Source organism: Canis lupus, chromosome 32 (assembly GCF_003254725.2).
Source record: "Canis lupus dingo isolate Sandy chromosome 32, ASM325472v2, whole genome shotgun sequence".
In the NCBI taxonomy this organism is placed as follows: Eukaryota; Metazoa; Chordata; class Mammalia; order Carnivora; family Canidae; genus Canis; species Canis lupus.
Genome location: NC_064274.1, coordinates 24,821,501 through 24,965,679, shown reverse-complemented (window position 1 = coordinate 24,965,679; position 144,179 = coordinate 24,821,501). Strand labels below are relative to the sequence as shown.

The window sequence follows — 144,179 nt, the reverse complement described above, 5'->3', positions numbered from 1 at the left end:
TGTGAATTATTTAGCAGTCTTTTATTAATTTTTAAGTATTTTAGGATTTTCCACATATTGATTTCTATCTTTACTCCATCTTGATCAGAGAATGACTCTAGGTGACTTGGATCTTTCAAGTTTACTTAAACTTGTTTTATGACTTCAAATATAGTTTATCTTTAAAAGATTTTATATATACTTGAGAAGAATGTGTATTCTGCTGTTATTGGTGGAATGTTCTATAGATGACAATTAGGTTAATCTGATTGATACTGTTTAAGTCTTCTATATCCTTACTGACATTTTGTCTACTTGATCTATCGATTATTGAAAGAAAGATGTTGAAATCTTTAACTATAATTATGTATTAATCCGTATCTCCTTGCAGTTCTATCAGTTCCTGCCTCATGTATTTGCAAGCTCTATTATTATGTCCATACAGGTTTAGGATTATTATCTCCTCACTACTATTTTCAAAACACCCAGTGTTATCCCTGATCATATTCTTTATTCTAAAATCTATTTTGTCTGATATTAATATAGCTATGCCAGCTTTCTTTGGATTATTTTGGTATAATGTAACTTTATTCCATCATTTTACTTTTAACTAGCATTTTTTATTTAAAATAAGATTAGTAAGTAGCATATAGTCAGGTCTTGATGTTTCGTCCTCTCTGACAGTTCATACTTTTGAATTGTGATGTTTATATTTAGCATAATTATTGATATTGTTGGGTTTAAATTTGCCATATTGCTATTTGTTTTATTTTTAATCCGATGTTTACTTTATCCATCTTACCCTTTATTCTTTCCTACTTTTGAAATCAAGTATTTCTTGTTCATTTTTATCTCTTTTGTTAACATATTATAGTTCTCATGTTGTTATTTAGTTGGTTGATATAGGGAAGATGGCGTATATCTTTAATTTATAATACATATCAGGGTGCCTGGGTGGCTCAGCTGGTTAAGTATCAAACTCTTGGTTTCAGCTCAGGTCATGATCTTGGGGTCCTGGGATGGAGCCTCTGGCATAGGCTCCTTGCTCAGTGGGGAGTCTGCTTGGGATTATTTCTCCCTCTCCTTTTGCCCCTGCCTCTCACTTTCTCTATCTTAAATAAATCTTTAAAAAAATATCATACATATCACTTCATAAGGGAAGATTTAAGGACCTTAAAAGAGTGTATTTCTATTTCTCTCTCCCAGTCTTTATGCTATTGCGAACATTCATTTTGCTTCTTTATATATATCTTTGTGGAGAACAGGTGTAGACAATTGTGAAAATTATTTTCCAGCAAAATGCTGGAAAAAGAGAACTACTATCCCTAACACAATTACATTTATCTTTAACAGAATTGCACAATTGCATGATTTTGGTTTGGTTTTAGCCAATGTTTAATATCCTTTTGTTAGTATTTTTTCATGGTTTCTAACTAAGGATATTTTTTTAATTGGAGTTCAATTTGTCAACAGATAGCATATAACCCAGTGCTCATTCCATCAAGTGCCCCCCTTTGTGATGGAAAGATAGTATATATGTTTCTTATAATACTAAGAAGTGCTTACTGGACCTATGCTGGCACTTTTCCCACCATGAGAGTTTTGTCCTCTGCTGAAGCCTCTCAGTTAAACGTCAGTCTCTACAGAATCTCCTTTTCCTTGGACCTATAATTGGAAGTTCTTGAATCCTATATCATTTATTGTTTTTTTCATTTTTCTGATAGTCTTCCTTCCACAACTGGAGAAATATCACCCCTGAATTGCAGAAAGAATAGTCCATATTAACATAAAAATATATTTTGATTCAGTCAGTTCAAATTCCCATTTCAAGGGAGAACAATAAGGCTAAGTGGTATCCATTAGAAATGTGTTTCATGTTTCAAAAAAATGTTATTGACTGCATAGAAAGATTCACAAAAGCAAAAATTCCACCTTCTTGAGGCAAAGTTTTGATTACCATTTTGACATAGTTCCTTTCCTTAAATTCTCTCACTTAATATTTATTATCTATTACAAGCTTGAAATGCAGATATCAAGATAAAGTATAATTTCCTGTGAAATCAGAAATTCATTTGACAGAAACTCTAAAGTCTGATTGAAACATATTAAAGTAAACTCAGCCCATGATGAAAGATATCGTGTCCTCCCTCCAAGTTTTATTATGTTAATATATACTTAATCCACTTGGTAATACATTTTCATAAATTCTCTATTTTAAATAGGAAAATAAAATGTGTATTGATTTTATCATAGATACTAGACCAAAGATGATCTCATTTATTTAGGGCTACTTTTCCTTAAAAGTTATGTTTTCATTCCTAAGATTTAGAAGCATATCTACATTTCCCAAAGTTGCAAATCCAAATGGCATAATTTAAATTCAAATAAAGATGCGTTCAAATCCAAAGCCTCTTGCATTTCTATTAGCATATGATTCTATATTTCATAGAATTTTATATATAAAACATTGTATTTTTATTATTAAAAATAATAAAACAACATGTTTCTATCAAAAAGTATGCTGCCTCATTTAAATTCACCTATATCCCATAATTGTAATCATTATTCTTTTCCTACAAATCTATTTGGTAGATCTCAGGCCTCTCATATGCCTATCTTTGAGTGATAGAACACAACTAGAGGGCTACACAATTTTGCTGACTATTCTCAGTTGCAATTCATGAACTTGAATCTCAAGAAAGCTTTTAATGTTCCCTAATAATGATAATATATTTCTCAAGTCTACTAACTCTACCATTCTTCTGAAATGATGTTTTTTTTTCTCTCCTCATAACTAAAATACCTATGCCAGTATTCTCTCTTATCCAGCAATTGACTTGTAACTTTAGTAAGAAAATTGAGATGATCAGAGGAGAATTTCCACCAGCTCCCCAGCTACATATATCTTCTGCCAGTATTTGTACTTTGGTACTTTGGCTTCTCTTCTGTCTTAGATCCATCAAAGTCAACCTCTCTCTTATGAGTTAGATCTTATCCCCATTTCCCAATTCAAAGGCATTTTGCCAGAAACTTTACCCTCTCCCTTTTGTGTGTCTAAAATTTTCTTCTTTATTGTTTCACATGCATTAATATACAATTACACTCCTATTTCATTCATAGTTTAAAAAAAAAATCTTTATTGCCCCACTTCCCCTTCCACCATTACTCCATTTCCTTGTTCTCCTTAGTAGAGCAACATTCTTTGAAAGAATTTCCTATATTCCATCACCAATTCCACTTTCCCATATAAATGTAAAATTAATTCTGTTTTGTTCACACAGTCACACTGAAACTCTTATCAAATTAGTTAAGCTGAGGGCAGCCCCAGTGGCGCTGCGGTTTAGCGCCGCCTGCAGCCCAGGGTGTGATCCTGGAGACTCAGGATCGAGTCCCACATCGGGCTCCTGGTGCATGGAGCCTGCTTCTCCCTCTGTCTGTGTCTCTGCCTCTGTGTGTGTGTGTGTCTCTCATGAATAAATAAATAAAATCTTTAAAAAAAATTAGTTAAGCTGAGAATATCTGCATGGTTCTGAGTTATACTTTACAGTAAACATTTATGTAAAACTTGAAAACTAAAAATAAAATAAAATAGCAGTCATATTTGTTTTATACAGTGGGAAGGTTAGAGAATGCAATAAGCACTTTGTCATTTGCCCATGTTGTTGATTACTTATTGGTTCACTTTGTGAGCTTTGTTCTTGCAGCTCCAGTTCCCTCTGAATCCTCCTTCCATTTCTCTGATTCCTTGGCCAGGGGCTTGCTTAGCTCTAAGAGCTCCAGCTTCTTTTATAATACACCTATAGCATTGAATTGGAGGCTAGAAGCATGAGAAGCACTGAAGAAATTTAGTTGATCCTACTGAGTCCCTTGTATCTTTGCAGGTTCCAACTTGAACTTCCTTCCACAACCTCACATTCATTTTCTCCCAGCTCCCTGCCCCATACACTTAACTACCACAACTGCATAAAGATAAATTCTTATTTTAAAAAGCTATTTACACATATCCTATAGATCTACTTATATTCATATATGATCTATTTATACATCTAACTATCTATCTGTCTATCACCAATTACACATTAAGATCACCTTACTTCATATTACTAAATCTAATGATCAAAAGTCTTTTATGTTGTTGTTTCTGGTTTTTTTTGTGTGTACTTTTATTTTTTTATGGTACATGATCAGCAGCATATGATTTTTTTTTTTTTATTGGTGTTCAATTTACTAACATACAGAATAACACCCAGTGCCCGTCACCCATTCACTCCCACCCCCCGCCCTCCTCCCCTTCTACCACCCCTAGTTCGTTTCCCAGAGTTAGCAGTCTTTACGTTCTGTCTCCCTTTCTGATATTTCCCACACATTTCTTCTCCCTTCCCTTATTTTCCCTTTCACTATTATTTATATTCCCCAAATGAATGAGAACGTATAATGTTTGTCCTTCTCCGACTGACTTACTTCACTCAGCATAATACCCTCCAGTTCCATCCACGTTGAAGCAAATGGTGGGTATTTGTCATTTCTAATAGAGCAGCATATGATTTGGTTTTGATTATTTTTTCTTCCTTTATACACATCACATGGCTTCTAGAAAACTGCAATTTCTATGCCTTTTTATTATTTCCCCTCAACTCATTTGATAATTTCCCTTTCTCCTTGACCTCTTGATGTTTGAGTGCCTCAGAGTACAATTCTTGGATAGTGTCTCTAACCAAAGTTACTCCCTTGGTCAGATTCAGTTCCAAGATCTTAAACACGATTTGCTGAAACTCCTTAAACTTATAGCTATAGCCTTATTGTCTCTCCTTTACCACAGACTCCCATACTCAAAAGCTAATTTATGAGCTGATCTTAGGTCTGTGAAATCATTTCAAAAGCAATTATCGTAAAATTTAACTAGTGATTTAACTTCTTTATTTTTTTATATATTTTTTTATTCATGAGAGAGAGAGAGAGAGAGAAAGAGAGAAAGGCAGAGATACAGGCAGAGGGAGAAACAGGCTCCCTGCAAGGAGCCCGATGTGGGACTCCATCCCAGACAACAGGATCACACCCTGGGCCGAAGGCAGACGCTCAACTGCGGAGCGACCCAGGCATACCGTAGGCTTCTTTAAACCCATTCTCTTTAGTGGCCCCCATCACTTGATGTTGATTTTATAACTGATTGCTCTGATCCAAAAATTAAGGTCACCCTTTACTCCTATCACATTCCACATATATTCAGATAGGAAATCCTGTTGTTCTACCTATTATGTCCAGAATTTGACCACTTCTTACAACTTCCTCTACTCCGATTCTGGTTGAAACAACTATGATATTTCACCTGGATTGCTGCAAAAGCTATCTAATCACTCATTTTGACTTCATTCTTGCCACCCTTTAGTTCATTAATAAATAGCCACTGGAGTAGTTGAGAAATACAGCAGATTGTGTAAGTCCCCTACAATCCCTTATCCAGCAAAATTCCAAGAAATGAACAGTGAGTTAAATTTTGTCTCCAGTAGTCTTCATAAGAGAAAAACAAACCATGGTTATGGAAATCTCAAATTCTGGTTAATTCTATACAGAATAAAATGTTAAGATTTTGTAAAATAAATAAAATATTAATCAGATATAAAGGAGTAAGAGAAACAATTTAACATTTTACATACTGATATACTTCTTAGTTCATTTTTTAGACCTGTACCTTTTTCCAGAAATGTTTATGATTTTAAAGATGTAGTACTCCAAGACAGCATGTATTCAAATATGAATGATAGGAAAACAAGCAAGGGTAGAAATGTAAGTATCTCCTAAATGACTTAATAAAACTATATAACATACAAATGACCTTAGTGTCTCCTAAATGAGATACAAAACTATGTAACACAAAGCTAAAGTTCACAGGTACAAGTAAGGAACAGAAGACACAGATAAAATTCTAGCAATCTGCAGAGTGTCACTCTGAAGTATTCAGGTGAGAACTGATTGGCACATGCATGTAAGGAAACAACCCAGAGCTAGGAAGCAGTGGTAGGCAGTGGTGGTGGGGGCAGAATATTAGAAAGTATTAGAAGGAACAGAACTTGAAGATCATATAGGACCTGGAACAGACCAGTCCTCATTCAAATAGCCAGAGTGGAAAATAATTCATAATTTCTGAAAAAAGGCTTAGAGTACTAAAAAGATCTTCCTTAAGAAGTGGAAAATAAATTACCCCTAGGATAAATATACCATTAGTCCTGCCCAAAAAACTTAAAAGAAAGACTCAAAATATCAAACTGTTTCCAGGTAACAGGCTGTATCCCAGAACAATGATCAACACATTTACAGAAATCAAAAATACCCAGTACCCAACAGAGTAAAGTTTAGAATATGTAGCATCTAATAAGAAATTACCAGGCATGCAGGGATGCTGGAATGGCCCAGCGGTTAGGCGTCTGCCTTTGGCCCAGGGCATGATCCTGGAGTCCCAGGATCGAGTCCCACATCAGGCTCCCTGAAAGGAGCCTGCTTCTCTCTCCACCTATGTCTCTGCCCCTCTCTGTGTGTTTCTCATTAATTAATTAATTAATTAATTAATTAATTTAAAAAAGAAAGAAATTACCAAACATGCAAAGAAGGAAAACACAACCCACAATGAGGAAATCTGACCTAGAGATTACTCAGGTAATAGAATTAGCATGTAAGGGCAATAAAACAATTGTGAATGGACTGTTCCATATATTCAGAACCTAGAGCAAAATTTTAATATATTAAGTAGAGATGTAAAATAAATAAGAGAAGACATGAATCAAACTTCTAGAGGTGAAAATTACAGTCTTAGATAAAAGGTATAGTGGATAAGGAGATATCCACATCAGCTATAAAGAAGTATGGGGCTGGTTGTAGATTCCCATTTAAAACAAACAAACAAACAAAAAAATAGGTGAAACAATGGTTTTCAAGACACTGGGCATCAGGGGGAAAAATCCCAGAAATATAAGAAATAAACAAAGTGAGCCCTACCATTGTCTCAGGTTCCCGCCTTGGAAGAGTTTGCTGGCAGAACTGAGAGAAGAGGTAGAGGCAAGAGGTGTCCCTGACTAGAGGAGATAGAGCAGAGGGTCTGGGAAGATCAAGGAAAGGGATTTTCACTGCGAGGAAACTACCAATATGCACAGTATCTTCAGGAAGTATTCAGCAGAATTCTGATCAGAATATGCATATAAGAGACTCAGGACCAAGGGAGAAACACCCAAAATCATGAGAGGAGTGCTCCCAGCATTAATAAAGAGTTAGGAATAGTGTCTCCTCCTACAAACCATACTTGGCATTGGACAGAATACTTAGAGGAAGTGTTTTGTCTCAGTAGTAGGAAATCATTCATCCCAGATTAACAATAGCTTTGGTCCACCATACCAAGTAATTAAATCATTACTAAAAAACAAAACAAAAACAAAAACAAAACAAAAAACTATATCCAGTTTCTATCCAAAGTTCAAAAACTGTAGGAATGCAAAATTATCCACCACTCAAAAAGTAAAAAATTATCAGACATTTAAAATCGCAAGAAAATATGACCCAAAATGAAGAAAAAAGAATCAATCCATATATTCAGTGATTTTAGAATTAGCAAACAAGAGCATTCAAACAGTTATTATAACTGTATTTTATATATTTAAAAGGCCAAAGGAAAGATGGAACATTTTAAGTAGATGCTTGGAAAATATTTTTTTAAGTCCCAATTCAAATTAGTGGAGGTGAAAACTATAATGTCTGAGATGAAAAATATACTGGATAAGATTAATGACAGAATTTATATTGCAAAAAAAATAATGAACTCGAAGACAGAGCAATAAAAAAAAAATTCCAACATGACACAGAGAAACAAAACTCCTAAAAAAATGAACAACTTTAAGGCCTAACATATATGTATTTGCAATCCTGGAAGGGAGAGGAGAAATGAGGACACAGGAAAAATATTTGAGGAAATGATGAAATTACCAAATTTAATTAAACTATAATCCTATAGATCCAAGAAGTTTAATGAACTTGAATTACAAGGAATGTGATGGAAACTCCAAGGTTTCTATCAGAGATTAAAAAAACTATTTAAAACAGCCTGGAAAAAAAACAAACATTTTGTAAGGAGGAACAAAGATAAGGTTAAATTCTCATAAAATATGAGTTAAGCAAGAATATTATGGCAACACATTTAAAGCACTGGAAAGAAATCGGTCAAAAAAATCTGAAGCACATATCCAGCAAAAATATATTTCCAAATGAAAGACAAAATAAAGACACTTTCAAATATGCAAAGGCTTGAAGAATTCATCACCAGGAGACTCAATCTGCCAGAAATAATGAAGAGAGTCCTACAGGCAGAAATAATATGATACTATGTGGAAATCTGGATCTACATAATGGAATAAATAGTAAGGGAATAGCCACAGAGTAAATACACATAAAAACATTGACTGATTAAACCAAAACAAAGCAGAGGGTTGTTTCTACTCTATATTTAAATAAAGTGTATGACAACCTCAGCACAAAAGTCTGAAGTAGAGAAATAAAAATAAAATGCTTTAAAGTTCTAATAATAAATATGAAGTGGTATATCACTTGATGATTAATAATAAATTAAAATGTGTGATACAAACTCTAAACTATAGAGATGCCTGGGTGGCTCAGTGGTTGAGAGTCTGCCTTCAGCTCAGGTTGTGATCCCAGAGTCCCAGGATCGAGTCCTGCATCAGACTCCCTGCAGGAAGCCTACTTCTCTCTCTGCCTATGTCTCTGCCTCTCTCTGTGTGTCTCTCATGAATAAAGAAATAAAATATTTTATAAATAAATAAATAAATAAATAAACAAACTCTAACCTATAAAAATGCACACTGAACTCTACAGCAAAAAAGTAACAAAAAATGTATAGGTTAATAGTCCAAAAATATATGGGAAAAGTAGGAAACAAACAGCAAGATGATAGATTTATAGCTATATCAACAGCCACTTCAAAAAATAATTAAACACTGTGATTGAAAATCAGAGATTGTCAGAATGCATTAAAAAGCATAATCCAATAAATTAAGAAGCATAATCCAGTCCGGAAGAAATCCACCTAAATATAATACTACAGATAAAAGAAGAAATTAATGAAAGAGGCAATAATATAAAAACAAAGAAAAATCAATGAACCCAAAAGTTAGTTATTTGAAAAGAGCAACAAAATTTACAGTCCTTTACTAGACTGACAGAGAAGAGAGAAGACTCAAAAACAATAAAAAATAAAAGAAGGGTCAGCACTACCACCTTACAAAAATAGAAAAGATTATAAGGGAAGATGGAAAAACTGTATACCAATTGAATTAGATAAGGTAGATGAAATCAGCAACTTCCCAAAGAGAAATGAATTACTAACACTGACTCAAAAAGAACTAAAAGATTTGAATAGAACCTTTGATAGATTGAATTACTAATTTAAAACCATCTCATAAAATTGAGTCCAAATCTAAATGACTTCACTGTTAAATCTTACCCACTATTTAATTAAGAATTAATATCAACTATTGACAAATATTTTCAGAAAATATGGGAACAGGGTACATTACTAACTTATTCTAAGATGCTAATATTACCCTGAAGTCAAATTAGACAAAAAATATGTTAGAAAACTAAAGAACAACATCCCTATGAATATGGACACAAAAAATTCTCAACAAAATACCAGCAAACCAAATCTAGCAACATATAAAAGAGATTATAAACTATTACTTTTGAGATTTTTCCCAGAAATGCAAGGTTGGTTCTATAACATGATTAAAATTACAGTGCTTCAGGGTGCCTGGGTGGCTCAGGTGGTTAAATATCTGACTCTTGATTGTTAAGACAATTTCTTTTAATGGCTGCATAGTAGTATTTTGTATGGTTGAATCATAAGCTATTTAATAGTCTGGTTCAAAATATTATTATTATAAATACTATTATAGTAAACATTCTCATGTTAATTATTTTATGTAATTTCTGATAATCCCTTCGGGATAAACTCCTAAAACTGTGTTGTTGGATTAAAAAAAAAAAGCGTACCTTTTAAGACTTTCTATATGATGCTCACAATCAGAATGAAAGTGCCAACTTTCATGTATTGTTTGTGACAATAGTTTTTTTTTTCCTTTCCCTTCTAAATATGTGAGTAGTAAATAATTGGTCACCACTGTTTTAATCTATAGTTACTGGATTACTAGTGAAAGAATCTCGTATAGAAAGAAAATTATATAAAAAAAGAAAGAAAGAAAGAAAATTATAATTTGTTTAAGTTCATTAAAACATTTGTTTACTCTTTCTAAATACTAAATGGCCAATCCCATATATTTGTAGAGTCCTTACCACATGCACGATTAGATCTGTGTTCATGTTGAAAAGAACTAATGACAAGTCCTTAACTTCATTAGGGTTTACAATCTCACTGTTAATCACAAACTAGCTATCACTTAATGAACTACTTCTAGGTACTATAATGAAGTCTTTTATATGTATTTTCTCATTAAAATCTCATGGCAATTTTATAAGAAATCATATTATCTGCTTTATAAATGACAAAATCAAGGTCTAGAGAATTTAAGAGATAAGACTTAGATGATTCAGCTGAAACGTGCTTCACTTCGATAGAGACTGAAACACTTTAATGGGTAGAATATAAATAATTAAACTTCCGTGTAATATAAACTTAGCACTGGATAGTGGTGTAGGGGAATGTAGGAGATTTGTGATCAGGCTTATTTGACTAATAGTGAATCTTTTCTGAATTCCAAGTCATTGTCTGAGTCACTTTTTCTCCTAAGCCGCATTTTTTTCCTTTAAAAAAAGGTGAGGATCAATAATGTCTACGTTACATTTTGGCCTTATTATATATTATGCACATAAATTTCTAAAACAGAGCTACCCCTCTATTTGTTCTACTGAACAATACACTATGGGAGAGCAGAGACTGTATCTCTACTGCTGAAGATTTTATCTGCTGTGCCTAAGTTACTGCCCGTCCAATACTAGACCCTGAATATTTGTTCCAGTTTCCCTTACTTTGGTTATTACTCAGTATTAGAATAGTCTCATAACTATCCATTAAAATCTATTTATGTATGTGCTTTTTATTTCATCTTCCATATAACTCAGTTTACTCTTAATAGACAGAAATATTTCCCAGCTTCAGTGATGAATCAGACCCAACAGAAGAACAAATTGTGGAAATTGTGTACTAATATGTGATTCATGATGGCCCATGTTGCTGCTACATTTAAAAAAGTTTTTATTTATCTGTAATTCTTTGAAAAATGTCATAAAGCTCTCTGTGTATAGTCATTTGACCTACTAAGAATACAGGTACATTTAAAATAATGAAAATAAATGTCATTCATGATAATAAATCATGTCAATGGACATCTTATTTTTTTCACTCATTTCCTCTCAAATTTATTAGGCTGGAAATGTAGAGCGGTTGATCCAAAACATATTTTAAACCCTTCAAACCTCCGTATCCTTAGCTGCCTCTACAAAAGGCTAGCAAAGGTAAAACCCATTTCTTGGTCTTCTTTCAAATCTAGGGTTGTTTATATGTGACATTGCTTTGCACAGGAAGGATTCCAGAGGAAAGTTATTATTTTCCCAATATATTTTATTGACAAATATTTTCAGAAAATATTTGCTAGAAGAGTCCTTCATTTGGGGTTGATGTGTCACTATTTTGCTTTGAATGAGAGCAAGAAGGCTATAACTGTAGCAGTCACCTTGACACTGAATAGATCACACAATAATAGCAGAACACAAAGATAGAGCTTATCTAGGTCTTTTTATGGAATTATGGTGCAGAGAGATCAACATTGATTTCTAAATTTCTTTCATGTGAGAAAATACAATAGGAATTATTAGCTGGAGCTTTATGTTAGTTGAAGTCATATTCCTAACCTGATAAAGTTGACTTTCCTGACAAGCAAATAGTTTAAGTTAATACTTAGCTGTTTATTTTCAGGGTTAACATAATATTTACAATGTTTAGAGTCCCAGGGCATTATTACTCAGGTGTTATTCATCTGGGAAATGTAGAGCAAAATAGTTAATTGTCAAATAGATTCTGTCCAAATGCAGAGAACTTGAACAATCAAAATTAAAGTTTTGTATATTTATACTATATTTATATATAAAATATATATTTATATATAGTATATATTAATATATATACTATTAAGTACAAAGCATTTCAAATAAGCCTAGTCCTTATCTTTCAAAATATCATAGTAACATCATCTTATATTAATCTAATTCTTCATATAGGTAAAGTTATTTTCATATATCATCTCAATCATTTAAACAATCATGTGAAGGTGAATATATTTATTCCATTTTTTTAACAAATGAAAAATTTAATAGGTTTTCTAATTCAAGCAAGACAACTAAAAAAGAAAGCTTTCTTTTTGTCTTTCTGAATCTACAAAAATAAAATTATAGAAATGCAAGAACTGATAAGATCAGATAACCTCCTCTCAAAACAAAACTATGAAGTTTCATTTAAAGATGTCAAAAAAAACCCATGAATAAATGTAGAGACTTCTCATGTTTCCCTATGTGCAAATTTGACATGAAATAGTATTTCCTCCAAGAACAGTCTAAGAATTCAAAGTAACTCCAAAGGAAACCTTAAAATTCTCAAGGAACTTGAAAATTAATTATAAAGTCACTTTAGAAAAAAATTCAAAGATAGCCAATTTAGAAAAATTAAAAGTTATAGGGCAGTGAAAGAGCTCTTAGGTTAATACAAACATATCTCTGTAGTTTTATAAAAAGGAAAACAAGATCAATGAATCAGAATGTGAGCACATATGCTGATTTCTGTTAATGTGAGAATTTAATACAAGTTAAATGGGGCATTTGTTTTTATGTGGGTGAAAATTGAAACTGTTTCACAAATGGCTGTGGAACAAATGGCTGTCCACTTGGGAAAACAATATTAGATGCCTATCTCAAAGCATTTATCACATTCTAGATAAACTACAAATGCACATTAAACATACACAAACACACACACACACACACACACACACACACACGGCTACAAAAGCATTCAAGGAAAATACCTTAAGGCAGAAAATTTCTTCCTAGAGCAAAGGAGAGATTGTAAAACTTGACTACCAAGTATTAACCTTTCTTTATGACGAAGACAACACAAAGTTAACAGACAAAAGAGCACTGGGGGAAATAATTGTAACATAAATTAATATTTCCCATCTATGAAAAGCTCCTATAAATTTAAATCAAAAGACAAATATCTAAATAGGCAAATGCATAAAGGTTATGAGCCAGGTAATTAATAGTAGAATAAATATAAACAGCCAATAAAAAATAAGAAGTTCAACTTTACTATTACTATTTGTATTCAAAATACAAATTAAAAGCAACAATAATATTGGTCACCCAGTAAAAATTCAATCATATCCAAAGTTTGATAGGAACAATAGGTATTCCAATGTAATATTGTTGGGAGTATAAGAAAGTAGCATTTCTAGACAGAAAATCGATTTTATATATTCCTAAAAATCATGTATTCAGTTTGACCCAGTAAATCCATGTCATCTATATCTTCCAAAGAAAACATGATTTTATTTTACTTATTTTAATTTAGTATTTTAATTTAGTTATTTTAAATTTATTTATTTTAAAGAGAGGGGACCGAGTGGAGGGGCAGAAGGTGAGAGAGTCTCAAGCAGACTCTGTGCTTAGTGTGGAGCCTGACATGAGGCTCAATCTCATGACACCAAGATCATGACCTGAGCAAAAACTAAAAGTCAAATGCTTAGTTTTAAACACCCAAGGGTGCTTATTTTAGTTTTATTTGTAATTGTGAGGAAGTGAAAACAATTTAACTATCTAGCAAAAAAAGTGGTGAGAATACCTCCACATTTTTGATGGAGTCTGACTATACAAGTTATTTTTATCTGTAAGAATTGTGTGATCACAATATTTTAAGCTGACATAAATCCAGAAATCTTCCAAGAAAGGGAGATTGAGACCTTAGGAGACTTTTTTTCTTGAAAATCTCAGAATAAACTGTGCCTAAGTTGAGCTGAGAACTGGTAATTCGGTTCAATCAGTTATTTTATTTTCTATCACAAAACCACAGAGACATTTAAATAAAGCTACATTAAGTGCTTATTGTTAACTGTTAACTGTCATAACACTCTATTTATTGATATGTTAATTTATCATAAAAAATTTCCATATTCTACTTATTTTTCAGCTGCTTTATTACTAATTATTGTCAAGAATTTTTGTTGGTAGTAGCAATAGAAATAATAGACAGTTCTATTTCACAACTATTGATGCTTAAATGATTCATTTTAAACACCAAACATCAGTTTAATTCATATAAGTTAGAAGAATTATACATTTTTAAATTTTTATTTATTTTATTTTAGAGAGCAAGAGCAAGTCAGTCAGTGGTGGAGTGCAGAGGGCGAAGAAGAGAGAGACTCCTCAAGCAGACTCCTACTGAATATGGAGTCCACTGTGGGGCCCCATCTGACCTTGAGATCATGACCTGAGTCAAAGCCAAGAGATGGATACTTAACCAACTGAATCATACAGACACCCCAGAGGCATTATAAATTTGATTTACCCAATCACATTAACACTGACTCCAAATTTATTAGTTTGTTAATTAATTTATTTTTTTAAAGATTTATTTATTTATGATAGACATAGAGAGAGAGAGAGGCAGAGACACAGGCAGAGGGAGAAGCAGGCTCCATGCACCGGGAGCCCGACGTGGGACTCGATCCCTGGTCTCCAGGATCCTGCCCTGGGCCAAAGGCAGGCGCCAAACCGCTACGCCACCCAAGGATCCCCTATTAGTTTGTTAATTTATTAAGGGAACAGTGGGAGTGTGTATATGCAATTTATATGAATTTCTACTGCTTTTCACCATGTCCCTGATATATTTGCATAGAGCTGATAAAAATATGTTATACTTTATGTAACCTGCTAACAGTCTCATGCGTCTTAGAATCTTAATTTATATTTAATGAGTTCTACAGTTGAAAATAAAGTGAAGCAGGCATTTTCAGACATGGCTGAGAGATACATAAATTCATTGAAGTTCTTTGGAAAGCAATTTAAAAACATATCAAGATCCACAAAAGTGTTTAGAACTTTGACTCAGAATTCTGTGAAAAATCATTTAAACTAAGGTGAAAATAGAGAAAAAGATTAAGATTTATGCACAAATATGGTAACCTTCATATGATCAGTAATAGCTGAAAATAAGTATGAAATAGCTTCAAAACAAGTATTCAATTTAGCAAAATAAATAATGAGGAGAATACAACAAAATAAGGGGATGAAACTCCATAGGGACACACAAAATATGTGTATACCTATAGAGGATGTGTAAAAAAGAATTGCAATTTGCTATGTTAACAAATTCATGAAATAGAACAAAGTAAATATGCACAGGAAAATTTGAGAACAAAGACTCCAGGAACTTTCTAACAAAACTTGACATTATAGCACATTATAAAATATAATAGCTACATGTTTATAATGTATTAGAATTTGTTTTGCTTCCAGTAAAACTATTGACATTGGTTTTGCTTCCTATTGCCTATGGTAGAGGCAGTAGGCTAAAAATTCTCCCCATGTGTCAACTACTTGGCAGGAATGGTAATTTCATTATAATGGACAAAGAAGACAAGAGACTATAACTACTGTTTTCATGATCTACTGCACCAAGTTGTTTAATGTATATTTATTGCTAAGTATATTGCTGTTTCTATTGAAATGATTAATGTTCTGTAATTTATTTATTTATTTATTTATTTATTTTTAAAGATTTTGTTTATTTATTTATTCATAAACAACAAAGAAAGAGAGAAAGGCAGAGACACAGGCAGAGGGAGAAGCAGGCTCTATGCAGGGAGCCCGACGTGGGACTCGATCCTGAGTCTCCAGGATTAGGCCCTGGGCTGAAGGCGCTAAACCGCGGAGCCACCCAGGCTGCCCCAATGTTCTGTATTTTAAAATGTTTTATCAAAGCTCTGTTTTAACTTGAAATTTGAAAAGTTTATTAAATACTGAACACAATTTTCAATTCCTTAAGCTGTTTGAGGGTAGGATTAGTGTGGGAGGTCTCAAGATTGTTTTTCAGAAGTATAGGAATGTTAAAATATAAAAGAAAGGAAATGCAAAAAGGAAACTGGGTCAGAAATAGCATAATGAGCTTTCACATCTATTTTGTCTTGCTGACACTATTTTTTAAAATATTTCTGAAATCTAATGACTTTTCAGCATCTCTACCTTCACTACTTAAAGTTCAAACCACCAATAATTATTGCTTAGACTATGGTCATAGTTATAGGCTCGCTCTTTCACTGTAACTCCTATAATCCTGATAAAATGCAAGTCACATAAAGTTCAGCTCAATCAGTTACCTGCTGGAAACCACCAATAACTTGAAATTGCCTAGAATAAAATAATAGACCACAGAGCCTTTGTTATCTGGCATCTGACTATAGCTCCAACATCAATTGCCACTCTTATATACATCACTCCACTTCAGCCAGTCTGGACAACTTGAGATGCAGTAGAAACTCTCACAAATGGCCCTAACTCAGGGGTCCTTGTCAGTTCCTTCACAACCTAGAATGATCTTCCCCCACATATTTCCATGATTCATTGACTTGCTTTCTTTGATTTTCGCCAAACATCATCTTCTCAGAAAGAAAAACTTCTATCACTTTACCCTATATTCTTTTTCTTTACTATTACTAGACTATTATTGTTTGATTACATTTTTTTTCTTCTCCTACTGAGGCAAAGACTTTCTTTTAAACCACTGTATTCAAGGTTTCTAGATAGCACCTTCCATATAATAAAAATTGTGTTAGTTAAATCAAAAAGTGAATTTTATCCTTACTAAAGTATGATTCTACAGGTATCATACAGACTATATAGTGAAGGGCAGGGCCCAGAGAAGCTTTTACTTGGTAAAGTGGAGAAGCCCTGTCTCAGAATCCACAGTTTTGTCATTCCAAAAAGTATGCTTTTTGGCACCACATTGGATGAATTCATTCTTCTAGACCTGAATTATCTGGGAGTCTTCATAAAATATACATATCAGAGCTTCATCCAAGAAATGTTGATTTAGTGGATCTGGATTGTGGCTCCACAGATGTATCTGGTATGCAGCCAAGGTTGTATTTTTATTAAAATAATACAAATATGGTAGAGACAGTTCATATTCAGTAAGTTATTCTTCCAAAATAATTTTACTATTACACTAATGTATCTAATTTGTTGAAATAATTAGTGTGCATATCAAAGCCACAGGCTTTCAGGGAGAAAATGGTTGTATATATATTTATATATAATAGGAATATGATACTATATTGATATATATGTGATAATTTTTACTTCATGTATACATATATGTAATGGTGTTACATATTGTAGCATTACACATTACCTGTATAATAGTTTGTATACAATATCATGTCATATTAAGTTATAGATATGATATTATGTATGTTAACTCATTTAATATTCACAATCTTGATTATATACCTGTTGAATTTCTATTTAAAAACGTGTTTTCACTGGGAAAGAAAATAGAACACTTAGGAACTTAACCAAAGAGGAAAGCGTTTTTTCCAATTTAGAAGAGAAATTGGACAGGATTAGCTCATCTTGAAAGTGTTTTTAAAAGACAGCAGCTAGAGATAAGCACAAAATGAACATATAGTTCAAAAGGGAGTTCCAGAAAAAGTTGTATCCACTGGAGAGAAAAGTTAAGAGGATGAGTATCTTAATTTTAAGATCAAGTGACTGACTAATCTTGCCAGAAGGAAAAATAAATCTATTACTATACCTAGATGTTCAGTGGTGGAGACCATGCTGAATCCTGCTTCTGCAACATGTTACTTATGTGACCTTGGTCAAATTAATCCACTCCTCTATATCTGAGTTTTGTCAAGATCATTGTGAACATTAAATGACAGTACACGGAAAGTGTTTGAAGAAATGCTTAACACATAGTATGCAGTATGTGAAAACTTGCCCTTTTAATTTTTACAAGCTGTGTTGCTGGGGAAGTTATATCCCCAGAATAAATAAAATGACTGACTGACTAGAAATAAACAAATAAATAAATATACATCATTCCTCAGAGAATAATAATTCCTGTCTAACTGATTTTCTTTATGTATCAACAGTGTGAAAAGCTGTTTAAAAGATTAGAAATGTTGGAAACTAAAATGATTGTTAAAATCCAGAAAAATAAAATAAATAGTGCAATCACAAACAACTTTGTTTTTTCTGACTTTGATATGACCTATATTTTTCACATTTAAGCATAAGGTTGGCCTTTAGGATGAGATATGTACATACAGTTCATATATTAAAAGAAATATTTTACTAAAAAATTATAAAAAATCATTGTTCAATCAAATGTCCCTTTGGTATATTTAGACATGATTGTATGAGATTATATGATATTTCTCTTTAGGTATATTTATATTATGAATTACAGAACTGCTTTTCCATTTCTAGAATAAATATTACTTATCCAAGTTATATTACACTGGATTATGTTGCCAAGATATATTTCTAGAATTTTTGTATCAATATTCATATTGAGACTGATCTAAAATTTTCTTCTTTGAACTATATTTGTCAGTCTTTTTATAAATATAATGCTTCCTTATGAAAAAAATGTGGAAGCTTTTCTTTTTCAATACTCTATTTCATTCACATTATAGTTAGCAATCTGTAACAGTTTCATAGAATTTCCCTGTGAAGATTTCTGGGCATGTTTATTTTTTGGTGGTGGGGGGAAGAATGGATATTTATTTAACAATTTTCTTTTTTTTATATATTTTTATTTATTTCACTTATTTGAGAAAGAGCATGCCAGCTGCACACACACACTAGTGGATGCAAGGGTAGGAAGGCCAGCGAGCAGGAGCAAGGGGAAGGGCAGAGGGGGATGAGCCCACCATGTGGTTCATCTGATGACCCTGAGATCTGGGCCAAAACTGAGACTCCCACACTTAACCAACTGAGCCACTGAGGTGCACCTACAATTTTCTATACATTTAAAATGTTCTAAAATCGTTGAAAATCGATCTATTTATTTTGTTTTCTGGGATGAGATTCGGCAATTTAAAATCCTCTGGTATTTCCTCTATTGAATTCAGTTCTTTTTTTTTTAAATTTATTTTTTATTGGTGTTCAATTTACTAACATACAGAATAACCCCCAGTGCCCGACACCCATTCACTCCCACCCCCCGCCCTTCTCCCCTTCTACCACCCCTAGTTCGTTTCCCAGAGTTAGCAGTCTTTAAGTTCTGTCTCCCTTTCTGGTATTTCCCACACATTTCTTCTCCCTTCCCTTATATTCCCTTTCACTATTATTTATATTCCCCAAATGAATGAGAACATATAATGTTTGTCCTTCTCCGACTGACTTACTTCACTCAGCATAATACCCTCCAGTTCCATCCACGTTGAAGCAAATGGTGGGTATTTGTCTTAAATTTATTTTGAGAGAAGTAATTCCAGTCCAGGGCAGCCTGGGTGGCTTAGTGGTTTAGTGCCATCTTTGGCCCAGGGGGTGATCCTGGAGACCCGGGATCGAGTCCCACATCAGGCTTCCTGCATGGGGCCTGCTTCTCCCTCTGCCTGTGTCTCTGCCTCTCTCTGTGTGTCTCTCATGAATAAATCAATAAAATCTTAAAAAAAAAAAAAAAAGCAATTCCAGTCTAAACATAGTCCCTTTTTGCCATGTCTTTTTGCCATCCTCATGCTACTTGGTACCCACACACTTCCTACATTGCATTATACACAGAACTCGGAAGCCTGAAATCTCTAGAGAAGTGCAGTGTGGCCTCATTCCTGACTTTTTTTTTTCTCATAAGAGCAAGCTCTACAATCTGTGGAATGGAGTTTTCTATCTTATCACAAATAAATGTGAGTATGCAATGCCAGAGTTCACAGCATTCATCAGACTCTTTAAAGAGCTCATGACCCAAGGAAATTAAAAGCTAAGGGCTTTAATACAATTCTTTAAGGCTTTCCATGTAAGTCATTGCACAAATGTGTTAAGCAGGGCCCTTTCTTTCAGGTTTAATCTTCCCAGCTATTCTTCCCTCAGCCACTGGGGCTCTATCCTTAACACTATTTCTTAAAAGCCTTCAATGATGCTCTATTGCTCTGAACTCCTTAGTTTAGCACACAGGACATATGGTGAGCTGATTCATTCCTACCTTTTACTAGCTGCAACCCTTAACTTGCAGTCTTCTCTCGAAGAGAAACCAACCATGTGTCTGTGACTTCGTAGATGGTATTTTCTCTCTCTGCATGCCTTCACCACTAACTCATCTCCAGGGTAGCACAATTCATCAAATTCTTTAGGAAGGATTTCCTCTTCCAAGTCTGCATAAAAGTCCCTTTTTTAAATGTTTCCCGACAATCTTCTGTATATCCCAAACATTGCGCCTCTAACACAGAAAACCTAATGGCGATTTGCTATTTTTTCTGTCCATTATACTCTGAGCTTCTTGAGGAATTAGACCATGTAATATATCACAATTTCTTTCAGGTACATAAACTGACTTTCATAACTTTCATTAAATAAATGAGTAAACTTATTATGAACGATATATTCCATAAGAATTCTGAAGAAGAGGGCTCTGTTTACCAAGGCGATCTCTGACAATTTTGAGAGGCTAGAAAACACATTGCAGGAATTTTTCAATTGTATCTAGTGGCCTTGCCTACTATGAATATGTTCCCAGTCAGAAGCAATCTGGAACAATGGTTTAAACAATGATAATACTGCTATCTGGTAGCTAGCACTTGGCTATATTGCAATAAATATATTTCAGAAGCCAGAAAAACTGAGAATATGTCCTTAATTCTTTATTTTGACAACACTACTTGATTCTTATCTTTCAAGTAGTTTATTCCAAAAGCACCTATACCTGGTAACATTATATTCATCAAAATAAATGTCACTTCCCTATTGCAGGAAGCATTGGCACAATTCTATATAATTCAGGTTGAGTATTCTGTATAATTATTTTCTCCACTATATTCCATTTAACTTCATCAATATTATACTAGGTCTCTGAATTGATAATCTCATCATAGAAAAATAGCATTATTATCTTATATAGAGAACATAGTTCTATTATTTAATGTTTGATGTAAACTGATGCAGCTTGCCTTTCTTAGTTTTTAACTAATATCTGCTCATGTAAATAAGTCCCTGAGAACAAGAATGAATGATGTCCCATTGGTCACTTGATAACTGCTCAGATAAAGAAAAATATTGAAATAATGGCACAGAATTAGTCATATTAACCAGTGGAAACCCTTTACAACTTTGAGGGGAAAAGCAAGCGAATAATCATAATTCTGCTTCAAAGGTATCAAAGAAAGGTTTCAAAGACAGCAAATCAAGTCATGGATATAGAGGCATACATACAATATTTTAACACCCCCTCTTCATCACAAGGATACTTGTGGAAGGTATCTTGAGGAAGAGAAACACAAAATCTTTAGTTGATGAAACCACAGATTCAGATCACAGCCCATATTACTTTACCAATTTTAAAGAATTCAAGAGTTTCTATTTAAGTATTCTATAACATTTCATATGGACTATAAAAATATTTTTTCCTATATTTTTCTCTCTGTGGTATCACTGTTCAGTAGGGTTTGTAGAATTTAAATAAACTGATAAATTTATTTGTGCATGTTAACTAAGTGATTTAAAGGAAATATTCTAACTAATCTTTCTCCTTCTAATTTCCTTCTACCTCTCCTTACCATCTAGCTTACCTCTACTATAAATGTTAGCTTCCCCCAAATTATTAAAAACATGTATCTAGCAGTATCACTCCACCTCTAAAGCTCCTCCCAATGGTTCCTCAACACTTTTAGGATAAAGGTCTAAATTCCTAGCATAAGATAAAAGTGCTTCATGAATCTGACCCTAGTCTACATAATCATCTCACAGCAAACAACTTTCCAATGCACATTCAATCTATTCTCACCAACACTCTCATATCTCTGTGCCTTTGCACTCATCATGCTCATTCTGCTTGGAATAACTTTTCCTCATTCCCTCTGCAGGTAAATTCAAGTTATTTTCAAACCTCATCTCTAGTTTTATCTTTCCAAAGGGAACCTCACCAAGAGTTAGTAGTAATCTCATTCTTCCTTGAGATTAAGCAGTAGTTTTGGAGTGCCTGGGTGTCTCAACATGTTAAGCATCTGACTCTTACCTTCAGCTCAGGTCATGATCTCAGGGTCCTGGGATCGAGCCCCGTGTCAGGTTCCACATTCAGTGCAGAGTCTGCTTGGGAATCTTTCTCTCTCCTCTCTCTGCCCCTCCCCCTGTTCTCTGTGTCATAAGAAATAAATAAATAAATAAATAAATAAATAAATAAATAAATAAACATAAAATCTTTAATGAAAATTGCAGTGAAGTTTTTTCTTGAGAACTATACTAAAACTGCATGGTCTTAGTAGCTAATTTTTTAAACCCATCCTACTTGAAGTTATATTTTTCATTTAGTTAATGTTTAGCATGTTTTAAGCACACAAAGTACAACAGTAATAAAAGTTCTGTGTGTTATTATATGATTTTTTTCTGGAAACATATAGTACGGTAGGATGAACATGGGAATTCAAACAAAATCATAACTATGTCATGATTTTTCAAGCAGGTTTCACTATCATTTACTGATGTATTAATAAGTATTCCATGAATAAAAGGGTTCTTCTTTGGCCACAAACCTTTTTGAGAACTACTAGAACTTAACATACAGATTTTGTAGTAACAAGACTCTTTGCTTATTTGGTCATTGCATGAGTTCAGCTTCGTTTAAAAGAGACTCAGCTAGAGTGGTTTTAACCAATATGTTTTGTAAACATGGAGTCCCATATATAGTGTCTTCAATAGGTCCATAAATCATCAGTGTCTTAAATTTGTTCTAACTTCTTCTCTACTGCTCTCATAATCATCTCCTACTACCAAGATGGCCAGTCAGCCCTCAGCCTCTCATCTGAATGCCAGGCAGGAAAAGGAAATGCCAAAACTTTTTCAGAAACACCAAAAGATTCCCACTGAAGTTTCATTGGCCAGAAGTGACAAGTTATCCTTGCTTAAGGGAGGCTGAAGTAATGACTTTTGGTTGAATCATATTTTTGCAGCTTCTCTTAGAAAAGAATGTAGACATTAGATAAGCAGCTATCAGTGATTTCCATTATCATAAGAGCATTTTTATCCACAAATGTCAAGGAACATGAATATATCATGAAGCAATTTTTAGAACAATGGTAGCATTAAAAACAAACTAGTAACTAAATCTAGGTACCCGTATTCTTCCACACTACCCTCTCTTTTGAACTACCAAATGTAAAATATTATGAAGTAGGATTTATGAATTTCATCATATTTAATCAAAGTAAAATTATTGGAATGAAATATAAATTAAAAGTTTCCTTGTAGGAAAAAGTCTTTATAATAGGAAAAAATGATTATGAATGCAGTTGAAAATGGTTTATGAATCTCATGAAGTACTTTTTAGAAATAATTTCAGCCTTTATGCATAATGCTATAATAAATATACATGATAATGTCACCTCACATTTTATGTATATTTATGACACTGTGTTGTATTTAAATAACCTAAAGTTTAAAATATCTTGTTTGGTTTTTATTTAAAAATTTTAGAAAAAGGGATGCCTGAGCGGCTCAGTAGTTGAGCATCTGCCTTCGGCTCAGGGCGTGGTCCTGGTCCATGGATCAAGTCCTACATCCAGCTCTGCAAGGAGCCTGCTTCTCCTTCTGCCTGTGTCTTTGTCTCTCTCTGTGTTTTCTCATGAATTTAAAAAAAAAAATTAGAAAAAAATTAGCCTAGAATCCTTGCCAAGAGTTGTAATATCATGAGATTTGTTTTACTTGCTCTGTGGAAGTCATAGACTATTCCCCCACTCAACCTTACACACTGGGATCATCCTCCCCCAATTGTGACTACCTACCAATTGTCTTCCTTGTTTCAAAATAGTAGACACTGGTATGCTTTGTTTACCACTGTACCTCCACCACACCACACAGGAGACATTTAATGAATACCAGCTGAATGAACACAATGCTTTTGAATGAATGCATTGTGAGGCTCACACTGGCTTGATACAATTGAACACAACTGATTTCTTCATCATTACCTTTTGATAATGTTGACTCTACTGGGAAAACTAAAAACTTTTGTTTGTTTCAACAAACAAAAAATTCTGATTTAGAGAACTGCCACTGTCAGAACATGGTAGTTATTTAAATTGTATTCGAAAATAAATAAATAAATAAATAAATAAATAAATAAATAAATAGTATTTGATGTTATAAAAAGAAAGCTATTATGTCAATAACTTCATATTAACTGGAAGTAATGATAAAGTTCATAATTTAGCATTACCTAATAAAGCACTAACTAGAGCTTCATTAAATTTTAAGTTTTTTAAACTGTGATTTATTATAATTATTACACTAAATTATTATTTTGCTTATTCACTATTATCAACAGACCAATATTGTGTTACACCAGAAAGCCAGACACATTACCTAATTTACAATTCAGAATCTTTTCATTGCCTTATCTCTTTGCTTTCATCAGCTATCTCTAATGAGCAATCGTAGTCCTTTGTGTTATGCTATTTGTCCATATTCAATGCTAAAGAATAATTATTTTCCCCCTTTTATAGAAGTGTATATATGATAGTACTTTATTTTATTATGATGAATTATTTTAAAAGGTAAATAAAGGTATTCATGATGAGTACAAGCAGGGTGAGCAAACAGAGAACAATGCAAGTGGAAAGAAAATGCTAATTTAGAGAATATTGAGGGCATAAAATAAAGTTGCATTGGATTGGAAAGAGCCTGGGGAAAACTGTTGGGAATGAGTTGCCTCTTTTAATTTTCCAAACAGGGATGGAGTAAAAGTAAGACAATATTCACATGCATACCAAGGAGTGCGATCATTTCTATATCATCCCTTACCTTAAATTGAAAGTCCAAATAGTAACCCTATGATCAGTTCTAGAGAAAACAAGAACAGAGAAGCCAATTTAAAATTGGTCATTTAGGCAAATGTTTTTTCTTAAAACTTTGCAACTACTGATAACTCATATCTTCATTTATTGCATCTCTGTTGAGTATTTAATAACATCTTAATTAATGGATTTTTAAAAGTCTTACATCTAGAGCCATTAAAGTGAAGTTAATGCAAAGCAATGTATCACTGTTTTAAAAATATGTAATTGCGCACTTGAGTTTTATTATGAAATTGTATATCAGCATTATTTTGCCTTTAAGTGTTTTCATTTGTAATTTCAAATCTTTTGTCTCTTTAGGTATATCTTCAGTCCTTATTTACAACCAAAGCATTTTATTAATAATAGTTCTTTTTTTAATTGAGCATGCAATAATCATTTCTCAAATTTTCCTAGAAAACATATTATGCATTAATGCATAAGTCTATTAGGAATACAAATAGTCAAAAAATAGAAAACTTGTAAGTATTTCCATGTAGTAGAAAAAAATGATAAAGTCTCTCAAAGTCCCTGACACATTACTTAATGCTCAGTGACAATTTTAAATTTCAAATTAGTTTGTTGGGCAAATAAATTAACTACATGACATAAAGCAGCCTCTATAATCAGTAGTCAATATATTGTGGCATGTAGCTATATTTATAATTGAAAAAAGAATCAGATATCTTTTTGGAGGCATCTCAGCTTAATCTATCAGATATTTTCTCAGAGCTAACTGCAGTATTGCGGTGGATGGCTATGTATTTGATATAGCTATCTTCTTGCCTCCAAGTAATTCACTTCAGTCTATATTTTGTGTCTAAATTCCCTCAATTCTGTGATTGGAATATATAAGTAATTTTTTAAAGATTTTATTTATTTATTCATGAGAGAGAGACAGAGACACAGGCAGAGGGAGAAGCAGGCTCCATGCAGACAGCCTGATGCGGGACTTGATCCCAAGACTCCAGGATCACACCCTGGGCCGAAGGCAGGCACTAAACCGCTGAGCCACCCAGGGATCCCCTATAAGTAAATACTGATGTTAGATTGACATCAAATCATTCCCTAGGTCAATCAAAGGTACTAACATCTGTGAAGTGATATAGCAGCTCCCCCACTGCAAGATGTAATCAATTAAAAGATCAAAGAATTGAACTTACAGTAAGCAAATTGGTTTCCAGTTTAGTCAAGTCTAGGTAAACTCCTTTATGCAGTAAAACTTCACATACGCTTTGTATTGAAAATTTTAAATGTGAGCTTTCAATAACGAAAGTATTTCATAAATAAAAATATTTTCATACTCTCAGGCTTTGTCTTCCAATAGAATAGGACTCTAGTCACCATGAATGTGCTTGAAGATATAAATAATCTTTGAAAACAACAACAAAAAAGCAAATTTCCCAAGCAATCTACTTCCAGTTTCAAAAAAATGTAGGTTGAAGAATTAACTCCTAGTCAGATAGCTTGGGTTTATTCTGGTGCTACTGTTCACTAGCTGTGTGATGTAGGAAAAACTAATTATTCCTTAGTTTCTTCATATCCAAAAATAAAAATATGCCATCTAAAGTATTATCTAATATTTGGGATGCTTGAGTGGCTCAGTGGTTGAGCATCTGCCTTTGACTCAGGTCATGATCCCAGAGTCCTGGGATCAAGTCCCACATTAGGCTTCCCACAGGCAGCCTGATTCTCCTTCAGCCTATGTCTCTGCATTTCTCTCTCTCTGTCTCTCAGGAATAAATAAATAAAATATTTAAAAAAATAAAATATTATCTAATATTTACCCTACAAACCTAATAGAGCTACTAAAAGACAAAATACATGAAAAGAGTTTAGAAAGAAGTCGGCACAAAGAATGTTGTCATAAATTCTAGATGCTTTTGTTTTTGTTGTTATTATTATTAGCTATAATTTTCAAGTAATAGACTTCAGTTGTTGATGATCAACCAATTAAGCAGTATTTTAGGAGTTCTCCAATTAGAAGTTAATGGATCATCTCTATACTCTTGAAAATTAAATTAGTAAGTAGTTTTTGACTAATGGACTAATGAAGTCCAGTTAGACTCTGGAACTCATACTTCTGTCAAGAGAGAGACCTCAGGAGAGTTGAAAGCACAGGATAATAAGTAGCAAAATGAAATAAAATCTAGTATAGCTGGATTTGAGCATCAAATCTTAATCTTAGGAATAACGTAGAGATGGTTGAGAGTACTGGCTTAAGTAGAGAGTTTGAGGAACTTCTCTCCTTTCTAGGACTTGATATAAATCTTTGAAATTTACCAGAATCCAGTTAGCAACTTTGAAGAAGAGAGTACAAGATAAGTAAGAAAGTTAGAGTTTTCCTATGTGGGAGCAGTACAGGCTGTTCACCACAAAATGGAGAAAGACGACTCCATACCTTAGTGCATGACCTCCTAATCTGGCAGCTCTGCCAACTCACAATCATGGTCCAATTAGAGCCTTAAAAACTGGACAATCTATAACAATTCCTCTTTGGTGAAAGAAGGGCTTATGACATAAATGAAGCAAATTTCCTCCCTTACTCATTCCAGAGAACTACATAGGAACAAATGAATTGCAATACATAATTACTTCCCTCCAAAGCTTGTCATATAATGTAAGGTAATTCAAATTACTACTTCTACATAACAAAATACCTCAAGATTTAGTTGCTTAAAATAATTATTTTTTTTTCATGGATTCTGTGGATGGTGACTGTGGATAGGGTACATTAAATATAGTTTGTTTTTGCTGAAAAGACTAGATGAATGACATTGATCATTGTTCCACAGCCTAGGACTGGCATCAACAATAATATGGTTTATTTACACATATGTATAATAATTCATAATGGCTATTTGCTGGGTCCTCAGCTGAGACTTCCACAGAACCTCTTCATGACGTCTGCACTTCCTCACAATATGACTGCATTAAAGTAATCAAACTTCTTAAATAGCATTTCAGAGCTCCAAAAGCAAATATCATGGTGACCATTTCATCATCTTTTCTAACATAGCCTTTGTAGTCATGATGCAATTGACTCATAAGCCTACCCAGAATTCAAGGGAAGGGGACAAGTGTCAAGGTCACATTGTCAAAGAACATAAAGGATGGGAAATATTAGTGTAGCCATCTTTGTAAAATATAATCTGCCACAAAGACATAACATTACAATGAAAGATTAATAAAAATCATGTTAAAAGCAAACAAATTAATTGTCAAATTTTGGAAATTATACTATGAGCATGAATGAAATTCAGGAATTGCAGATATCAGTGAAAGCAACTCTAGCAACAAATAACCTAATGGAAGGGACTTGCCCTGAATTGGGCTTTGAAAGATATGTAATATATTTTAACAATCCCTCTATACTTCAGGAAAAAAAATATTGATGCCCAGCTGTTCTCCATTTTCCATTTAAAACCAATTATGGTTTGCCAATTTCCTGTTAGAGTTAGTGTTTAAAAGAAGAAAGAAACTTTTATATCATTGGCAATGATAAATGTAAGAGTAAGATCTTCTAAAATAGGCTGAAAATATTAAAACAACTTTTTCTAATAAAGCTAGCACAAAATTTTGCTTAACATACAAAAAGGAACAAAATTTTAAGGAGTCACAAAGTTTCAGGTTAAAGAATGTTGGAAACTATAGATTACCCATTGAAAGAAGATTGAGAAATGAGTTTTGGCATTTTCATGATAAGTATCTTTTGAACAACATTTTTTGATGATCTTTTAAGTAACTTAGAACCTGAGAAATAAAAAATCTTTCTGGCCTACCTCATTCAAAACAAATGGCTCACTTCGTAAAAAATATTTTCTGGATACCAGTTTCTAGATATAGCATTCTTTCTCTGAAAAACTAGAAAAGATTAATTTAGTTTATAATAAAGAAAACTGAAAAAAAAAAGAAAAGAAAACTGTTATCTGAATAGCAATTTTAAATATACTGTGAGGGGGATCCATGGGTGGCTCAGCGGTTTAGTGCCTGCCTTTGGCCCAGGGGCGATCCTGGAGTCCAGGGATTGAGTCCCACATCGGGGTCCCAGCATGGAGCCTGCTTCTCCCTCCTCCTGTGTCTCTGCCTCTCTCTCTCTCTTTCTCTCTCTGTCTATCATAAATAAATAAATAAATCTTTAAAATAAATAAATAAATAAATATACTGTGTGGTGTCCAAGCATATTATGAATTAGTAGTGAGTAGATTAAGTACATTAGTACTAATAAGTTTCAAATATAAAAATAAAACAACTGAAATCATTTCAGATCTTAAGAATGCTTTGCATCATAAATTATTATTTCTTATATTGAATGGTTATGTCTGTTTGCTGAAAACATCCAACAACGTTGAAGCACACTGAACCACAGATAAGATAGCTTAGCCAATAGGCCATTTTTTAAATACTGGTTCTTTAGCTGCTGGGTTTCATCCACCAATATTTGATGCAATTTTTTCTTGACCATTATAATCTTTGTTTATATAGTCAGTCTTGCTTTGCTTTTAACCCTCTTGCTTTTTGTGCAATTTCATTTTGTGCTCTTCCACCAGGCACAGTCCTGTCATAACTTATTCAAATAATAGAACTCCATTTGCTCCCTCTGGACTACCTACATCTGCAAACTATATTTCTCACTAAGCAACCATGTCTTAGTCTCTTCTTTGACTAGCAAATACAACAAAATGTTAAAACACACTGTGACTTTTCTGTTTGTGTTTCAACACTCTGGAAGATCTGTCTTGATTTTTAATGATCCTTATGAAATGTAGTCTATGCTAATTTCACTTAATCATTTTAACACACAATTTTTAATTGAATAGACAGTGAAACACACACACATATATTTATAAAACAATACATAGCAAGAATCATTACTTTGATGGCACATAAAAGCATAGCAGAAATATATGAAATATGTGTTCTAAAACTTCATTAAAAGACTTGTAGTTTCAGCCCTAACATGTAAAGATCTTATACATTTTCCTCTCATCCTGCTAATGAAAACAAGTTGGACAAACTGAAAATTGGTGCCTTCATTTGGATCCATCATAGAATTGAAGTCATAGGGCAAATAGTCACTCCAAAATCTGGAAAAAGAGGTATGTCCAGAAAGTATGACAACCAAGATTTGCTTACCTGGAGCAGAAGCCTATAGAGCCATTAAGTTGAAGAAATGTGTTAATTTTGAGACTGAGAATAGGGCTGTAGTCTTAGAGGAACTCATCCTTTCATAGGCTTCCCCTCCAAGAATCCTACCAGGTGCTCACTGTAATGATCCAAGAAAGTTCCCCTTGTGGCTCTGACAGGGTGAGGAGAACAGTAGCCAATGTGAGACACTCCCAAAGCCTACTTTTCAGGGGAAAAACTTTGTGGGAGCAAAATTTTGAAACCCTATCTAGCTGAGTGAAAGGAATTCCTATCCACAGCAGTCTCTCTGCAGTAGAAGAAAAATTAGTTTCTTGCCTCACTATGGGGAAGAAACTAAATCAACAGGAGACAGAGCTAGAAGGCTATAAATTAGGAATGCTTCAGACAGGCAAGGGAAACATCAAAAAAAAAAAAAAGAAAGAAAGAAAGAAAGCTATAAAATGGAAGAAGGTCAGGAATATTTGTGAAGGACACAGTCCAAGTCAAAGTCCCACTAAAAGACTAAGGCTTAACCAAAATACAATAGAAAAATTTCCCCTCCCCCACACCTTACTACCACAGAAAAAGGGCTCTCATTTATTTATTTATTTTTAAAGATTTTATTTATTTATTCTTGAAAGACACACACACACACACACACACACACACACAGATAGGCAGAGGGAGAAGCAGGCTCCCTATAGGAGCCTGATGTGGGACTCGATTCCGGAATCCTGGGATCACACCCGGAGCCATAGGCAGATGCTCAACCACTGAGCCACCCAGACATCCCAAGGGCTCTCATTTAATAATAATGATTACAACTGAAAAAACTCAGACTCTGAGGGACAATAATGGGGAAGCCTCTAGGACAGGAGAGAAGACAAAAACAAAGTCATTAGAAGAATTTAAAGCCTTTGCACCTATAGCTACAACAAATATTAAACACAGTCCAACTCCAAGATGATGAATAAAAATCCTTGCACTCAAGGCTGATTTCCTTTATTTACTATTACCCAACACAACGTGTATGGCTTGCAACAAAATATTATAAGGTATGCAAAGAGGCAAGAACACCCAGTGGGAAAGGATAACACAATTATCTGAACTAGGCTCACATATGACACACATGTTGGAGGTATCAGAAAAGAAATACAAAATAATTATGATTAATATGTTAAGAGCATGTAATAGAGTTCCCATGATAACCCTCAGGCTCACTGATTTACTAGAAAGACTGCCCAGAAAATGGGAAAGCTATTATATTCACGACTAAGGCTTTTTACAATGAAAGGAGACAGATTAAAATCAGCAACTGAAATGATACATGGGGCAAAATCCAGGAGAAAACAGACATATGTTTCCTGGTATCCTTACCCAGGGAATCACACCGGAATGCACTTAATTTTCCCAGAAATGATGTGTGAGAACACATGATAAATGTTGTCCACCAGGGAATCTTATGTGAGCTTTGATGTCTTGGTTTTTATTGTAGATCAGTCACACAAGCATGCAGCATCTACATGACTCATCTCAGCCACTCAAAATCCCCTCCTCCCAAAATAAACTAATATATATATATGTGTATATATATGTTATATATATACACATATATATGCTAATATAATATAAACTAATATATATCTATATCTATATATAGATATAGATATATATTAGAATAGCTACATTACATAAAGCTAACAATACAAATTGCTGGCAGGAATGCAGAACATCAAAAACTTTCATTCATTGCTGGTGGGAATATAAATGGCACAGCCATTTTGAGAGACAGTTTGGTGATTCCTTCCAAAGCTAAACATTGCCTTACCATGATCCAACAATGGCACTCCTAGGTACCTGCACAACTGAATTGAAAACACATGCCAACATAAAAACCAGCATATAAATGTCTATAGCAGCTTTATTCATTTTCTCCATATACTGGAAGCAACCAATGTCCTTCCATAGGAAAATGAATAAACAAACTATGAGACATTCACACAATGGAATAATACTCAGTGACAAAAAGGAATAAGCTATCCAGCCCCATAAAAAATATAGATGAATTTAAATACATATTTCTAATTGAAAGAAGTCAGTCTGAAAGTGCCATATAGTTCCATCTTTATGACATTCTAAGAAAGATAAACCACGAAGTTGGTAAACAGATCAGTAGTTGCCAGGGTTTTGTGAAAAGAGATATTTTTAGGGTGGTTAAGCTATAATATGATACTGTAATATTGGATACATGACATTCTGCACATGTCCAAACCCATGGTAATTTACACCCATAGAGTGAATCTTAATGAATGCACATTTAAATTTAAAAATCACTTAGGGGTGCCTGGACGGCTCAATAGGTTAATTGTCTGACTTTTGATCTCAGCTCTGGTCTTGATAGCAGGGCTGTGAGTTCAGTGTAAAGCCTACTTAAAAAAATCATTTACAAGGTTGAAAGGATTGTAGAGTGGAATTCAGACTGTGACAAAGGAATTGAACCATATTAAAAATACATTAAATAACCTCATTTGTGTGAGTAAGGAAGAAAGCTTAGCTTCTGAGCTAAGCTACTTTGAAAATGGCTGAGTTTGTATGTTTAAAGCCAAAAGAAACTGAACACAAGCAAGGTACTCTAACTGGCAAAGTCGTTTTCTCTTGGAGGTACAAGTTAACAATTCTGAAATCATTATACAGGTATAATGGAATTGACAAATAAATAAATTGATGGGTGATGGTGAGATCCAGGTTCATCACATATGGAATGGAATATTATGGTCAAGCCAAAAGAAGGGTAGAAAGATCCATGTAGTACTAGATTACAGTTAGACACATCAATACTAGTACATGTTTAGCCTAACAGAGAAAAAGATGAATACATTTAGAAATATTTGTAGATATGAGTCTATACACAGGCTACTATATGCACATACACATCTTTGTTCTGTCCTCTGAGAGGGCCTAGAATCAAGGACAGCCCAGTAGAAATGAACACACTCAGAGCCCAGATCTAGATTCCTTTTTTTCCTCAGGATTTTATTTATTCATTCATGAAAGACACACAGAGAGAGGCAGGCATAGGCAGAAGGAGAAGCAGGCTCCCTGCGAGAAGCCCAATATGGGACTCAATCCAAGGACCCCGGGATCATGCCCTGAGCCGAAGGCAGACGCTCAACCACTAAGCAACCCAGGCGTCCCGATTTTGATTTCTAATACCATTCACCAATCAAACGAAATAGGGCTTCTTAGATAAATGTCTTATTCTTAAGCTGGGACAGGAAATATACCAGATAAGGCTAAAGCATCTTACAGCGCCAGAAAGTAAGGAAATGCTAAAATAATAATAATAATAATGATAATTATTATTATTCCAACAATGGAATTTGTTGAATTATGAATAATTATGAATTATGAATAATAATAATAATGATAATTATTATTATTCCAACAATGGAATTTGTCAAAGAGACATGGAAGACAACCAAAAGAGCTCCCAAAGGCCAAAGCTTAAATAATTTGAGCAAGAAAATAAAAATACAGTAGTATTAAATTATAATCCAAAATATAGAATAAATATCCATGAGTCTGTACTGATATAGATAGGTAGATAGATAGATGGATAGATAGATATGTACATAAATGGGTAAGAGAGAAATTTCCCATTCAGAAGATACCCAATACATAAATTATTTATGTAGCTACTCTGCCCTGAAGGAGGTAAGCACAATTCCACACTTCTTAAGCATGGGCTACACATGGTGGCTTACTTACAAAGAATAGTATAGAAAGAGAAAGAAAAGTGAGTAACTTTAAAATGGCTAACCATGACAAACACTACCTCAGTCAAGTGATCAAGGCCAATATCAACAGAGATAAGTCTTATTGATATAATGAACCTTTGATGCCATATGATGAGAATAACTTCATCTCTGTGGTCTTCCTCCCCACACCATGTTACTTCGGTCTAATCATGAGATAAGACTTCAATAAACCCACACTGAAGGGCATTTTTTAAAAGACTGATTTATTCATGAAAGACAGAGAGAGAGAGACAGAGAGACAGAGAGAGAGGCAAAGACACAGGCAGAAGGGGAGGCAGGCTCCTCACAGGGAGCCTGATACAGGACTTGATCCCAGATCCCAGGATCATGCCCTGAACCTAAGGCAGATGCTCAACTGCTGAGCCACCTAGGCGTCCCTGAAGGACATTTTATAAAATGGCTCACCAGAAGTTTTCAAAAATGCTTCAGATCATCAAAAACACAGGAAGTCTGAGAAACTGTCACAGCCTAGAGGATCTAAAAGTATAAGATGACTAAGTGTATTATGATAGCCTGAATGACATTCTGGAACAGCAAAACAGCATTATGGAAACACTAAGAAAATCTGATTTAAAAATGTACTTTAAAGTAACACATTTATTAGTTTTAAGAAATGTATCAGAATCCAGATGGGGCACCTGGGTGGCTCAGTGGTTGCCCATCTGCCTTTGGCTCAGGTTATGATCCCAGGGTCCTGGGATTGAGTCCTGCATTGGGCTTCCAGCATGGAGCCTGCTTCTTCCTCTGCTTATGTCTCTGTCTCCCTCTGTTTGTTTCTATGAATAAATAAATAAAATCTGTAAAAATAAAATAAAAAATAAAATTATCCAGAAAAAAGTTATTTTTAAAAACCATTACAATCATAAATTGATTATACTCTCTAGGGGGAAAAGATAGATAAATAAATAAATAAATAAATAAATAAATAAGTTTTAAAGATTTTTCTTTTTAGCTAAAGAGGTTCCTAAGTATAATCAGTGTTTACATTTCATCAATAGTCAAAGACCTATGACATGAGTTAAATTACTGAAGAAAATATGGAGTTTTACTACTTAATATTATCTATATACAAGCACAGGAAAATATAAAAATATACATTTTGGCAGTAAATGTATTTGGTCTCTGACCTATTGATGAAATGTACACCCTGTGTATTTTACACTCTGTATGATGATTTGACATTAAAAAAAACATATTAGCCTCTTCCAATTACTTCCCAATTAAAATGAGGCCAAATTTAAAATGGTTATAATTTAAAGTTGTTAAGTGGGTGGTATTTGCTGTTGAAACCTCTGGATTTGAATGCTGGCCCCGTTAGTTAAATTTCAAATTACTTTTCTGTTAGTTTCCTCACTCATACAATAGAGATGTTAACAATTATGGTAGTATACTTCTATATATATATAATTTTTTGGACTATATACATGTCTATAGTTGACTCAGGGGCACTGATTCCCTGCACAATCAAAAATCCAAACTTTAACTCCCCAAAAACTTCAATATTAATGTCCTATTGTCTCCCAGAAGCCCTACCAATAACAAAAACAGTCAATTAACACATATTTTATATGTTACATACATTATATACTGGATTTCTACAATAAAGTAAGAAAGAGAAAAGAAAATGTTAAGAAAATAATAAGAGGAAATACACTTACAATACTATATTTATCAAAAAAAATCTGCATATAAGTAGATCCACGCAGTTCAAACCCTTGTTGAAGGGTCAACTGTACTATAATACCTTGTGTATGTACTTGAAAGACTTCTGTTCAGGAAAAATAAGGAGTTACATTCAAAAATTTAAAAAACAGGGTATATGGGGAAAAAAAGTTTAGGGACCCTTCTCAAAATATATACAATTTAGTTACAAGAGCACTATCAACACTTCAAATCAGCATTGGAGGGATACTTTGGACGAGTGAAGTAAGAGGTCAACACACCTGGAGGTAGCCTCAACTGATACTAAAAATGTACCCACAAGGGACACCTGGGTGGCCAGTCGACTAAGTGTCTGACTCTTCATTTCACTCAAGTCATGCTCCCGGTTGTGAGAGTGAGCCCCCAAAATAGAAACAAGATACTATGCATCAACTTCCCAGTACTAGAGTTATCATTCCCTCAATTGCCAATCTCATGAAAACTAACACCTACAGGTACTTCAGTATGGAGTGTTTTATCTTTAGTTTTGGGGATACTGAGGAATTCCAAATGTTCCCAGGGAAGAGAATAAAACTTCCTAAAAAGAAAAAAGGAAAATATCTATGTTTCAATCAATTAGGAGGTATATCAATACTATAAAAATTAGGACAACCATTTCTGCACACACCTGCTGACTCCCAGCTGCGTAGACAGCCACGCAAGTTGCAGGGCTGCAAATAACTTGTTTGTACAGGTTGTGTGAGGAAAGAAACTATGAAACATTATTTTTTTTACTATGAAACATTATTAATATTTCAAATTAATTACAGAAGGGGAATTTTCATATCTATGACCAGATCTATGTGGATGGAGATTACATATTGGGATCCTAACTGTATTTTTAAAAACTATTGTTGGGCAGCCCGGGTGGCTCAGCGGTTTAGCACCTGCCTTCATCCCAGGGCGTGATCCTGGAGACCCGGGATCGAGTTCCACGTCAGGCTCCCTGCATGGAGCCTGCTTCTCCCTCTGCCTGTGTCTCTGCCTCTCTCTCTTCTCTGTGTGTCTCTCATGAATAAATAAATAAAATCTTAAAAAAATAAAAACTTGTCAGTGGTTTCATCTTTCAATTTCATTATATCTTAAATGTACATAATATGTTAGTGCAATAATGCAATTTATATATTATTTGTGCATAAATATATAATGATGCTTTCTTTTCAGCTCTTGATCAACAGCTAAATACTAAACTAGTCAGTTTATAATAGTACAAAGATTAGAAGGTAATTTGTGCCTCAGAGTATTAGCTATATTTGGTTTTTTAATCTAAACCAGATTTAGATTAAACTATATAAAATGCTGATTTGATTATAGATTATGTTCTTAGAAATCTTCTTAGACCACTAAGGACATTTTGGAATAAATATGTATCCAGAAAATTTTGTGCACTATTATGAGCAAAGTTTACCTATTTTCTCTTTAATATCTTTCCATTCTTGTGGAGTTTATGCAGTGATCATATTTGAAATGAAAAATTATGCCAAGCAAAACTAAGCTACTTAAATAAAGATATCAACCTCTCCTCTACACACTAATTTCTGATTCCTCCTTTAAATGATAGTAAATGAATGTGTAGTACAGAAATTATATACCAATCATGGAATCCTATAATTGTACTGATTACCTTTGATTTAATTAACAGATAGGAGTTCTCCAAGGAGCTCTTATTTTGAGAGCTAAAAAAAGCTGAATTGTCCCCCCTACCTACTCACACACATTTTTAGCAGTTTTTAATTTAGAGTAATAGATACTTTAATGAGTTTTGAAAGATTAATTCTTCCCTTAATTATGTCACCTGTATATTTTGAATCAACATGGGAAATGCCAGTGTTCGTAGATAACCAACAGATGTCTCACCTACCACTCCATACTTATTTGAGTAGAACCCTTTCTTCTCTTAGACAAAAAAAAATTAACACATCTTAATGTTATTAAAATTCTGTTGATGAATTTATACAAATATGCTTTTCTTTGGAAATTGTCTCCAAATTACTCAAGGGTATAAATGCAGGTAGCAAAATTACCATCCCTCTATAACTCTATAAATTATATGTGCATTTCATTTTCTAAAATTCCAATAAACATACTTGGAAAATAAAGGAGGAAATAAATTTCTGTTGTTTTAGGCCACTCAGTTTCTGGTAATTTATTATGACAACCCTAGAAAACTGATATAAATGTCAAATACTAATGCTACAGAAAGGTCAAGGAAGTTAAGGACAGAAAGTGACAGTTTGATTTAACATGCAGATAATTGATAGGACTGTGCACTAAGAGAAAAGTATTAAATATTTGATACTTAAGAATATTATTGTGAGTGAGGAAGTGAAAATATTGAGTTTAGATATTTTGCTAAAGAAGCTCATATGGGAATAGAAAAGAAAGAAAAGTGGTGACCAAAAGGAATGTGGTCAGAAAAGAGCTATTTTAATGTAGAATCTTAGATATGTTTCAATTCTAAAGAAAAAAAAAAAGATGCTAAAAGAGAGACAAAAGAGAGGATTTGTTGAAAGAACAGGTAGCACAGATAAAAGAATTGGTTTTAGTAGAAGATAAAGCACTTTCACCAAGATGATAACAAATGATGAAAAGATGGATGAAATGTACAGAAATGTGAAATTCATGGCTGATGTTCTTTTTTTAAGATTTTTTTAAATCTATTTATGTATTTATGTATGTATGTATGTATTTAGAAAGCAGGGGTAGGGGCCGAAGGCAAAGGAGAGAGAGCATCTCAAGCAAACTCCGTGCTTAGATCCCAATGCAGGGCTTGATTTCACAACCCTGAGATCATGACCTGAGTCAAAATCAAGAGTCAGTCACTTAGCTACCACCTAGGAGCTCCAACTTGGCTGATGTTTTTTGGTTTTTGGTTTTTAGGGTTTTTGTTTGTTTGTTTGTTTGTTTGTTTGTTTTCAGATAAATTGGAGATAACTTGCTGAGCAGGAGAAGGATGATGAAGAAAGAAGAAAATTGAAGGAAAGTTTGGATTTGGGAAATAGGAATCACAATACCCCTTTTCTGTGGGATATCTGGCAGACAACAAGCATTTTCAAGGAACACCTGTCTACACAATTGAGTGCAGTTGTATCGATTGTTGATTAGTGATTGATTGCCAGCAGTACTCAGTAGCCTGACTGTAGGAGTCCAAAACTCAGAGAGTGGAAATGACCCGAGGTAATTGCAAAGGAGTATGATGAAATAACAAAGGAAAAAAGTGCAAAGCAAGAGTAGAAGTGTGGACTATCAGACCTGAAATTCATAGGAAAGAAAAATAAATCTCAAAAAGTGGTAACAGTGAACATACTGAAACCAAACTGTCAAAGAGAAGTTGGTTGTCAGAGAAATCTGGAACTTTGACAAGTTTTTTCTAAAAATAACTTCTTCACTAGCCAGCACCAATACCTGAAATTCTACCTTATTATTTTTAAGAGGACTGTTAAAATAAAAATGTAAGTGTGAAATATGCCATATGGTTTCCTTGAGTTGTAAGAGAGAGAATAAAAGGAGAAAGGAGGCAGGGAAAGCATGTCATCAGTATCCATTTTATTATTATAAGTTGTTAGCAAATTACTGGGGCACATTACCAATATGTATTCTAAGTGAAAATATGGAGAACAAATGAAACGAAGGAAATGTAATCTATTACACATCATAAAATAGGAAAACCTTTCTTGGTCATTAGGAATAAATAACAAACATTCACATAAAAGATCATAATTTGTATTAACATTTATGCAGTCAAACCAAAATTTAATCACTATTATATAAAACCTATTAACATCTCCTATGATACTATGCTTGGCTTATTTCCTAGCAGCCTCATGTATTTACATACGGTTTAAATATGCTCAAACACACTCCTAAGCTTCTTTTCCCCCTTACTATACACGTCTCTTTTTATTCTTTTGGTAATCTCTTCCAAAGTTAACCACTAATTCCATTGGTACATGATGAAACATGTTAGGAATCGACTTCAAACATTGGCACAGCTCTGAGCATGGCCTTTCCCTTTACTTGAACTCAGAATTAATACTTTCAGTTCTTATTTTCTTTTATTCCGGTCCCAGAAGTAGTTTTCACTGTAGAAGTCATTTGCAGTCAGTCTTCTGCTTTCTAGTAGTAGTCTACAACCAGGCTCTAGTTTCTCCAGGACGCAACACAGGATGGGTGTAACTATTAAACTAAGAGGCATTCTCTCAAAGAGTTTAAATGCAACTTATCTTTACACAACCTACATGATACGTAATATATATGTATATATATAATAAGATATATATGTGTGTGTATATATATATATATATATATATATATATATATATATCTAAAACAATGCCTCTGCTCCAAATAAATCAGAGTCAAAAGAAATGATGAGCTCAAGATGACATCAGGCCCATTTGTCTAAGTCCTAGTATTGTGTGAGTGAAGAGCAACAGCCAGTTATGACAACAGGTGATATCCAGCTATTATCCAAAATAATAGCTAAATTCAGTAACATTTTTCCATTTCTAATCTATTCTTAAAGAAAATCATAGATGGGATCACTCCATTCTCCAGTAGCCCAGCAGAGCAACCATGCCATCTGTATTCATGTTTTCTCCAATAAAGAACTGGTAAGTTTTGAAATTAGCTAGTATGTGCCTGATTTGTTCCGCAGCTCCTGTCACAAAAATTTTTACTCTTTCTGGCCTCTGTTCTTCAAGTTTGCCTTTGATTGATTTCACATAATCTCAGGTATACTTCCTGTAGGTTTCTTTTGTGAAGCTAGTTTCCTGCAAGTGATGGTTCATGACACTATCAACATCATTGATTACTGTGCTTCCAGTATGTTTGCCTTCATCCCTGTGTGACTTACTTGTTACATAACTGGAAACTTGTGTCTCCCAATCCCCTTCACCCATTTTGCCCACCCTCTCCTTTCCCCACTGGCAACCATCAGCATATTCCTTATAATTATGGGACTGTTTCTGCTTTTTTGTTGGTTTGTTTTGTTTTTTGGATTCACATATAAGCAAAATCATATGGCGTTTGTCTTTTTTGACTCATTTCACTTATGATACATTCTAGGTCCATCCATGTTGTCAAAAATGGCAAGATCTCATTGTTTATGGCTGAATAATATTCCATTGTGTATATATACCACAACTACTTTATCCATTCTTCTATCAATGGTCTCTTAGGTTGCTTCCATATCTTGGCTATGGTAAATAAAGCTGCAATAAACAGAGAGGTGCATATCTTTTAATTACAAAGAAATTCTTTAAGAGAAGTTGAAAGAATCCAGAATCCAGTGAACACAACATCCTCCTATTCAGTTGCACACTTCCATTTTCCTCTGTACCTTCCTATTCTACTATTCATAATACTCTAATGTAATACTTGCTCTAATGTCAAAAATGCTGCCAGACTGCAGGTTCAGTGAGGGCAGGGTTCATATCTGGCTTCTCCCTGTAGTTTCATTCCTCCATCCTTAGTACTTGGCCCAGCTCCTGTAAGGAAGTATACCCAGTACTGATGGGAAGAATCACTGAAGCAATGAATAAACAATAAATCCTCTACTTGGGTACAGAGAGATTCGCTCTGTAGAAGGCAGATCTAAAAGGAAAGCCATGACCTGGATCTTTCTCTTCCTCTGAAAGGAAAGAACTCACTGATTAAACCCCTGGCATTGTAAGTACTTCTAATCCTGTCATTATCACTTTTTTTTTCATATCATTTCCAATCAGGGAAAAGTTCAATGAAGGCAGAATCACAGACATGATACTCTGTACAGACAAGTAAAGCAACAGAGTAAACTGAATGGATTTCTACACAAGTAGGATAATTCTACGTTAAATATTTTATCAAAATATCCATGATTACCAAGCCACCACATGACTTATTTGATGAATGGTGCATGTCACACAAAACGTTTTTAATTCTTCCTTGATTTCATTAGAGAAGAAAGAGGTTTTCATTTGTAACTCAAGTAATTTCTAAGTGGTGAATTGGCAGAAAGAAATAATCTGCCATTCAAAAGAAAATAGTTACACTTAGAATTAGTAAGCAGGACATGTGGCATCTCTATTAAATTCTCTTATAATTTATCACATATTGTCACAGGACTTTCTGAGAAGAAATAGTAAATAATAACTTTTGAAAATCATCATTTTCAGCATGCATTTATTTTGAAGCAGGTTTGTATCAAAATACTTATCAGGTTGCCTCAAACATTTCTATACACTACCTTGTTTGTCATAAAGACTACAAGAAAGAAAACATTATTCATTACCAGACATCCTAAGTTCATTTGTACAATACTCACTGCAGAGTTTTGGAAAAATACATCCTTCACCAGGAAACTAAGGAATACAAAATGTTCACAAATCACATGCTATCTTTTCTTGAAGCAAATAAAACTTGCTGTGCCAGCCTATTTACCTGAAAATGTCTAGATGAAACAGACAATGATAACAAGAGGAAAGGGTGCTAACACATATGGAGGTCTCCCTCTTCTCTCCTGTTGCTGAAAGTCTGTTGAAACTACTCATCCCATAATTATTCTGTAAATAAGATTTTCTTAATATTCACTTTCAAATGAGGAAACTCAAGTTCAAAGAGTTCAATGTTTGGGGGAGGCTGCTAAAACATGCTTAACCCTAAATCTCTCTATCCCTGCCCCCCTCAAGAAACTAGAGCTTCTACTCTGGAACATATTGATAAATCATCCATCTAAGCACAGACTACATCTTCCAGCTTGCACTCCACGGAACACTGCTGCTCACCTGCTCCAGGCCAACGCTCAGAAGTCAAGGCCCCTGGGTCTGCACAGGAAACAGGTTACTGTCACTCATCCTTCTCAGTGTGTCCTCTTGGTCAGAGCCAAAAACTAAGGTACCGAATATCCAAAGCCATATAACCAAATGAATGTGTTCAGATCACTTACAAGATACGTTCACACCAGAGAAAAGAAGTGATTCAATTCTCATCATTGTATTGAAAAAAAAAATATCTACACCGGGGGCTTTCTGATTTACCCTCAGCGTGTTATGGCATTCCAGCATGAGCAGAATCCTCCAGGAGAAACCATAGTTTCTGCCTGGGAGGAAGTCAGAGAAAACTGATTTCTAAGTGAGGGAGCTTAGAAGAGGACGAATGGCTAGACCTCAGAAGTGGGAGCGAGAGGGAGAAGGATGTGAGAAGTGAGAACATAAACACACAAGCAGAAAGTGGAGCGAAATTCCAAAAGCCAGGGAACCCCCAACAAAGTGCGCGTCCCAGCCGTGCCCACAGCCTGCAGCCCGTGACACCCACACGCGCCCTTGTGGGCAGATCTCCGGGGATCTTGCCTCCGCTTTGGGGGTGAATGCTTTGATTGGTTTAGAAAAGAACAAACAGCCCGTAATAAAGGTCTGAGAGCATGGACCTTAGCAAAAGAGCTTGAAACTAAAAGAGGGGGAAAAAAATCTTTTTTTTAATTTATTTTTTATTGGTGTTCAATTTACTAACATACAGAATAACCCCCAGTGCCCGTCACCCATTCACCCCCACCCCCCGCCCTCCTCCCCTTCTACCACCCCTAGTTCGTTTCCCAGAGTTAGCAGTCTTTACGTTCTGTCTCCCTTTCTGATATTTCCCACACATTTCTTCCCCCTTCCCTTATATTCCCTTTCACTATTATTTATATTCCCCAAATGAATGAGAACATATAATGTTTGTCTTGTACAGGTTTCAATTACAAGTGAAGAAGCGCAGCCCTTCCCGAGCGCCTCAACCCCCTAAGGTCCCGGTGCGCGGCTTCCAGGAGCGAATGAACGAGATGCGTGCCAAGGGCGCGCTGGGGAGAGGAGCTCAATCGTAGCCCACGAAGGGGTTCGTCAGCTCCCGGCCCCCACAACGTCACCGAAGCAGGGGACTGCAAGAGACTATAAAGACCCTCTGCAGCGCCCGGGGCCCCCGGAGTGCCCCGCTGGTGACAGCTCCTAACATCTCCCTTCCCTCCCCTCTCCGCCTTCTGGCCTGCGAGAGTCGCCCACTCCTCCTCGGAGAAGGTGCGTCCCCTGCCCCCCCCCCCCCCCCGCATCACCTGCTGGCTCGGAGCATCTCAAACCCAGCCAGGGCCGCGGTAGCGTCTCCGCCTCGCTCGCTCGCTCGCAGGCGGGAGCTGCGGGCCGCCCAGCAGCCCAAGGACCGCGAAGCAGGAGCTCCGAGGGAGGCGGCTGCGCGGGCAGACCCGGGGCTGGAGGCGCGCGGCGATGGGCTCTCTCCCAGCAGCCGCCACCTGGACGGACCGCGCGGGCCCCGCGGGCGCGGGCGGCGGCAACCTGAGCGCGGCGCTGGCCGCGGGGGCGGCGGCGGCGGCGGGGGCCGAGTGGCTGCAGCTGCTCGGGCGAGCGGGCAACCTGTCGGCCTCTCCGCCCGCGGCCTCGGCGGCGCCGGCGCAGCCCCGGGCCAACCTCACCAACCAGTTCGTGCAGCCGTCCTGGCGCATCGCGCTCTGGTCCCTCGCCTACGGCCTGGTGGTGGCCGTGGCGGTCTTCGGGAACCTCGTGGTCATCTGGATCATCCTGGCCCACAAGCGCATGAGGACCGTCACCAACTACTTCCTCGTGAACCTGGCTTTCTCCGACGCCTCCATGGCTGCCTTCAACACCTTGGTCAACTTCATCTACGCGCTTCACAGCGAGTGGTACTTCGGCGCCAACTACTGTCGCTTCCAGAACTTCTTTCCGATCACGGCGGTGTTCGCCAGCATCTACTCCATGACGGCCATTGCGGTGGACAGGTGAGGAGAGGGCGGGGGCGGGCAGGGCTGGGCGGTGGCTGGGCGGCGGGATGCGGTCGCGCGGGCACGGCGACTAGGCGGATCTCGATAAAAGGCAGGGGCCCGGGAGGGAGTTCTTGGGAAAAGGAGGTCACTGACACGCAGTCGTCCTGCAGCGGGCTCAGCCGGTTTCTGCTTCGGCGGCCTCCCACCGCTGTCCCCCGACCCCTGATCCCATTCCGGGCCCTCAGAGGGGCTGAGATGACAAATGAGGGAGATGGGGGAAATCTGTCATTCCAAGTAGGACAAACTCAGCTAGAAACAATGCTAGCAAGCTTTCTCAAGTGGCTTCAAACAACTGCTGAAAGACTCATGGTCTCTTTGGGTCTTCCTTCTTTCTAGTAGTCACTACTCTGTCAGAGGAATGGACTAGGAGTCACCCTCCATCCTTCCCCCTTCTCTCTGGTCTGCTGGGCCTCATCCCCACCCACCGTATTCCCTGGCCTTGCTCCAAAGCCGATACTGGCTGGCGTGGGCTCCCGGTCATGGAGCATGCACTAGAGGTACCAATGACCCTCCAAAAGACTGCTTTATGCTGGAAGTTTCCACAGTGTCTTGGGTTAGATTTCACTTTCAATGATCTGGGGAGGCTATGAGCTGGGTGCACGTTGTTCTTGGAAGATTACATACAACCAAATGTTTCAAATGATGAGGGGAAAATCTCAAATAATAAACGGTTAAGGGGATCCCTGGGTGGCTCAATGGTTTGGCGCCTGCCTTTGGCCCCGGGGCACGATCCTGGAGTCCCGGGATCGAGTCCCACGTCGGGCTCCCGGTGCATGGAGCCTGCTTCTCCCTCCTCCTGTGTCTCTGCCTCTCTCTCCCTCTCTCTCTCTGTGTCTATCATGAATAAATAAATAAATAAATCTTTAAAAAAGTAATAGACGGTCAAAAATGAGACATACTACCTTATAGCTATTTAATTTAGCTAATAATTTATAATAATTAGCTAATAATTTATAGCTAATAGTTTTTTTAAATATTCCCCCATCCACAATGGGGATTTCTGAGATTGTTAAGCAATTAAAAGAAGCTAGATAAGTCACCAACATTTGTTCTCCTATTTAAGTTTTTACATTTTCTGTTTGCATTTGCTTTCTCCTATTGAATATTATGGAATATGCATACTTGTGTTAAGACAATGGTGAACCCCTACTTATTACTGAAAGCTGGTTACACTTTAATTCAATATTATTGTAAAACTTCAACAACACCAGTTGATTCCTCTCTGTTCTGTGATTGGCAGCTGCATGGGAAATGTAGGGGAGGTGGTGATGTGACTTTAACTTCAAGCCTCAATTTTAACTGTGAAAAGAAAGTACTTTTTCTATCTTAACAGCCTGTTTCAAAATAAAATAAGACTTAATATTCTTACTACATTAAGCCACCACTATGAAATAAAACAAAAAAGAAAAAACAAATTCTTTCCATAAATCCATCCTCTGTATTTACTATTTTGAAATAGTGAGCACAAAGATATTGAAAACATAAATCTTTAATAACTACTTTTACATGCTAGGCTCAGAGGATTAAACTGAAGGAGCAGTAGTTAGTAGCCACTAATTAGGATAAATAAGCACAAAATCATATCTTCTAAAAGCCTTGAAACTGTCAATCTTCCCTTTATCTCTGATCTTCCACATATATCTCACCACTTTACTTTTGCAGAAACAGGAGTACAAAGTAGGAACAAATCAGCTCCAAGTGGAGGGATAGGTGAAACTGCCTCTAACCTTGCTCCACCAAGATAAAATGAAATGTTCTTTTGGTTTGAGCATCTTCCTTTTTTTGTTTTGTTTTGGTTTCGTTTTTCCTTTTTTTTTTTAATTACTTGTAAACATGTGGTTTTTAATGGAATCAGGAGGGGCATTAGCATATCATGTTTTAAAATTCTCACAATCTTCTTGAGCTATTAATAATTCATTATGAAATTTGATGAAAATTTACTGTGTGGGAAATAGGCATTTCAAAGTCTGAAGGGTACAGAAGTGTTACTTTTCCGTTACTTTCTGCCAGCATTTATACAAAATCTGAAGTGGTCTTGGAGTTATTTCAGTTGATAATATAATGCTATTTCATCACAATCACTGACCTGATCTTAATGAATACTTATTCTTTACTATTTCTTTAGTAGAAAATATTATTCAGTCACCAAAACAATACAAAATTTATTGAGCATGCAATTTGTAACAAAATTTGAAGAATGTTTGGCTTAGATACTGAAAAGCTTTTTAAAAACTTGTTATTTAAAGTAATACTTTGAGCATACCATTGACAAAAAGAAATACAAACATATAGAAAAATCTACTTCAGATAATTTTTAGAATAAAAGACTATATGAATATAAGTTATTAGAATTCTCAATAGTTTACCATCCCATGGAATCGTATCTGCACTAGTGTCTTATCAAATATGAACTGGACAAACTAGTCCTGTGGTATTTGTAGTTACTTTGTAGATTCAAGTTTGCAAGATTGACCCCCCATACACACCCTGAGAAATTTCAGGTGAGTCACGGTGTCTTTGGTTATGGATGCATGGACTCTACACCCCGTATGGAACATAGGCAATAGCAGGTGCTCACAGAAATTATATTTTCCCGTATAATTAATGCTTATTGAAATAATCATAAAGGTTATTAGTTCCCTAATTAGTTCTTATTGATAAAGGAATACATCATTTAGACTGCAACATGAATACTTGTTATTGTGCTTTCTATCCTCATTAAATATAAACTGAATTGCATTCTTCTAGGCTAAAGAGAAAACATATTTAACTCACTCTATCCCTCTGCATAAAATCAAAAGACCCTCTGAGCTTGAAAACAATTTCAGCTTTGAGTCAAGCACAAATGGCTTTTCTTCAGCTGTAGCAAAATGCTTGCAATCTCCTATGAACTTGGAAATTGTAGACCTGATTGTAGGTATTCCTTTTATGAACACATGTATTTTGCAAATGGAGAACCTCAAGCTAACTGTGACCACATTTTGTTTTGTTTTGCTTTTGTATGATACTAGTAACTCTGCTAAAGATGTTCATGTGAGGTCACAGGTTCTGGTCTTATCCTGACACATTTTCCCTTTTGCTTTGTTAGAAATTTCTGCAAAGCTATTTTTATTAGCTCAGAAAGCATCTTTCAGTTCTACACAGTCCCCTCATGCCTGGAAGTCTAATACCCATGCCCACAGATACCCACACACATTACAATTATTTGCCAATGAGCTTGCATTTCTCTTCACCATCCTTCCCAAATTTGCCATTTTGAATCTTAACAATTTTTTAAGATTTTATGTATTCATTTGAGAGACTGAGAGTGTGCACAGTGAGAGAGAATGAGAGAGAGAAGGAGCATGAGTGGATTGAGGGGCAGAGGGAGAAGCAGACTCCCTGCTGAGCAGGGAGCCCCCGATGTGGTGCAGGGCTCTATCCTAGGACCTTGGGATCATGACCTGAGTGGAAAGCAGACGCTTAACCAACTGAGCCACCGAGGCACCCCTTGAATTTTAACATTTAAACATGACATTTATTTGAAAGATACTGTACTTTTCTCACCTGAACTCTGGATATAGCCTGAGAAGCAGATAACTCCAAGTTGTAAGGTACGGCTAAAGCTCTCCAAATCATCTTCCTTCCAGCCCTCAATTTCTGATCCTTATCTATCCTCTCTACCATTCTTTTTCCCAAGATCATGCAGTATAGCAAAGATTCAAGACACTGTAATCCACTCATGAGTCTGTGCTATTCTCAGGTTATAATACACTCTTAATGGCTCCTAAAGAATCCTGATGACTGTAGAGTTTAATTAGACAAAATATTACCTTCATTTAAATTAGACTTTAGTGCTTGTTTATATTATATAAATTTTGTATCTATATATTATATATTTACATGTATATATATTTTACATATACACTAATAACAAGATACAACACTAATATAAAAAGAACAAAAGATATGAACAGAAAACGCATAGAAGTAAAAATGTCTAACAAACATAAAATTATGAGCTGCTTACAATCCATATCTGCATTCCTTCACCTGCTATTTGCTCCTCAAACTACTCAAATCTGAATTCGTCTCCAAACACTATCTAAAGGTAAGTTGTGAAACCCAGTAGCCATTTCAGTCCTCAACTTCTTTGATTTTTCGGTAGTATTCCTATCAGGTAGCTACTGCTTCTTGGCTTCCCACTTCCCAGGTGCCCTCCTTCCTCCTTGGCCTGTCTTCCATGCTTGTATTTCTGATTCTCTGCTTCTATATAGTAATTAAATACATAGGTTCCTCAATGCTAAATCCTGGGCCTGAGTTTGTCCTAACTTTATTCTCTCCCCAAGTAAGTTCATCCAAACCCATGGCTTTATTTTTCACTTTTGAATAAAGAGCTCTCATTTTTTTCTATCATCTAATTGGTTTTCCTCTGGATTGTAAGATACATAACAATCTGTACAGTAGACAAATATAAATGAATGAAAAATTAAGTCTGGACAAAATAAAGAGAAAATAGGAACAAAATCAGGGTAAAGTTATAGCATAGACATCAAGTTAAAGAGTCATAATCATTAAAGTTGAACTTAAGATATGTCTGAGATTCTTGATATATATGCAAAAAATACAATTAGTAATATAGCCTACACTGTCCATAAAATAATATATTCCTTAAGAGCTAAGGAATTTCTGGTATTAGGTTTCAAGAAATTCTTTGTATGGGCAGTAAAGAAGATACTGTCCTCAACCACTCTGTCACAAATACAAAAGCAGGTTTCCTACAGGGTTTTTTTTTTTAAATAATAAATTTATTTTTTATTGGTGTTCAATTTGCCAACATATAGAATAACACCCAGTGTTCATCCTGTCAAGTGTCCCCCTCAGTGCCCGCCACCCAGTCACCCCCACCCCCTGCCCTCCTCCCCTTCCACCACCCCTAGTTCGTTTCCCAGAGTTAGGAGTCTTCATGTTCTGTCTCCCTTTCTGATATTTCCTACCCATTTCTTCTCCCTTCCCTTCTATTCCCTTTCACTATTATTTATATTCCCCAAATGAATGAGAACATATAATGTTTGTCCTTCTCTGATTGACTTACTTCACTCAGCATAATACCCTCCAGTTCCATCCACGTTGAAGCAAATGGCGGGTATTTGTCGTTTCTAATGGCTGAGTAATATTCCATTGTATACATAGACCACATCTTCTCTATCCATTCATCTTTCGAAGGACACCGAGGCTCCTTCCACAGTTTGGCTATTGTGGACATTGCTGCTAGAAACATCGGGGTGCAGATGTCCCGGCATTTCATTACATCTGTATCTTTGGGGTAAATCCCCAACAGTGCAATTGCTGGGTCGTAGGGCAGGTAGCTTTTACAGGGAAACCTTCCATGAGGCTTCCAATTTAAATTAAATGTCCCTTTATTTGTTAAGTGTTCCTCTGGGTGAGCTAAAGGCATGTTTCAAAGCAGAATTCAGTGAATGAAGTCCTCAGGATACCAAATCTCTTTTTGAACAGTTTCTAGATGGTCAGGTTGGATGCACTGAAGAAATTACAAGAAAGGATAAAGTACATTTCCCCCAGAAGTATTTTTCTCACCTGAACCCTGGATATAGACTGAGAAGCAGATAACTCAAAGTTGTAAGGTATGGCTAAAGCTCTCCAAATCATCTTCCTTCCAGCCCCCAATCTCCGATCCTTATCTATCCTCTCTACCAGTCTTTTATTCCAATTTTTTTTCACTCATTCATTTTAAGAGGCACATATGCACGGTGCAAAAAATTCAAAAATTTAAATATTAGGAGGTTAAATTTACATCTGGTTATCCTACTCCCCAAATATAGCCAACCTATGATCTTCATATTTGCATTTCAACTCTCATTTTGTGATTTATAATCTCCTCTCATATATATATGATATTTATACACATACTCTGGTGCATAGTATATTATATACATGCATAAATACAAATGTCTTTCATTTATTACTAAAATAATGTCACATTATGTCATTTTTAATTTAATATACTTATAAACATTTATTGAACAAATTATAGATCTCGGACACTATTTGATATAAGAATATAGAGATTTATCTTGCTCTATAATGTTCTTTAAATTTTTAATAGACAATACATATATTTTGTTTAAAATTCAAAAAGTAAATGGCTCACAATTTAAAATCCTATATCTAAACCTTCTTTGAGCTGTGGTTATATGTATTCAGTTACCTACTTGACATTTCCACTTGGATGTCTGAAAGCCCCTTAAACTCCATCAAATGCATTACCTTACCTCTAAACCTTTTTCTTTTCCAATGTTCCCCATTTCAACAAATAGTACAAGCATCCATTCAGTTGTTCAAATAGCTCCCAAATCTATTACCTTTTTTCTGTCTCTACCCCAATTTCCCAAGTCCAGCTATCATTATGATCATACAAAGAATGATGCTTTCAAAATATATATAAGACCATGATTCTGTACCCCTGCTTAAAATCCTACAGTGTTTTCCCATTGCTCTTATGAGAAAAAAAATATTCTTAATCCAGACAATAATGACTGATTCCTTCACCTGTCTAGCTTCATCTCATACTCATACCACAGCTCAACCGGCCTAATCTCTGTTTTAGGCACTCTTATCTTCTTTCAAGTCCCTGAATGTATGATGCTCTATTTTTGCCACAAAATCTTTTTTTTTTTTTAAGATCTTATTTATTTATTCATGAAAGACACAGAGAGAGAGAGAGGCAAAGACACAGGCAGAGGGAGAAGCAGGCTCCATGCAGGGAGCCCGATGTGGGACTCGATCCCGGGTCTCCAGAATCAGGCCCTGGGCTGAAGGCGGTGCTAAACTGCTGAGCCACCCAGGCTGCCCTGCCACAAAATCTTTGAACACAATTTACCATTTCAAATTTCCTTCTGCCATTTCCTCATTAGTTAAATGTACTCCTTTTTTTAAAAAAAGATTTTATTTATTTGAGAGGGACACAGTGAGAGAGAAGGAGAGAGAGAACAAGTGAGCTGGGTGGGTTGGGAGCAGAGAGAGAGGGAGAAGCAGACTCCCTGCTGAGCAAAGAGCCTGACACCAGGCTTGATCCTCAGACCCCTGGGATCATGACCTGAGCCAAAGGCAAATGCTTAACCAACTGAGCCACCCAAGTGCCTCAAAGGTACTCCTCTTAAATAACAGATCAAATGTCACTTTTACAGGGAAACCTTCCATGAGGCTTCCAATTTAAATTAGATGTCCCTTTATAGACTCTTTTAACACATCAGTCATGGCCTTTTTCATACCTTAAATTTCATTTTTATTTAGGAATATTTGATTAATAATTTCCTCTAATAGACTTGTTTATTTTTTCTAGTAGACTTGTAAACACCATGAAGACATGGTCAATTCTGATCTTAGTGCCTTCTGTATGCTTACGCTGATCATAGTGGTTTACACATGGTAGCACACAATCCAGACTATTGAATAAATAAATCTTAAGAGTAATTAAGCAAATGAAAATTAAAATAATGAAATACAACTCTTTATTAAAATTGGCAGAGATTGGTAAGTATGTTTGTAGTGAACAGGGCATTTTTATATATGCTTTTAGGTTGAACCATATGCAATTGCCATTTTTTTTTTTTTAGTTTAAAATGTCAATATTCTGGGGGATCCCTGGGTGGCTCAGGGGTTTAGTGCCTGCCTTCAGCCCAGGGTGTGATCCTGGAGTCCCGGGATCGAGTCTCACATTGGGCTCCCTGCATGAAGCCTGCTTCTCCCTCTGCCTGTGTCTCTGCCTCTCTCTCTCTCTCTCTCTCTCTCTTTCTGTGTCTCTCATGAATAAATAAATAAAATCTTTAAAAAAATAAAAAATAAAATGTCAACATCCTATATCATTTAGCCTAACAATTGGATATATTTTGTAGAAACCTTTCAGGAGTTCAATTTGCCAATATATTCAAGGATATTTTTCTTATTTTTCTTTTCTCTTCCTCTTTTTGTTTTTAAAAAGATTTTATTTATTTATTCATGAGAGACACATAGAGAGACAGAGACACAGGTAGAGGGAGAAGCAGGCTCCATGCAGGGAGCCTGATGTGGGACTTGATCTCAGGTCTCCAGGATCACACTGAAGATAGTACTAAACCACTGAGCCACCAAGGCTGCCCAGTCTCTCTTTCTTTTTTCTTTCTTTCTTTCTTTCTTTCTTTCTTTCTTTCTTTCTTTCTTTCTTTCTTCTTTCTTTCTTTCCTTTCTTCTTTCTTTCTTCTTTCTTTCTTTTTCTTTCTCTTTCTTTCTCTTTCTTTCTTTCTTTTTCTTTCTTTCTTTCTTTCTTTCTTTTTTTCTTTCTTTCTTTTCTCTCTCTCTCTATCTCTTTTTTTTTTTTGAGAGAGAGAGCGAGAGCGAGTGTGCATGGGAGAGAACAGGGGAGGGGCAGAATGAAAGGAAGAAAGAAAATTCTAAGCAGGATCCTTTCACAAGGCTCCGTCTTAGGACTCTAGGATCATGACGTGAGCCCAAATCAAGAGTCAGACCCTTAACCAACTGAGCCACCTAGGCACCCCTCAAGGATATTTTTCAAATCAAAATTCAAAGTTTAATGAAAACATTAAACATTCAAAGTTTAATGAAAACATTAAAAATTCCAACAAAAGAAAATGATCAAATAAATGATGGGGCATCTATGAGGCCAAATGAAATTCTGTGTAGAAATTTAAATCCCATATTTGAATATAACATTAGTCCTCTCAAGTCTCCAGGCACACATGTATAAATGTGGTAACATTATCAGAAATATCAATATTTTTAGTTCATAACCTTTCCTTATAAACCACTTCTTGGGGCGCCTGGGTGGCTCAGTCAGTTAGGTGCCTGTCTTCGGCTCAGGCAGTGATCCCAGGGTCCTGGGACTGAGCCTTGAATTGGGCTTTCTTCTCAGCAGGGAGCCTGGTTCTCCCTCTCCCTCTGCTACTCTCCCTGCTTGTGTTCCCTTGCTCTCTCACTCTCTCGCTCTCTCACTCTCTCGCTGTCTCTCTCTCTTACGAATACATAAATAAAATCTCAAAAACAAAACAAAAAAAACACTTCTTGGTAGTCTCCAATGATTTCAGAGTCCCTAGGAAGGTCTGATAACAGTTCATCAGTAGTCCTCTTTAGCACTTCTAATCTCCCCATCCTACCCTAAGGAAAAAAGAAAAAGAAAAAGCAGTATCATCACACTGGTAGAGAGCATGACAGTTTCTCTTGAGGTGGAAACACTGTCTTTCTCCAGCTTGTTGTTTGGGCACATTGCATCCAAATCTGCAAAATTCATAAGTTACAATCTTTATTCTGTGCTTGAAATTTTTGTGATGACTATTTGTGTTGAAAGAGCATTTAGAAGAAATCATCTCGTTCCTAATCTTTGTTCCATTAACAGTTTCCTAATGACCAATATTCCTTCATCTTCCACTTGCAATTCTCTCTCCCTGGGCTCAGCAATAAATGATATGTCCAGGATGGGGAACCATACCTCCTCTTCCCCATGCCTCATAACTCTGAGCATAAATCATTTTTATTGAAGCCTGCTCACTGGTATATTAAATAAATTCTGCAAAATACACAATTGGGGTTTGCAGCCCTACCACCTCATTAGACACAGTCAGAGTCTGAATCCCATTTTCGACTCAGCAGGATTTCTAACACATGAGAAATTTTTAGACTATGGATTTAACAGTCTGATATAATTCTATATATGCAAAAGGTTTATTTGCTCTGAATGGTGAGACTTTGGGTAACTTTATTTTGTTTTGTACTTTTCTTTTTAAATTATCTACAACATGTGCTTATTTTACATGAAACAAATTATTAATTAATTGAAGTTCTGTGGATAGTGGTGAAGGCTGCACAACAATGTGAATGTACTTAATACTTGGACTATACACTCAAAAATAGTTAAAATGGTAAATTTTATGTATGTTTTACCACAGCACAAATTTTTCAAATATTAATTAAATATTTTTTTAAAGAACCAATAGTGACTCTGAGATATATGCCAAATAGTTTGAACTGCAGAGCTAAATAACTTGATTAAACTTTGTATAGACATTCTTGTGGTAGATGTCTTATGGCAACATTTTTAAACATATTTCCTGGCTGAGTTTGAATTTATGAAGAAAGCTCTGGCAAGAGAGTACTGTTAACATTATAATAGATTATTTTATAGGCTGTGAAATCTTTTTTTCCAGGAATTGTATAATAATATCTCAGCTGTGTGGAATAGCTTAAAAGCCTGGCTAATGGTACAAGATAAACTTAGTTTGGTATGTGACATAGGTTTTTAAATATTTGCTTAAATATCACATTTTGAGCTTTTATTATAATCTATGAGATTTTTTTCTTCCTATTTGCCCAAGTATCAAGGTTATTTAAAATTCTCTTTTATGCACACCTGTAAGTAAGGAAAATATGTATATGATTATATCACTAGGTAAGAGTTGGCTCAGTTTTGTTCTGGAGCTGGTTTATACTGGCTAGAGGGACTCAACTGCACACATTTCTTCCCAACTCTGCATTTAGTGATGTTAGTTTGGTAGCTGGAAATCATGGTAGGAGTTTACATCACAAAAATCTGAAAACACTAGAAATCGGAAGTTTTGTTTTCCATTTGATTTTTTTCACCCAGTGTGGTTGTAGTTGAACATTTACCAGCATACAACTCACTATATTTGTAGTCACTCACTCAACAGGTATTTCTTGAGTACCTTCTAAGTACTAAACACCGTATAGATATGGTACACACATTGGGATAAACAAGGTAGATATGGCTCATATCCTAATGAAACCAATTAATATATCTAACTTGAACCCCTCAGCTGTATTCCAGCATCTTAAATCCAACAACCTATTCAACTTTACCAGTGAAATGTCTAACAGGCATCTCAGACTATCCTGGGGTTGAGATGTACCCAGACTTTACTGAGTTCTTTACATTCCTTCAAACTTATTCTTCCTGCAGTCTTCTGAGGTCAAAATCTGAGCCTCAGGTCAAAACTCTTAAACATATTCTTGACTCATATCTTATTTCCTACTCCATATCCAATCCATCTAGAGACAAATCTAACACCTCTATTTTTAGAATATATGTAGAACCTAATCACTTCTTAAGATATCTACTGTTGCCTTCCTAGTCTTAATCCATTTCTCACCTAACATGTTTCCCTACTCCTACTCTTATTCATTTTTGGTTTGTTCTAAATGAAACCACCAGAGGTATCCTGTTAGTAATGAATCTGATCATTTTCCCCTCAACAAATTCTCCAATGGCTCCCCAATTCTCTAAGGACAGAAATCAAAGTTCTTACAATGGTTTATAGAAATTTGTAGCAACGGGTCCTTTGTTACTCTCTGCTCTTATCTCCTGCTACTCACTACTCCACCACTCTGCTCCACCATCATTAGTCTCCTCTGTTTCAGCAATATAGTAAGCATATTTTCACTTCAGGATCTTTCCTTTTTCACTTTCTATGTGAAACATGCTTCCTCCAGATAGCCACATTCCTCATTCCCTGTACTACTTCTGAACTATAACAGTTTTACTTAAAATTGATTTATTCTTTATCACATGTATCACCTTCTAAAATACTATACAGCTTTTTTAAAGATTTTTTTATTTACTTATTCATGATAGACATAGAGAGAGAGAGAGAGGCAGAGACACAGGAGGAGGGAGAAGCAGGCTCCATGACGGCAGCCCGACGTGGGACTCATCCCTGGATTCCAGGATCGCGCCCTGGGCCAAAGGCAGGCGCTAAACCGCTGAGCCACCCAGGGATCCCATGAAATACTATACAATTAGTTCATCTTTATTGCTTATTGTTTTCTATCTGTCTGTCCTACTGAGTTGTAAGTTCTATGAGGACTAGATAAGACCTTTATTTCAATTAAATGAGTGAATAATAAAATCTATGATAACTATAAGAATATGTAGTAGGGGAAAGCACATGCAGACTGTTAGAATAGAAAAAGACAGAAATTGTAGAAGCATTTTTAAAGTTCATTGTACAGAGGAATAGAAACTATCTCCTAATAAGTTGACTACGAGTAGTTAATATTTAAGTAAAAATGAAACATTTTAAATACTCTATGCAGCCTAATGCATGATTATAATATCCAGCTGAATTATCAATAAAGAAAAAGGCTTGGAGATTTTCAAAGCATAAGAAACAATTTTGAAGAAAACAAAATATTCACAAAATTGAGTGTTTATGTTGAGTAAGTACCTTTAATCACAATTCAGAATTCCCAGATAAAGAAACCTATTGAATTTAAAAGATGGCATAGTACCCTGTGTATTGATTTTATATACCTTCAAATTGAATGGATATATGTATGTAATTTTTCCCATAAGCTAACTACTCGGCATAAGATAAATTCAAAATCTTTTACTCCTTAAATCAAGATGTTGTCAATATCTCTTCAACAAAGACTTACATAATCCTAATTTCATATTGAAGACTACAGTGTTTCAGAATCAAACAAAATGAGTATAATCCAATATTATTTTTTGAATAATAGATTAAAATATCATTACTATGCAAGATATTACTCATTTACCTGTCACAGAACCATTGCTGATAAATATCTCAAATGAACTTAATATGCATTTTTCCTTTTTTTCTCTCCCCTTAGACAGGACAGGAAGGCTAGGGTAGGATAGAGTAGGATACTTCCTTCTCCTACTTGCAAGGCTATACAGGGCTGGATTTTGCTATACCTTTCCCCTAAAACAGTTAGTTAGATTCTGAAAACTTGTCAGATTAGACTTGTCTGATTAGGCTCTGGCTAACTAGTTTCTCCTATTGGCAGACCTAATTAAGAACAGTCTTTAATGTGTTTCAAATAGTTCCTTCCCCCCTCTCCTTGCCAGAGCATGAGGGAGTGTTTCTCCGATAGTTACTGTGGTAACATGGTCAAGTTCCTGGAGATAACTCTGATAATATTGTGGGCCCCCTTATGAATGGGTCTCCCTGAAGTCTTTAGGTCTCAGACATGTCCACTCTGAGCCTCCAGCAATTCATATACTACAGCTGAGGTTTTCCTACCCGCACACTAGTTCTGATGGAGTTTTTGCTTGTGAACCTCTGTTCAGATATTTGCCTGTCTGCTCAACTTTGGTTCAGTGGTTTTCCCTACATCCTTCCCTCTCCTCCAGATCTGAGAAACATTGCTGATTTTTCAGTCTGTGCAACTTTTTACTAGTTAGGATGAAGTAGTAACTTCCAAGCTCTCTGCATGCAGAACCCAGAAACCAGAAGTGTCATGATATTTTCTTTTACACACACAAAAAGAAAGGGAAGGAGGGAAGGAAGGAAGGAAGGAAGGAAGGAAGGAAGGAAGGAAGGAAGGAAGGAAGAAGAAAAGAAGAAAGAAAGAAAGAAAGAAAGAAAGAAAGAAAGAAAGAAAGAAAAAGAAAGAAAGAAAGAAAGAAAGAAAGAAAGAAAGAAAGAAAGAAAGAAAAAAGAAAGAAAGAAACCACACTTATTTTTCAACATTTCGAATGTTTAAAATTACACTGCATGAAATATTAGTTTTACTATTTTTTCATTTCCTTATGTACACATGACTGAGATTTTTAAGTTTTTTGCAGAAATTTTTAAAGGTTACAGGAAATCTGTCATTTTTCTCATTGATTATTAAGATCATTTTGCACAATTTCAACTTGCATAGTCATTATGATGTTCCCATACTTTGCTAAGTGAGAACTGCTGGCATGTTAGGCATCACAACTTAATTGCCTAAGTTTGGTAATAAATACTTTTTTTCTCAGACAGTTGCACACTGGTTAGCACATACAGACCATTCTATTCACCCAAGATAATTATTATATTATTTAAGAATAAATCTTGCTATTTGCAATGACATGGATGGAGCCTCAGTATAATGTTAAGCAAAATAAATCAGAAAAGACAAATACCATAGGATTTCCCTTGTATGTGGAATTTAAGAAACAAAACAAATAAGCAAAGGGGAAAAATTAGAGCACAAGAGGGGACCAAACCAAGAAACAGGCATTAGCTATAGAGAACAAATTGATGGTTACCAGAAGGGAGGTGGGTTGGGGATATGTTAAATGGGTGATGGGGATTAGGGAGGACATTTACTGTGATGAGCACCAGGTTATGTATGTGAATGTTGAATCATACATTGTACACCTGAAACTAATATTACACTGCAAAAAAAATAATAATATTATACTGCAAGGTAACTAACTGGAATTTAAATAAAAACTTAAAAAAATACCTTTGTCAGTGATACAAATTATAAAGCTATGCAAATAGAATTGAAAAGGATTATACAAAGAAAATACCAGAAACTAATAAAAAGCATAGTTAGTCCAATAAGAAATTTGGAATTTAATATTTTGGAAAAACACAAGTTAGAGTCTCACTTTACACAATGTGCTAATATAAATATCAGATAGACCAAATAGTTAAAATATAACAATCAAACCATGAAGAAAAAAACAGAAAATCTTATCATTAAATAATCCTAGCTAGGAAAAAAATTCTAAACATCAGAACAGCAAAAGAATACAGAGTAAGATATTAGTTGCTTTGACTGTAAGAAACTATATAACCAAAACATATAGTTTAACCACAAAATCAAAAATATTAAAGCATAATTAAATAGCAAGCAAACTGTTTTAATTATTTTCAGTATAAATTATAGACACAGGGTTTATAACTTTATAATAAGTTCCTATAAATCAAGAAAATATTAATGCAAATATACAAAATATGACAATTTTTTTAAAGAATAAAACTATTACAAAATAAATGAAAAAATATTTATCTTCACAATATTCATTTCAAAATATTTTATACCTTGCTAATGAAAGTTAGAGAAGCAGCCATTCTAAATTTTTGCTGATGGAAATAGAAATCAAAAAACATTTTGTGAAATCAATTTGGTAATGTATATACTAAAATTGCTCATTCCATTAGACACAGCAATTCTAACTCCAAGTATCTATCCATAAAAAATAAGGTTGCAAAGAATGACTTTATTGTTTTCAATTTTTTCACATTATAATAGGTCAGAAATAGATATTCTTAGGCACATTTTAGAGTATTGAGTAGTGATTAAGAATAACATTTCAAGAATATTTATATTCAAAGAGCATACAGTAAAATATTAATTACAGAGAATGTATATTACTATAAACAGGTAGAGGATATAATGATACATGCATAAATATGCATATGCATAAATAAAATAGTAAAAAGGAAATCAATGGGGAATATAAATAATAGTGAAAGGGAATAGAAGGGAAGGGAGAAGAAATGGGTAGGAAATATCAGAAAGGGAAACAGAACATGAAGACTCCTAACTCTGGGAAACAAACTAGGGGTGGTGAAAGGGGAGGAGGGCAGGGGGAGGGGGTGAATGGGTGACGGGCACTGAGGGGGACACTTGACGGGATGAGCACTGGATGTTATTCTGTATGTTGGCAAATTGAACACCAATAAAAAATAAATTTAACATTAAAAAAATAAATAAATAAAAGCCCTCCAGCCCCCCACCCCCGCAAAAAAAAAAAAAAAAAAAAAGGAAACGGAAAATGAACCAGGATATATAGCAATATTGTCCCTTAGTGACAGGATTATAGGGAATTTGTATTTTCTTTTTTTTTAAGATTTTATTTATTTATTTATTTAGAGATAGAGAATGGGCATGGGGAGGGGCAGAGGGAGAGGGAGAAGCAGAGCCCCTGCTGATCAGGGAGCCTGAATTCAGTCTCCATCCCAGGAGCCTGGATCACAACCTGAGCTAAAGGCAGAAGTTTAATCAACTGATCCACTCAGGAGCCCCTGTATCTTCTTAATATACCCTAGTATCCTCAGTTTCATAATCTGGGAGGGCGGAGTAACTTTCTATAAAGTAGGAGAAGATTATTTTTCCACAATTTCATTTTGTAGAAAGACCTGAACATTCACATGCTCATTATTCTATTACTTTGCTGATATACATCGGCTTTGCCTTTGCTGTGACCTGTTCCGTAAAACTCATTTTGAGGTACTTTACATGTATCTGTTCCTACAAATCTATGGAGTTACGGAATAAAGGAGATTTAATGAACCTTTGTACAGTATTTTCCATTCATTTGCTATTTGGATATGGTTCCACTATTTGATTTGTTAATTTTTAGGGAATCACTCTGATAGGTTGTTTAAAAAATTCTACAAGCACCACATATATAAAGTTTCAAAATAAATGGAGAGAAGTGTTAACATTTTCTGATGTGATGAACTCTCCTCTGTAATTACATCAGGTTCACTAATCATGTTCAGCTCTTCTTCATCTTTACTAGGTTTTGTTATTGTTGTTGTTTTGTTTTCTGCTCTACCAGTTACTGAGAAAAGTATGCAATAGTCCAACTATGCCTGGGAATGTATTTTTCATCTTAGTTCTGTCTAATTTTCTTTGCATATTTTAAAGCAATGTTAATACAAATCTAGGATTTCTTTTGCATTCCTGTTGAATGGATCTTTTGTATCATTATGAAATGTCTATCTTCACATTTTGTATCACTTCATGCCTTAAAGTCTAATGTTTGTGATACTTTTTTGGGGGGAGGGAGACTGTGTTTACATAATAACCTCTTTCACAGAAATATTTTAATACCAAAAATATCTAATATGATTAGAAATCACAAACTTGATTTCAATAATGTATGAAAATATAAATTCCAACTATATAACTTTATTTATGATTAACATACAGTATAATTGATTTTAATTGATGTACAAATGCAAGATTTTTAATGCATGAATAGATTCATTTAACAACCACCACAATCAGAATACATTTTTTTCCCTTTTGCTATATCTTTGTATTCATACCTTCTCTTTGCCCTAAGACCTGGTAATCACTTATTTGCCTTCTACCACTGTAGTTTAGTCTTTTGGGAAAAAAAAATATTAAATTAATATAATCATACAACATGCAAACTCTGAGTCCAGATACTTTCACTAACCATAACATCTCTGAGGTTTATCTAAGTTGCCAAGTATTTCAAAAGTTTTCTCCTTTTTATTACTGAGGATATTGAATTGTATGGATGTACCAAAGTTTGTTCATCCACTGTTGGTAAAACGTTTGGGTTGTTTCTAGTTTTGAGTGATTATGAAGAGAGTTGCTATAAACACCCATGCAAAGATTTGTGTGTGAACAGAAGTTTTCATTTCTCTAGGGTAAATAACAAAAGTGGGATTGCTGGGCCATATAATAAATGTATATCTAACTTTATAAGAAATTGTGATAACACTTCATACCTGTCAGAGTCGCTATTATCAAAAAGACAAGAGATAACAAGTGTTGGCAAAGATGTGGAGAAAAGGCAACCCTTGTGTACTTCTGGTGGGAATGTGAATTGGTGCAGCCACTATAGAAAACAGTATGGAGGTTTCTCAAAAAATTAAACGTAGAACTAGCATACGATCCAGCAATTCCATTTCTGGGTATTTATCCGAAGAAAACAAAAAAGGTTCATTTGAAATAAATAAATAAATAAATAAATAAATAAATAAATAAATAAATAACTGAAATATATATATGTGTGTGTGTATATATATATATATATATATATAATCACTATATTCATTACAGTGTTATTTACAATAGCCAAGGTAAGAAAGTAACCTAAGTGTCCATCAATAGATGAATAAAGAAGATGTGCTATATGTATGCAATGGAATATTATTTAGGTATAAAAAAAATGAAATCATACCATTTGCAACAACATGGATGAGCCTAGAGGGTATTATGATAAGTGAAACAGTCAAACAGAGAAAGGCAAATATCCTATGATTTCACTTGTATGTGGAATCTAAAAGATAAAACAAACAAAACAGAAACAAACTCACAAGTACAGAGAATGAACTGGTGTTTGCCAAAAGAGAGGTGGGTAGGTGGATGAGCAAAATAGGTGAAGGGAATTAAGAGTTACAAACTTCCAGTTATAAAATATGTAAGTAACAGGGACATGAAGCACAGTATAGGGAATATAGTCAATAATATTGTAATAATTTTGTATGGTGACAGATGGATAACTACACTTATCATGGTGAACATTTCATAATGTAAATAAATGTCAAATCAGTGTCATGTACATCTGAAACTAATGATATTGTATGTCAACTATACTTTAATAAAAAGAAAAAAGAAAAAAATGTGAAACTGTTTTCCTCAGTGGCTATACCCTTTTGCATTCATACCAACAGTATATGAGAGTCCAACTTATCCAGATCCTCATCAGCAATTGATATTGTCAGTATTTTTGTTTTTATTTAAGCAATACTAATGTGTGTGTAGTTGTATCTTAATGTGTTTTTTTTTAATATTTATTTCTTTGAGATAGAGAGAGTGAGTGAGTGAGAGAGAGAGTTAGAATCTGAAGCAGACTCCACACTTAGCACGGAGCCCAATGTGGGGCTTGATCCCACAACCATGAGATAATGACCCACAGGAAACCAAGAGTCATATGCTTAACCAACCAACTGAGCCACCCAGGCTCCCATCAATGTGGTTTTAATTCACGTTTCATTAATGAATAATAATGTTGGACATTTTCGTGTGCTTATTTGTCATTAATATTTCTTCATACATGAAGTATCTGTTCAAGCCATTTGCCCATTTTTAAATTAGATTGTTTTCTTACTGTTGAGATATTTTTTAACCTTATTGAATTATAATTTACATTCCATAAAATACAGTCATTTTAAGTACATAATTCAATAATTATTCATAAGTTTTTAGTTAGGTAACCATTAACACAATCTAATTTAAGAACATTTTTATTTCCCCGAAAAGAAACTTCACTCTAATTGTAGTCATTCCCTGTTCCACACCCAGACCTACACAACCAAAATGCTATTTTCTCCTGCTATAGATTTGACTTTTCTGGAATTTGGTATAAATAGAGTCATACAATATGTAATCTTTTGTATAGACTTCAAATTGTTTTCTCTGTTTTGAATTGGATTATATGTCTTCTTATTAAATTGTAAGAGTTATTTGTGTATTTTAGACACAAGTCCTTTATTGTACATATTGCAAATATTTTCTCCCTGTCTTTGGCTTGTTTTTTTACTCTCTTCATGGTGAATTTGAAGAGCAAAAATTTTAATTTTGATGAAGTACAATATATCATTTTTCCCTTCATTGTGCTTTTGTGGTCAATTCTAAGAAATTATTAGTTACCTCAAGGTGGTAAAGATTCAGTTGTATGTTTTCTTCCTGATAGTTTTATAGTTTTAGATCTTACATTTATATATGATCCATTTGGAGATAATTTTTGCGTGTGGTGTGAGGTAACAACACAATCCATCTTTCTGTGTGTGGCTACCCAATTGTACCAGTACTGTTTTGTTGAAAAGGCTACAGTTTCCCCTCACAGATTGCTTTGGCACATTTGTCAAAAATCAATAAATGTGTTTATTTCTGGACCTGGGATATTTCTAGTTCATTGATCTACATGTCTATTTTTCTACCAGGACTATAGTATTTTGATTACTGTAGCTTCATAATAGGTTTTGAAATATAGAAGTGTAAGTCCTTCAACTTTGTCCTTATTTTTCAAAATTCTTTTGACTATTCTAGGAGATTTGCATTTCCAAATTATTTTTAGGATCAGCTTTTTAAATTTTTAAACCACAATAAGGATTTTTATAAGGTTTGTGTTGGACTTTTCAATTTAGGAAGTAATGTCAACTTAACAGTTGAGACTTCCCATCCATGAACATGGACTGTCTCTCCATTTATTGAGGTATTCTTTATTTCAGCAATGCTTTGTAGTTTTCAATGTACAAACCTTTCATTACATTTATTTCTAATATTGTATTCTTTTTGGTGCTGTTGAATAGAATTTTTAATATAATTTTTATTTAAATTCTAGTTAGTTAACATACAGTGCAATATTGGTTTCAGGAGTAGAATTCAATGATTCATCACTTACATACAATACCCAGTGCTCATTACAAGTGCACTCCTTAATCCCCATTACCCATATAGACTTACTCCTCCCTCCATCAACTCTCAGTTTGTTCTCCATCTTTAAGATTCTCTTATGGTATGTTTCCCTCTCTCTTTTATTTCCCCCTCCTATATGCTCATCTGTTTTGTTTCTTAAATTCCACATTGCTGAATGGAATTATTAAAGTTTATTTTCAGATTGTTCATAGCTAGTATGTAGAAATGCAGTTGACTTACTTTGTTGTATCCTGTGACTTTGTTGAACTTATTTATTGATTCTAATGGGTTTTGGTTTTGGTGCACTCTTTAGGATATTCAAGATAGAGGAATAAATCATCTGCTAATAAAGATAATACTTTCTTCTTTTTAATTTGCATGCCTTTTATCGTTTTTCTTTCTTTTATATTTTATTTTTGTTTGGTTGGTTTTTGCCTGGTTGATTACCCTGGCTAGAATCAATCTCCAGTACAATTTTTAATGGAAGTGATGAAATTGGACATCTTTGCCTTGTTCCACATTATAAGGAAAAAGAAATAAATTTTTAACAATTAAGTATGATATTAATTTTAGATTTTTAATCAGTCCACTTTAATAGGCTGAAGAAGTTCCTTTATATTCCCAGTGTGTGGAGAGTTTTTATTCTGAAAAGCTTTTGGGTTTTGGTAAATGACTTTCTGCCTTTGTGAATATGATCACATGGTCTTTGTTCTTTATGCTATTACTATGGTATATTACATTAGCTGATTTTCAGATTGACCTTGAATTTCTGAAATAATTTCTGCTTTTCCATCATGGATAATACTTTCTGTATGCCACTATTTATTTCAGAAAGGAATTTTTTATTTATTTATTTATTTATTTATTTATTTATTTATTTATTTAAGATTTATTTACTTATGATAGACATAGAGAGAGAGAGAGGCAGAGACACAGGAGGAGGGAGAAGCAGGCTCCATGCCGGAAGCCCGACGTGGGACTCGATCCCTGGATTCCAGGATTGTGCCCTGGGCCAAAGGCAGGCACTAAACCGCTGAACCAGCCAGGGATCCTCTCAGAAAGGAATTTGATATTCTCATTAGACAAAGTTGAGGGGAATTAATTCCTAGAATATGCAAAAAATTTTTAAACTCTCCAAGTGTAACATTGAATATTTCCATTGAATCATTGAATCATTGAGCATTAGAGGGCCTTATTGAAGTTGCATAAAAAAATCTCATTACTCTCTATATAGAAAATTGTTTCAGATGGAGAGATTTAGAAGAGAAATAATCAGTATGTCCTACCTGGATGGGATAGGTTTGTGTTGAAGAGCTAGGGACAATATCAAAAGATATTTTTTCAATCCTTAGAATTTTGGCATAAACTTATTTTTCTTTTAATGCCAATCACAAGTTCTAAGAACTGAGTTAAATTGTTTTTGCCTCAAGCGTACCACTTTAGCTGTTTTTTTGCTTTTGTTTTTTTTTTTTTTTGCTTTTGTTTTTATCCTAGGTGTTAATTTCATTTTATTCAACACAGTTTGAGATGTTTTAGATTGTCTAGTGTGCCTGACATTATCTTCATCTCTTTGTACACACTGTTATTTAATGCTATTTTAACTTCATAATCATACTCTATATTATGCTTATTATTCCCATTTATCAAAGTTGAGAAAACTATTGCTTTAAAAATTGTAAACATGCTGAAATTTCTATTTGTAAATAATTATTCACTCCATCCAAATATTCCACAGCCATAGAAGTATTCAAATATTCAACTGTCCAAATGTTCAATAACCATTTGCAGTCACTATTCAACTGTAATGTCAACTACTATAGGTATTTTGTTAGGTGCTATGGAACACAGAGAAAAATAAATGGGTAAAAAATCAATCAATCAATATTTCCAATGAGCTAAAATCAAAATATGAGCATAATGCTGTTGGAGCACTGAGAAGGTTGAAAACTAACTCCAGACAGAGAGAAGTGAAGGAATCCAAAGTGATCATTCTTTAATCTGAGTGAAAACTCAAGGATACTTGGAAGTTAAGCAGGCATAGAATTTTAGAATAAGGTATAAGCAAGAGATGAATTATCACAGTAAAGAAGCTACCATATGAGAAATATGAAATTATTAAAGGCCATGTGAGCTGGACAATTTCTATTTCAGTTCAGATCTACCCTCTACTTATTCCACTGTTTTTTCTGTCCCCTCCCCACCAGGCCATTTCTGTGGACTAAATGCATCTATAGAGTCCCTTGCTCTCTGGCCTCTTCTTGGCCTTGCCTAGGGGGAGACACTTGGAAGAGATGGGAGAAAGAGAGGAGAGCAAGTTTGGGTTGTATCTACCACTCCTTCCATTCAGGATTGCTGTGAATTGACTAAGCCCTCAACAGTATCCGTATTTCTTGTCAAGTGCTCTTCCCCCAAGGGTTCATCTCCTCACTTTAGATTATAGTAGCATCCTTTCATCCTTCAGACCTGGCCAGGGGGGACACCCATTCCTAGTCCTAGGAATGTTCATTTCAAGTTGATTTCCTTTAACACCTTTGTAAAATGGAGTTTGTTAAATGGCTTATCTATTTAATTTTGTAAATGGCCCCTTTATTAAACTCTCTTCAGTTTTCCCACTCCAGTGTGCAATCTCTTTTCCCTGGAGCTCTGACTGACACAATGGAGTAAATTTGAGCATAAAGTAAGATATTTAGTGACACTGTAGTAAAGATTGTGCAGCACTGCAGTTAATTCTGTCGAAAGTGAAGAAACAGTGAAATAATTTAGAAAGATAACTTTAAAGACATTGTGAAGAAAGCGAAGAAAGAGTAGCATCAGGAAAATTCATTATGACAATGTTCCAATAGTCCAAGAATTGAGATTTGGAAGGGACAATAGAACAGATTTGGTGATGTCAGAAGTTGAACTGATAAGGTTTATGATTGTGCAAAGAAAATGAGAAAAATAAAGGGGTTCAGAGTAACTCATATGTATATATGAATGATATTTACAATGATTCATACTCAAAAAAGTATTCATTTTCCAAAAGTGAAAAGCCTATTAATGAAGCATGAACATATTTTCATATGAGTAGTACTATTCATGCTTTTTTCTGAAGCCATTGACACTGTAAAAGAGTAGATATAACATTGTTTCTCTTCATTCTAATAATACTCTTAATGTTGCCCATTAGTTAAGAAAAATGTCTGCCAAAACTATTGACTTATAGTACCAATTATAATATGTAACTTTACTTAACCACATGCATATAAAAGCTATATAAAAAGGGAAGCCAAATAATTTTAAGGCAACACTGATAGAGAGGAAGTGAATTTTGGCTCAATACCATTTAATATATGAGTCATACATGTAGTACTCTGAAAATTATACAAAGTAATAAGTTATTTCACTCAATTGTCCCAACAATCTTCTTCCTGTTATAATTCTCTGATAAGGGACTGGAATTATAATTAATTTTCAGACAAACTCTCTCTGATTAAAATTAGAATCTCAAAGTTGCGTGGGAGACTACTTTTACATATTTCAACAATTTGCCTTACATTTATAATCCTTTAATTCATTCAGTAAATGGTGATTCATTCTATTTCTGATTCCTGAGTGCCTTAACAAAGGAGAGAAAGAAGAAAAAAGACTTATTACCACTGGAGACAATCTATTGTCCCCTAGAGACTTGTGATTCATCTATGTCCAAGAAGTGTAGTTTGAGTTTTACCTCCTATCATGATCTCAAACTGCTCTATCTATTCTATAGCTCTTCATACATTTGACTAAAGCTAGCAAGTGTCCTGAGTCTTCTCTGCTAAAGAAATTTCAGTACCTTTGTTCATTGATTATAATTTTACATGTCTATTGCTCCCGCCTGGGAATTTCTTTAGCTCTTATTCTAACTCCTCCACTTTGGGGCAGCCTTTTGAATTCTCTTTTTATCTAAAAACTCTTTTCCTTATAAAACAAAATAAAACTGGATGCATATCTGTTTGTATTGCCCCAAAAAGAGGCTTTGTGTATGCATTTTAGGAAGCATGTTATAGTATAAATAGAATATCATGTATAGTTATACACAATTAGGTATATAGTGTTTTGTATTATCTCTATGAAACACTGAATACTAAAAATATTTATAGGTCAATTTCAACTTCAAATACATTTAAATGAAGGGATTGCTTCCAGGAAAATAATCTTCCAGAGTTCAAAAGTATTTTCAAGGGGAATTAGTTTCTTAATATCTGATTGATAACATAAAGGTGACTGTGAAAGCAGCACTTTCGAAGTGATGTATAGAAGTGGTTATGTATGTTCCCATTAACTTTTAAAATTTATTTATTTATTCATGATAGACAGAGAGAGAGAGAGAGAGAGAGAGAGGCAGAGACACAGGCAAAGGGAGATGTAGGCTCCATGCAAGGAGCCTGATGTGGGACTCAATTCCGGAACACCAGGATCACACCCAGGGCCAAAGGCAGGTGCTAAATCGCTGAGCCACCCAGGGATCCCTTCCATTAATCTTCTAAGACAATATAGAGATGACACAAGATGTAAGTTAGTTGGACTCTGAAAAAATGATTAAGAGTTTTATAGTATCTCATGGATGAAATAATCTATTATATTCTGATTTTTGAATTATATCATCAGAGATAGTATAAATAACATAAAATAATCTTTTATTTTATAAATAAGTTTTATATTGTCAATACAGAAAGCCACTTCTAGGGATCCCTAGGTGGCTCAGCAGTTGAGTGTCTGCCTTCTCCCAGGGTGTGATCCTGGAGTCCCAGGATGGAGTCCCACACTGGGTTCCCTGCAGGGAGCCTGCTTCTCCCCCTATGTCTCTGCCTTTCCCTCTCTGTGTCTCTCATGAATAAATAAATAAAATCTTTAAAAAAAAAAAAAAGAAAAAGAAAACCACTTCTAAATTCATATTTGAAATTCTGACAAGAAATTGTTTTATGTCATACTTAATGAGGTAGCTTTTTGTTATAACTCATTTTATAATTACTATAAATAGAATTTAAAGATTAAATGATTTACATATAAAGCTCTTAGAAGAGTGTCTGGTAGAGGTGTTGGCAATTATTGCTTTTATTGTCAAAAAAGAAAATCTAAATATATATTGAATATGTAATATCAGTGAAGTCATGAGTAATAAATACCTCCATCTCCAGCTTCATTTGACACCTCTGCTTTCCCCTCCTCTGTACTATAGCGAAGCTGGCTTTTTTATTTCCTCAGATGCCTCATGGTTTCTCCAACCTCAGGACTTGTTATTCTGCTTTCTCTTCCAATCCCACCTTCATTCTAATTAACTCCTATTTATCATTCTAAATTGATGTTGCTTCCTCAGGAAAGCCATGACTATTAATATATCTCTACCATCATTTCAACCTAGGTCAAATTACCTGTTGTATGCTTTATAATTACTAGTACATGTCTTTATAGCATCCTGGTGTACACAATGGAGACAATTTTATTTTGCAGACCTCCCAAAGGATTAAACTAGACTGACTAGTCTATTGACAGTACAGGGAACTGGGCTAAAGTTCTCAAAGCATTGTAAATGACAGGGTCACCCATGGTACATGTAGAGTTTTTTTTTTTTAATTGCATAATATAAAGTGAGTATAACAAAGAAGAAAAGTCAGGTTTAGAATCATAGGATGAAGACTAGTGGTATATTCTCTCCTCCCCTAAACTCCTAAAATTTTGAAATCTGAAATTCTTTATATAATTGGATTTGTTGTGGAAATCATATGACAGTACAATTTCACTCCAGGTTCACAATGGGTGAGATAAATGTTTCTGACATGGTTTCAAGAACAGAAACAGAGGGTACCAAGTAGGTCAGATTGGATATCACTTAGAAATCATGGGGGAGGATGCTGAACGTGTGCAGGCCATTACAATAAAGCTCCAAGGAAAGTTTAACTAAATATCCTTGAGTCAATGTTTCCCAAGCAACATTTAGGTAATTTCTGAAGTATTTTGTGACTATTTGAATAATGTATTTCTTCTATGTAAGACTCTGAACTCCACAAGAGTAGGAACTATATCTATTTCACTTACCAATATGGCCAGAAAATGTAATACAATCTTGGAAAAAAGCATTCAAGAAATAATTGAAAACAAATAGTTGATACTAGATTAATAAATGAGTAGACAAACCTAATTGTCAAATTTAAATTGAATGTGTATACATTGAAAGTCAAGTACTTTTTCTATTCAGAAACTTTATTTTTTAAATACAGTCTCCCTTAAATGCCTGTTTATAAATTTTACTCATACAAAACAAAAACTTGAGTAAACAAGTGATTTGTTTCTTGCTTGATAATATTTTGAAGTTCCTATTATATGTGTACATATATTTGAATATATGTATATATGTTTGTTTTAATAAATACTTGTTCCCTTAAAAAGTCACTAAGACAATATTTATAATAAATTAATTGGCTCACTCTTGCTTCTTTAAAACACTTATGAAAAAGCACAAAATAAAATTTGTCTACAAAATGCAGTTTCATAAAAGATTATATTTCTCTCTAGTGATTTTTCAAAGCAGAAAATGCCTTAGCACCAAAGGCCTGAAGTTGAAATTTTATGGGTCATGAACAGCTGTTATAACTAATTATTTTACACAGACAATAGCCAGACAGCATATTATATTTGGGCTTTAGAGACTAAAACATTGTCTACCGTGGCCAGAAGCAAATTGGAAAACAGCAAAATCCATGTCTTTTCAGGCAAATATTTTTTGCATTGTTGATATAATCAAGTACCATCTGCAGAGTGTACTCTGTATTCATACTAAAGCTTTAAAATGCAAAGAGGCTCATAAAGATCCAGAAACAGAGCTTAATAAAAATGTTCACAAAAGGAAGAATTATACCAGATATCAAGAACAATTGCAAAATGGAAAAGGCTTACTTATTGAAAAAATTATGTCAAAATATTCTATTTTAGACATCAAAGGACCAGAAAAGACCCTTAAATTATATCAGAAAAATATAAGTGGTAAAGGAATGTGAATCTTATAGTAGAATGAAAAGGGAAATTGATAAAAGATGGCATTAAAAATATGAGCTTTCAATGGGTGCTTCTGAGAATTTCAGACTAATGGATAATGAAAAAGTGATTTTAAACTTGTTTAAGTGATTATGCTAATTGGAAGAGTGAAGAATCCAGTCTTAACTATTGCATACAAAATGACCATACCAAGGAAACTAATGTATTTATGAATCTGTTTAGTGAGAAAAGAATGGTAGTGAGAAGCCCAGCCTAGGAACAGCTAACCTTTGATCACATAAAAAGTATGCATTTCTTTAAAGGAGAAATAAAGTACTGACAATCATTTGAATGATACTGTGTCTCAGATTGGATCATTTCTTCTCAGGGTCCCAGTGATATTCATATGGATGAGCCTTAAAGATCCAGGGTTTTTTTCATGCCTACTTTTGAGCAAATTATTATGGAGACAGTCACAGAATAGGAAATGTTGATGCCACAATGAATCCCTAATTACCAATTTCAAATTGGTCTTGTCAGCAGTGCCTGGAACTCTACCTACTTCTTAGGCCAACGGGTTCTCCCTTTATACAGTGTTTCAGCATTTCTTATTTTCCTCAAACCGTTAACAGAATTCAACCTTCCAGTAACACCCTACTCCAGGCAGCAATCTTCTTATCCAAACCAAAACAATAGCCAGGTTACTTCTTCCCCTGCTTCCATTCTTTTTCCTCCTTCAGTTCCTTTTCTGTACTAAAATCTGATTATTCTTCTCTGACTAATCATCTTGATTACTTGCCATAGGACAAAAAAACAATCTGCTCTGCAACTCCATCTTAAACCACTTCCCCTTTCACTTTCCATGTTCCTATTACAGTAGTGTTTACTCAAGTGCCCAATGCTTCCCCCATCCTTACCCATTGCTTTGGTTTCCTGGGGCTGTTGTAACAAAGTACCACAACCTGAGAGTTCAAAACAACAGAACCTCACTGTCTTAACAGTCTGGAAGCTAGAAGTCTGAAATCAGGGTTTGGCAGAGGCCACGCTCCCTCAGAAACTTGTAAGGAAATCCATCCTTGCCTCCTCCTAGCTTTTTGTGGTTTGCAGGTAGTCTTTGGCATTGCTTGGCTTTTAGGTGCATCATTCAATTCTCTATCTTCATATAGCCTTCTCCATATGTTTCCCTCTGTTCCCAAATTTCTCCTTTAAATCAGTCATATTGGATTAGGGCCCACCCTAATAACCTCATTTTGACTCAGTTGCCTTTATAAAAAGTTGATTTCCAACTAAGACACATTCTGTATCTCTTTAAAAAAGATACAACATATCTTTTTTAGAGAGACACAACTCAACCAATAAAAACCCATTAACACAGGATTTTTTCACATATCTTTTGTTCTTCCAGAAATCTTCCTGGTAATTCCTTTTCTTTTGCCGCCTTGCATAGTCACCTTTCCAAATTTCAACTCAGAATTTTCTTAGGGAAGACTGAGTCACATTCCAAATATGTTTTTCTCAGTAAATGCATTCACATGTCTATATATTGCTTGCCTTTGTACACTTGTCACATTTGTAATTTTATGTTTATTTTACATTATTTGGTTAGTCTAGACTATGAGCTCTGTGAAGGTCATTTCTCCTCAGTGTTGTATCACTATAGTGTCTGGAATATCACAGTAGGCATTCAACAAATGTCTGGTTGAATGAATAATGGATCAGACCAGAAATGACAAAAATGTCAAATTGAAGTTCCTAAATTTCTATTTTCACTAATAGTTAGTTAATGAGAACATAAACTGTTTGTTTTCATATAATTCATATGAAACAATACCTGTCAGGAAATAATTTCTGTAATATAGAGTAATTTACCAAAAAAAATCAATAAGCAACTTGCACCTCATTTTGAATTATATGTGCTAGAGTAACTGTGTAGGACTCTAACTCTGCTCATGTCACTCAAATTCTCTTTTTTAGTCTCAAAAAATAAACTGTTTAAACATCGATATTGCATTCATACACTTCTGAGGCAAGCAGAAAAGCAAAAAATTGTTAGAGTTGAAGAATATTCAGTTCAGTACAACAAAATTTATTGATAAGTGTTGTGCTTGGCTCTAGAAATGCCCATTAAGCAACAAGTCAATATAATGAGAGAAATGCTGTGGTGAATCATAATCAGCAGCAGTGTAAACAGAAGTGCCCAACTACAATTATTGCCTTTCTGTGCTTGACTTTTGTCTTTAATATTGAACATGAACACTTTTGGATTCTGAGGCATAATGTGGTTCTTTGGATGGCATCTACCATATATATTTTTCTTTCTCTTTCACAATTCCTTACATGAACAGTCATATTCAAAGCCATAGTCTGTAAATATATGGACTTTGAAGACTGGCAGGACTGGTTTAGAATTCTAGCTTTTACCATCTGAGGTCATTTTGAACAATTTACTTAATGTCTTTAAGCTTCAGTTTTCTATCAAATAGAGATAATAACAAAAAAAAATAGAGATAATATTATTCGGTTGATTAGATTGTTCTGGATATTAAATATATGTAATGTATATAATAAATTGCCTGCTCATTGTTAGCAATCAGTACATGCTGCTAGTTCTCACCAACATAAGCACAAGAGGTACATTTTAAACAATTTTCAGTTTCAAATATATGCATTTTATTTTCATTGTGTGGTTCACTTTATTTTCTGAAACTATGGTACTGTTTTTATGATTTTTTTCATACTTAACATTCACTTTTATCTATTAGCTGTCATACATAATAATGAGGATGTTTCCTTTAAGTAAATCTCAACTGAAGTTAATATTATTAGTGGTATATAAATAAGTTCCAAAATATCTATTAAAGGTCCAATTTTGTCTAATATTCATAAAGCAAAGAGCAATAAGCAAGTTAATAAATTATCCTTATCCTGAGATATTTATTCTTAAGATTAAAATGTTTTGTGCTTGAGTAACACTCATTCTTTGATTAAATTGTTGCCTTTGAAAATTTTTCATAAATCAAAATACATTTGAGAAACACAAAATGGTCAACAGTAAAATATTTAAATAATGTTTTATTGATAGAAATGCAGAAATACAATTGATTTTATGTATAATTTGTAATTAATTTTCTGCTCTATTAGCCAGAGTTTGGTAATTAAGTATGTTATTCAATTTAAAACTGTAAATTGATTCACTATTTTACCAAGTGAATAAACTTGACTTTTGTTAGCATATTCAGAGAGTTTCCAATTTCCCAAAAAGTTGCACTCAAAAAATCATATATGTGTTTTTCAGAGTCTCAAATATATTTTCCTATAACTATTATGTTATACGTAGTTACATAGACAGTATGAATATTTTCATGATAAACCATGACTTCAATTTAGAGGTAACAGCAAGACATAGCCTCAGTCAAGCTTGACTTATTCATTATTATTTGAGTCCTGAACTTGTCTCTTGAAGGTTTTAAGTGAAGTTGATGATATACTTTATAGGGGGCTCCTCATCTTTGTCAATCATAGCCATATTAGTTCTCTAGAATTTTCTTCTGAACAGTTAAACATATAGAAGAAAAATGGTAGTTTTGAGGTGTAGAACTCATTTTTAAACACTGACTACACACTTTACCAATTCCATTCAGCAGACATTTATGAATTCTAATAATGTGCTAGGCACAGTACCAAATAATTGATACCTTTCACTTACATTATTTCTATTGATCTCGACTTTACCCCTACAAGGCGGATGTTCTTATTTCTATTTTTAAAATAATGAAGTTGAGGTTTAAAAATATTAAATAAGTGACAAAAGAGGATTTGAACTTCAGTCTGCCTGATTCCTAAGACTCTGCCATGATTATCATTCTATGCTGCCTCTATGAGCAAAATCCTCATTAACTTGCTTACCAGAGAGATAACTCCCTTGAAACTCCATCTTTCACTTTGCTAGCAAGAGAGACAACAAAATGGTTTTGTTTGTTTTTATATAGGTATATGGCCATTATTGATCCCTTGAAGCCCAGACTGTCTGCCACAGCAACCAAGATGGTCATCGGAAGTATTTGGATTCTAGCATTCCTACTTGCCTTCCCTCAGTGTCTTTACTCCAAAATTAAAGTCATGCCAGGCCGTACCCTTTGCTATGTGCAATGGCCAGAAGGTCCCAAACAACATTTCACGTAAGTTAATTCTCTATTATGGCTGTTAATTCAATTTAATGAACAGTTGAGGGACTACAGATTGGGAGCAACAATTAAGCAAATAAGATAAACATTTCTGTGAAGGGTTCACACATTACTTGGGGAAAGAGACACATTAAAATACCACAATACATGGGGCACCTGGTTGGCTCAGTCAGTAGAGCAACTGTTTGAATTTTTTAAAATATTTATATTTGTTTAGGACAGAGAGAGAGAGGGAGAGAGCAGGGGGAGTGGCAGAGGGAGATGGAGAGGGAGACAGAGAGAGAGAGAGAGAAAGAGAGAAAGAGAGAGAGAATCCCAAGCAGACATCACACTGACCGCAGAACCCAACATGGGGCTCAATCCCAGGACCCTGAGATCATGACTTGAGTCAAAGCCAAGAGTCAGCAGCTTTTTTTTTTTTTTTATTGGAGTTCAATTTGCCAACATATAGCATAACACCCAGTGCTTATCCTGCCAAGTGCCCCCCTCAGTGCCATCACTCAGTCTCCCCAAGAGTCAGCAGCTTAACTGACTGAGCCACCTGAGCGCCCGTTTGCATTTTTTACTGCAATTATTTAAATCTTAATCCAATAAAATCTTATGTAGTGTCCTACTTTTCCCTTTCACAATAACAAATGATACAAATATAACGGTTACCTTTTAAAGTAGCTGTTTTAACAAACTGGTCTATACCAAATGTCCAGATTTTTTAAATTTTAAGTTTTTATTTTAATTCCAGTTGGTTAACATGCAGTGTAATATTAGTTTCAGGTGTACAATATGTGATTGAACACTTCTATATACCACCTGGTGCTCATCATAAGTGCCCTCCTTAATCCCCATCACCTATTTCACCCCTCCCCCCTACCCACCTCCCCTCTGGGAAGTATCAGTTTGTTCCCTGTAGCTAACAGTCTGTTTCTTAATTTGTTTCTCTCTTTTTTCTTTCGCCCATTTGTTTCTTAAATTCCACATACGAGTGGAATCACATGGTATTTTTCTTTCTCAGATTGCCCAGAGTCCAGATTTTTAAAGAAAAATATTAGGGAGTATTTATCGAAGGAAAAGCAGGCAGCGGTCATTACACTGAGTGCTGTTATTCTATCCGATATTAATAAATCTTAGCTGTATAAGAAAACAAAAGTAATCATGGTAACAAAATGAAATTACTGGTTGACAGAATTGCTTCCCATTACTGTAATTCAATACCAAATAACCTATCAGGAAATGGGAAGGCAAGGAGGTAAAAGATTCCCTTTACAAAGAAACAGATATTGAGAAGCCTAGTGTACCAAATTCTTTAATTACTACTTTAAAGCCTTCCTAAGACAATAGAAGCTACACAAAACTTTATACAAATTCTAATTGCATGGTTGTATTATCAGTTGCCTTCCTATTCCTCCCCAACTGCATCCTTATAATTTTGACTGAAAGCTATGAAGTCCTAGAATTTAGTTTGTTAATCCTGACACTGATGTGACTAAACATCTGAATGTTATTTACCAAATCAACAATGCAACTGAATGTGTCATGACATTGAAAAAAAATGTGTGTGTCCTTACCTGATTTTTAAAATTACAGTCATATAGCTTAGAGATCCAAAGTGCCTTAGAATAGCTATTACATTTTTTATCTGGATAAAAAACACAATTTATTTCAAATATGGCTGGTGTTGCAGGGATACATAGAATAATTTTATGTGTGAAAAAATATCTGTAATTTGATTCATTTATTCTGTTTGACATCTTTCTCTCTGATAATAAATTTAATTAGGTTAATTCAATAATTTCCAAGCAGAGAAATGGCATTCATCCTGAATCTCCAGGCAAGGAGAGTATGGGTAGTTTAAATTAGCAATGCATTGCAGCTATAGTTTTTATATATGAATCAAAGATTGACAAAAATCAACTTGTAGCCATGACTGTAGTAGACAATAACACCATATCTTGATGGATTTGTGAAATGATGACTTAGAGAAAATGTGGAAATAATCTTTGGAATTGTCAATTATTATTTAAAAGGAGATGATTTCAAAGTTCACATATTGCATCTCAATATGCTCTTTGGCATGTGTTTTTTTTTTATTATTTCTTGCAGTTACCATATTATTGTCATTATACTGGTATACTGCTTCCCATTGCTCATCATGGGCGTCACATACACCATTGTTGGAATTACTCTTTGGGGAGGAGAGATCCCAGGAGATACTTGTGACAAGTATCATGAGCAGCTAAAGGCTAAAAGAAAGGTACTGTTCCATATAATTTTACATAACATTTGTGCAAGTGGCCCATCAGAGAGTGCGAAAACTTAACTATGGCATTTTAATATGATTTAATGCTTTACTCCTATTTTTGTGTTGTTTTCTTTCTATCAATATTTTAGTTTCTTTCTGTCTTCTATAAGCATTGTCTATGTACAATATCAGTCTAGAATATTCACTTTCTTAAAACCAGACTTTTATTATGTTTTGCAGAATACTCTCAATTAGTCCACCTGAAACTTCTGAAATTTCACTTTAAGTCCCAGTGATTATACTTCTGTCTGTAGCTATCTTTGTCCTTTATTGAACAGAATGCCTCTGATGTCCTCTAATCTTCCAACAGCTTCTTTTATCCCAGAATCTCTCCTAGCCTGTGTTATAATTTCCTAATATCCATCTACCTATCTCTCTCCTTCCACCCACACCTCGCCTCCTCCCTCATCCCCATCTGGTTTCTTTCTTTCTTTTTTTTTTTTTTTTAAGATTTTATTTATTTATCCATGAGAGACACACACAGAGAGGCAGAGACATAGGCAAAGGGAGAAGCAGGCTCCATGCAGGGAGCCCAATTTGGAACTGGATCCCGGGACTCCAGGAACACGCCCTGAGCCAAAGGCAGATGCTCAACCACTGAGCCACCCATGCATTCCCCTCCATCTGGTTTCTACCCAGCCATCATATATGTCTGATTAAGAGATAAGAGCTGCTCTAATACTCTTCTATGACTTATTGGGTGGCAAGGAAAAGCTTATTTTTTAACAATTTGCATTAAACAAAAAGCCTCTAAAATTATTATATTGACATTTTACTAGAACTACTTTTTCATTAAGATTTTTTTCTATCATCATGTGACTCAGTAAGTGAGATTTTTTAAAAAATTTGTGGAGTTAAAAAGAATCCTAGAATTATCTATTCCATCTTCACTCTCCAGTTCAAATCAGAGAGGTTTTCCCAGAGATAAAAGTCATACTGGCTATGCCAATTATTATTTATTCCATTTATGATTCATTTATTTATGTAGAACTACTACCTACTACATGGACACTTCCCTTAAAAAACACTCAACAATTTAAATACCACTTACCTACAAACACTCACTTAACAAAGATCAATCATGTTATAAAATCTAATGTAGCAAATTGATTCCATTTTAGTACTGTTATGTTTTTCCTCTGTTATTGATAAATAATGGAAGATAAGACTTCAGTTCAGTCCACATTTTATCATAGTCTCTAGTATTTGAAAACAAAATGTAAGCATGAACTTTTACACACTAATTTAGTCATTTCAGCTTATAATATGGATAACTGGATTTATTTCTCTTTCAAAGAAACTTACCTTAAGAATGAAGTGCACAAACAATCGAACTATGCCTTTAGCACCAAAAACAAACAAAAAAAATCGCCTAAAACTAGCAGAATGCCAATAACACATCTTAAATGAACATTTCTCTTTATACTTTGTAGTGTCAGTCCTCATTTTCCAACATCTTGCTCATATTGCAGGATGCTTTTGGGGATAATATTTTTTATAGCTATATTTTAGGTGTCATCACATTAAATAACTGATAGGTATTTCAGAATAATGTCTGTTTCTGTACTACCCATTTAGTTTCCCATCTTTTACTTCTTTCTTTTGGGTTAGGCATCTTTTTTTTTTTAACATTTTTTCCTTGCTAGCTCCTAAACAACTTAAAATAAGCCAAGTAATTGTTAATGAAGTTCTCTTTTTCTCATATTCATATACTATTGTCTAGCAAGACATGAAGTGAGTATTCCTGTTTTATTTTTGACAAGGCAAATCTCTGTGTCCTGGGACCCAGGAGACTTTTTGATTTAAGTCCCAGAGGGAAGAAAACCAAGAGGGAATATTTTTGTCTTTGCCCTTATATAACTGATGAGAGTAAGGCAGAAATGTTTACTTTTTGTTTCTTTACTCTATAATTTCAAAGTATAAAGTACAATTCAAACTGAGAGAGTCACTCTTCAGGAACATTTCAGAAAGGTAAGACACTTAAAAGTTCCAGTCCTTATTTCTGTCATATTGTGTTCTGGGCTAAAATAAGCCAAAACGACATCCATGCCATTGACTTCTCATAATAAATCACCTTGCCCTTGGATTTCTTTCTCAGACATGTATTGGAATGATTATCAGTATCTCAGGAGTAACACTCATTTTGTCTAAAAAGTTAAATTTCAAAATAGAGCTAGGTTTTCTCTTAATTTCTTTATTTGTATCTAAAATTAAAATAATGTCTTATATGGTCTGGAACTCAATTATTTATCTAGTAATCATATTTTTATATATTTTAGTATGACAAATTAAGTCAAAGATGTAAATCCTACTCTGCATGAGCACTTTAATTATATGTTTGCTATCTTCTAGAGAATTATCTTTGATAATACAGATTGGACTTCAGAGATTAAATGAGAGGGTATCAGTTATGACAGTACAAATTCATCATGACTATGGGGAAAAACAACTCCACTATGGGGAAAAACCACTCTGAGCCAGCCTCCTAGTAATAAAAGAGTAGTGGAGCTGCCTAAATACATGAACAAGAATAAATGAAAGCTTAAGAAATTTAGGCAAACACTGAGGTCTTTGCAACCATTGAGAAGCCTTGCTTCCATCTCTCTTTTTCCCACAATATGCAGTAATTGTTTTCATTTAAAGCATTGTAGATTAAATTCTCTGAAGAACAGCAAGTAAAATAAATTACTATGTCTATGTTATAATGAATTTAGAAACCTAAAAATTAAACTAATATGAAACTTTCACATAATTGAGGATTAACTTCTCTACTCAATCTTTACATATGACCTGCCTAAGTATATATATATATATAGTTTGAAAATACTACCAGTACTTCTAGCCAACACCAGGTAAAAACAACAACAACAACAACAAAAACAAACAAAAACAACCACTAAATATAGTCTTGAAAAATAAGTTAATACCTCCAGAAATATTTCCTCATCATTAAAATTGGAGTGTTGAAACTGAAAATCAGTATTAAAAATCAAGGGCTCGAAGCAGCTCACTAAACTCTAGGAGGTAGTAGGTAGGATTGTCCAACATTTGAGTCAGAAGTATAGAACTAGGCTTCCAAAAAAAGGTTAGCAATCACGTTAATAAATTCTTATATAAATGTATTTTACAACTTTGTGTACCTAATAGCACAATCAGGTATCCTTAATTTATGGTAAATGTTCTAGATTTTAAAATATTCTATGTCACATACCCATTGGCTTTCAATACAATTCTATTTAAATATACATACTAAAATAATAATGTACCTTTAATATAATAAAGTGGTTAACTTAGAATCCAGGCACTTAAATACGACTGTTTTCAAAGAGTGTCAAAATATAAAGTTTCAATTAATATCACACAATCCCCAGAGCTTTGGCTCTCGTTAATCATAATTTTAGTCCCACATCAGGCTCCCCGTGGGGAACCTGTTTCTCCCTCTGCATATGTCTCTGCCTCTCTCTCTCTATATATATATCTCTCATGAATAAATAAATAAAATACTAAAAATATATATACTTTTACAAATTTTTAAGAGAATGCTTTTTAAACATTATCCTGTCTGCAAAGCTTGCTATACTAACACTTGCACACCAGTGTGAGAATAATTTAGTATCTAGAAGAAAAACCTGATTCTGGTCTACTTTATTCTACTTACTGGTATATATAGTCACAGATTTTGACTACCTGTGGCTGGAATGCTGTGTATGAAAGGAATCTACTTGTAGGCATAACAATTATACAACAAAATTTGATACTATCTCCTTATGTTGGCATTGTAAAAAGTCAGATTTTTTAATATCTAGTGGTCAACTTACAAACTAATTTAAAATACATTCGCAGTTTTAAAAATTTATTCTAGAATGACAGATATGATCAGAACATTAATTTCATGTATCCCTTGCTTACTGCTATTCTGGATTAAAATCAAATACAGTATAAGGAGAAAATGAGTATGGAGTGTTAGCATCTCACATTTAGGATATTTTGGTAAAAGAAATAAAATATGTTCTTTGACTTTTTTTTCATTCTTGTCAATATTGTTCAATTTCTTTGTATCTAGAAGTAAGAAAACTAAAGTTACTGCCTCATAAGCCATTGTAATGCTTATTTAAGTTAGGATTTTATATGCAACTAAATCTACAGAGCTATAGTTTTAACTCATTCATTTTGGAAAGAATTTGGAAGAGTTACTATCCATCTCTCCCACTTAGTATTCTTATAAATTTATTACTTTCTTGGCAATGTGGGTGAAAAAAAAGTAGTGACCTTCTTTTATAAATGATATTAAATTCTTGACAATGACAAGATATATCCCAAAATATATGTGTGAGTCTGCTGGAATTTTGGAGTAATCATGTAGAACATAAATTCCAGAAGACCAGTGATTTTCAAGATGGAAAGAAAATAAATTATACCTATTAATAGATATATGAGTTGGACATAAAACATAGCTTAGTACTTCAAATAATTGTAACTATTGAATGCATCAATAGGAAAAATAAATAGTGACTAGATAGAAATGAAAACAATGATAGGAAATATATTATATCAACTTCAATTCATTCATCAAAGGTTATTTATTAAAAGTTCCTATTATGGAAAGACCACTGACTAAGTTTGCTGATATCAGAAAAAAATGCTGTCTTGTAATATTCTTACAAATCAGGTAAAGAAAAATGGCCTTGTTGCAAATTGCACTAATATTTATTGAATTTGGATGTTCCATGTGTGCTGATGAAGAGGATATAAGTCTAAACAGAGGCTTTAAGGTGGCATGTCAGAGCTCTGTCCTCAGTACTAGCTCATTCAAACTTGATCAATATCAGGAATATCAACTCTTTGACGATGAAAAAAATAAGTCTACAGATAGAGACAGAATATTAGATGACTGAATTAAGAACTAAGAAAGAAAAAAAAAAAAGAACTAAGAAAGACAAAACCATAGGGCCATGTACATGATGTATGGTCTTGATCCCATGGCTGACCAGAAAGAGCAGGGTATTGGATGTCAATTATCTCTATTCTCTTTTTCTCTAAATTTATCTATGTATTTATTTATTTGGAGAAAGAGAGAGAGAGCAAGGGGAGAGAGATTCTCAAGCAGACTCTGAATGCAGAGCCTGACCTGGGGTTTGATCTCATGACCCTGAGATCATGACCTGAGCTTAAATCAAGAATCAGGTTCTTTTTAACCAACTGAGCCACCCAGCTGCCCCATCAATGATCTCTATTCTAGTTACTGCCCTATCAAAGTATGATCTTAAACATATCTCTTTAACTTTCATAGGCCCTGTGTACTGAAGGCTGCAGGTTTGAAAAATGACCTTTTGGAATTAAAATTCTGTGGTTCTAATGCCCAGCATCATGACTTTTATGTAGCAGATGCTTAATTCCTAATTCTTCTTGAGCCATTTTCTACCTTTTTCAATATGGAGAACCTAAAACTAAATGCAGAACTCAGGTCTAGTTATTTATATCTGACTCTCACTTTACTCCTTTTAATAAATCAATGCTTTGTATTCAAGACAGCTATAAATTTTATCAGGACTTATAGTTGAGATAAACTACATTAAGGATAAAATCCATTTCCACATGGCCTAGAGTTGCTTGTTTATTTCTATGCATTAATTTACAAAAAATATAAATGGAAAATTTCCTGTGAGTACATTTAACCAAAGTAACAACAATAGCTCAACTACATGGGGAAAAAGTGTAACTTTCAATTTTTCAGATTTAGCCTATAAGCCTCTCATTCTTAGAAAATATCCATTATAACAAGGTGAGTCAATAATTTAATAGCACATTTCCCTCTCTTGTGTTTTAAAATTTACATTACATTTTATTCTATTAATCTGATTTTTTCCTAGCAATTGTCTTCCTTTACCTACTGAGCTATATAGCAAATAAAGTAACACAATATGTGCATATTTTTCTAAAAGAGAGCTCGTTGTGCAATGTCAGCGGTGGCAAACACTTAGATTAATTGAGAATCTACTGAAGTGTTGGCTTTGTGAATAAACTAGAAGTTTTGTGTCTGACTTTTTCCCATGACCAATTGTTTTATCTTTATGGACTTCATTTTTTTGCAATAAAAAAAACTTAATGTTATCTATATGATGTAGACTTTAAATATTGATACATTATGTAAATGTACAAGCGAGTGTATAATTCAGAGTGATTTTCCTATCTCTGTAGCCCTCCCTCATTTGTATGCCTCCATGACATATTTCCACTTATTTCCATGCATCTTCCTCAATAATTTCCATAATAATATTATTCATATTTTTTTTTTTTTTTTTTAAGATTTTATTTATTTATTTATGAGAATGCACAGAGAGGAGAGAGAGAGAGGCAGAGACGCAGGCAGAGGGAGAAGCAGGCTCCATGCACCAGGAGCCCGACGTGGGATTTGATCCTGGGTCTCCAGGATCGTGCCCTGGGCCAAAGGCAGGCGCCAAACCGCTGTGCCACCCAGGGATCCCTATTATTCATATTATTAATCATAAAACCATATATCCCTTTAAAATTATCTATTTTAAGAAACACATATACCTTCTCATGTATTACTTCCTTCAAAATGTATATACTATCATCCAGGTATAAAACCAGTATTTTAGTAGTAAATTTCCTAGGGAAATGAAAATCAAGAACTATAAAATATCTTTTTAAATTTTTTGCTGTATTGCAAAATGTCTCTTCCATAAAGAAAAATAAACATGGTGAGCACTTTAATGTAGAAGTTCATGATAATTTATCAACTATTTTTCATTCATTTATTTTTAAAACAGTTTGTGGGGTTTTTTTGTTGTTTTTGTTTTTGTTTTTAATTTAAGTGAAGCTTGGTTTATTGCTTAAAGGTAAAGGACAAAGGTGGGAGGGAGGATGGCTGGTCCCCACCCACTATGTGCTGGGGCCCAGGGCCTGGCCTCTCTTGCCCATCTTCACCTTCCCTGTTCCCTCCTTCAGTGTCTCCCAACAAAGCCCCCACGTGTCATTTGTTTGCTGGAACTTGTTCTTATCCCAGAAAGGGGAAGGAAGTAAGGTAGTAAGGTAGTAGGTAGGTAGGTGCCTCTAGAGGCAGAGAGACACCAGAAGTCAGCTGATGGGGTGGGTGGGGATGGTGCAGAGAGCCTTTCTTATATTTGCCTTGGGGGTGGTCCCAGGCCCTAAGAGGGACTCCCAGGAAGTCTAAATCAGAGGTTGGACTCATTAAGGCAGGGTTAGGAGGATTATTGGGGTGGCTTGCGGGAAATAGTGCTGCTGAAAAGCCAAAGCCATGGTCTTGCCCCCTCCCCAGATGGAGAGCAGACAGATTTTTAAATGCAAATGAAAATTTAATTCCTTTTCACCACGAAGTATTGGGAAAGGGAGTTGTAGCGGTGCTGCAGAACAACTGGGTGAGGATGACCAGGGTGGTATCATGGAGGAAGGAAGGTGACAGGGAAGGATGAGAACTCAGCCAGTGACTCAGGCACCCACATCTATGCACAAGCAAACAGCTGCAAGTCATGTCCTCAGACACACCCTTACTCCTGCTGCGCCGAGTCAGACTTGCGTGTATGGGAAAACAAACACAGGCCTCTGAACAAGATCTTCCTGTGGGCAAAGGACTCAAAATCATCGCCAGGTGCCCCATAGCCTGCACACAGCCCCCTACAGGTGCGTTAGTACACACATACAGGATGACACACAGTCTTACTTGAACATGCCCACACATGCATACACACTGACTCTCAGTCACACAAGCCCAGACCTCTGAAGAGCTGCGCAAGGACAGGCCCATGCCCAGAGTGCACAGACACACCCCTCTGCCCTTCTACAGTGGCACTGAGCACAGGCCCTTCCCCAGCCCCTGGGGCAGTAAAGAAATATACAGCTTAAAAAGATGAATTACAAATTATACTCTCACCATTTGGATCCTGTGTGGAGAGGGAATGTGAAATTTAAGTCATTTCTTTTGGGAGAGACTTGTTTTGGAAGCTCCTCCCAGCCCCTTTCTCCCCCACACTGTAAAATGTTGGGATTGTGGGTCACAAAAAGAAGTGGGTTTTTTATTTGAAATTTTTTTTTAGATTTTATTTATTCATGAGAGAAAGAGAGAGAGAGAGAAAGAGGCAGAGACACAGGCAGAGGGAGAAGCAGGCTCCATGCAGGGAACCCGACGTGGGACTCGATCCCAGGTCCCCAGGATCATGCCCTGGGCTGAAGGCGGTGCTAAACCGCTGAGCCACCTGGGCTGCCCTAGTTGAATTTTTTTTTAACATTCCTCATAAATGTAAATTTGTACTATTTAACTGACTATTCTTGGTGTAAAATCTTATCATGTGTATAAAAATAAAAAAGATCCCAAATACTCAAAGAAAAAAAAAATCAATGAGCATCATTAGAACATATCTGCTTTTCTTTTTTTATTTTGGAAATTATATACATATTTTAATCCATTGGGATAAGATGAAAATTTATATGATTGGGTCTTTAAAAACCTCGATGTCTTCAAGGAAAAGAATGAAGATCAAAACAAAATCAAAAGAGTACCCGAAATTTATGATAGATAGGAATAATATTACCTTGATATACTTCTAACTGCACTTGATCTTAGCCAAAAGGCCGAGAAGCGATGAAATACTTGTATTTCTTTCTGGCATGCCAGTAGCACTCAAGAAGAGGAAATGTTTACTCCTTTTGAAATGATAGCACTTTTTTTAAAATTATTTACTTATTTATTTATTTATTCATGATAAACATAGAGAAAGAGAGAGAGAGAGAGGCAGAGGGAGAAGCAGGTTCCACGCAGGGAGCCCGACGCGGGACTCAATCCCGGGACTCCAGGATCATGCCCTGAGCCAAAGGCAGGTGCCAAACCGCCGAGCCACCCAGGGATCCCCAAAATGATAGCACTTTTGAAGACAATGTCTGCAGCCCCTAAGTGCTTGGAAATCACTTGAAAATATTTCTCTATGGATTACCCATTAATAGTTCTTATTCTGCAATCACAAGTGCAGAGAATATTGGGACCAGGTTCAGAAATCATAGATTTCTCATGGGAAAGTTAAGCTTAGCATATGAAATCTATAACAAGTGCTATAAAATCAACACACAGGAATCTGTTGCATTTCTATACACTGATTAAAAAAACTATCAGAAATGAGAAATAAACAATAAACAAAACAATCCCATTTACAATTGTATCAAAAAATAAGAAAATACCTAGGAATAAATTTAACCAAGGAAGTGAAAGACCTGTACGCTGACTATAAGACACTGATAAAAGAAAGTGAAGACAACACAAATAAATGGAAAGATACTCCATGCTCATGGATTGGAAAAACTAATATGCCAAAATGTCCATACTACCCAAAGCAATCTACAGATTCAATGCAATTCCTATCAAAATTTCAATAACATTTTTTAACATAAATAGGACAAACAATCCTAAAATGTGTAGGAACCACCAAAAAAATGCAAATAGTCAAAGCAATCTTTAGGAAGAAAAATCTAGCTGGAGGTATTAACTTCCTGATTTCAAACTATATTACAAAGCTATAGTAATAAAACAGACAGTATAGGCAATAAATATTGAATACTCCAAAAAGTGCCTAGCACATAGAACTGTTCTTAGTAAATGGTACCTTTAGGTACTTCATTGTAAATATAGATGCCAGTACTGTAGAGATCAGAAAGGATACTGTGGTAGTGAAGTAAAGAGGTATAAAATTGGCTATTTATCTTTTAAAACAAATATTGACTGACAATTCTGTTTGTGCTCTTAATTCCCTTCACTTATGTCATCCATCCCTCCACCTACCTACATTGACTTCCTTCCACAGATATATTAATTCTCACAATATCTGTGTGAATTTTTCTTGCTTTACAGAAAAAATGAAACTGAGTCCCAAACTTATAAAATTAATAAGTGGCAGAACTTGGACTTGAATCCTAGACAGAAGTTTTTAGGACTGTGTTCTTTTAGAAAACTATTTAGTCCAGAGAACCAGGTTTCAGAATGATACTCTATGTCTGAGTATTATTTGTATTATACAAGGTGCATTCTTATATATTTTCTGTACTGACCTTCATAATTCCCCTGGGGAAGTAGACCTGGTGGAAGGTGTTTTCTTCCATTTAACAAATCAGGAAATTGAAGATCCAGGAAGGTGAAAGTTGCCCAAACTTAGATAGTTGGTAAGACAGTTGGCAGCCTATTCAGAAGGAATGCAAGATGACCATTCCTTCCATTACATTCAATTCTTTTACATTAAATCCCTAGACAATACTTTGCACATTAAAATTTTCCTCCTGACAATTCTGTTATGCATTCTGACATACTCTAGAATAATGCTGTCCAACAGACGTTTCTGCAGTGGTGGAAATGTTCTATATCTGTCCAATGTGTCATTAGCCACATGTACCCAAGTGAATGGACACCAAGTACAGCTACTATAACAAGAAGCAAAAATTATTTTATTATTTTATTTTATTTTATTTTATTTATATAAATTGCAACTTAAATCACCACGTCTGGGTACTGACTATCATATTTTTATATTAGAACAATAAACCAACTAGTTCTTTCAACCAGTGTTTATTCTCATTTACTATGATAATATAGAAGAATTGAAGAAAATTAGTAGAATTAGTAATTCTACCATTAGGTTCTTACAAAAATTAAGATTCTCTTAACATTTTGCTCATTGAATTCTCGTATTTGAAATATCATTTCTCTGTTCTTGATTCTTATTATGTGTCATGTGTATTTCAACTATATTGTGTCACATATATACTTATTTTTGCTACAAGTTTCTTAAGCCATAAGTAAAGATTTATTTGTAAGAAAAGGGCCATCATGACTTCCTTGCATTTCTGAAATCATGCCTAATATAAACACATGTAACATATTTGTGCATTGTTAATGGGAAAAAAAAAAAACATGAACTGTGAAGTCAGATAGGCTGCTTCAATTCCTGTATTGTCTGCTACTCATTCTCTGACCCTTAATCTCTCACCCTCCATTTCTTATTTATGAAATACCAAAATACTATGTCTTTTCTTGAAACTTTTTGATGAGAGCTAATCAAGATAATGTATGTATTATAGTATCTGGTACCTAATGCTCATAAATATGCAATTCCGGTCTGCACTTATTTTCATCTATTCATGAGACAAAAATAAACCTAATTATGATCACTAATAAAAAGAATAATGTTTATGATAGCTTTATAAAATCAACAAGCATTCATTGTGCTTGTTATGTACCAGGCACTTGTTCAGGTGCTTTAAATAGATTAGCCAACTGAATTCAGACAACCACATGAGGAATTTTACAGATGAAGAAGCAGCTAATAGTTGGGTTAAGGAATTGCCTAGTCTCCTGAATGATAAAGTCAAGATTTGAACCCAGCAAATCTGATTCTACAAAACATGTTCTTTTTCTTTCAGACTTATTTGAGAGAGAGCGAGTGAGCACAAGTGAGAATGGGGGGAGGAGGAGAGGGGCAGGGGGGAGAGTGAATCTCATGCAGACTCCCTGCTGAGTGTGGAGCCTGATGCAGGGCTTGATCTCAAGACCCTGAGATCATGACCTGAGCAGAAATCAAGAGTCAAATACATAACTGACTGAGCCACCCAGGCACCCCTAGAGGATGTGTTCTTATTCTCTCATTATACTGATCATTTCCATACTTTGCTCAAGGCGGGGGGAGTAAATAAGATAAAGTAATTCTTCACTTATTTCAATTTGTTTAATTACTGGCAGTACAATTTAATTATATTATTGTATTATTTATTGACATACTCTGAGTTAAAAGGCTTTTGAAGATTAAACTAACCAAAATACATAACATGGTTTTTAAGGAATAATTATTTCACAGTACCAACAGTCAACTTAAAAATTAATTCTTAGAAAACAATCCATCAGTAAACTAAGACTGCATGCAGTCACCAAATTGAAGAGGCATCTATTTTAGATATGCAAAAAATGTACACTAAAAATGTGTTGCTAATCATTAAAAGTTATAAATCAGCTCAATATATAGTATTTTTTGTATATTTGGCTTAGATCAATTGTTAATATTCTAAAGCTCCTTTTGATATATACTGAATAAAAACAACACCCCCCAAGTTCCCCTTAGTTAATATAACACCCTAAAGAATGCTGATATTGTTTTGCAACAACTAAAACAATTTCTCAATAATGATATTACCATTGCCAACTAGCATTAGACAGGTATAAATACAACTATTATATTTGGAGGAAATCTAGATATGTAAAGTCAAATAAGCACATTTTCTGTATGCCAGAGAGGGAGATGAAGAGAGAAGAAGAGAGGGAGTGAGGAGGGAGAGAAAACCAAGTAGAGTGATACACATGATACAAAACAGAAGAAATGAAACATTTTCTAATATAGTGAAGGGAAAACTGGGACTCAGGATGACTGAGTGCTAGACCTGCTATATTTCATCATTCTCTTATTTAAATCATCACTTTTCTCTGGATTCATTGTCTTATTTGTAAAAATAAGAAGATTGAGATATATCACCTGTAAGTTCTATTCCAACTATAAATACCTGTGACTAAGATTCATAAAATCTTTATTCAACATCTAGTATATACCAGGCATTGTGCACAAGTGATTTTATTTCACCTTAAAAGAGGATATATTTCAGGTCAGAGATATTAGTGGTCTAAGCTCACTGAAAATTTTCTAATGGATTCTCTGCAGTTGATTCTGCTTACATACCAAAGTTTTCCCTCGATTCTCTGACCCCACTCAAGCAATCAAAGTTACACATAATTATATTGTTGTCTGAAAGTGATGTATCATGCAGATAGATGGATAGAAAGACCCACACTTAAGGTCAGTTAAGCATCGAGTCCCCTCCATTCAAAAATAAAATCTATCCTTCTTTTAATTTGTAGCGCTTCAGTCCCTACATTTCTTCTCTGTGATCTCAGCCATCCCTCCACTTCCATCTCTACCCTGACCCCTATCTAGTTGGGGGAAAGAAAAAGTATGTGCTTTGATGTATGTTTAGGCAAGTGTTTCATGGGGCAGAAAACAGGAAGGAAAATCACAGGAAATATTAATACTTAGAGTATCAACTTATGCTTATAGTTCAAGGTCATGTCATTTATATGCAGTAGTTCTGTGTCCATTACTTATATAATATGTATTCATATAAAATTTACATGTCTTTATATGCACTGCAGCAGTGCACTAGATGGTGAGGCAAGGAAACAATCGAGCCTGCAACTAGCTCAGAATCTATGATGAAAAAGTTTTCCAATTCCATAACATTTATAACACACAATCTCTACATTATTTTACTTTACACTCACAACAATGCTCTTGGAGCAACAGGAAAGGTTTTTATCTTACTTTAGAGATACATAAGCAAGAAGTCAAAGTTAGTGAAGGTAGAGGTGAAGTAGAAAGAGATCAATGTGAAAAACTTAAAATAATCATCAGAATTTGGTGACTGATTAGATATGAAGACAGAGAGAGGAAATTAAAAGTTTTATTTAAAGACTCAATTACTGAGAAAATTAAGATGCTAGTGACAAGAAACATGAAGCCTGTGAGCAAATCCAGCAATTTGGAGTGAAGATGAATTCACTTTTAGGAGAATCCAGCAAGGTGGAAACGGTCTGCATACAGCTGGAGGTGTGTTCCAGCAGAGGGAACACTTACTTGTGCTAAGGAAGATGACAACTCATGTTACAACTGTGGAAAATGTTTCACACTCCTGGAATCTAAGAGCATGGTGGTCAATCAATCTATTCTGTACTGTGATTAGAAATTTTCATAAGAACATTCTCTGCCACCCTCTGTAGGACATAATTATGAATATAGGTGCAACCCCTTCCATGTATCATGAGCACAAATTTCTCTGTTCATGTCTCTTTTTCCTTCCTCCCATTCTCCACACCACCAACCACCTGAAGCCCAAGTTAGAGGAGCAGAGAAAAATATTTTTGCCAGAAGAGTCTGCTTCTATTTATATTTATTCCATTATTTCTACTTTATTATTTTCAACTCTGTTAAATATCTTTCGATCTGCAGAAAATTCCACTGATAGCATTGTTACTCTTTACTAGAGGTAACCAATTAATAACAGCCTAGTAAAATATTCTTTGAAACAGGTGAATAGCTAACTGACACTTTATGCAGCTATTTTTGTGCTCTCAAAAGTGAAAGTGAATAAATATCTTCTTCTATGCCTGTTTGCATCATAGTCATACAGCCTGTATTACTATCAATGATAATGTAGTAGTAGTCTTCAGCTTGAGATTATCTGATGTGACTGGGTAAAAGTCAAAATCATGAAAGGGGAGAACAATTCTGGAATTTAGACTTCCTGAGTTCTACCCTGGTCCTCTGCCCCTTGTCCCAGCATGCACGGGAAAGATTTTAGGCTAAGTCTGTGGAATAAAGTGAATGTCTTCAAGACTATATTAATATTCTCAGTGCTAAAAAATGAAGTCTACTGATCTATTGCTGAATGAGTTAAACTGTCCTTGAAAAGTTTCTATATTTCATTAAATAAAAATATTCTTAGCCCTGTCACAGGTAATATATAGGACTCTCTCTATTGTACAGATTCTTGATAAAGTATTCCATTAAGCTAAGAAGTCTAGTCAGTAAAACGAGTTTATATGCATGCATATAATACTCATTACATAATTCCAAATTCCTGTAACATAAAATTATGCTGGAAAAAAGTCTCCTTTCTTTCATAAAGGAAAAAATCATTTCAGTGTTTTTGCAGGACTAACTTTATCAATATCAAATATAAATTGCCTGACCATGTAAAATAATTAATAGGTTCAGTTAACAGAACAATGAATAACAGAGGGTATACTCCTAGGCTTAAGTATTGCATATCTGCATAGCAGATTTGCTGTCCTAGCAAACATTTTCACAAACCTCCTGTTCTGCCCTATGCCCTCAGCTGGTAACATCAACCATAAATCTTTTTCTAAAAAGAAAAATCCCTTCCAAAACCCCAAAGAATACATGAAGAACAAGCATTTCTTTCTTAGTGTCCTTTTGGTTGACAGCTAGGACCCAGGGGTTGACAGAATTAAGGGCTCTCTCTGCTGCAGGTAACCAGTAAGAGATAGCAGATTAAATTAGCCACTTCAGCCACAGGAGCAGCTATGTGAATTGCATGGAACTCACCGTGGATCTATCGAGGTTAGGTAACAGAACACAAGTATCAGTTATATTTCATAATACCTCCCACATATGATTTAGAAGTGGTGAGATGACGTGGGGGAGAAAGGTGGAAAGAAAATGTATGAGTTTGTTAGCGAAGCCATAACAAATAACCTCAGACAAAGTGACTTAAAAACAGAAATTTGTTTTTCCAAGGTTCTGGAGGCTTAGAAGATCAAGGTGTCTTTCCCTGGCTTGTGGCTGGCCGTCTTCCTCCAGTGTCTTCATGTGACTTGCCTCTGTATATAAGGACAGCAGTCATATTAAATTAGGGTCCACCCATAGGACTTTCACTTTACCTTATTTAACTTCTTAACGGTCCTGTTTCCAAATACAATCACCTTCTCGGGTATTGAGGGTTAGAACTTTAACATATAAATTTGAGAAGGGGGGGCATTGATAATTTTTGGAAAGGAACCCTCTGATTAAGTCACTTCAGGGCTCTGGCAGCTTGCTGGCACCAAGGAGTATTTCTGCTGTTATAAAGATGCAAGTTCTTTAACAAGGGAGAGAGAGTACACTAAATGGGAGGGTTAGGGTAGTACTTCCCTCTACTTCATTCCAACAGGCTTATCTTCGGCTGACAGAAAACCGAAACCATTTTTCTGTTTGCTGGACTTGAATGTTTTATTCTTTCTCATCCCTAGTTGGCAGTTGGCTTGTGAGAGCCCTCTTCACTACCCTGTTCTCCTCCAGTCCTCTTTTTTCATTCCTGCCCTCAAAGAAACAGTGCCTTCTGAAAAGACTTCACCTTCCCATCTTTACATAATCTTTGCAATCTTTTAAAGTGCCTGCCATGGAGCCCCTGGGTGGCTCCATGTTTGAGCGGCTGCCTTTGGCTCAGGTTGTGATCCCGGGGTCCTGGGGTTGAGTCCTGCATCAGACTCCCCACAGGGAGCCTCCTTCTCCTTCTGCCTGTGTCTCTGCCTCTCTCTGTGTGTCTCTCATGAATAAATAAATAAATAAAATCTTTTTAAAAAATAAAAATAAAGTACCTGGCATGATGCCCAAGCCCCCCAATACAGAGCTTGTGAGTGACTGACTCCCCCCATGTTTATCAAGAGCCAGTTCCCAGGACTCTTTCATTGTCATTTACCATTAGTTATGTGACCTGGTTTTTAACTGACTTCATGTGCATCACTTTTTTTCACGTGTCCTGAATGAAATATGCAAATACCTCCTGGACTTTGTAGATTAGTCAAAAGGGGGAATTTACCTCTCAGAACATAAAATTCCTTTGGCATGTCTTCTCAAGTCAGCAACCACGTAATTATGTCTGTCTCTCCCTCTTCATCTTCTTCCTCCCCACCTGTCCCTTCTTTGCAGCCTCTCCTTGATCCATTTCTCTGCTCCAAAGACCATGCACTCATAATTTTCAATTTAGTGCTGTTCCTACAGTTCCAATTGTAGTATTGTTCCTATAACTCAAATAGTCCAAATTCTGATCTATATCTATTACCCTTCCCAGCAAACACTATATCTGCCCTATATTCAATGTCACTCTCCTCCATGTCAGGAGATGATTACAGATAGTATAATAATGTTGGGGGCACCTGGGTGGCTTAGTCAGTTAAGTGTCAGCCTTTGGCTCAGGTTATGATCCCAGGGCCAGGTCCTACATCGGGCTCCCTGCCCTACGAGGAGTCTGCTTTCTCTCTCACTGTCCCTTGCCCCTGCTCACCTCTCTCTCTCTCTCTCTCTCTCTCTCCTCCCTCTCTTTCTCTCTCTCTCTCTTTCTCTCTCTCTCTCTCTCAAAGAAATAAAATCTTTTTAAAAAAGAAAAGGAAGGTTGTTGTCGATGTTGTTTTCTGTCACACAATGTTGCATAGACCCTTTAATTCTAATTATTTCCTCTAAGTCTTTTTCAGATGTCTTTGTGCTCCTGTTTTTATTTTTATTTAATTTCTGAAAAGATTTCAGAGAGACTTTCCTCTACTCCTTTACTTAGTTAATCCTAAAGAACTATGATTCTCTGTACTTCTATATGCTTTCCTCAGTGTATTTCCAAACTTATGTATTTTTCAAATCATTTCTGTTCCTTCCAAACCTGTCTTTAATCTGTTTTCATTCTGAAATATTTAGAACTAGCGAAATAATACATTGTGAATACTTCTTACATTTTCATTCTCAGGTATTATCTGCAGATTATTTCTGCTTCATTATTTCATCATTCTCCAACATGATCTGGAAGCATTATACAAATCTCTGAAATAGGAATTTCTAAAACCTTTTGCCATAGCCATCTAAGCCCAGATGAGAAGAATGTTTTTCACTGACACCTTAAAGGAACACATACATGCTTCACATATTAAATCTATAAAGGAAAAGAGCATCCTAAAAGAACTGAAAACAATGGATGGAATAGTAGTTGTATACCAAAAGGGAATACAAACTTCAGTATTAATTAGAATAAACAATAGATCCTCCAGCATTATCCATTCTGATTAAAAGGCAGAAGATCACGTATGAGATACTAATTTCCTTTATATTAACAATACCTTACCAGAAATTGAAAAACACATGATTGATGGCCATAAACTCACATACCATGTTAATCCAGCTTGAACACCACAGACTAGTTTATTTTAAAACAAGGTTTCATGGAGAACTAAAAGACACTGTTACTTGACTGAGAAAACAAACCAGGTCTCCATCATCACAACCCCAGTCTTCCTTCTAGCCAGAAGATTTCATAAGACATTTCCTAGAACATTTCATTACAAGACCAGGCATTTTACTAGGAAGGACTCTGTATAGAGAGCTGTAACTCCACTGCTGGGAGACAATAAGTCAACTTGCATTTACTCGGGGATGACCTGTAATACATTGATTGGGAGACCACGGACCTTACAACTTGGTTTCTATTGTTCTCCTATCTTCCTATAAGACATCTTAGAATGTCAGCAGCTTTGAGAAAATTAATCAAATGCGAAGGGTTTTCCCTGTACCTTTCACAAGTCCCATAACCAAAAGGCAAACATACATAGTGCAGGAGCATTTTACTGAGGTGATTTCATTTTATAATACATATGTGGCATACAAATGGCTGTTCTATTATATTCTGCAATGACAAACCACAAAAATATTTTTGCCATGAGCAAAAGGAACTATTTTACAGCACATGCAGTTTTTCTTTCTTTTTTTTTTTTTTTTTTTTAAGTTTTAGAGAGAACTCACAGAATCCATGTCTTTGGGTGATTGAACAACAGATCAGATTCTCAGCTCTCTGAAATGTGTTGCTTCACACATAATCATTCTTTTCTCATCCAAGGTTATATTAGTTGGCTGAAAAATAAACATTCTAGTTTTTTTTTTAGCTTCTAGTTTTATTTATATTAATTTTAAGGAGAAAAATACGAATCTATTTATTTTGAATACTTTTTCTAAGACAGTTGTATGTATATTTCAATTTTTGGACAGGTAGATACAGCAAATGACCTTATAGCATTCCCATTTTTTGTCCTCCAATTCATTCTGATTCAAATTTTAATATGGATTTCATTTTAATTTTAGGAAGTGTGGTTCCTTATAGCTGATGAGTCCTCTTCCCTAACGGCCTTAACAATGGTCACTCCTGGGTTTGATTGCTCCTTGCAATTGAGTTCCACAGCAACACATCTCTTCTGCAGTACAGAACAATTCCCAGCATTCTATTCAGACTTATTTCAGGGTGGAGCTTAAGGTTTCAAGTGACCATAGATTGCTTTCAAGGCTCATTGTCTGCACACCTCTCCAAGCTTCTGCAATATTCCTCTAGTCTTAGTGTTCTCATGTTCTTCATTTATCCATTACTTGTGTTCTGGATCCTTGGCACTTCCTACTCTTCCATCAGTTAAACCTTCTTTCACGTCACTATGATCCTCCTCAAAATGCAAGCATGCTTACATCCCTTCCATCTTTTGCTGTTTTCATTTGCTTTCTTCTCTTGTTTACCAATCTTTTACTCCTCTTGTTATAATTTTTTGGCTTCCAACCCACCATTCTCATGAAACTATCTTTGCCAAAGATACTTTTGCCCTCGTCACTAAATTCATTGGAGATATTCAGCCTCTGACCAGATTGAAGCAATAGATATCTTCTGATCACTTCACACTTGAGATGTCTCTCCTATGGTATTTGCCTTTATTCTTTCCTCGGGCAATTCCTCTTCAGTATCTTTTTCTGGCTTTTCTTTCTCTAACAACCACTAAAGTGCTACTCTTTACCTCTAGAGGCCCATTTTTCATATTTTGATAGCTTTCATATAGAGTCTTATTTGGATAATTTCATCTACGTTAGGACACTTGAAAATTACTTCCAAATCTACATTTACAATATGCCCATTTCTAGACTTTCCTTCTGAGGTCCAGGCTCTAAGCTCCAGATTAAAATTCTATCAATCATTTTTCACCCCAGCCCTATGTGTAATATATTAAACACTTCAAAATAAGCTGGTCAAAATGATATAATCATCTTTATTCTTCTTCCCCATTTCATGCGAGTATTACTAACAGCCAAATAGTGGCCCAGATCAAAGCAAACACACACACACACACACACACAAACAAAAACAAAAAACTGAAAATAATCTATGTCTTCCTTTCATCATCTGAAATCCTATCAGTAACAAGGTTCTTCAAATTAACTCTGAAAGCACTTCGATAGATTCCCTTCTTTCATAAGCTCCTGCTCTACTCTTATTTAGATCTACATAATTTCTCACCTAGAATAATATCCTCGCCTCCATTAAATCTTACTCAAATAAAATCCATTCTACACTGTCTTCATAGTGATGTCTCTAAGATCTAAATCTATTAATAACCTTTCTTAAAAATCCTTCTTTGATTTCTCCAGCCTATAAACTGCACCTTGCCCCTCCCTAATCTCATTTCCATTTCTAATTCCCAGTTTCTCCATCCTATATTATACACGTCATCCTAGTCAGTCAAATCGTTTGTAGTACTAGAGTGAGATATAAGTTTTGCATATTTTATTTTCTTTGACTAGGACACTCTTCTCCCCTACTCTTCCACCCCTTTTCTGCTCCTCTCACTTAGCTACTTCCTAACTGTCTTTCAAATTGTACCACAGCCACTTCTTCCTCTAGCAAGCCTCTTTGATACCTCCACTCCCCATTTGCATCTGGACATTTGCAATATCACATAGAAAACTCTAGTATGCAACTTACTATGTTATATAGAAAACATCTGCTTGCTTAACTCTATCTTCCAACAAACTACAAAGCTGAAGAAGAGCAGGGTTCATGTCCTATTCTCCTTTAGATATTCAACAATTTAGAGAGTGTCTAGCATAATTCACAAACTCTATAAATGCTTTTAAAATGAATGAATGAATCCTTTTCCTTGCATATTTTTTCCTGATGACCAAATGCCCTTCAAGGAAGACTGAAAATATAGTGAGAATTTGATTCTTTGAAATCCATAGAAACTGAATTTTCAATACATTGCATTCTTTTTCATTCATTTTTCTTCTTTATCTATAAACTTCATGGGATCTTCAGGTATATTTTTTTCTAATTGCCATTATTCCTGGATGCCTGATGAACACGTTTTCTTTCAAAGTGGGGATGTATGGTAGTTAAATTCTTTTATTCCTTTATTTAAGTGAGTCATTACTTTAAAATAATTATTATCACATATGAAAGTTTATACTTAACAAGGAGGATAGAATATTTCAAAATTAATCAAATTTTACTGTATGTTGCTTGCTTAATTGTCTTAAACCTGACTCAAATGAATCACAGTCTTAAAATATTTATGACTCAAATATTAAAAGATCATGACTCATTTTGGCTGTCTAAATCTGGTTTTAATTTTTTAAAGATATTTTATACTAACTTTCATGTTTTGTGATTTACTAACAAGAATAGACTCTCGCCAAAAATGGCAGCAATTAATGGGAACTCAATGCTTCGATGATTTTTCTAATTTAAAGGTTCTAAGAAATTTATTTTTCTCTCCTAGAAGTGATAGAAAAAAAATGTCTTATTATAGGAATATAACTTTAGAAAGTGATATAGATACTGACAAAATTAATCAAGTATTATCAAATAATTATTAGCAATATTCACATAACCATAATTGAAATGAAATCCAATGCTCTGTATTGATTTCAGATATTGCTATAAGATCTTCACTTCAGTTTTGATATATCTCCTGATAGCCTGCATCTTTTAATTCATTATAACCACCTTTTCCTGTAATTATTTTAACATAATTATCATAGTTATTGAAAGGCCTTATTTGCTAACTGCAGAACCTATTGATTCATCTTTTTCTTGATTATATATCACATTTTTATATGTGCATGTGTAATAATTTTTGGTTGTGTACTGGATATTGTGAGATATGGTGTTAGGACTCTATATGCTATTATCTTCATCTGAAAACTGCTGTGCTTTCTCTTAGCAGGCAGTAAAATTACTGGTGGGAACATTCAAATTTGGTGGAAATTTGTTTTATACTTTACTAGAGTAAATCTACTTTAGCTTTGATCTTCATTTTAGGATTAATCTCTTAACCATGGGCATAGTCTTTACTCCTAAGGCCTAGTTCTTCTGGGAAAACTCAAGGTGTTTACTGAGACCCTCTAGTTTGTGGAGACTGAAACTCTAAAACTGTCTTTTATATTAGAAGTGGCTACTAAAATCTCTACACTCTGGGAAACGAACTAGGGGTGGTGGAAGGGGAGGAGGGCAGGGGGTGGGGGTGAATGGGTGACGGGCACTGAGGGGGGCACTTGACGGGATGAGCACTGGGTGTTATTCTATGTTAGTAAATTGAATGCCAATAAAAAATAAATTTATTATAAATAAAATAAAATAAAATAAAATCTCGGGATCCCTGGGTGGCACAGTGGTTTAGCGCCTGCCTTGGCCCAGGGCGCGATCCTGGAGACCCGGGATCGAATCCCATGTCGGGCTCCCGGTGCATGGAGCCTGCTTCTTCCTCTGCCTATGTCTCTGCCTCTCTCTCTCTCTCCCTGACTATCATAAATAAATAAAAAATTTAAAAAAATTAAAAAATAAAATAAAATAAAATCTCTACTCTCTTGCAGCCTTCATCTATTGTTTGCTTCCCAAGTTATTCATAGCTTTGGTCCTGTGCATATACAGTGCAGGGCAGCCACAGACTTAGGAAAAGTTTGTATATATAAATATATGAATTTCACCCAGTTTATATAGTTCCAGATGCACCTTCCTCTTGATCAGTCTCCAGTGCAATGAAACAGTTTTGCTGTTGTTACTATTGTTTATATTTTTTCAAGACTTTATCATTGTTCTTGGGAAAAATGTTTTATCTGCATATGCACATACATATACATATATACACACATATACATGTGTATGTGTGTAAGCCATATACAAGCTACTGTGTATACACAATATATAATAAAATATATACTATATGTATACTTACATAGCTTATGTACAAGTTATATAATATATTAATGTTTCTTATATTGGAAATATCTTTATAATACATACTGTCCTTTATCTTTACTGTATCTTTTGTGCTGTGTAGTGACCCACACACTTGCACTGTTTCACTTCATATTCTCTAATATCCCACCTAGGAGTTTCCTCTAGCACAAGTCGCTAATTTCTGACATTACTGATCTGGGTCCATATCATTTAATTTTCTAAATCACTTCCAATTTTCCTGACACATTATGGGAAGACTTAAATTTGCTGTTTTAAAATATATTTCTGGAATCATTAGAGCAGAGAATATCACTATTTCCCAGAAATTATTCATGCATCTAAAGGAATAGGTACATAAACAGGTTGTCTCCTTTTTTTCTCAAATGAATTTCACAAGCCAAATGAGATCTGAAATACTAATAGAAAAAATTCCAAGATTGTATGCCTTGCATTAATTTTACACTCTACATATTCTAGTTAAATGACCGTGACAGTCTAAGAGTTTAACTTTTTTAACACATTTATGATCTTTTTACTGTTCAATTAATATTTTATTAACTAAGTTTCACATTGCTGATTTTCTAGTGGTAAAGCTAAAACAAATATTAAAAACAGACATTCATATTATTCTTTCTCTTCCTGGTAATAGAAAGCTATTCAAGGAATACCTGATATCCTGTTATTTTATAGAAATATGCTATGTTGGTGAAATGACAAGGCCACTATAACTAAAATAATTAGGCTTGTTTTTTTAAGCAATAATGGAAAACATGTATTTAATATCACTTCTCACTTTCTCTTTCCCTCTCTCACTATCTATCCATCATTCACAATCACAGACATTCACATTCACACACAGGTAGCAGGACTATGATGAGAAAAGAGCCATTTTTAAAACTCCTATCATCTGCACACTTTCTGTTACAAAATTTGGCAAAATTCCTTGGCTCTCTAGTTCTCAATCTGCATTTTACCCATTGTCCCCAGCCTGCCACCACAGCCTTTCTTTGCCTTTACTAAAGACATGTTTGTAATCAATTTAGGCCATGGTACCAATGACTTAAAATTTGCCTATAAATTAGTCAAATTGGGGAATGAAGTAAAAATGAGTATCTCAGTATGCCCAGAGTATCTGATGAGCCTGGCATCCACATTTCCATTTAATTTCCACAGTCCCTGCATGATAAGTATTCTTGTCTTTTCTTTACTACTACTATTATTGATGTGAAGAAAGATGAAGCAATTTTCTAAAGTTCATGCAGCTGTTTATGAACAAGACCCAGATTTAAATTAAAATCCTGTAGTCTAGTGCTCTTGACACTGTAGTACATCGCTGTACAATGAAGACTTCAAAGTTGCTTATAACTATTCCAGAGACTGTATGTTTAAACATATACCACTGGGCAGCCATGTGATGAGCCATTAAATTTTTTTTTTTGCCTAAACACTAAATAGAACCAAGCTAATAAATCCTTAAAATATCAGGGAAAGAATTCTTCTCAGCAACTCCTTAAATAAGTTGTATGTTTTGTGTCTCTCCAAATTTGGAAATCATTATTCCTAGGCAAAACAATGAAATATATCCATATAAATATTAAAACTAATATTGAAAGAAAAACGTTACTTTCTAGAAAACACAATAGATAATTAACAACTCAAAGGAAAAGTCTAGAAAATAAAAGAACTAATACATCTATAAATGAGCACTTGAAACAATATTATCTTACATTTATTATTGCTAAGGACAAATTGTGTCCCCCCCAATTCATTTTGGAGCTCTAACCCCTACTGTGATTATTTTTGAAGATAGGCCCTATAGGGAGATAATTAAGGTTAAATGAAGTCATAAGAATGGACCCTCGTCCAATAAGAATAATACCCTTATAAGAATAATCACCAAAGAGTTTACTCTCTCTCTCTCTGAGCACACAAAGAGGTCTTGTAGGCACACAGTAAGATGATAGTGGCTACCTACAAACCAGCAAATGGACTCTTACCAGAAACTGACCATATTGGCACCCTGATCTTGGACTTCCAACTTCCAGAACTGTGAGAAAATAACTATCCATTATTTAAGTCATCTAGTTTATGTATCTTGCTACCATTTACTCTGCCAGCCTCATTCTGTGCCACTTTGCCATTCATACACTGTGTTCCAATAACACTTGCTCTTAGTTGTTTGAACACATCAAATTTTCTTCCACTTCTCAGTTTTACTCACACTATTAGTGTGATGTGCCCTTTATTCTTCTGTCTATACCTCCTCCAGATTTCAGCTTAAAGAGTGCTACCTCAAATAGACCGTCCATTGTATTCTACAAATCTAGAAAGGATTGTTTTTCTCTATAGAATTAATTTAATATGTTTTGCATACTTATTATTTAACAAATGTCTCTTTGAAAGGATATAAATGCTGTGGAAATAGATAACAATTTTTTCTTTGTTAATTTAGCACCATATCTCTAGAGTCTGGAGCCTTGGTTTCTTAAATAATTGACTTCCTTCTTAAGCCTAAGCCATCACATGGTTCAAATATTCTTTTTAAACATCCTGCTAAACACAAAAGTCAAGGGTCATCATAATTATTTTAATGTAGATATAATATATTTAAATGTATTTTTGTTTTATTCACTGAAATCTATAAATACACAAAACAAACTGATGGTTGCCAGAGAGGAGGGGGATGGAGAATTGGACAAAATATGCATGAAGAAGTGTGGAAGATCCAGGCTTCCAGTTATAGAATGAATAAGTCCTGAGAATAAAAGGCATAGTATAGGGGGTGAGGGGAGAAGGAAAAAATAAAAAGAAATTCTACCTTCCTAATTCAAAAAATATATATTTTGAAATCCTATTATGTACATGATAGGACAAAATACTGGTGAGACAAAGACAAATGAAAATCCAATACCTCAGTCAACAGGCAATTTATTCAATGTCAAGAACTATGCTAGGTTCTGGAGACACAAAAACGAATAATGCATATGCCCATATCTGGACTGAAGGAAACAGAAACGTGCTTGACTGTAACATGAATCTGTGTTATAAGGTGTAAGATGATATGCTAAGACTGATTAGGAAGAACCTAACACTACCTGCGTGAAGAAATAAGGGAAGCTACTGAGAGAGGTGAACTTGAGGTGACCTCTCAAAAGGTGGACAGAGAATTTTATAGGAAAAGATATCGGATCATGGCATTCCAGAGTGATGAGCATGTGAGAATCACATAGATTTACTTCCAAGTTAACTACAAATCAGGATAATATCATTTACAATCCACACCTTCTTAGTTTGTCTTATATCACAGAGAAAAATCTTAATATTCAGTGGCTGATCTTATTTTCTACCAGATTTAGTATAGAAAAGCATATTATTTTAAGTATTCTAGATTTATGCCATTTCAAAAAGCAATTAAAGTATGCACACTTTTAAAACAAAAAGCCTATGAGAGGAGGCAAGATGGTGGACAAGTAGGGCTCCTCGTTTCATCTGATCCCCTTAATGTAGCTAGATAACTATGAAACTATCCTGAACACCTACAAATTCAACCTCAGATGTGAGGAAAGAATGACTGGAACTCTGTAAATAGAAAAGTGACCATTTTTTGCAAGTTTCCTATTTTATCAACTCTTTGTGGTTGAATCTTTTCTTTTGTAACTTTCATATTTTACAATGACGTTATTACATATATTCTTAATTTTTGGCTTCCTTTCACTGTATTCAATTTTATGTTTGTATAAATATAAGTTTTGCTTTCTTTATAATTTTGGAATTTAGAATCTTCTAACACAGAGACCAAAATCTAACAAAGAGACCAAAATACACTCAGGACCAACTGGATCACCTCCTATTTTGGCCACGCTGTGAGATTATATTCTCTCTTTCCCCCTTTAACCTCCCCCCTTTTTTATTTTTATCTTTTTTATTTGTTTTTCTTTTCCCTTGTCCTTTTTCTTTTATTTTCTGGTTCCTGACCTTTTCAGAATCATCTAGTGTTTATTATGCTTGAGTCGAGGTTGATATGTTTTACTCTGTTTACTCATACAGCCATTCTGCACTGAACAAAATGACTAGAAGGAGAAATTCACAACAAAAGAACCAGAGGTTCTTTCTCCACCACAGATCCAATGGATATGAATTTAAGTAAAATGTCAGAGATAGAGTTTGGGATTACAGTTATAAAGTTACTAACTGGGCTTGAAGAAGGCATAAAAGACTAGATCATCTAACTACAGAAATGAGATCTAATCAGGCCAAAATTAAAAATACTCTAAGATGCATTCTAAACTGGATGCTCTAACAGCTAGGGCAAATGAGGCAGCAGAGAGAATAAGTGATATGGAAGACAAGTTGATAGAAAGGAAGAAACTTAAGGAAAAGAGAGAAGAATAAGAGTTCAATAAATAGGACAGGCTCTGAGAAACAAGTGATAGTTTGAAAAAAAAAAATAACATCTGAATTATTGGAATTCCTGAGTACAGAGAGAGATAGAGAGAGAGAACCAAAATGTATATTTGAGAAAATCATAGCTGAGAACTTCCCTAATTGGGAGAAGGAAAAAAGCATTCATATCCAAGAGGTAAAGAGGACACCTCCCAAAAATCAATAAAAGTATATAAACACCCCAACATATAATAGTGAATCTTGCAAATTTCAGAGATAAAGAGAACATCTGAAAGCAGCTTGAGACAATAGATTCCTAACATACAGAGGAAGAAATACTAGATTAACAGCAGACCTATCCACAGAGACCTGGCAGGCCAGAAAGGGCTGCCATGATATATTCAGGGTACTAACTGAGAAAAACAGCAAGGCTGTCATTCAGAATGGAAAGAGAGATAAAGAAGTTCCAGGACAGACAGAAGCTGAAAGAATATATGACCACCAAGCCAGCCTTGCAAGAAATAATAAGGGGGATCCTGTATAAGAAGAGGTAGCCCAAAGAAACAGAGACAATCTGCAGAAACAAGGACTGTACAGGTAACACAATGGCACAAAATTCATATCTTGTAATGGTTATTCTGAACATGAATGGGATAAAAGCTTCAGTCAAAAGACACAGAATATCAGATAGGATAAGAAAGCAAGACCCATCTATATGCTATTTACAAGAGACTCATTTTAGAACTAAAGACACCTTCAGACTGAAAATGAGGTGGTGGAGAACAATTTACCATGCAAATGGACCTCAAAATAAAGCTGGAGTAGCAATCCTCATACCGGATAAATTAGATTTTAAACCAAAGACTGTAGTAAGAGATGAAGAGGGACACTATATCATACTTACAGGGTCTATCCAACAAGATCTAACAATTATAAATATTTATGCCCCTAATGTGGGAGCAGACAATTATATCAACCAATTAATAACCAAAGTAAAGAAATACATTGATAATAATACATTAACAGAGGGAGACTTCAACACCCCACTCTCAGCAAGGGACAGACAATCTAAGCAGAAGTTCTACAAAGAAATAAGGGTTTTGAGTGACACACTGGACCAGATGGACTTCACAGGTATATATGGAACATTCCATTCTGATGCAATAGAATACATATTTTTCTCAACTGCACATGGAACTTTCTCCAGAGTAGACCACATGCTGGGTCACAAATCAGGTCTCAACTGATAGCAAAAGATTGGAATCATTCGCTGCATATTTTCAGATCACAGTGCTTTGAAAACTAAATTCAATCACAACAGGAAATTTGGAAGGAACTCAAACACTTGAAGATTAAAGAGCATCCTACTAAGAATGAATGGATCAACCAGGAAATTAGAGAAGAATTAAAGAGATTCATGCAAACTAATGAAAATGAAAGCACAGCTATTCAAAACCTTTGGGATACAGCAAAGGTGGTATTAAGAGGGAAGTACATTTCAATATAAGCCTCTCTCAAAAAATTAGAAAAATCTCAAAAACACAAGCTAACTTTACACATAAAGGAGCTGGAGAAAGAACAGCAAATTAAGCCTAAGAGCCTAAACCAAGCAGGAGAAAAGAAATAATAAAGAGCACAGCAGAATTTAATGAAATAGAAACCAAAAGAACAGTAGAACATATAAATACAACTAGGAATTGGTTCTTTGAAAGAATTAATAAGAAAATAAATGCCTAACTAGACTTATTTTAAAAAAGAGAGAGAAAGAGCCAGAATTAATAAAATCATGAATGAAAGAGGAGAGATCATGGCCAACAACAAAGAAATAAAATGATTTTAAGAACGTTTTATGAGCAATTATATGTCAACAAACTAGGCAATCTGGAAGAAATGGATGGATTCCTAGAAACTTATAAACTACCAAAACTGAAATAGGAAGAAATAGAAAATCTGAACAGACTAATAACCAGCAAGGAAATTGAAGCAGTCATCAAAAACCTCCCAAGAAACAAGGGTCCAGAGCCAGATAGCTTCTCAGGGGAATTCTACCAAATATTTAAAGAAGAATTAATACCTATTATTCTGAAGCTGTTCAAAAAATAGAAATGCAAGGAAAACTTCCAAACTCTTTTTTGAGGCCAGCATTACCTTGATCCTAAAACCAAAAAGGAGAATTACAGACCAATATCCTTGATGAACATGGATCAAAAATTCTCACCAAAATACTAGCCAATAGGATCCAATAGTACATAAAAGGATTGTTCACCACAATCAAGTGGGATTTATTCCTGGGCTAAAGAGGTGGTTCAACATCCACAAATCAATCAATGTGATACACTACATTAATAAAAGAAATGTAATCTCTATCAAAATACCATGGGCTTTTTTTTCTTTTCCACAGAGTTGGAACAAATAATCCTAAGATTTTTATGGAACCAGATAAGACCTGAATAGCCAGAGGAAGGTTGAAAAAGTAATCCAATGTTGGGGACATAAAAATGCCTGACTTCAAGCTGTATTATAAAACTGTGATCATCAAGACAACATGGTGCTGGCACAAAAACAGAGATCAGTGGAACAGAATAGAGAACCCAGAAATGGACCCTCAACAATATGGTCAACTGTTCTTCGACAAAGCAGGAAAGAATATCCAATGGAGAAAAGACAGTTTCTTCAATAAATGGTGTTGGGAAAATTGGACAGCAACATGCAGAAGAATGAAACTAGACCATTCTCTTACACCATACACAAAGATAAACTCAAAATGTATGAAAGATCTAAATGTGAGGCAGGAATCCATCAAAATCCTAGAGGAGAACACAGCAGCAACTTTTTTGACTTGGCCACAGCAAACTTCTTGCAAGACAGATCTCTAAAGGCAAGAGAAACAAAAGCAAAAATGAACTATTGAGACTTCATCAAGATAAAAAGCTTCTGCACAGCAAATGAAATGGTCACAAAACAAAAAGGCAATGTACAGAATAGGAGAAGATATTTGCAAATGATATATCAGATAAAGGGCTAGTATCCAAGATCTATAAAGAACTTATCGAACTCAACACCCAAAAAACAAACAATCCAATCAAGATATAGGCATAAGACATGAATGGACATTTCTCCAAAGAAGACCTACACATGGCACATGAAAAAATGCTCCATGTCATTTTCCATCAGGGAAATACAAGTCAAAACTACTATAAGATACCACCTCACACCAGTGAGAATGGTGAAAATTAAGAAGATATGAAACAACAAATGTTGGAGAGAATGTGGAGAAAGAGGACCCTCTTACAGTGTTGGTGGCAATGCAAACTGGCACAGCCACTCTGGAAAACAGTGTGGCAGTTCCTGAAAAAGCTAAAAATAGAGCTACCCTATGACCCAGAAATTGCACTATTGGGTATTTACCCCAAAGATACAGATGTAGTGAAACGATGGGACACCTGCACCCCAGTGTTCATGGCAGCAATATCCACAATAGCCAAACTGTTGTAGGAGCTGAGATATCCTTCAACAGATGAACGGATAAAGAAGATGTGGTCATATATATACACAATGGAATATTACTCAGTCATTGCAAAGGATGAATACTTACCATTTACATCAATGTTGATGGAACTGGAGGGCATTATGCTAAGTGAAATAAGTCAGTTGAAGAAAGGCAATTATCATATGGTTTCACTCATATGTGGAATATAAAAAATAGTGCAAGAGACCATAAGGGAAGTAGGGGAAATTAAATGGGGAAAAATTAAAGAGGAAGACAAATCATGAGACTTTTAAATCTGGGAAAGAAACTGAGGGTTGCTGAAGGGGAGGTGGGTGGGAGGATGAGGTAAGTGGATGACAGGCACTAAGGAGGGCATGTCAAGTGATGCTCACTGGGTGTTATACTATATGTTGGCAAATTGAATTTAAATAAATTAATAAACAGACAAAAAGCCAACTGCAAAAGTACCTTAAGACACTGGCTGACTTAACATTTCAGACTACAATATATTAATAACAGTGTATTTTCAAAAGGACAAGTTATGTCAATGTAGAACAAGACATAAAATTTCTTGGTCTGGCAAATGATGTCAGCCTAGCCTTTTTACCTGGCCAGGCAAACTCCCAAAATACCAGATTTCCCTCCCCGGCAACTCCTGGAACAGAATAGGAAGAGTTGACCCTATGCCATGTTGTCAGCAGGCTGGCAGCTGATTGCAGTTGTTTGTTCATTTACACTCACTTCCACGCAAAGGTAATTGAGGCAGAAATATTCTTCACTCATTCCCCTTCTGTGAATGTCAAAAGATCTTAAATTCTAACAATAACTATTTATTTGGGATCAAAGTAGTCCTTTCAGCAGATCTGCTTTATGGCTACTAAGTATAAAGAATATAGGAGACTGTCCAGAATTTATACTTCCTGTCCATTAGTCTTTAAATATGCTCAACATAAATGCAGTCTGTGGAAGCAAGTGGTACCACACAAGCCCATAAAACATTTGAAGGGCTGAGTCCCTATTTCACAGTTTTAATGCAGATAAATCTGTCCATATTCCCATAGCAATAGATAAACTAGATTCCAAGTTCAAGTTCAGCCTGCTCCATTGTTCCAACTTCTTTTCTCACTCTTTCGTCTTCCAGCTTTAGGAAAATATCCTCCATAAAGTTCAGATGGGCAATTCCCTGGCAAAATAAGGTAGTTTTACTACCCTCCACTTGAGCATCTCCTGAGCTTACTAAATAGAGAACGAAGCCAGGGACTATTTCTAAAGGTCTCCAGAAGTAAAATGTATACAAAATGAGCCCTTAACTAATGAAGAATTAAGAGACCCAGGAATCCTAGCTCTGAAGCTGCCTTTGGGATCTTGAGAAAGCAACTACCTTTTGGGTTTTAAGTCTCTCATCCATAAAATGGAGAAGCTATACGGTCAAAGATTTGTCATGAACGTTAGATAAGTTCATATATCTAAGAGTTTTTTTAAATGGTTATAAAAAGCACTATGGCTATTACTAAAATCAAAAGTGATCATGACTCCACTGAGTCATCCACCAGTCTCATCCTCAAATGTGTCTGCTGGCCTTGCCTCTCTCAAAGGACAATGTTGCTATCAGCAGGATTTTCCTTTGCTGAGTCTCAAAATGCATGTTAGAACTACCTGGCCAATGCATAAAATACAGAACTTATGCTGAACATTGCATTCTGTAGCATAGACTCTGTATACAGAAAGTCTGTATAGGAAGGTAATCAGGGAAAAGATAAGGGAATAGAAGTTTTTTGTTTTTTGTTTTTTTAATACAAGTTTTGAAAGGTAGGATGAAAGTCATTAAGTAGAACACAGGATAAGTTCTGGAAACACTGCTGTACCTTCGAGAGTTTATAAAGCAGAAATTTGAAATGCAGAGTCAGGAATGGGCTCTTTACTACACTCCATTTAAAATTTTTTTTTTATTTTTTAAAAATGCCTTCATTTATTTTATTTTTTTTTAAGATTTTATTTATTTATTCATGATAGTCACACAGAGAGAGACAGAGAGGCAGAGACACAGGCAGAGGGAGAAGCAGGCTCCATGCACCGGGAGCCCGACGTGGGATTCGATCCCGGGTCTCCAGGATCGCGCCCTGGGCCAAAGGCAGGCGCCAAACCGCTGCGCCACCCAGCATTTAAAATTTAACAACCCACCCCCTGTCCCTAAGAGCACAAGATACTGATCAAAGAATTTCTTTTTTTTTTTAATTTATTTTTTATTGGTGTTCAATTTACTAACATACAGAATAACCCCCAGTGCCCGTCACCCATTCACTCCCACCCCCCGCCCTCCTCCCCTTCCACCACCCCTAGTTCGTTTCCCAGAGTTAGCAGTCTTTACGTTCTGTCTCCCTTTCTGATATTTCCCACACATTTCTTCCCCCTTCCCTTATATTCCCTTTCACTATTATTTATATTCCCCAAATGAATGAGAACATATAATGTTTGTCCTTCTCCGATTGACTTACTTCACTCAGCATAATACCCTCCAGTTCCATCCACGTTGAAGCAAATGGTGGGTATTTGTCATTTCTAATGGCTGAGTAATATTCCATTGTATACATAAACCACATCTTCTTTATCCATTCATCTTTCGTTGGACACCGAGGCTCCTTCCACAGTTTGGCTATTGTGGCCATTGCTGCTATAAACATCGGGGTGCAGGTGTCCCGGCGTTTCATTGCATTTGTATCTTTGGGGTAAATCCCCAACAGTGCAATTGCTGGGTCGTAGGGCAGGTATATTTTTAACTGATTGAGGAACCTCCACACAGTTTTCCAGAGTGGCTGCACCAGTTCACATTCCCACCAACAGTGTAAGAGGGTTCCCTTTTCTCCACATCCTCTCCAACATTTGTTGTTTCCTGCCTTGTTAATTTTCCCCATTCTCACTGGTGTGAGGTGGTATCTCATTGTGGTTTTGATTTGTATTTCCCTGATGGCAAGTGATGCAGAGCATTTTCTCATGTGCATGTTGGCCATGTCTATGTCTTCCTCTGTGAGATTTCTGTTCATGTCTTTTGCCCATTTCATGATTGGATTGTTTGTTTCTTTGGTGTGGAGTTTAAGAAGTTCTTTATAGATCTTGGAAACTAGCCCTTTATCTGATATGTCATTTGCAAATATCTTCTCCCATTCTGTAGGTTGTCTTTGAGTTTTGTTGACTGTATCCTTTGCTGTGCAAAAGCTTCTTATCTTGATGAAGTCCCAATAGTTCATTTTTGCTTTTGTTTCTTTTGCCTTCGTGGATGTATCTTGCAAGAAGTTACTATGGCCGAGTTCAAAAAGGGTGTTGCCTGTGTTCTTCTCTAGGATTTTGATGGAATCTTGTCTCACATTTAGATCTTTCATCCATTTTGAGTTTATCTTTGTGTATGGTGAAAGAGAGTGGTCTAGTTTCATTCTTCTGCATGTGGATGTCCAATTTTCCCAGCACCATTTATTGAAGAGACTGTCTTTCTTCCAATGGATAGTCTTTCCTCCTTTATCGAATATTAGTTGCCCATAAAGTTCAGGGTCCACTTCTGGATTCTCTATTCTGTTCCACTGATCTATATGTCTGTTTCTGTGCCAGTACCACACTGTCTTGATGACCACAGCTTTGTAGTACAACCTGAAATCTGGCATTGTGATGCCCCCAGATATGGTTTTCTTTTTTAAAATTCCCCTGGCTATTCGGGGTCTTTTCTGATTCCACACAAATCTTAAAATAATTTGTTCTAACTCTCTGAAGAAAGTCCATGGTATTTTGATAGGGATTGCATTAAACGTGTATATTGCCCTGGGTAACATTGACATTTTCACAATATTAATTCTGCCAATCCATGAGCATGGAATATTTTTCCATCTCTTTGTGTCTTCCTCAATTTCTTTCAGAAGTGTTCTATAGTTTTGAGGGTATAGATCCTTTACATCTTTGGTGAGGTTTATTCCTAGGTATCTTATGCTTTTGGGTGCAATTGTAAATGGGATTGACTCCTTAATTTCTCTTTCTTCAGTCTCATTGTTAGTGTATAGAAATGCCACTGACTTCTGGGCATTGATTTTGTATCCTGCCACGCTACCGAATTGCTGTATGAGTTCTAGCAATCTTGGGGTGGAGACTTTTGGGTTTTCTATGTAGAGTATCATGTCATCGGCGAAGAGGGAGAGTTTGACTTCTTCTTTGCCAATTTGAATGCCTTTAATGTCTTTTTGTTGTCTGATTGCTGAGGCTAGGACTTCCTGATCAAAGAATTTCAAACTTCATTTCCATTACCAGACTTCCTTCTCATAGTCCATTATGAATTAGTATTATGTTTTGTCAACATGTTGTGAATAATATACAAGAGTACAAGAGTATTACATTTTTGTGTTAATTGCTAAACATATATATTTTTTTAAGATTTTATTTATTTATTCATGAGAGATGCAGAGAGAGAGAGAGAGAGAGGCAGATACAGGCAGAAGGAGAAGCAGGCTCCAGGCAGGGAGCCAGATGTGGGACTCAATCCCAGGTCTCCAGGATCACGCCCTGGGCCAAAGGCAGTGCTAAACCGCTGAGCCACCTGGGCTGCCCTAATTTGCTAAACATGTATTTAAAAGTAATCCACGTTGTTTAACGATACTCTGACATTGCTTCCCATTCTAATAAAACAGAAGCCTCAGGAACATGACTTTGTCCCAATATTCACAAAATGTGACAATTCCTTTTCAAAAGCTCTCTGTAAAATTGCTCTTGATTATTTGGATACCCATGAAATGCTGGTAAATAAATCTACTTCTCCTGTTTTTGTAAATCATAGAAATTGTTCTCTGGCTATTTTCTATTTTAATTTTCTTCCTCTACCCTAACAAGCCATAACAGAGGTGATCTGTCAGAGGTGAACACCTAAATGTAATAACAAAGAAACGCTTTGCCTTAATCAAAGGGACCACTCTTCAGTTTAAGCTCAAGTGACAGATTCTAATTGGATTTTTGAATTGTATAACAACCAAGAAAAATCTATCCTCTCATTCAGCAAACAAGCTTTCAACTTGCAGTGTCATTATTTCTGCTGCAAAGGAATTATCAAGGAAAACAGCGCTCCTAAGGAAGACCATATATAACCTAAGAGAGGCTCATCTGATGCAACTGGAGATCTTGGTCTATTTCTGATATTGCGAAAAGCAATTCTACAGGCCATACAAACCTTTCTTGAAATCTCCATTTTCTGGGATTATAGTATTTAGTATAGTATTTTGCCTGTATAGTATTTTGCCTCCTATTTTGCTGGCATGAAGCCATATCATCTAGTGTCCTCAGCATCTTAAACACTGTTGCTGTCCTTTCAAGCTGCCATAACAAAATACAATAGACTGGTGGTTTAAACAAGACATCTACTTTCTCACTGTTTTAGAGGTGAGCAGTCTGAGTTGAAGGTGTTGTCAGGGTTGGTTTCCTCTAAGGCTTCTCTGCTTGGTTTGCAGATGGCTGCAAACCTTTTGTCTTCCCATGGTGTTCCCTCTGCATGTCAGTGTTCTAATGACTTCTTCTTTCAAGGATACCAGTCATCCTGATGTAGGCCTCATCCTAATTAACTCGTTTTAACTTAACTGCCTCTTTCAACACCCTACCTCCAAATTCAGTCTCATGTTGAGGTAATGAGGATTAGGACATGAAACAAATTTTGAAGAGTGATGTCAGCAAGATGACAAAATAATTCAGGATATGACAAGAGATGTCATATCCTGAATAACAATTTGGTATACATCCACAGGCAAAGGTGCCTTTGTGAGAGCTGAAGGATCCAGATAGATCTGGTACAGTCCAAGAGGGAGGAGAGTCATTTTGAGAAGGCAGACCTGCAGTCAAGAGGATAAAAAGGGTCCTAGCTGTAGACACAGAAATAGCTCTGTACCCCTGACAACTTGAAAATAACCCCATTTGGCTTTGGTTCTTTCGCCAGCACCAAAACCATAGAGTCTCACCCACTATGGGTCAGGTAATAGATATAGAGAGCCTCCATGCAACTGTGCACCTATGGTGGCCCTTGAACCAGCTCTAGCTCCTCTCAGCTACAATCCAGGAGCCCTGGAAAACACTGATTTAGACAGTCACCCACGGACCAAAGAGTCACGTGGAAGTCCAGGAATCTAGCAGAGAAGTTCCCAGCACAGCATTAGAGAAAAAAAATCTGTTGCAGGTGCACTGAAGAGGGTAAGAGAAACCATTTGACCCCACCCACATCATCTCTTCCTGAAAATGACAGCCCAGGGCCAAGAGGGGCTATCTCAGAGGTGATTTCTCCCAAGGCAGGAAAAGAAAGCACATTAGTGAGTGAGTGAGTGACTGAGTGACTGAGTGAGAATGAGTGAGTACCTACTGCCCCAGCTCTGCAGGGCACTGCTGAAAAGGCCCATTTCTCTCTCCTTCCATCCAGAGAACTGATTCATGAGCTTCAGAACTAAGAGACAGGTGAGTGGCTGGGAAAACAGCAAGCAGGGTGAACAGAACTTATCTGAGGGACTTGGATTCTACCAACCTGTCATGGACTCTATGGGAGGCCAGTCCATAAGCAGCTGGGGATGCCTTTCCTGCAGCTCTCCCACTAGCCTGGTTATAAGATGAATACAGTCTGAGGATCGGGTGTAAAGCATGGGAACTACAGTTAACTCTACTGGGTTATATACTTGAAAGTTGCCAGTAAATCTTAAATGTGCTTATGACACACATGCAAAAACCAAAAACAAGGAGATGGACCTTATTGTGGCAATCATCTCACAATACATATACGTATTAAATCATCACATTGTACACTTTAAACATACACATTAGATATCAATTATATCACAAGAAAGCTAGGAAGGAAGGAAGGAAGGAGAAAAGAAAAAGAAAAGAAAGAAAGAGAAAGAAAGAAAGAAAGAAAGAAAGAAAGAAAGAAAGAAAGAAAGAAAGAGAAAGAAAGAAGAAAGAAAGAAGAAAAGGAAAGAAAGAAAGAAAGAAAGAAAGAAAGAAAGAAAGAAAGAAAGAAAGAAAGAGAAAGAAGAAAGAGAGAGAATGAATTAAACAAGTCTTGTATACTTAAAAAAAAAATGGGGGAAACACAATTTTGTCCATAAGAAGCCTCCATACATTTTGATCTCCAACCAGGATCCCATAACATCAGTCATTATTCGTCTTGCCTTAATGTATTTCCTTTTCTAATCTTACCTAATCTTCCCTTGAGTGGCTGCATCACTTTCTTTGGCTTAAATCTTAACGTTGGTCTCAAAGTCTAAGTTTTCAATGGAGAAAATGAAAATACACTAAAAACAAAATATGACCAATAACACAAAAAAGAGTAGAGTCCAAATACAGCACTGCACACACACACACACACACACACACACACACACGCAGTTTTCCACAATTGCACACAGACATACAGAGGTTTTTTTCCATTTGTTTGGGCTTGACATAATTTCTTCCAGGCATTACTGTAAACTAATGTTAACTGCATGTCCATGTTACTTGTAGTTGTCACGAACATCCCATTTCTTGGACAACTCTAACACAATAAGCCTGTATTCTCATTTCACTGTAAAATTACTAGAAAAATTCAACTCCGCTTCTGGACCATGGTGCACTTTTTTTCACAACTATTATTACTTAGTTCATATTTTCACACTCAAACTGAAAGTTTTAAGCTTACTGAATGTAACTGAAGTGGCAAAAGCTCAACCTAACAGCCCATGAAACAGTACTTTAAACTTTGATGGCTTTTATTGAATTTTTCCCTATATCCTATTCTTAAGGATATTATTTTAATTTGCTAATGTGTGGTTAAATTAAACAGGCTTGAAGTTTTGACTTAAAGAAATATAACAGTCCATTAAGAACATTTGTGCAAACAAAAGGGCATGGTGAAGTGGTAGGGTGTGATCCATAGGATGGTTCTCCAGAACATACATTCTGTGGGAGTTCTAATCAAAACAAGAAGCTTCCTATCACATGGTGCTGAAATTTTCCAGTTCAGACACTTAGAAAGAATAAATCCTACACTGAAGAATATAACTCCTAGACATTTTTTATGGTTGGCACTATTTTATTTCATTCCCTAGACTTACTTTTTTTTTTTCTTTTATGACCTAAACCTGAAAATCATCCCTCTTACACTAATTTAATATGAAAGATAAGAACAGCTGCAGGCATTCCAGTGTAACCTGTACAGGATACAAAAATCAAAGATTTTTTTTCTTCAATACACAAAGAAAAGGTGCCCAAAGCTTATTTTAACTTACCAGGACATACATTTCCGTCCCGCCAATGTGCATAAAGTGGATTCTTAACTACTAAAAACAGGCAGTAGAATTGTATGAGCTACATCGCTTGTCCCACATTCCTTCTTCCTCCTGCTAGTAAGTGTGCCAAGGACAGTAGGTAGGCACAACTGTTCATGTTGCCCTAGAAAATAAATCCCATTGCCTTAGAAGTGGGACATGTCTCAGATTTGTGAAATACCCAATATCAATCAATCTTCATATCTAATTGTAACAAAATTTGTTAAGACATGGTGGAAGATTTGAATTGTCTCTATCCCAGCCTCTTATCTTGCCTAACAATTTCAGGATTCCTAGGAAGTCTATCAACTGAGTACCTTTCCCGCTTAGTGTGTATCTGCTAGTGCCATTGTCCTGCCATGAGACACATGGGAACTACTCACAGTGTTTGCACATCTATCAAGGTTTGTGTTTCAAAGTCCTCTTTTCCTTAGCGATTTAAAGAGTAGGATTACAATTTCATGATTTTGGCACTTCACAAATCAATGCAATTTCTCTCACCCAAGACCCTGCTTTTGCATTTACATTATACCTGGGGTCCTGAAAGTTTGATATCTGAAATAATTCCACAAGATATTCTGAGCAGAGAGTGAAGCTAACAGTTAAAATGTATTTTACAGAATAAGTAGGTGAAGTATATTATAGCCATGATTCGCTGTAAAAGATTCTTTTCTTTAGGGTCTTTTAGATTTTTCTTTATTTTTTAATCTTTTAGGGTCTTTTAAGTTTTTTCTTTATTTTTAAATAAGTTTCTAATTGTTTTATAACAAAGTCCATACGGCCCTGTATATGTAATTAGAAGTTGTCTGAAACTTCTGTTCCAGAGGCATTTTCATTTAATTTAATTTAATTCTCCACATGCACTTTAATTTTTCCACATTATGGACTTCTTCCACATTAATGGTTGGAAATCACTTAAAAGATTCTGATAGTCTTTGTAGGTCTTTAACTATTGTTAGAAAACAATTTCATGCACCTGGAGTTTGTGGTCAGCCTGTAGAAAAGCATTCAAAGACAAAGAAGCATTTATGCATATTTGCTGATACTGTATTTAACAGAGTAACCTGTACCATGTTCACATTGTCATAGATTTTTTTTGCCCTTAACATTTATTCAGAATAAAATTTAATGCTTTCATGCACTCAAAATCATATATTGGTTATAATGTTTGTACAGTCATACTCTTTTGAATTTGTTTGCCTTATAAAAGTAAGATAGCAATAAAATATCAGGCTCATTTTATACATCCATGCTCATTTTAAACTCAGAAGACAAATAAATGATACCTGTAATTAGTGACTAAGGAAAATTAGGGACATCTCCTAACTGCCTATATGACTCTTAGTTTCTTTTTTTCTTTCTTTTTCTTTTTCTTTTTTGTATTCACTTTCATTTATTTATTTAAACAATTTTTGAGCACTGATTATTATGAAACCCAGTCTATGTGCCTGCATACATCAGCAAACAAAGCAAGCAGAAAATTCTTGTTCTTTTATATTCTAACATGAGGAGACAGAAAGTAAAGAATAAACATAACAAACTGAAAATAAAGAGCAAGCTAAGGAGTTTGGTGCTAGAAGGGCAGACTACAATTCTAAACAGGGTGGTCAGAATGAGAGTCACAGAGAAAGGGACAGCTGCGCAAAGGTATGAAGAATGTGAGGGTGGTACCCACAGGGAATAATTAGGGGAAGAGTATTCTGGTGGGAGAATAATTTGGGGCAGGAGCTTTACTGTTGTACAGTAATTTGTATGTTACATCATACAAATATGATGTTCGTATATTCAAGATAAAAAGACAATAGAACCTGTTTAATTTAGTCTTATATCCCCTAAGCCTACAGTTGCCATGTATTGAGTCATTTCATTCTTGCTCATAATATAGTAAGTTCTCATAAATATTATTTCTATTTTGTATGCACATCTTTATATTCCACACTTTTCCATGCATTTTATTTACATTTTTTCATTATATTGTAAGGTTCTTCAGAATAAGAAATGAGTCCTCTGTTCATTATTTTTCTCTATACTGTTTTCTAGATCTAGCAGATGTTTAATGAATGTTATTAACTGTAAGCAGGAAGAAAAAAGACTTAATCTTAGTTTTAAAACTCCAGCTTTGTTTCATGAATCACAGTGGTCAAATCTTTTAGTCTTTGCCTCAGTTTCCTGAAGCACAATTGAAAATCAACTAATAAGTTGTTAAATACATGAAACATTGTATAAATGTGTATTATAATAAAATATCATTCTTTCTTATATTCCACAAATACATGCATAAGAAATAGGAGACATAAATATAGAAATCAGAACACAGCTTTTCAGAAAAAAGAAAAAAGGGCTTAAAGTTTAAAGAGCACTGAGAAAAACCTTTAGATGGTAAGGCCAGTAATGGCCTTCAGTGAGCTATTGGACCTGGATCTTCAGCTCTGATGACCAATTTCCATCAGCTCAATACTACTTACCTGGATGTTTCAGTGATTAGGACCTTGGGAAAGAGCCTTCCAGATTGATCCACTTCACGATTTGCCTAGTCCTAGAATCATATATATCTCTCTTGACTCTTAACCTTGCCAATTTTCCATCCAAATCCCTAACTTGCAGTGAAATGATGAATCCAGTCCATGAATACTGTATTTTCATAGTCTAAGATGCCTCATAGATCATTTATGTCAGGACTCTCTCTGATTTGTGTGCTGATCTGACTAAGGGTAAACCCTGAAATTATTTTATTTAACATATATCATTCTAAATATTTTATTTACCTATTTCTAAATTGCCAAAAGAAGTATAGCCAAATTTAGTAGGTAGACTACTAATGAGAAATATCAAATGAAGTCATCATAGAATACTATTTCCTTTTCCACACAAAGCCAAGCTGCTTTGAGTCTACTTTTCTTATAGTCATAAACAATGGACAGATTTTATTTCATTTAGGGACACATAAAACATCCTCCCATTCAACTTATTATAGCAAAATATGCATTGTCATTCATTATTCATTCATTCCATGTCTAATTATTTACCTTCAGCTATATACTTCGGGTTGTGCTAGATGCTGGGAATATTAAGATAATTAAGACATCCTTTCTGTCATTTAGGAACTTAAGGCTTAGTGGTAGAGAATAAAGGTTGATACGCTATTTTTGGCCAGGGTTTTCCAGAATATTTTGTTTCAAAGGTGTGGAAACCAAGGAAATGATCCGTGCTTACCAAATTCATATGACTTAATGTATAGACCAGTTGGCTGCCTATGTATAAATTCAAAAGTAATGATATTTCCTCAGACTAATGTGAATACACATAATCACTATCCAGAGAAACTTTTCCCAATACCAGATTACAAGTGAAACCAAATTAATATTCAGAAGGTTGCTTAGTGGGCATGGTAGTAGAATAAAAAAATCTGAAGAGTCTTAAGCTATATTCAGACTATTATAAATACTGAGGAACCAGCCCAACCCTTATAGCTTACATTATCCCCACAGTGACTCAACAGTCAGTTTCTTTAGATACAGAATCTCTGCTATTTTACCTTTCATGCTAGCACAGCCAAATCCTGTTCCTCTCTCCCCTAGGCTTATTAGAGTTTTATAAACACTTATTGTCTTCAGGCCAAATAATACATTTGTTTCTGTTTGATTTATTTTAAATCTTTTTTTAATATTTTATTTATTTACTCATGAGAAGCACAAAGAGAGAGAGAGACAGAGACATAGGCAGAGGGAGAAGCAAGCTCCATGCAGGAAGCTTGATGTGTTCAGGATTAGTCCCGGAGCCAAAGGAAGATGCTCAACCACTGAGCCACCCAGGCATCCCTGTTTCTGTTTGATTTAGTGCCATCCATTCACTTGGGTTCAGTAAAGAAAGAATGGTGACATCAGCATGTTTTCTTGAGATTTATCTTAGGCAGCTATCCCTATATTACCTCCCACTTTTTAAATACTAATCCTTAGGCATGCTATGTATGTAACTGTATTGGCAGAAAAATGATTTGCAGTAAGCTACTGCAACTAATATATTTAATGACTTAAATTTTCCAATATTGACCTCTTTCCTTCTTTCTTTCTAGGTTGTAAAAATGATGATAATTGTTGTGGTGACATTTGCCATCTGCTGGCTGCCTTATCATATTTACTTCATCCTCACTGCAATCTATCAACAGTTAAATAGGTGGAAATACATCCAGCAGGTCTACCTGGCTAGCTTTTGGCTGGCAATGAGCTCGACTATGTACAACCCCATCATCTACTGCTGTCTGAATAAAAGGTAGAAACAAGATTACCAAACCCAAGTTTCTCATAATTCCTGGCTTAGCTAAAAGCATATAATGTTGTTCCAGCTTCTTGGTGCAAACTAAAAATGCCCAAAAGAAGGAAATATTTTTAAATTCACTGAGAGGAGTACAGAGTTTGATTTTTTTTTTCTAAATTTCCTCCTACTTTATGAAATATCCCACCTTTACAGTTACATCCTCAAAAGACTGAACTTAAAGGTCTAAATGGGAAATTTTTATATGGTCTAAAGTCTCCCTCCAAACCCTTCAGAATTTTGTCTGCACAGAAAAAATGTTTCCATCATAATTGAAGGAGGTGAGTTGAATATGTGCTTAAGCCCTCAGAGAAATGAGGACACTTCATAAAATATACAGGTAATTTCTATAAGATGGAGAGATGATGTCATATGTCAGTGAACTCTATTAACAAGGATGTCTTATAAATGGACTTCAAAATCTAAGATGTTGCTGTGAGGATTATAGAATCAACAGTAAGGGCAAGGAGAACGCCAGTCCTTCTGCCTATATAATGAGGTTAGTGAGTAAGAGAGGGTGCAGTCTCCATGGAAATGGGTTGTGAAGAAATTGAAGTGGTCAGGGAAAAGCTGCTTTTAAAGTCCAGTTTTTAAAAGGCAGTATTTTGACTGCAGTCAAATTTAAGACTTGAGGGAAAGGCAAAATGTGGTTTCCAGATTAAATCACCTTGGGTGTATGGTCAGCACACGGAGAAGCAGAGTTAAATTTCCTAAGATTGATAATTCCCTTAAGAAACCAATGTGTTTTGAGCACAACAAGAAATAGAATTTCATGTAAGTAACTGTGAGCTAAATTCTAAACTCTTTCCAGTTGGGCCCCTACTGCACTGTGCCTTAAGTTTGTTAAATACTTAATTCTTCCTTTTTTTTTTTCATTAATTGCATAAGCCATATATCAATTCAAGCCATCCCACAAACAGTACATCTGTTTTTAATCAACTTCATTTAATGGTTTGCTAAGCAAAGGATTTTGCACTTTCATATATGATTAGATGAAAAACATTAAGATCAGTAATTAATTCTAACATTAAATGAGACTTTATCAATGTGTAAACATTTCTGAAAGAAGCTGTTTTTAAATATGTCATTTTTAAGTGCCTTAACCACCAAGCCTAATTTGATTACACTTCAGTAAATATACAAAATTATTGAAGAAAGGTACACGTTTCTTTGGCATATGGATTACTCAGTACTGTGCTTTTACTATTTGATGACTTGCTTCTCATTGATAGGGAATTAAAATCCAAAGAAGAAAACTGAAAACACTAGTACCAATCCTGTGGCATATGCTTTAAGAGTTTGGCTAGAAAATCATATTCAAAAATTGATTTTGCTTAATTGCTGTAAGTAGGGCTTTCTGTGGCAATTAAAGGAAATTTCCACCTAAAAACATGATGTTTTCTTTCTGTGGCCTGCTTCTCTTCAGATTTCGAGCTGGCTTCAAGAGAGCGTTTCGCTGGTGCCCTTTCATTGAACTTTCTAACTATGATGAGCTGGAGCTCAAGACCATCAGGTTTCACCCGACTCGGCACAGCAGCCTGTATACGGTAACCAGGATGGAGTCCATGACAGTAGTGTTTGAGCCCAGCGATGCAGACAACACCAAATCCAGTCGGAAGAAGAGAGTGACTCCAAGAGATCCAAGCTTCAGTGGCTGCTCCCGCAGGAATTCCAAATCTGCCTCCACCACTTCAAGTTTTATAAGTTCACCCTATACATCTGTGGATGAATATTCCTAAATTCACTTCACTTCAGAGAGTAGTGTGAGGGCATCATGATGTCAGCATATCCCCCATTATCCTGTTTAGCAGTGCTATCCCACCTACTTTCTGGAAACAGAGGGCAAGTTGGAGGGCAGCTATGCTTCAATTGAGAAAGGTGGAATAGAAATGTAACAGAGACACTATTTAGATATCTGTCCCCTCAAAAATAAAATAGGCTGTCCATTGATTCTTTGAAAACTCCAAACTATTACATGAAACAAACTAAAGAGACATCTGAAAAGTACTTCTAGAGTGTTGGGTTTTTCTCATTTAAAATTTTCAATATACATTTATGATACTAAAGTGATATATGATTTTTCCAAGAGATGAAAGAAGCTTTAAAAACATAATGTTATGAGTGAATAAAAACAAAATATATATAAAAGAAACATTTCATTTTTATCTATAGCTATAAAACAGAAAAAAGTTAAATGACTCATTTTCCCATTAGAATGAAAGAAAATTGCCTCAAAGAGTAGGAATTAATGAAAATCTTTGCTCAAATGAACTCACTTTGTAGATGAAAAAATTTAAAGATCTTCTCCATGAAATGTAATTGGAAAGGAAATCTAATAAAATTATCAGGCAGCTGTACATGTCATTCTCTTTATTATTTTCTCTGAGACAGTGGCTTCAAAAGAAAAAATAATCCTTTACTTTTTGACTATACTAAACTAAAAAATACTCAAAATGACCTTAAAAGGACAAAGAAAATTCTTATGATCCTCTTTATGTTATTTTTCACAAATATTTAAAAATTTTTAGAAAACAGGCAGATTATAAAACACTAAAGATGCCTTCTAATGAAGAAGAGAGGAAATTCATTCGTTTCTGAAATGGACTGACTACCAATTTTTAGGCAAGAATTAAAGATAGTAATTCATAATTATGATGGCAGACAGGAACATCTACCAGCCCCAAAGGAAGAAGTGTTTCTACCCCATAACTCAAGGAAAAAGCTTAAGATGGACATCGACTTTATCAATTGTATAGCGTCCTTCTCCCCTCCTCTCCCTCCGTTGAGAAAAAGAGTAAGGACTAGGGGAAAGTATCAGAAAATATACTCAAATACAAATCCTTAGAAAAGAAAGTCTATGTACCACCTATATGTACTAACAAACATGTAGAAAAGTGAATCAATCAACTGTTAGAATAGGAAGCAGGACAATAGTTTGGATACATATGAACTAATACCAGGCAAACAAGAATATAATACACACCTTTCCACAGAGAACTTTCCTTTTGTCTGTTTAAATAATTCAGACATCTCCCAGGAATAAATGAGCTAATGGTCCTAAAGGAGCACCTGTTTACTATAAGAAAAACTTATTGACATATTTCCAAGAGCCATAGTGAAAACACACACACACAAAAAAAAAAAAACAAGAAAACACTTTAAGTGTAGAATTTATCTTCCAGACCTCAGTGCTTATAAATCCTCTTTCTTTGAACTAAAGATACCGTCAATTTTGCTCAAAAAAGGAGAAATCTTCTGAGAATATGGATGTATAATGTAAACTTTTCATAAAGTTTAAAATATTCCGTGGGATTTTTTTAAAGCTATCCAGTGAAAATAATTACCTGTAATGTGTTACTGGATTGTTATGTCTCCATCAGTATAGAAACAACTATTGTTTTGAAGAACAAGATAAAAGCAATTATTCAACAACAAATCATGGTCAATTGCTGCTACTACACTAAATTTTCCAGTCTTCTTTCCTATTTTGAACCCAAAGCCAGACATATCTGATTGTTACAAAGTGTTAAAGGTCTGAAGAACTCCATCTTCTTCTGATTGTACCAATAAATGGACACATGTGTATATGTGTATACACATAGGAGTGTGCAAATACAATCTTTCTAACATATGTAACAGCTTCAAAGAATTATTTTTTAAGAGTTTATTTATTCATGAGAGATTCAGAGAGAGAGAGAGAGAGAGAGAGAGAGAGGCAGAGACACAGGCAGAGGGAGAAGCAGGCTCCATGCAGGGAGCCTGACATGGGACTCGATCCCGGGTCTCCAGGATCACACCCTGGGCTGAAGGCAGGCTCTAAACTGCTGAGCCACCCAGAGATCCCAACAGCTTCAAAGAATTAAATTCAAAATGGAATGCCAAAATAGTAAGTGGTTACTACAGAGGTGCCACAAAAAGATTAACAAAATCTATGAAGCTTGTGTGCATGCTTTGGATAAGCAAAGTTATCATTATTTAGTATTTAATTGTTGAATTTAATTTTTAAATGTTCTATTCCAAAACATGTAAATGTTTATCATACAATGTGAAAGTGTCAAGAAAAAGTCTAACATTTTAAAGCAAACATTGTCTTCTTAAATTTACAAATGATTGTGAGACTAGCATTAATTAACCTTCCTGAGAGATGCCTGGGTGGCTCAGTGGTTGAGCATCTGCCTTCAACTCATGGCAGGATCCCGCAGTCCCAGGACCAAGTCCCACATCGGGCTCCCTGCATGGAGCCTGTTTCTAACCTCTGCCTCTGTTCGCCTCTTTCTGTGTGTCTCTCATGAATAAATAAATAAAATCTTTAAAAAAAATAAATTTCTCGATACACTGGACCATACTCAGCTGCAAAATGTGAATGTGAAGTACAGCCCTCAGATTCACCATAGTCAGCCACCACCAAATACAGTTTGAAAAACCTAACTCCTGGTCTTTGCACAGTAGGAAAATTTAGCATAATTTGCTAGGACATCTAAGGAAAAATACTGCTTCAATCTGCTGCTTTGTTTGATTTCTTTTGTTTTTTGTCTTTTGGTTTTTCAGTAGATTTCTTGTTGCTGTGCTTACCAAATATCATCCTTCAACTGGGACAGAAATTCTGTAGGTCCAGATGGTACTGGGAAAACTGACATCATTAACTCAGTACTTACGACTCCTAAATGAAAACTTACTAAGCAGAATTTTTAAGGTCAAAAGTTTAAAAAATAATAATAAAACAAGAACAATGTGAAAGAGAGAATACTTTAGCCCTTTTGTCTGAATTTTGACACTGAGAATAATACACATGAAATCATTTTTAATAGAGGTCACTTTAAATAAAGCTATGCTGATATTTTCATATTTGTTAGTGTTTGGGATAATTTACCTCCAAAACTCACCCTACTCTCTGATGCTAAAGTTCACTGCAAATGTTTTTCATTATTTGAAGGTAAAAGCAGGCTAGAAATATGAGGCAGTTGGTTAAAACACTGTAGGATATTTTGGATTTAGATCAGCAACAGAAAAATACAAAATATTTTGAGATAAAAGAGAGAATCAGAAATACTTGTATCATTTTAAATATTTTTTAAAAGACAAAAGTAAATAAATAATGAATGTTGTATTTTCATTATTTTGAATCTGGAAAAGTGTTTTTGAAATTACTTGCATAGGAAAAAATTCACGCAAACATGATTATTGTAGAATCTTATCTAACATCTTTATTTTTTTAGCAAGTTCAGTATACTGCTGCATTATTCCATCTCCCAACTTCATGATGGTGACATTCTGACCTACAGTCAAATTTGTATTCTTTTCCAGATCCTGCCAAGATCTGATCAACTTCAAAGTGACCTCCATACTTACAAAGCACACAGAACAATGCCAAGAAGCTTAGTATCAAACCTCAGAAGCACAAACTAAATGTGAAAAATCAATGCTAGCCAGCTGAGATTTGAGCTTGAATTTTGTTAATGCAGAATTTCATCAGAAAACTTCTGATTATTGTCTGGTAAATTAGTCCAACAAATGCAAAGTCATCAGAGAGTTACAATTTCTCACACTTTTAATAGTAACAAATTGAGATCTCATTTGTTGCTAATAGCATTCCAAAAGTTAAGGAAATGAAGCATAACACCTGCCATTTAGAATAATGTTGTAATAATTTCCCTCAGGACTAAGCAAGAATAAAGAATAAAGTACAAAAAAACATTTAAAAAATTAAAAAATGAATAAAGTACAATAGCTCTGTTCAGGTCAGTGATTGCATGTTGTAAAATAGCTTGGCAAAAATTCTGTGTATATAAGAAATAGATGAATATAAAGTTTGTAGCTAGTAAATAAAGTATTTTTAAGTTGTTCTAATTATACTGAATAATTTAATACATGCAAACCCTTTGTATATGTGCTAATATGTGACAGATTTGATTTTGCTTTTTTCTTTAAAAATATTAAAAATAATATTAAAAGCAAAAGCTGTCCTAATATTTTCCTACTGGCTAGCAAAATATATATTATGGAAGGTCCTATATTGCCTGAACACACAACCTCAGAATTATTTTGTGCTTTCTTCCTTAGTTTTCCTCATTAAAAATATCTAGTTTTCCTAAGTTACCTTGTTGCAGAAGAAAAGCATCTATAGAAATAAAAGTTATCAGGCAGCCTGGGTGGCTCAGTGGTTTAGCACCTGCCTTCAGCCCAGGGCCTGATCCTAGAGACCCTGGATTGAGTCCTATATCAGGCTACCTGCGTAGAGCCTGCTTCTCCCTCTGCCTGTGTCTCTGTCTCTCTCTGTCTCTCTTTCTCTGTGTCTCTAATGAATAAATAAATAAAATCTTTTAAAAAAATAAATAAAAGTTATCAAAATGTAGAAAAATATTCTGTTGGAAGAGCAGGAGTACATGAATTGGAATATAGAATAGAAAGAGTATGAAGTTAAGTACAGAGCATAGCATTTTAGAGCTACCGCTTCAAGGCTTCAACAATTGACAGACGAGTTTAAATCTAAGCCTCGCCAACTGATAGCTGGAGAACCTGGGGCAAGTGATTTGGCTCTGACCTCATTTAACATATCAATAAAAAAAGAGAAAAAAATAAAAAAAGAAATAAAAAAAGAAAAAAATAATAATTTCCTCAATTGAATGAGCTAATGCATGAATAGGACAAAGCCAAACATTAAACAAATGTTCAAAACAACATTATTAGTAACACTGTTTGCATGGGGAGAATAAAAAAAAAAATTATTTTTTGCTTGTGTCATTCTGCCTCCATCCAAAGCCCTTTGAGGCATTTGTAGCCACATAGCTTCCCATCACTTAGACTTGGGCTATTTTCAGAGTCTGCACAAGATTTCATGGATTATGTATGAGTGTTTTGGGAATTTGCTACCTGGCCCTGGGCCCATATGTACAGAAAGCTGTGTAGGTAAAGGGTTAAGAATAACCAATTAATAGAAGTGACTTTGGACATGTGAGGCTAAACTCACTTCTTGGGAAAGATGCAGCCATTTCAGGTTGAAGAATAGGAATGTTAAACTTCAAAAGAAAATAGATGAGGAAGACAATGCAGAAAAATTTCTTTTGAGATTTCCAGGATGGCTCCACAGACTGCTCTCTTGGTGTTCCTCCCATGTGCTCAAAGAAGAGTGCCCAGAGACAATTCCATGTCAGGTGTCAGCATTGCCTATCCATTTCCAACAGTTGCACTTGATCCACTTCCTCAAACCCACTCAGATACAAGCCAAGTATCCTCTACCCTATTGTATCAATTTATCATAAAGAGAAGAGAAAAAAGAAGCAGAATATTTTCACCAGCCTACCACGCATCCAAAGCATCAGGACATCCTCTAAGCTCTCAAAATATACCCAAGGTTCAATTGATATGTACCATATCAACTGCTACAAACCTGGTCCAAGCCCCCATAATCTCCTACTTGGATTACTGCAAAAGCCTCTACTCCATGCCCTCTCTAAAACTGATTCTCAATAAAGCAAGCAGAGTGATTCTTTTTAAATAGCATTATATCATTTCACTTCTTTGCTCACAATCCTCTCATGGCTTCCCACTTCAGTTAGAAAAAAATATTTTCTTCAACCACAGTGTAATGAAATTAGAAACCAATAACCCTCAAAAAGTAGAAAATTCATAAATATATGGAAATTAAACAACATGCTCTTATACAGTCAAAATATTGAAGAAGAAATCACAAGCGAAATTAGAAAATACTTGAGATGAATGAAAACAAAAATACATTCCAAAACTTAGGAGATGCAATGAAGGTAGTGTTCAGGGGAATTTATAGCTATAAATGCCTACAGTAAAAAAGAAGAACTATTTCCAATTAATTACTCAACTTTACACACTTTCTAGTTAGATAAAGAAGAACAAACTAAGCCCCAAACTACTAAAAGAAGGAGATAACAAAGATGAGAGCAGAGATGAAAGAAAGAGAGAATCGAAAAACAACAGAGAGAATCAATGAAATCAAAAGTTGGTTCTTTGAAATGATCAACAAATTGGACAAACTTTTAGCTAACCTGTCAAAGAAAAAAGAGAGATATGCAAATAACTAAACTCAGAAATGAAAGTGGAGATAAAGTATTATAAGAAATACTAGATTAGATGATCTAAAGTGCAAACTCCTAGAAATACACAAATTACCTAAGGTCATTGAAGAAGAAATAGAAAATCTCAAATATCTATAACAAGTAAAAAGATAGAATTGTAAAAATATCTAAAAACTAAAGGATTGGGACCAGATGGCAAACAACTAAAGAAAGAATAACAGCAAGCCTTCTCAAATTCTTTCCAAAAATAGAAGAGAAAGAAATACTTTTTTAGCTCATCCTATGAGGCCAGCATTAATGTGATACCAAAGTCAGATAAAAACATCACAAGAAAAGAAAATTACAGGAAAATATCCTTTATGAATATAGTTACAAAAATCCTCAACAGAACCCTAGTAAACTGAATCCAATCGCATATTATTGAAGGAAGCATAAACATAGTACACTGAAAACCACAACATATCACTAAAAGATATTAAAAGCAAACAAATAAATGAAAAGACATCCTATGCTCATGGATTGGAAAACTTAGTATTGTTAAGATGTTAATACTATCCAAAGAAATCTAAAGCATCAATTCAATCCCTATTAAAATTATAAACAGCAACTTTTGCAGGAATGGAAAAGTCAATCTTCAAATGCATATGGAACTGCAGTGTACCTACACTGATGGAATAATTTTTCTTTAAGATTTTTATTTTATTTATTCATTAAAGGCACAGAAAAAGAGAGAGGCAGAGACACAGGCAGAGGGAGAAGCAGGCTCCATGCAGGGAGCCCAACCTGGGACTCGATACTGGGTCTCCAGGATCACGCCCTGGGCTGAAGGCAGCGCTAAACCGCTGAGCCACCCGGGCTGCCCAGTCAAAAAGAATTTTATAAAATATGTCAGGTAACTAACAAACTCTTTCTGAGAACCCAAAGAACAGGCCTAGGGCAATGCAGTCACTGGCAACAGGCAAAAGAACAGCTTAGAGCCATGAAAGTAGCGATACCACCACCAGAACTGCTGGGCACAATCATTGTTATTTGCAAAATTTCCATCATCAAAATCAAGCATCCCGCACTGCTGACATACTGCTGCTTTAACCTCTGGAAATTGCATGTTGGTGCCACTGCAGCACCATCTTCATTGGAACGGGTCCTCCTGCATCTCTGCTGCTTTGCTTTACTAGCTTTCAATCCAAAGCCCATGGTGGCTGCATCTGATTGGGGTAGCCTAGGCTGGGTGCATGCCCTTAGCAACAAGCCCAGTTGAAATGAATATTAGATTTTCTGCTTTTAAAATGAGAGACAGGGGATCCCTGGGTGGCTCGGCAGTTTAGCGCCTGCCTTTGGCCCAGGGCGGGATCCTGGAGTCCCAAGATTGAGTCCCACATTGGGCTCCCTGCATGGAGCCTGCTTCTCCCTTTGCCTGTGTCTCTGCCTCTCTCTCTCTCTGTATCTTTCATGAATAAATAAGTAAAATCTTTAAAAATAATAATAATAAATAAATAAATAAAATAAAATAAAATAAAATAAAATAAAATAAAATAAAATAAAATAAAATAAAATAAAATAAAATAAAATGGGAGACAGGTTCTGCCTCATTGGTAGAAATTCCCCAAACACACATGTTAGGTATTTGATAAGGATGGTAGATGTTTGTTATAGGTGCCTTGGGGAAAAATATATATATTTAAATGTCATGTAAATATCTTTCATTAGTAGATGCACAGTTTACAATTTTCCTTTTATTTTTGCGTTAACCACATTTTCCTTAACAAGCACATACTGTATAAGTTACAAAAATTTTCAAGAGCATTATTCTGCAGGAAAAGAGTGAAGCTTTCTATTTTAATTGTATTCACAAGAAATATGTCCACTTTTATAAAGCTTATTGTTACCATGGCTTACAAACATAAAAAACAATTGCTGTGTTTTTTAAAGGTTAGAATATTTGGCTATTGATTGGCAGATGATATCACTATTAGATGAAATTAACATAATTACTGTCTAAATATAATGTCATATTCATAAACACATGTAGAAATTAAAATAACTCCTGTGACTCTCACAAACCAAACAAGGAACAATGAATGTTGACCCAATCTCCACCTAAAGAACTTGAAATGCCCAGTCTGAGATCTCAGGAGGACAAGGTGAAGCCTTTTGATTAATTTGTATTTTATATCAGTCAAATGTTCTTTCAGTTTATAACAAAACACCTGTAGTTCGTTTTAAAGTGTATTGGGAAATCTATAGGAAAAGATCCTATAGTGTATGAATGAAAAGTCACCAGAATATGCTCCTGTGTGCTAAATCAGAATTCTCATTTGTATCAGAAGTCTCAAATGTTGGGTTCCATTTTCCTCCAACCTCCAAATAACCTAAGAGTGGATCTGTATGGGCAGTCCTAGGTGGCCTGAGACACAAATGCATTTTAACAAATATATCCCCTGAGCACAGGCTTATGCACCAGGCTAAGGAAAGCATGAAAACACATAAAACTTCAACTTTGTGATTCTAAAGGGCAGACCCCAAAAGTACATGACTCTTAATTTAATACAGCACCATTAAGTCTTAGATAATTAAGTGAAGTGGGTGGGGAGAATTTGTAGGATACATAGTTGAACTAATAGATTTCAAAATAAGCAATCATGATAGCAACAAACCCTCAGCATCCAAAGAGCCACTGAGCCATGTCTATGTCTTCCTCTGTGAGATTTCTGTTCATGTCTTTTGCCCATTTCATGATTGGATTGTTTGTTTCTTTGGTGTTGAGTTTAATAAGTTCTTTATAGATCTTGGAAACTAGCCCTTTATCTGATATGTCATTTGCAAATATCTTCTCCCATTCTGTAGGTTGTCTTTGAGTTTTGTTGACTGTATCCTTTGCTGTGCAAAAGCTTCTTATCTTGATGAAGTCCCAATAGTTCATTTTTGCTTTTGTTTCTTTTGCCTTCGTGGATGTATCTTGCAAGAAGTTACTATGGCCGAGTTCAAAAAGGGTGTTGCCTGTGTTCTGCTCTAGGATTTTGATGGAATCTTGTCTCACATTTAGATCTTTCATCCATTTTGAGTTTATCTTTGTGTATGGTAAAAAAGAGTGGTCTAGTTTCATTCTTCTGCATGTGGATGTCCAATTTTCCCAGCACCATTTATTGAAGAGACTGTCTTTCTTCCAATATAGTCTTTCCTCCTTTATCGAATATTAGTTGACCATAAAGTTCAGGGTCCACTTCTGGATTCTCTATTCTGTTCCACTGATCTATGTGTCTGTTTTTGTGCCAGTACCACACTGTCTTGATGACCACAGCTTTGTAGTACAACCTGAAATCTGGCATTGTGATGCCCCCAGATATGGTTTTCTTTTTTAAAATTCCCCTGGCTATTCGGGGTCTTTTCTGATTCCACACAAATCTTAAAATAATTTGTTCTAACTCTCTGAAGAAAGTCCATGGTATTTTGATAGGGATTGCATTAAACGTGTATATTGCCCTGGGTAACATTGACATTTTCACAATATTAATTCTGCCAATCCATGAGCATGGAATATTTTTTCCATCTCTTTGTGTCTTCCTCAATTTCTTTCAGAAGTGTTCTATAGTTTTGAGGGTATAGATCCTTTACATCTTTGGTGAGGTTTATTCCTAGGTATCTTATGCTTTTGGGTGCAATTGTAAATGGGATTGACTCCTTAATTTCTCTTTCTTCAGTCTCATTGTTAGTGTATAGAAATGCCACTGACTTCTGGGCATTGATTTTGTATCCTGCCACGCTACCGAATTGCTGTATGAGTTCTAGCAATCTTGGGGTGGAGACTTTTGGGTTTTCTATGTAGAGTATCATGTCATCGGCGAAGAGGGAGAGTTTGACTTCTTCTTTGCCAATTTGAATGCCTTTATGTCTTTTTGTTGTCTGATTGCTGAGGCTAGGACTTCCAGTACTATGTTGAATAGCAGTGGTGAGAGCGGACATCCCTGTCTTGTTCCTGATCTTAGGGGAAAGGCTCCCAGTGCTTCCCCATTGAGAATGATATTTGCTGTGGGCTTTTCATAGATGGCTTTTAAGATGTCGAGGAATGTTCCCTCTATCCCTACACTCTGAAGAGTTTTGATCAGGAATGGATGCTGTATTTTGTCAAATGCTTTCTCTGCATCCAATGAGAGGATCATATGGTTCTTGGTTTTTCTCTTGCTGATATGATGAATCACATTGATTGTTTTACGGGTGTTGAACCAGCCTTGTGTCCCAGGGATAAATCCTACTTGGTCATGGTGAATAATTTTCTTAATGTACTGTTGGATCCTATTGGCCAGTATCTTGTTGAGAATTTTTGCATCCATGTTCATCAGGGATATTGGTCTGTAATTCTCCTTTTTGGCGGGGTCTTTGTCTGGCTTTGGAATTAAGGTGATGCTGGCTTCATAGAACGAATTTGGAAGTACTCCATCTCTTTCTATCTTTCCAAACAGCTTTAGGAGAATAGGTATGATTTCTTCTTTAAACGTTTGATAAAACATGGCTTCTTCTTTAAACGTTTGATAGACATGGCCAACATTCATATGAGAAAATGCTCTGCATCACTTGCCATCAGGGAAATACAAATCAAAACTACAATGAGATACCACCTCACACCAGTGAGAATGGGGAAAATTAACAAGGCAGGAAACCACAAATGTTGGAGAGGATGCGGAGAAAAGGGAACCCTCTTGCACTGTTGGTGGGAATGTGAACTGGTGCAGCCACTCTGGAAAACTGTGTGGAGGTTCCTCAAACAGTTAAAAATATACCTGCCCTACGACCCAGCAATTGCACTGTTGGGGATTTACCCCAAAGATACAAATGCAATGAAACGCCGGGGCACCTGCACCCCGATGTTTCTAGCAGCAATGGCCACGATAGCCAAACTGTGGAAGGAGCCTCGGTGTCCAACGAAAGATAAATGGATAAAGAAGATGTGGTTTATGTATACAATGGAATATTACTCAGCTATTAGAAATGACAAATACCCACCATTTGCTTCAACGTGGATGGAACTGGAGGGTATTATGCTGAGTGAAGTAAGTCAGTCGGAGAAGGACAAACATTATATGTTCTCATTCATTTGGGGAATATAAATAATAGTGAAAGGGAAAATAAGGGAAGGGAGAAGAAATGTGTGGGAAATATCAGAAAGGGAGACAGAACGTAAAGACTGCTAACTCTGGGAAACGAACTAGGGGTGGTAGAAGGGGAGGAGGGTGGGGGGTGGGAGTGAATGGGTGCTAACTCTGGGAAACGAGTAAAGACTGCTAACTCTGGGAAAAGAACTAGGGGTGGTAGAAGGGGAGGAGGGTGGGGGGTGGGAGTGAATGGGTGACGGGCACTGGGTGTTATTCTGTATGTTAGTAAATTGAACACCAATAAAAAAAATAAAAAAATAAAAAAATAAAAAAATAAAAAAATAAAATAAAATTAATTCTAAGTTTTTTGTTTTGTTTTCATAATAAAGACCCTGCTAATAAAAAAAAAAAAAAAAAAAAAAAAAAAAACAAAGAGCCACTGAGAACCTAAACTAGGCAAAGAGAGACCAAATGAAACTGACCTAGTGAGAAGTGCGTGAGGACCCTGGATCAGTGAAGAGTCATATGATGGTTTTAAGCAAGAGAAGCTGACTCAAAAATGTTGGGTACTAGGGGAAGAACCCAGATATCTGAAAGACAATTTTCCATAGGTATATGTTTATATATTCAGAGAATTCATGCTAAAATGACAGTCTTGACAAATATGGCTAATTACTAAAAAAATGAAGGAGTTTGGTTGAAATTAAATTTTCTCTGCTTATTATTAAAGGCACAAGAGATCAAGAAGAGCATAAATTCTCTAGACAACTCTTTACCCTTTCATTTCAAGGCCTCATGAGTAGAGGTCAAAACAATACTGTTTCTTTACTTAAGAATAGTCATCCAGGGACTCCTGCGTGGCTCAGCAGTTGAGTGTCTGCCTTTGGCTCCCTGCATGATCCCAGGGTCTGGGATCAAGTCCTGCATTGGGCTCCCTGCAAGGAGCCTGCTTCTCCCTCTGCCTGTGTCTCTGTCTCTCTGTGTGCCTCTCATGATAAATAAAGTCTTAAAAAAAAAAAAAAGAATAGACATCCAGACTAACGCCCAAAAAAATGTGAAATTTACCTCCCTACTCACCAAAGTAGACCTTGCTACACAGGAACTCCATCTTATCCATGGAGATGATGGTCAAATATAAAATGTAGTCCCCACCCACCACATATGATAACAGAAAAGCAGACTATTAAGGACAGACCTCTACAGATACAGGTGAAAGCAGCTAAAAATATTTAAACATTAGGTAATTGCATTGCTAATACTCTTAAATGATTGACATTTTATTGTTCAGAATGGGGTTGCAACAATTGTAATGTTTCAATTTAGAATTATGATTGTCCTTACAGAATATAGATTTTAAGTATCTTGCCCAAATTTCAGCTTGCTTCTGGTGAAAGTTAACCCTTAAAAAAAAATTAAGACTTATTTATTTATTTATTTGCGCGAGAGAGGGAGAGAGTGTGCTCAAGCAGGGGAGATGGAAAGGGACAAGCAGACTCCCCACCCTGAGCAGGGACCTAGATGGGGGGCTCGATCTCAGGACTCCAAGATCATGACCTGACCTGAAGTCAGATACTTAACTGACTGAGCCACCAAGGCACCCCTAATCTTAAAGATTTATTTACTTATTTGGGAGAGAGAAACCTTTGCATGAGCGAGGAGGGGGATGTGCAAAGGGAGAAACAATCTTGAGCAGAATCCCCTCTGAGTGCAGAGCCCAACACAGGGCTCCATCTCAACCCTGAGATCATGACCTAAGCTGAAATCAAGAGTTCAATGCTCAACTGACTGAGCCACCCAGGTGCCCTGGTAAAATTTAACATTGAATCCAGGAAGCTTGACTTCAGAAACTACCTGTGACTTTGACTAGAGTAGTCAGATCTAGCCACACGAACTTGGTTGAAGTAAAGGCTGTATGTGTCTGTCTCTGATAATAATCTTAGGAAACAAACGACCCTTTCACATTCTGCTATCTTCATCTTTAAATCTGAATATTATGCATTTAAGGTGGTAATTTTGAAGTAAATGCACTACCACTACCAAGTGTCTCAAAATATGTAGTGCTTTCAGAGAGGATGCTGATCAGTATGATGCTCAGACATCTCATGAGGTCTAGTTATCCTGATGAATAAACAAACTCCAGTCCTCATTCTTATTATATTATTTTAGTAAAACTGACAGGAAATTGGAGAAAATACCAGAACATTGGCTAACTAGCACATTAATGTCCCACATGGAAAAACAATTATTCAGAAAATTGATGAACATGGAATCTCGACAAGGGTTATTATATAGTCATTTTCTTTTATTGGTTTCCTCTATTTTTTTTCTCTTGGACTACAGTTCCCATCCGTCACTAAGATACTATTGATAAACATAGCATCTATCTTGAATCTATCTTGTTGAATCTTCAAAATATTAAGCTCAGTTACATTTATGAACAATAATTTCACTTCAACATAATAACTGACTAAGATTTATTGTGAGACACCATGGGAATAGACTAAGGAGAGCACCTCTGCCTCTCTGGGATTACAAGGAAAGAAGAGATGCATAGAGAATAATTTTCACAGATGATGTTTGAGCTGAATCCTGAAGGATAAATACGAATTCTCCAAAGAGAAGAAAAGTCAAGCATAGAGAACAGAGTATACAAAGGAAAGGAGACTTAAATAATCCACAAGGGTTTTTTTTTTTTTTTCACTAACAGTTAAATCACTTTCAAAATTAAGAGTAAAGAAAGCCAATACTAAAACTGTCTTGAGTGAAAAAAAAAAACTGTATTGAGATGTGAATATGCCAAAAAATAGATTATTTCTGCCAGCTTTTATAATGCCAATTTAGATTCACACAACCAAACAAGTGCTCACATCTTCCTCACATTCTCCTTGGATTCTTCTAGCCATGCATCACAGTCATATGAATGGACATTAATATGATTACAAATGACCAAGGCCTTTCCTTTCTGTAACTTTTCAGGTCAAACTTAGTATGCAGTAAATTTCCTGAATAATTACTAGCAATGAAAGGAATATTTTATTATTCTACATTATTTGTCGAAGCTGTTGGATTTCCTGGGTACATAACATTTTATTTTGGCCCAGAAACATTAATGCAATCATTTTTTTTAATTTCAGGAAGACTTTAATATGAAATATTCACCTTTATTACCATACTGTTTAAAACAGATGTATTCATTCCTTGTATGAGATCAACCTCTTAAGATGAGGGATGAAATGAAGGAAAAGATGATGGTCAAGTTTGACTGGAGAAATAAATGGCTTTGAATAGATTTTTTTAAGGAGTGAAATGGAACACAGAAAGCTATTATGCTATTATAATATTTAAAAAAAAATTTCTTCCAATAAGCTGGGAACACCTGGGTGGCTCAGTGGTTGAGCTTCTGCCTTTTGCTCAGGTCATGATCCCGGGATCCCAGGGTTCTGGGATCAAGTCCCACAGCGGGTTCCCTGCAGGGAGCCTGCTTCTCCCTCTGCCTATGTCTCTACCTCTTTGTGTCTCTCATGAATAAGTAAATAAAATGTCTTAAAAAAAAATTCCAATAAGCTATCCTAGGCACAAGGTAAAATGAAAAAGCAGTTGAAATCAGTTTTTTTTTTTAATCCTTACTGTTAAATGGATTCCTTCCACTTCCACTTATGATTGAGAAGAGAAAACCCAAAAGATTTACGGTTCATTCACACTATGCTAAGACTTTTGCCAAACACTAGAAACATCATTAAGAACAAAATAGAATAGGAAAAAAATAATAGAAAAAAAAAAAGAACAAAATAGAGATCAGGAATCTTAGAACTTACGGTTAAGTAAAGAGATAATAATTACCTGTACTCAAATAATTACCTGTATATGCATTCAATCATGACCATCAAAGAGTTGTAAAGGAAAAAATTACAATGAGAATACATACCAAGGAAACATAACCTAACTTGAGAGGCCAGGGAAATTTTCTGAGAAACAGACATTTTAACAGAAACCTAGGATGATCCTGATTATCCAGAAAAAAATGGAGATTGTTTTTTCAGGCACAGACAAAAGCATATGCAAATATCCTGAAGCAGGTACCTGCCTTGCTTGTGCAACGAAAAGGCTAACAAGGCTTCACGATAGTTATTGAGGGAATGTGGCATTAGTGAAAGCAGGGGCATGTGGTGGTGGCCTATACCTCCACCTGCTGCAATTTCTCAGGTGACTAAGTACTTACCCTATAAGATAAGAAACACCCCATAAATTACTACAATGCTCTCTGAAAGACAGATAAAGCTAACTTCCTATGGAAAAAGAATGAATGCTTCTTTTCTTTTCTTTTTTTAAGATTTATTTATTTATTTTAGAGAGCAACAGAGAGAGAGAGAGAGAGAGAGAGCACATGCACAGTGTGCAGGGGAGGGGCAAGGGAGAGGGAGAGAAGCAGACTCCCCACTGATCACAGAGTCTGATGCAGGGCTTGATCTCACAACCCTGATATCATAACCTGAGCCTAAATCAAAAGTCTGATGTCCAACCAACTGAGCCACCTAGGTGCCCCTGAATGCTTATTTTGTAGATCCACTTGACTTAGATTCCAAGCAGATTTCGTTGTCAAAATTAAACAACTAAATCTAGAGACCAGTAGACTCACTGGTTTCACTGAGCTACAAATTGAGACCAGCACAGAAAGTCTGGTTTCCTCTCCATTTCCTACAACTCCACAGATATTCTCTGCTCAAGGTTATCAGGTTGTAAATCCAGAGACTACTTAAGTTACAAGACCACTCCGGAGCATTTGTCACATATGTTCACTTCCTTCTTGAAATATTTCTCTTGGATCATGATACTTCACCTTCCTGGTGTTTTCCCTATCTCACCAGCTACTCTTCCTGGTCTCTTTGGTACTGCTCCCAAAGTGGAAATGTATCCAAAGCTAAGTCTTAGGCCCTTTTCTCTTCTCTATTTATATACTCTACTCTACTCTCCCATCCAGGACTATGATTCTACACATCCATGTAAGGATAAATCATTACCTCTAATTCTGACCCTCACAGTTCTAGATGTATATATCCAATTTGACACCTCCATGCAAATGCAGTCTTCACACAGACATCTCAAACATAACATGGCCAAAAAACCTCAATACCCACCCTCCCTATATTATAAGATCTAAAATTTCAAGTGCTGCCTTGACATCTTTGAGCCTCACAGGGCCCCAAAAGTCTAGCTGTGAGTTCCTCTGATCTTGCCAGAAGTACTCCTACCCAGTGGGAAAGTTTCCCCATCTGAATACTACTCCCATGAGCTGGACCAGCTGCACTGTCCCCCAAGCTAATATTCAACCTAACAGATTCACCTCCCTGCTAACCCATGAAATCATCCAAACAAGCTAATCATATCTGCCTGCAAGAACCAATGGGCACCGTACCTTCCTGTTACTATCAGGCCTGCCTCCCACAACCCTTGTGGTTCACCCAGCTCCCAAGTACAACACATGTATGGCCTACCATACTATGCCGTGTACTCTTCCCCTTGACTAATAAACTGCTATCAATCTCATTTGTCCAGTATCAGGTGTTGTGTGTTTGACCATCTCCTATATTTTAGGGCACAGGACCCTTCTTTCACCAATGGGATGAATAACAGGTGGTTATGACACCCAAAAACTAACTCTTCCTCTAATCTACATCTCAATATATAGTGCTATCATCCAACAAGTTGCTTATGCCAGTAAGCTATCTTTGATTCTTTTTCCCTCCTACACAATCTAATCAGTTTAAAAATCCTGTCAACTCTGCCTCAAAAACTGTTTCTTTCTATCTGTGTTACCTCCTATGTTAAGCTAACATTATCTCTCTATATCACTGTAGTGACCCCGAGCTGGACCCTTCATCTTTACTTTTATTATAAACAATTATGTATTCACACAAAAGCCAGTTTAAAACTCTCCAGTGGTTCCAGAAAGAATATAAATTCTTTCCCTACTTTACAAAGTCTTAAATGATTTTGCTCTGCCTGCCTCCTTGATTCATCTTCCCTTATGCTTCACATCACTCACTCTACTTCAACCATATTAACCTTCTTCTGTCCCTAGAACTAGATTCTTGCCTTTGGGTTTTTACATTAGTTGTTCTTTCTGCCTGGAAAGAGTTCCTTCTGATATTGTTATGGCAGGCTAATTATTGTCAATCAGATCTAGGTTAAAATGGCATCTCCTCTTAGATATATCCTCAGATATCTCAATCTCTATCATATCACTTTCTTTTCATTTCCTTCCTGCATTACCATTATCTTATATCTTTCTTATTTATGTATTTGCTTATTTGCTTTATATCCATCTCTGCTACCAGATTGAAAGCTGATGAGAGCCAGGAATCTTAATGGTTAAAAGAACAAATGAATAAAACACAGGAATCCAATGGCTAAAGCATAATGTTTGGATTCATACAGGCTATTGTTCAAATCCTAGTGTATGATCTCTCTGAATCTTCGTTTTCTTCTGTAGAATGGGAATAATAACTATTTCATAGGGGTTTCTGGGTGATGGATGAGTTTTAAATTTCTAAGCAATTCCTAGAAAATAATAATAATAATAATAATAATAATAATAATAATAATAACTCTGCTTCAGTCAGCTTCTAATACATCTTGAGACAACATACAGAAGGGAGCAAAATCAGAATCACAAACTCCAATTCACTCAGATTACTCCATTGCTAGACAGTTTCTTTAAGAAGATTGAATAGAAATTGTATAACTTCTTTGTCAGCTTCTAGTTAAAATCCATCCTTCAAATTATAGCAAAGTAAATAAGCTATTAGGAAGAAGCATCTATTAGAGAAAGTCTATCCTTTATAACTTATTTGACTGAGTTATGATCTTATCATTTATATTAAATCATAGCTCACAAACTATGCTTAAGGCTCAGGACAATTGTGTAACAATATACAAAAGTCATAGGCCCATAATGCTATCCTGAAAATTTATGTAGATGCTTGATATTACAGGAGTGGAAAAAATTATGCAGTTTTAAAAAGCTGAAACACAATTCAATGTGCCTCATCCTTTTGAGCTACAAATACTATACAATTTACATTATTGAGAAATGATCAGGACATGCATCTAACAAGCTTTAATTGACAAGAGGAAAACTACTTTTATCATGAACTATGATTTCTTTTTTTTTAATATTTTTTTAATTTTTTATTTATTTATGATAGTCAGAGAGAGAGAGAGAGAGAGAGAGGCAGAGACACAGGCAGAGGGAGAAGCAGGCTCCATGCACGGGAGCCCGACGTGGGATTCGATCCCAGGTCTCCAGGATCACGCCCTGGGCCAAAGGCAGGTGCCAAACCGCTGCACTACCCAGGGATCCCCCATGAACTATGATTTCTTTCTATGTATTTGCATATAACACTTAAACCAAGCATTTGTCAGGAGCACATGTTAAGTATTTCTCTCCAATTAGTCCCCTTCACACTATTTCCACCATATAACATATGATGTATATATGATAATAGAAAGTGCTCTATACTTGTTATAAGACTATGTCAGGGCAGACCTGGTGGCTCAGCGGTTTAGCGCCACCTTCAGCCCAGGGTGTGATCCTGGAGACCCAGGATGGAGTCCCACATCAGGCGCCTGCATGGAGCCTGCTTCTCCCTCTGCCTATGTCTCTGCCTGCCTTTCTCTCTGTGTCTCTCATGAATAAATAAATAAAATATTTAAAAATAAGTAAATAAATAAGTAAGTAATAAATAAATAAATAAATAAATAAATAAATAAAACTTTTAAAAGACTATGTCAAATCCATAGCTTACCATCAAACAGAAATTTGAACATCGAACTAAAGACTAAGTAACATTTGAAAGTAGCTACTATGAAACTTCTTTTACTGTTTGAGATTTTAAAATTGTTATATTAGATTAATGGTGTACAGTACTCCACTCTGTGTGGTTATCATACTATATTGTATGATTGAACACTGGGATATTTCCAGTGTTGGGGCATTTCAGAGGGTGATGCTATGAGATATTCTTGTGTTTGTCTTTAGGTGCACTGGTCTTAGAGTTGTAGGGCATATCTATATTCCGCTTTAGTAGATGCTGCCAAACAGGTTTCAAAAGTGATTGTTGTAATTTATACTATTGTCTCCAGTGGTTCCACATCCTCAACAACTTTGGATTATCTGTCTTTTTTCACATCAGCTGTTCTGGCAAAGGTGCATTAAGTTATCTTATTGTTTTCATTCTTTACTTATGACCAATTAAGTTGAGCACCTTTTTAAAAAATGTATTGGTCATATTAATCTATGCTTTTATGAAGTGCTTGCTTGAGTCTCTTGCTCAATTTTTTATTGGATTACTTGTTTCTTCTACTTGATTTGTATGATATCTATGTATTTTAAATATGAGTGCCTTGTCAATTATGTACATTTAAATATATCTTCTACTGTGTAGCTTGAATTTTCTAACATTTGATTAATATCCTCTGATGAAAATAATCTTTAATTTTAATTATATTACTTTTTACCAATCTTTTCCTTTAGAGTAGGTGCTTTCTGTGTCTTTAAAGAAATGGTTGTCTACCTCAAATTTAGGAACATAATCTCCTAAGATTTATTTTAGAATCCTTTTTGTTTTACTTTTGACATTTAGATCTGCTATCAGTGTGGAATGATTTCTATGTATGGTGTGAAGTAAGTGTCAAGATTCATTTTTTTTTTCTTACATATGCCTAATTACTTCAGCATTACTTACTGAAAAGACCATCTTGGGCAGCCCAGGTGGCTCAGTGGTTTAGTGCCTGCCTTCAGCTCAGGGCATGATCCTGGAGACTCAAGATTGAGTTCCACATCGGGCTCCCTGCATGGAGCCTGCTTCTCCCTCTGCCTCTCTCTCTCTGTCTCTCATGAATAAATAAATAAAACCTTTAAAAAAAGAGAGAGAGAGAGAGAGAGGAGACCGTCTCTCTCCTGTCTCACTAAATTGAAATGCCACTTTTTGGCAGAATAAATATCCATGGGTATTTTTCGGGTGTATTTGTTTATCTGTATTCCATACTGTCTTTTTTTTTTTTTTTTAAGATTTTATTTATTTATTCATGAGATACACAGGCGAAGGGAGAAGCAGGCTCCATGCAGGGAGCCCGATGTGGGACTTTATCCCCTGGCTCCAGGATCACACGCCCAGGTCAGAAGACGGCGCTGCTGCTGAGCCACCCAGGCGTCCCTCCACGCTGTCTTAATACTATAGCTTTTACTAAGTCGATAATATGTGCAGGTGAAATCCCTCCAATTCTTTTCTTCCTTTCCTTCAAGACTGTCTTGGCTATTCTAGGTTCTTTAAAAGTTTTGCATTAGCTTGTCATTTTTAACAAGAAAATTGTTCACCTTCAAATGAGATTACACTGAATACAAGAATAATTAAGAGGAGGGGAGCATGAGTGGCTCAATCGGTTACACGTCTGATTCTTAGTTTCAGCTCAAGTCATGATCTCACTCAGGGTCCTCGGATCAAGCCCCACAGTAGAGGCTCTGCACTCAGCGTGGAGTCTGCTGGAGATTCTCTTTCTCCCTGCCCTCTCCCTCTGCTCTCACCCCTGCTCTCTCTCTCTCTCTCTCTCTCTCTCTCTCAAATAAAAAAAGGTTTTTAAAAAGGAATAAATGAGAGGAAATTAACCTCTAAACAACACTGAGGTTTTTTATCTATTAACATATGTACTTCCATTCCTATACGTTTGTTTTATTCTTCTCAATAACTCATAAGTTTCTGTGTAGAAGTCATTGGAATTATTCATTAATACCAGGTGTTTTAAGATACCCTATTAATGGTATCAATTTTTAATTTTATCTTATACCTATCTGCTTCTGGTACATTGAAGTAAAATTGATATTTGTGTGTTGATTTTGCATCTGGATGGCCTTGCTAATTCAC

At 35.3% G+C, this 144,179-nt stretch overlaps 1 protein-coding gene and 1 pseudogene across 1 annotated transcript; one reads left to right on the top strand and one right to left on the bottom strand.

Moving 5' to 3' along the window:
- Positions 1-43,965: 43,965 nt before the first annotated feature.
- Positions 43,966-127,020, top strand: TACR3 (tachykinin receptor 3). Its single transcript, XM_025422870.3, has 5 exons — positions 43,966-44,495; positions 75,503-75,691; positions 77,795-77,945; positions 120,886-121,082; positions 122,551-127,020. The coding sequence occupies exons 1-5, from the start codon at positions 43,966-43,968 to the stop codon at positions 122,861-122,863; spliced, it is 1,380 nt and encodes a 459-aa protein (XP_025278655.3). The 3' UTR covers positions 122,864-127,020.
- Positions 86,471-86,615, bottom strand: LOC112647401 (U2 spliceosomal RNA; annotated as a pseudogene).
- Positions 127,021-144,179: the final 17,159 nt, after the last annotated feature.

What these genes read in the sequence shown, in the direction of transcription:
- TACR3 (XM_025422870.3), top strand. Translation starts at nt 43,966, where the DNA reads ATGGGCTCTCTCCCAGCAGCCGCCACCTGGACGGACCGCGCGGGCCCC. An exon ending in AGCTAAAGGCTAAAAGAAAG is followed by an intron (nt 77,946 to 120,885) that starts GTACTGTTCCAT and finishes CTTTCTTTCTAG; the next exon opens with GTTGTAAAAATGATGATAAT. An exon ending in TACTGCTGTCTGAATAAAAG is followed by an intron (nt 121,083 to 122,550) that starts GTAGAAACAAGA and finishes GCTTCTCTTCAG; the next exon opens with ATTTCGAGCTGGCTTCAAGA.